Source organism: Dicentrarchus labrax, unplaced genomic scaffold (genome assembly GCF_905237075.1).
Source record: "Dicentrarchus labrax unplaced genomic scaffold, dlabrax2021, whole genome shotgun sequence".
Classification (NCBI taxonomy): domain Eukaryota; kingdom Metazoa; phylum Chordata; class Actinopteri; family Moronidae; genus Dicentrarchus; species Dicentrarchus labrax.
Window position 1 is genome coordinate 16,729,229 of NW_026136708.1, and position 121,979 is coordinate 16,851,207.

The 121,979-nt window shown below is 40.4% G+C and overlaps 4 protein-coding genes across 10 annotated transcripts; 2 read left to right on the forward strand and 2 right to left on the reverse strand.

Moving 5' to 3' along the window:
* Nucleotides 1-4,852: 4,852 nt before the first annotated feature.
* LOC127368734 (mucin-5AC) lies at nucleotides 4,853-8,145 on the forward strand. The gene is made up of 9 exons (XM_051409855.1): nucleotides 4,853-4,964; nucleotides 5,137-5,176; nucleotides 5,282-5,315; nucleotides 5,423-5,467; nucleotides 5,637-5,666; nucleotides 5,760-5,931; nucleotides 6,626-6,738; nucleotides 6,900-7,071; nucleotides 7,647-8,145. Exons 2-9 carry the CDS (start codon nucleotides 5,165-5,167, stop codon nucleotides 7,744-7,746), a joined length of 678 nt encoding a protein of 225 aa, XP_051265815.1. The 5' UTR covers nucleotides 4,853-4,964; nucleotides 5,137-5,164; the 3' UTR covers nucleotides 7,747-8,145.
* Nucleotides 8,146-18,708: 10,563 nt separating this feature from the next.
* LOC127368724 (glutamate receptor ionotropic, kainate 2-like) lies at nucleotides 18,709-75,037 on the forward strand. Of its 3 annotated transcripts, XM_051409831.1 has the most exons (17): nucleotides 18,709-19,281; nucleotides 36,182-36,349; nucleotides 37,470-37,733; nucleotides 40,187-40,368; nucleotides 42,017-42,070; nucleotides 43,471-43,644; nucleotides 56,682-56,825; nucleotides 57,658-57,765; nucleotides 57,902-58,015; nucleotides 58,135-58,341; nucleotides 59,303-59,526; nucleotides 63,338-63,456; nucleotides 64,403-64,620; nucleotides 65,860-66,085; nucleotides 70,060-70,310; nucleotides 70,601-70,679; nucleotides 72,198-72,288. In XM_051409831.1, exons 1-16 carry the CDS (start codon nucleotides 19,158-19,160, stop codon nucleotides 70,637-70,639), a joined length of 2,616 nt encoding a protein of 871 aa, XP_051265791.1. In that variant the 5' UTR covers nucleotides 18,709-19,157; the 3' UTR covers nucleotides 70,640-70,679; nucleotides 72,198-72,288. The 3 variants fall into 3 exon arrangements, with proteins under 3 accessions (XP_051265791.1, XP_051265790.1, XP_051265789.1); XM_051409830.1 differs by lacking the exon at nucleotides 70,601-70,679 and having other exon boundaries at nucleotides 18,710-19,281; nucleotides 72,198-75,037; XM_051409829.1 differs by lacking the exon at nucleotides 70,601-70,679 and having other exon boundaries at nucleotides 19,110-19,281; nucleotides 37,470-37,727; nucleotides 72,198-75,037.
* A 5,332-nt stretch (nucleotides 75,038-80,369) lies between these two features.
* lin28b (lin-28 homolog B (C. elegans)) lies at nucleotides 80,370-108,051 on the reverse strand. 5 transcript variants are annotated; one of them, XM_051409851.1, is made up of 5 exons: nucleotides 107,624-108,051; nucleotides 100,325-100,515; nucleotides 89,679-89,866; nucleotides 86,661-86,985; nucleotides 80,370-86,511 (listed from the first exon to the last, which is right to left on the reverse strand). In XM_051409851.1, exons 1-4 carry the CDS (start codon nucleotides 107,643-107,645, stop codon nucleotides 86,676-86,678), a joined length of 711 nt encoding a protein of 236 aa, XP_051265811.1. In that variant the 5' UTR covers nucleotides 107,646-108,051; the 3' UTR covers nucleotides 80,370-86,511; nucleotides 86,661-86,675. The 5 variants fall into 5 exon arrangements, with proteins under 5 accessions (XP_051265811.1, XP_051265810.1, XP_051265809.1 ...); XM_051409850.1 differs by having other exon boundaries at nucleotides 80,370-86,516; XM_051409849.1 differs by having other exon boundaries at nucleotides 80,370-86,985.
* A 4,689-nt stretch (nucleotides 108,052-112,740) lies between these two features.
* Nucleotides 112,741-120,535, reverse strand: prep (prolyl endopeptidase). Its single transcript, XM_051409839.1, has 14 exons — nucleotides 120,329-120,535; nucleotides 119,898-119,972; nucleotides 119,262-119,395; nucleotides 118,976-119,106; nucleotides 118,452-118,661; nucleotides 117,998-118,119; nucleotides 117,775-117,880; nucleotides 117,224-117,415; nucleotides 116,895-117,092; nucleotides 116,416-116,519; nucleotides 115,464-115,695; nucleotides 115,138-115,269; nucleotides 114,837-114,993; nucleotides 112,741-113,886 (listed from the first exon to the last, which is right to left on the reverse strand). Exons 1-14 carry the CDS (start codon nucleotides 120,464-120,466, stop codon nucleotides 113,592-113,594), a joined length of 2,226 nt encoding a protein of 741 aa, XP_051265799.1. The 5' UTR covers nucleotides 120,467-120,535; the 3' UTR covers nucleotides 112,741-113,591.
* Between the last annotated feature and the right edge of the window lie 1,444 nt (nucleotides 120,536-121,979).

A 121,979-nucleotide genomic window follows, 5' to 3' on the forward strand; every position in this document is an offset into this window, starting at 1 on the left:
TTTAGGGTGCCCTTCCAGGGGAGAAAATGTGATGAAGTGTCCTCCTGGGTGCCCTTTCAGTGGACATAACATGCTGAAGTTTCCCCTGGGGTGCCTTTTCAGAGGAGAAAACGTGATGAAGTGACCTCTGTGGTGCTAATCCTAATCCTGACTAAACTGTTTCACCACAACTTTATACGCACTGGTGCCCTTTTTTATTTTTAGCACCCCTGCCCCCCAACAGCCTAAGTCTACCACTGCTGGTGCACCAGCGTTTGCAGTCTGTTTTGGAAAACTAGTGTGGAGATTTTCCAGACTGACAACTTATGGGGGAAATCTTGTACTCTGACTCACCTGTGGCACATCACAATTACCCACAAGCCCCAGAATTGTAAGTGTGAGTGAGAGGTACATACACTCCTCCACATGGGATGAAACCAGCGAGAAAGAAACCGGGACTGACAGATAAACTAACACAAAGTTGATGTTTTCTCAGGGAGAAAAACAAGACTGCACTGCATTCTTTGGCTTGTTGGTGGGTCGCACACCTCCTCAGTTACCATGGTAACAGCCGTCCCCGTGGAGCAGGTTTCTGGCTCAATCCCGGAGGCCACTGTTTGATTGAATGGTTGTCAAGATGCAAGACAAATGATGACGTGTAAGAGCAGTAATGACAGACACACTTCACACAGAGGCACAATAAAAGGTTTGTGTGAGTGTGTGTGTGTATAAGTTCGGGCGCGTGTATACAGCATGAATTAAAGAGGGGGTCACTGGGGGGTCTAGAAGGATTTTTGCTGGCCTGAGAAAAATGAGTACTCACACTCTAGCTCACTTCCCATCCTGGAAATACGTATATGTATATTTTATGGCATGAATTCTCTGGGAATTAATGCATGCATCAGTAAAATAGCCCATTGCTGTATGTAGGCTACATGTATTAGATATTTACTGCAGTGCCTATTTATATGTGCTGCAGACACAATAATACCTTTTAACAATGATGTGCAAAGGTTCACAAAATACGATTTTCCAAATTGAAAAAGGATTGCTGTCATTTCTGGTAACAGCCTGAATCATTCTCGAGTTTCTTGCCAGCTTCTTGCTTGCACACACTAATAAGCAATACCAATAAATGAACAACAAGATATCAGCAGATGAACATTTTGTGTAAGCTTAAGAGAGAGAGAGCGAAAGAGAGCTGCATTTAAAAGGAACATTATCAAAGTCTGTGCTATGACTTTCTTGCCCTAATGCAATGTGAAGTTCATTCCCAGTGATAATTAAACCCTTACCACATTTTCATCTTCTTACCTCTACTTTACATAATTATCCTCGGGCCACTTTCTACTGCATGGAATTTGAACAGCAGGATATTAAGACAAAGCTACTTTCAAAGGCTATAATGTATACATAGAAAATAGTTTATGGCTATTCTCACTGGCACTTATGACCAAACAATAATAATAATAGTAATAATAATTGCCTACGTTTTATTTATAGAGCACTTTTCAGGGTACTCAAAGACACTTTACATAAGTGTAATGTGAATACAAGCAGTTCCCTTTAAAAAAACAAAAAAACAATCTGCTGTTATTAATTCATGATGACTCTGGCGAACACCCAGAAACACAGACATCAACAGTTACAAGTAAAACTGCTTATGGGGGGAAAAAACTGTTCAAATTAACAGATATCATCGCCTCTGTCTCAGATATACTATTTGTACTATCCGTAAGTGACTGGGAGAAGCAATAGCGCCAGCCAATTGCATAAGTGGCTCACAAATGCAGTGGTTAAGTTTATGATCCCCTAAACAGCCTGTTTCATTAGAGGTGAGTGTGGAGCACTGGAAGGTCACAGACGTGTTTCATAGACATACAGCAGTCATATACCACAGTAGTCTTAATGCATTGTGAGTGCAGGAACATTTCAGCTGTGAGACATTACAAATTACCTTGTTGTCTGCTGCCTTTAGTACTGAAGGAGCAGAGCTATTCAGTAATATATATATATATATATATATATATATACAGTATATAAATACAAAGATGTGATGTGTGCATGCTTTTGGTTTTATTCTAATTGGAACCTGCTTGAGTTTTACTCCTCTGCTCGAAGTGTGTTCAAGGTTTGCACTTTTGCAAGCAGTTCATTCAAGTTTAGTAGATGTGAAGATTTAGATGAGAATTGAATTAGCTACTCTACATTTTATGTTGCAGGCTGTAATGATAATGCTTACAGGGTCATTTCTGTACATACATACATACAGTGTGCAGTGTACATCTGTGTTGCTTGTTTTTCTTCTTGACATATTACCCCACATGTACGTTTAACCGCTTCCTTGCAATCCTGTCTGAATGTTGCTGTGACAAGTTTTTCAAGTGAAATCGGATCATTTCCCAGTAGCCTTGTTTTTTTGGGTGTCAGGTGACAAGCAGTAAGCACAACACATTCCCTTTTACAGAGACCTATTTAGCGCACATACATAACAAAAAATTCCCCTCAATTATACTTACAATTATCTTAGTCATCCTGAGGTGAGGATTGTGCACTTATACAAATCAGTGTTGACTGCTACGGTATACACCCATCATTCACTTGATCTCCACATCTTTACTGATTACTCCTCTTTATGACCATCACGCTCCTCCCTGCATTGATTAGTGCTTAGCGTTACCAATTAACATTAACTGCTAATGGAGATTAGCTGAATGTGAACATAGTTTGAAGAGTTGCATGATGAATTTGGCTGGAATTAGGTATGCCTCTTTGATGATATGAGGTGAACTGTAGTCAGTGGAAAACTCTCACAAAGATAAATGAACAAGAAAGTGTGTGTGTGTGTGTGTGTGTGTGTGTGTGTGTGTGTGTGTGTGTGTGTGTATCTGAGATGCCACCTATGAAACTGTGTGTAAATGGGGCTGATGGTCAACAGAAAGTCTGCAGTCAGCTCCTTCATCACAGGAGGATGGAGACACCGATGATTTCCATGGAGACGGGGAAAGAGAGAGAGAGACTGGGGGCCTGTGGGGACAGAGAGATAGAGGGAGGTGTGTGTATGTTGGAGGGATGATAAATGAGTGTACACCATGCTGTCATTTGTACTTTGGCATCCAGTCCAAAGCACAATTTAGTGTAAAATATTACGCTGGCCCCTTCAGATGACAAAGTTTAATGCTGATGTATGAACAGACAGAGACTATCCCCAGCTGCTATTGAACAGAGGGAGGTAACTATTCTTCTCAAAGGGCAATTAATTAGCGCACACACAACCACTGCAGAGGATGGACAGTGAAAAAGGGCAGTCATACTCTGGTCTTGTATCTGTAACAACAAAATGCAGACAAGCTGTTGTGAGTTTTTGGGCTCGGAAAACACAATTTGACACAATAGACAAGGCATCATATGTTTCATAATAAGGTTGTTGATTTAAATGGCCTTTTTCCCAGAAATACATGAAGGTTGTGTTGAAATCTTGTATTTATTTAATTATTTAAAACATGTTATTATTTATGATCTATTTATGGGTTGTATTGTACGTCTCATAATTCCCTAAAATGACTAGATTCTTTCTCTAAAATTGTCACACCATGGATGCCTTTTTTGCTCTCTTTCGTTCAAAGAGCTTGATGGACCAGTTTATCTAGATATTATCTGGGACAGTGCTTTGAGGGGTCATTGTCAGAGTTTTAGAGGGAGATCTTGACAAAACCAGTTTAGTTTAACCTCTAAAACAGAATGTGTCATGTTGAACCCAGACGTCAAAATGTTTTATGTGACAAATTATTCAACTTATATAACCACAACACCTAAACAGCTTCTAAAATAACCATTTTGCTGGCACAAAGTCAGAGTACAGGTGCAATGCACTAATTCCTATCAACCACTTGCACCTGAGTCATCCTTTTATAATTGCAGAGATAGCATGACAGCTGCCTTTAACTGCAAGAGGCAGCCAAATTTCTGTCTGGATTATAGCATCCGCTGCAGCTGTGCAGTTTCAGCTCTTACCCACTGGTCTGTAAAGGACACAAAGGCAACTGCTGTAAATGTTCATTATAATCATAGTTTTAATTAAGTAGTCCGAAGATCGATCGATCTATCTATCTATCTATCTATCTATCTATCTATCTATCTATCTATCTATCTATCTATCTATCTATCTATCTATCTATCTATCTATCTATCTATCTATCTATCAGTTTTTTTTGGAAGCTAGATGTTGTGGTTATATAAGATGGATAATTTGTCTCATATAAAACATTCATCAAGACACATTCTGTTTTAGACGTTAAACTACGATGGTTTTGCAAAGATTTTCCATTCAAATACTGTCATGGACCTCTCCTTGCATTGTCCCAGATCATTTCTAGATAGACTTGTCCATCTAGCTCTTTGTATGTAGGTATTTGGTCATAAACAATATACTCACAGATACTTTACAGTAGCCTTTGTGAAAATGTGGGCCTCCACAACTTGTTTTTGCCAGTTCGGGTATATGATCTGGTCGACCACCCACCACATTCACTCCGTCCTATTGAGCTTTTCAGCTCTTTTTACACTAAAGGACATGAAATGCTGCAATCAGTGAATTTTGCTACAAGATATGTCCTTGGACCTATTGTGCATCTATAGGTTCTGTACATCCTTTTGTATTTGGATTTCTTTGTGTGAAACAGGTATGCAAGGAAATAAGGTTGACTATGATTTAGAGGAATGGTGGAGCTGCACACCCTGTCTCTTGTATGTGAGTATTATTATTGTTTGTATAAGTTGTCATTTGAGGAACGAGGAAGTTTTTTTGGACTCATACTTCCAGTAAGCCTGACTGTGATTGATTGATTGATTCCCGTTGTTCCAGTACTGTATTTAAAGAGAGGGAAACATGAGAAAGGTGCAGTAAGCCACACAGAGGTTCACGCAACCATACCAACCTGCTGAGGGTTCCTGTGGGTGATTCTCTTTTGTTTTTGCAGAGAAAGGTAACAATAATGTGTCTGACTTATTATTCAAGAATTTCAGATTGTCTCTGATTCGCTTTTATAAATGAGGCGAAAAGCTAATGTAAATGAGATATTCTACATGTACAGCTTAATGAGTGTTCATTATATAGACAATTATATGAATTCATAAATACAAATAACTTCCCTACAGTTTTAAAGGTCCCTTATCATCTGCACTCATGATCAAATTGGTAATGTATTTTCCAGCTTATTATTTAACTTTTTTTTTTGTGGAAGTTCTGTGAATTCTGTATGTCATATTCTGCCATTTTAACCTTTTTAATTTTCTCTAATAGTTAAGTGTTGCCATTGTTGCAGGATTGTTTTTCGGTAGGTTCATCTCAATAACTGCAATGGTACATAAGTCCAATTGTGATTCTATGATCAGAAATAGACAGAGTTACAGTATACAACTTTTTTCTGATTACTTTTATTAGAAAGCGACCAGAAGATCATCCTACCCCAGTTACCCATTGCAAAAGGTAAGACAGTTCACTGTAGTCTGATAAAATTCACACTCAATGCACTCTCCATGAGTACAAGGGGGAAAAAGTGCTCCAGAGCAAGACTTATTCCTTGCAATCTTGTAACATACGTTTCTTGGATAGAAAAGTCTGACACCCATCTTTGTTTTTTTTTTTCACTATTCAGGATGGCCCTGCTACTATCCCACCCACATTCGTAAGCACATCAAACTTTTTCTTTTTACATTTACATCGCATCTGTCTTTGTATTTTTTTGCTAACTTAAGTCAATTGTAATACCTTGGTCCAGAATGCTGGACAGACTGGTTTGACAGAGATAATCCCTCTGGAACTGGAGACTGGGAGGTCCTCTTCAATCTTCGTAACGAGAACCCAGGAAAGATCTGTCCTAAACCAGTGGACATTGAAGCCCAGACTCTGAATGGGCTCACTGTGGCTGCAGCAGGGGATGTGATTTACAAGTAAGAACCGAATTAGTCATTTTATTTAGTCAATAATGTTGTTACTGTGTGCGTTTGTGTACATGGTGACCAAAACTATTTCTACTGTTTCTACTTTTCACATTCTATTCTATTACACAGCAAAGTCAACAAAACAGTGTTGTTTTATTAAAATGTTAGCTGGTGGTAGAATACACACATCTATGAAAACACGTTAATTGGACACAATTATCTTCTCTTTTGAGAGTTCCAGTCACAATATTATATGTATAACATTAAATATGAAATACATTTTTATATGATTCAAATTTGTATTACTGTGTTTTATACCAACACATAATAAAGCAAAACATTCAAATGCTAGTCTCTGTGACGCTGCCTTAAGCACATGAGCTAAATAATATTGTTAGCATGCGAACATGCTCACAATAGTAACATGCTGATATTAAGCAGATATAATGTTTATAACATTTGCTTATTACTAAAGACAAAGTACAGCTGAGGCTGATGGGAAGGTAAGGTTTTGGAGGTATGGCAACACATCCAGTTTTGGAGATATTTCAGTGGTGGACCGAGCATCCAACTGAAATATCGACAGGCTGACATTGCCATCCCTAGAGGCATGCCACTAGGATGGCTAAAAATATACTTAAGTGGATGCATCCACAAGAATATTTTCAGTAAGTGTCATTCTGTGTTTTTTTTTTTTTTTTAGAAGTGACACAACTGTGGGATTCATCTGCAGAAACAGCGACCAACCCAACAAGAAGAGCTGTAATGATTATCGTGTTCGTTTCAGCTGCCATCCCCCTTTCTGTGGTGGAGGAGGTACTGTATGAGCACATTGTACATGTGCAGTGTTAAGCTGCTGCAAAGTGGATTTCCCCTCCTCTTTCATTGTTCGTGTGCATAAGCATTCATTTAGAATGGCGCTTTGGTGCCACAGTTTCCCACCAGTCATCCCGTCTCTCTTTCATTGCTCATTGCAGTCTGCTGGACCAAGTGGTATGACAGGGACAATCCCAGTGGAACAGGGGACTGGGAGCTTTTGAGCAACCTGAGGACAGAAAACCCAGGAGAAATCTGTGACCATCCTCTCTACATTGAGGCTGCTACCACTGGCTCAATCCCAGCCATGAGCACAGGGGAGACCTTCTCTATGTAAGTTGCCACATAGGGAAAGAATGTAAAAGTTACATCTAGTAATATTAGCCCACCAATCAATCAATAATTTCTGTACTTTACTTTCATCATTAACACCCCTTTCACAAAGTTTCCAAATCATCAAGATGTACTGCCTGGAGCTACTGCTTAAACAGTGAACAGAAACTTTGCAGATGCACATTTACATTAGATAAAATGAAATTTTAATGAGCCCCATGAGGAAACTGGGTAATAGTCACATAATGTCTGAAGGTTTTAAAAGTTTTAAACCTAGCTGAGCCTAATTGTATTCTTGTGCTAACAGCTTTGACCGAGAAAACATAGTCTTTGTGTTCTGAAAAACCCAGTTAATAGGCTAGGTTTTTCTTATTTATGATTATTTTCATTTATTTTGATTGGATATCTTAGACATTATGAAATGACATCAATAACAAAACCCTATCATGTTTTGATCAGTTAACAAGGATTTTTTGGTTTTAGCATTTTTAAAAATAAATGTCTTGTTTGCTTTCAATGTGGTCTTCTTGTTTTAAATACTATACTGATTCAATTGCTTCTGATTCATTTTTCAGCTACAATCCGACTCAGGGATTTGTTTGCCGCAAAGCGGACCAGAAATCTGGCAAGTGCCTTGACTACAAAGTTCGCTTTGGATGCCCATGCAGTAATTAAGCCCTGATTCCACAACCAAACACGGGGGAAGAAGACGTTGAAATTCTTATTGCTTAAACATTTAATTTTTTTTTTTCTGTCTCTTTCTATTTTGTAGTTTTTGGTGAGAAGGCCTTTTTCACAGGAAAAACATTTACTTTTAGGAAATGCAAATGAGTAATTAGTAACATGATCAATGGCTCTGTTGTCCTCAAATGTCATAGTATGTGTGATACAGGACCCTGAATTTAACTTCATTATATATGCTTATGCTTTTCCTACAGTGCCAAAATGTCTTCTGTGGGAAAAGGCCTACTAGGTGCTTTATCCGTATGTCTTTTCCTTTAAGTGATTATGAAATCATTACCTTGTATGACTATTGTAAATCAACAGCAATAAAGAATACCATTAGACAGCAAATCCCTTTTGTCATTAACGTCCACTCATAACCATAGCTTAATAGGATTGTACTAATGAGCTCACAGACTTGTATGAAGTTATGATTTGGCATCAGTAATGCAGACTTATGTGTTTTCAACAGATGGTGGGAACTGATATGATATACAGACAGTAGGCGGTGCTGGATAGAGGTGCTGGTCAACAGCAGTGTGGGAATGTGGAAAAGCACGAGCCAGTGAATTTGAATTTCATATCAAAATACATGCATGCAATAACAAGCACAGCTAAAACGTGCAGTTGGTTTTAGTTTGTCTCTTGTCTTTCACAAGCTATAACTTCCTCTCTATTTATAGAAGTAATAGTTGGTGTTTTCAGTACAGGTTTTAGTGTCCTTACAACCTTACTCTCTTCTCTCTGACCTAAATCACACCTGCCAACCTTAACCTGCCAGGTTTCCCTCAAAGTCAAACTCTCCTGATGCGAGCCTACACCCACACCCACTCCTGCAAACCCTTGAATGTACACACAAACGCACAAAGGCACATACATAAACGCACACACAGTGAGGGGAACAGGGAGATACAAGGTGATTTCCTCTACATCAACACAGTCAACATTTCCTCAGGAGATAAACACTTGTGATAGGGGCTAAAAAGAAAATCTGCAGTGCATCGCACAGAATGTAAAATGAAGGGAGAAAACTTTCCCACTGTTTGCTGAGGGAATCTGTGTGTTCTTTTGGGTGCGTCCTAATGCTTGCATGCTTGCACTGCATCAATATTTCTGCCCGTATATATGTTTTTGTGTCATTCAGCTTCGAGTGTGCAGGTCTGTCCTCCAGTAAGACTGTGCTGAAGTAGGCAAACATATGAGAAGAGGAAGAGGGAGGGAGTCAACCGGATGCAATCTAGTAAACTTCCCCCTCTTCACTTTTTTATTATAAAACTGAAGAGGAGAAATTCTGCCGTCGGTGGTGAAGTAAAATGAAATCTGCACTACTGAAGTGCAACAGAAGTGTTGAAGCTTCGGAGCATTATGGTCTCCTATTCTCTTCCATTAATCTCCCAATATTCCATAGCTGTGGAGGCCTATTTTTAGACCAGGGGATGATTAAGTGGTGAAGCGCTGTGCCACAGAGGGAACCAAGCTCATTTTCTTTTTCCTGTCCTCTCTCTTCCTTACTCATACTCTTCTCCTACTTTCTCTTTCTTTCCCTCCCTTGGTGTCTTTATCTTCTCACTCTTTCTTCCCTCCTCTTATTCATAAGCATATACAGTATATCACACACCAAGCTTCTTTCACACAGTTTTGTTGTCAGAGAAATGATGTTAGACTCGAAGGGGTAAGGATAAGTCCTTCAATTCCTTTTTTTTTTTTTATTAAGCATGTGACAAAAGGGTTTATGGAAGTGTTAATTGTTATGAGGCTACACAAGGAAGAGTGACAGCCTTAACAAGAGAGGATAAAGCCCCATCTAGCATGTTTTCATCGCTAAGTCAAGCTGGATCAAGACTGAAGGGTGTCCATTAGTTGGAAATGCAGGAGGGAAATATGCGCAGAGAGATCCTACTTATACCTGCTATTGCAAGGTGTCCTTGAGCGGAAGTAGAGCACTGCACAGGAAAAATGGTTAAGCTCATTTTCATGTGTATAGATGTGATTAATGGGGGAGAGGAAAGGAGAAGAGGAGAGGAGAGGAGAGGAGAGGAGAGGGAGAGGAGAGGAGAGGAGAGGAGAGGAGAGGAGTGACCTCGTCGAGCTCAAGACCGGCCTCATTTCATCACCTCCAGAACAGCGAGGGCATAAATGAGATCAAACCCTTCTTTATGTTTCCACACTGACGCCCTATCTGCTGGTCCAAATCCAGATTTTTCCCTGGGTTTTACAGGGGCTTAGGTGGCAACATTTTCCTGCAGGGTGGATTTTGTACAGGGCTTACTGTAGATGCTGAGGACCTTTGTAACAAGTATTTGTCTATTAAAACAACTCTAAGGATTTGTGCAAGGAAGGGAAACCACTGAAAGTAATTTAGAAGACTTGAGGCTTGAATACATTAAAATGACCAATTTATCAGTCAGAAAAAGCAGAAAGGTGTCTGCATATAATTGTGAGTGGGATGTTTGGAATTTCATACCGAGAGTTTATGCAACCATTTATCTCTTATGCAATGAATTTGATTGTTTGCATGAGCAAAAGAAATTCCTGTCTTTATGTCCCAAAGTGGAAGCGTTTGAGATTGAAAGTTGCTAAACATATTGCGACTGAACACATCACATATGTCCTTAAATCTCTCACAGTTCTTTGCAGCCACAGAACAACCGTTGCTTGACAAATTCATCACACTATTTAGTATTTCTGTTTATCTGTCCAATATATTTTTGCACTACTGAAGTCTTGGCAACCCATGAAAACACTTGAGCTGTAGAAGGCACAGTCCATGTACCTTGAGTTATATTTAATAAATCCCTAACCAGGCAATTTCATAATTCCCAAATCCATGCGTCAAATGCTATTTATTCTAAAGACACAAATTTATCACATTTATGATGGTATAAATTTGATTCATGCTGAATTATGTGTAAATGAATAGCTCAGCCTCCATCACTACACTCTCTCGATAGTGAAACAGCAACTTTAAATCCCTCTTACCAAAGCAATATGAGCCTGAAAAGCTATTAGAGCATGACTCCTGAGAGATGAACAAGACAAAAGTGTTATGCCTGTACCTTTCCGGAAGGTGAGAACAATACTAGGCTATTTTCACTCTGACAAGCCATATTAGTCGTGCTAGCTTTTGCCTGCCGGCAACTCCTACGTGATAGCTGTCTGGGACATTTTGTTTCCAGTCACAGTAGCTGATCCCTTGATTGAAAACATTGAATGCTGAGAGGGTGTTATCCCTGTTTGGAGTTTCTGATCCTGGATGTCTAAGTCGACTGCTGGGCCCTCTCATCCCCTGCTGCAACAGTTGATCCCTGGATCTTTGTGGAAACAGAGTGGATTGCATTACTGAGATGGAAGCCTAAAAAGGTCAGGGATGTGTGCCTGCTATAACCCCATCCTGAGAAGAACACTTAAAATGTTCAGGTTACAGTACAACTGTACATAAAGCAGATTTCTAATGAGATAGTTGAGGCATTATTACCAGACCTTCCCTATCTTTGGGACTGTGAAGTGACAGTCTTTGCAGTAGTCTGACATGCTTGACAACTTGCCTTGTGATTTCTTGGATCACCTCCTATATGTCGACAGAGGTCTATTTTTATGTTGTTGATTTGTCATTGTGTTGGTGGCATCATTTTGTCAGTGGTCTGTAAAATGGTGAGAATTAGATCAAGCACTAATGATGTACTAATAGGCACCAAGAGAGCCCATTAACAAAGCCACAGATGTGCACAAATCAACTGTGTGTGTCCATTCTTTATTTACACTTCCATGTCTGGCTTTGAAAAGGGCCCTCTTGTTACTCTTGTTCATGGACACCAAAGATGGAGATGTCTTTGCAGAAAGAAAGGTTTATTGGAGGCTTTCCTGTATCAGAATGTAAAGCCTTGTGAGTTCCTCTCTTATTCTCCAGTTTCTTTCTCTGCAGGCAAACTCTTGGCACTGACTAGTCCAATGGGGAAAGTCACTTTTGCAAGCATTGCCAAGATTTCTATTTGATGGCCAAAATATGTAGGCAGACGGATGCATCTGTCCACGTTCTCTATTCCACTCGTTCAAACTTTCTCTCTGGGTCTCTATCAGTCCTCTCTCTCTCTCTCTCTCTCTCTCTCTCTCTCTCTCTCTCTCTCTTATACACACACACATGCACACACACAGGGGGCTGTTTCCTCATCATTCACACTGAGAAATGCCCTGTAAGGACGTCCTTATCCTGCAAACCAGACTCTGCTGGATGCTCTGTAATAACAACTCCAGCCGTCCACCATCCAATCAGCCTGGCTCTCTGCTGTGTATGCATGTGTGTGTGTGTGTGTGTGTGTGTGTGTGTGTGTGTGTGTGTGTGTGTACACGTACATTTGTGTTTGTGTGGGTCTGTGTCTGTGAATATGATTTTTTTCTAAGATCTGAAACCACAAAGCACAGAAAGCATTTATTTTCCTGACAAGACCAAAGACATAAACAACTCTTACAAAATAAAGGGGGAAAATGAAGATATATATTTATTTAGATGTATTTGTGTTGTTATGTTTAGGGCTTATTATTTAGAAAGGCTCAGCATATTATATTTCTCTTATACATAATGATGTTGACATTGGCAGAACTCTGCTGAGAACCATAAATAAAAATAAAATAAATAAATTTATAATAAATAACTGCTAGAAATATAGTGAGCATAAGGACAGAACAGAAGTGGATTATGCTGCAGGAGAAGTTTGAAAAGTTTCCATGGGTCAGCCTGGCTATCCAGTGGAAGTGTTGTCACTCCTAACTGACTACAGCTACTATGCATTGTATCAGTCCTACCTTTCAGTGTATTTAATACTCAAAATGAGGGTTGTGATGGAGTATTCCTGTGTTATATAAAGCAAGATACGTATGTTATAATAATGGAACCAAGAATCATCCTTTGTAAATGTAACACAGATTGTTAGTTTCTATTGTGAATTGGTGTGCAAATATCAATGGGCCCTTTAGGACTATGAAGCAAAATCCTTAATTTTCCTTGTTCATTCTTGTCTGAAATTATGATACTATCTTCAACAAAAGCTCATTTAAAATTATGGATCCAGAGAGTGAAATAGATTTAATTTAAGATATACCAAATGGCTAAATCAGAACAGGGGCAAGTTTAAAAGCCCCACAGACACATGGATTGTATTTGTATTTTCACTTATTTGCCTGATTAGACTTCTTCTCAGGGCTATGTGGGCATGTAAATAATGTGCTTGATGCTTCTACTGTTACTCCTGCTTTGGTGGGAGAAGTTGCACCTTCATCAGTTTTATTAGTTTGGTGAGCTCATGTAATTCCAGCATAGCCCCACTCATCTTCAATGTAGGCATACAGGTCTAATCAGACAGAGTGAGGAGTAACACCCGTGTGGATGAACGGCGGGCTTTCAACATGAGCAGCCTGCACAGAAGACATTTTAACTTGTCATAGCAGGGAAAGGACAGGTGGAACTAAAAGCATTACGGATGGCTCAGTTCAATTAATTGCCCCAGTAGCGATGACAGTAAACCAGTATGCACAATACCAGAGCCCTGACCGGAACTGCTAATCCAAATGGAAAGCAGTTGTTAGTAAGTCAGGGTGCGAACTACAGGAGCTCAGTTCACCTTGGCTCCTCTTAATAAGACATGAGCTCCCCTGAAAAGATGATTTGTTAACTTTTGGGGGCCTCTAAAATACTGACAATATCAGCCTTTCCAAAAGACATTTTAGCCCAAAATGTCTGATTTCTTTCCTTCTAGAAAAAAAAAAAAAAAATATTGAGATGTTTTTGGCTGTTTTTCTTGCAGTGAAATTGCAGGAGAAAGTGCAACAATTCATTAAAAATTTAAGCCAAATTGTTCGACTGAGACAGGGATTGGCGGAATTTGCATTAATTATTGCGATTGCAACTTCCTTGAGGGCCTGCAATATGCTATTTTTTGCCATGCATTTCTATTTTTGGATTATATGTAAACTTACTAATGATGTATGCTTTGTGCACGAGGGTGACTCGTCACTAATTTACTTTAAAAAGGATACTGCTGTTCTTGCTATCACCACTGAAGCGTAAAAGCCCAATATCATTAACTTCAGATCAGAAAATATCAGAAAACATCTGAAAATATACCCCACACGACAGTAGAAAAATGAGCTCCCCTGAAAGCCGTGGTATAATGTTATTGATTACACCTGTGCTTTTCCTGATGAGAAAAAAAGTCCATATTGGTATCATTACAGCTCTACAAACATCTATAAGGGGGGTGGAGGGGTCGCAATTGTCAAGGCAATAACCAATATTGATTTCATTATCATGATACACTGCAGATGCACTAACATGACTAGACTACACAGCAACACGTAAAGACACATGGAGTAATTTACACATTATATTATTATTATGTATGATACAAACAATGTCTCAAAATGTGTCAAACTGTTATTTTGAAATACCTTTATGCTGCCCACAATTATTGCTGTCACTCCTAACCATATTGTTTGTACGGCCATTCCAGGTGTGACCATAGCCCCGCCCACAACTAACCTGATTGGACAGACTCTTGCAATGCCGATTCCTGAGCAGGATGTGTCTTCCTGCTACAATCTTTTCAAAGCATCAATTAGTAGAAAGCGTTCTCTGAGGCTCTGGAGCTGATTTCCCTACAGTGATCTTGGTAAGCAAATTGTGATTTAGCAGCAATATTTATATTTTGATCGGACTATAAAATGCTAGCTTAGCATTAGCCCTGATTCAGGACGCCATTAAGTGTATTGTTATGATGGAAATGAAAAAGGTTAGCTTGCGTTAGGTTTAGTATCTAGGCTACCTGATGATTACAAACAGCCAACTTTATGACTGTTACCCATTTTCAGAGGTATTTCTGTTTGCCAGTGTTAGGTGAGCTATAACTTTAAGTTTAACTTGAACTAAGAAAGTTTTTCCTGCTTTATCTGAAAGATGATGATCCAGTCAGCTATAATAATTATTTTTATATGTCACACTACACTTAGTCATATTGACATTTAGGTCTATATGTATTTTGCATAAATATAAACTGATAGATTGAGTAGGTAGTAGTAATATTAGTCTTTGTACACACATGTCCCTGTATGGTAATGCAGTAGTTTTCCATAACTCTACAATATAGTGGGACCTTGTAACTACTGCAGCGCTGTAGCTTGGTAATTTGCTCATTACAGATAATGAGATGCTCATGATAAACTATGATATTACCACTGAAGTAAAGTGACAATGGCAATTTGCTCACAATCCTGATGGTATGTGACCACATAACTGGTAGACTTTACCATATTACTTAAGCATCCTGCTGCTGACCAAATTCCCATGCCATTTTTTCAAAGTGTTGCCATGATAGATAGAAGTTATAGATGGCTGTCACAACAAAGTCAGAGCGCAGCCCCAGAAGTAAGTCTGGCTGACTGCAGTTGCTGGAGGGGGGGATTTGCGGGCATCCGTCAGCACTAACTGGAAGTGACAGTGTGCAGAGAGGTCCTAATTACTGTCTCACTTGACTAATTGTCGTCTCTGAAGAATGTATTCCCACTGAGGGCCCAGGGATCTCATTGACAGCACTGCTCAAGACATATAGGCCAGGGCTGACTTTAGCATGCTGTTATGTTCAAAGGCATCGCTGAAGCAATGCCACAAGTGGGAAATGTATTGAACTTGAAAGTGCCATGATTACAGGCTCAAGTGACGCGCGCTTGGCATGGTGTATTTGCAGGCACAAACGCTGTTATATTGTTCTGTATGTGTGACTACTAAAGTGTGCGTGTTTTTACACGGCCCTTCTTCAACTTGACAAAATGTTAAGACGTTTTTTGCTACAGTCATCCTGACATAATGGACTGATTAAGTGAGACCATTGTTGGCTTTCTGGAGCCAACCATGTTAAAATAAACTTGTAGCATTCAGAATAATGCAGTAGAGATGAGCCTTTAGTACAGGGCGACTGAGCTGAATGAATGTCTTCTCTTTCAGGGTCTTACCATTCAAAGTGCATCAGCTTCTCGTTTCCATGGTTTCCTTCCCTTTGCCAATGCTATCTTACCACCAGTCTGCCTGTGAGAGAGTGTGAGCGAGGGAGGGGGAGAGAGAGAGAGAATGACAGAAGGCTTTTAGCAGTGGTTATCTCTCTTTTGCATAAAGTCCCCTTTGCATTACCCAGTGCATGAATGGCATCTGAATAAACACACCAGCCAGCTCATGTGGAAGCCTCCGTGGGTTACAAGCGAGTGGGTGTGTATAAAGTAATCTAATTTGTGGTCTCCTTCAAAAACGACACGGTTTGATCATGGATGAATAAAAAAGAGTACATCTCCCAAATGGTGTTTTCCTATTAGTCACAACGAGCTAAAGGAGCAGGAGTCATTTCACCATCATAATGAGACAATTTGCCATTCCCATCACCTCCTCTCTTTCTAACTGGTTTACACACACAGTTATCTCATCATGACTGGCTTAAGGGGAAGTGAAAAGTTTGTTAAACCGTGACTTCTAATTGGTAATCAAGATATCAACAAAAACACAATACAAACTAGGAATACTTACAGGGGAGACTAACTGATTGTTTAGTCCTTAAATGACCTCTGCTCAGGCACACACGCATACAATACAATCTAGATTTATATTGGAAAAATCAGCTCATAATCATTTGTGGCAGCCTTAATTCTATTCCGCAAATTAAATTTTGGGAGCATTAAGTGTAGGGGCACCTGAGGACTTTTCTTAGTGCACTACCTTACTACTGGGCCAGAGGGCGCTGTGACTATAAGAGGAAACCAACATGGCCTGTCAGTTGATGTCTTCTCCCTGAGCTCAATAAGCATTCCTTTCATGCTGTGTGAAGCTCTGCTGACTTACACGGAAACCCTGAATTTCTCCATAATTATGCTAATGGTCCAGATGGTAGCAGGATGAGTGCCATTCTCTTTGATATTCTCACACTGCAGAGTACTTGTGCGCAGACCCACGCAAACTGACACACGTTCAAAGTCAACGTTCACACCACATACTTGATCCCGTGTAATTGCTTCCAAGTTTCCTTTTTCTTAACACAAGCGCCCTCTAACTATTTAATGCATTTGCTTTTATTTGTCAATTGGGATTTGACAGATACGCTAATGTGTGTGGGTGGGTGTGTGGGTGGGTGTGTGTGTGTGTGCGTGTGTGTGTGTGTGCGTGCGTGTGTGTGTGCGCGTGTGTGATGGAGTAGAGCTCCAATAAAAGAGAGGGTGTATAGGTGTCAGGTATCCTGTGCTTATTCGCACATTGTCTTATAATGTCACTATCTTGCAGTCTAATAAAGAAACAACACATAGGCAGTGCATCAATGTAATACTTACTGACATCAGAGGAGATAAATATACCATAAAGGCACACCAAGGTCGCCTGAAAGACCTTATTTAAATAAAACCAAAAAGGCCATACAGGAATATTGCACTGACTTTATTTTGGAGTACTTCTACACCACACACACACACACACACACACACACACACAGGCCAGCCATTCACACTTGAGTCACACAATGACGGTGTTCATTCAGGCTTTGGACTCTTGTGGCGCTGATCAAAGAGCTCCTTTCACATCTCCGATGGGATTAAACAGCCCTCTACCCTCCGCCCGCACCACTGTATACCTATATGTATCGCCCTCCAGCTGATGCACTGGCCCATGAAGAGCTGCTCATCGGGGGCGGACGCTGATAAGGTGCATGTAGTGTTAAATCAATAGCATGTTAAGGCCCACGCAAGAGCTGCAGATATCCATCTCCTCGGCCCAACGAGTCATATAGGACGGGAGCCTCGTTTGAACTCGCTAATCAGATAGAAACGTGATAGGCCTACTTTACAGTCTCATATCGGCCCGCCCGTTCCCCGTGAAATGGAACCAGTGGCACCCTTTTGTGTGCGGCGCTCAACCTTTCACATGGGAGGATGGCTCACACTCGAGAATAGTCCGTTGCTGGAAGGCTTTCAAGTCTAAAGTGGAGTTATTTGCATAGGTTAAATATTCGTGCCTTTCAGCAGCTTCTGTCGATATTACGGATTTGCTGTTCTGCCAATTTTAATTCCTTTCATCCCTCTCCTCCCACATTCCTGGAATGACGCTGGATAGTGTTGAAAAAGGTTGATGCTTGAAATCCCGCAAAAGACGTTTAGAAAAGAGAAGTTGTGAATGGAAAAAAACAATAAAGTGGACATGCGTGCAATATCCTACTTGGGTGTAGAAAACAGTGCATTCTGCAGGCATGTGATTGTATCACTCGTGTGCAGATGTTGGACCAGTTGTGTTAGGTTCAGTGTGTACATTATTTTTCATGTGTCAAACACAGGAAAGATACTTGCACACTGTCATTGCTTTCTGCGGCCAACATGCCGCTTTGCTGTGTCTCTGCCCATGGTGACGAGCAGAGATCATGCGCAAACAAACAAGCGAAAAGCATAAAAATAGAGCGTTAAATAGAGGTTGCAGTTGCCCCCTTATGACATGCCACTTCATTATAGGATCACCATATTTGATAGTAACTTTATTTTCATCATTGAATAGAATTACCCGTGACACTTGGCTTTGCTTTTGTGAATTGACCCATATATGGAGGTGATTTGGAGGTAATTTGCAACTAGTTCACCGTGAAGTTACTGTTGCTCTGTGCAATATTCCAAATTCAAATACATGTGAGCTTTTTTTGGGGGGGGTTATGGAGGAAACGAAGAAGGTGGTGTGAAATAAAGTTTCCCACTCCCCCCCCCCCATCCATCGATCTCTCTACACTCCCATCCTCCCTCTTTTTCATCTCCTTCTATCTGTATATCCATGTCCTCCTCTCTCTCTCTCTCTCTCTCTCTCTCTCTCTCTCTCTCTCTCTCTCTCTCTCTCTCTCTCTGGTGCGCGTTCACAACACTAACCTTGGCTCGACGTCAGAGCCTGTGCAGCAGTGCAGTATAATGGGAGCGCAAGCAACCCAGAGCGCCTCATAGGGGGCTGCATATCGCTGCTGTATCCTCTGCTTGGCGCTCTCTAGCCCCTCTCCAACCCTCTCCGGTACCTCACCTTATAGCCCATGCTTGGGCTCCCCCCTCCTCACTGGATCCGTACCCTTCGATATGGATGTCCCGCCGTCCCTCGACCCGGAGGATTGTTGTTTCTTGGCGCAGTGAAGGAGGAGAAGGGGAAGGAATCATGCCGGGACTGCTAATGGATTTAGGGAAAGCGCAAGTGACCATGCCGTGATCTTGCGCATCCAGGGCCGCCGTCACCCTGCCTTGCCCAACGACCGTAGAAGAATTACGGGGGAATCGAACCCGCGCACCGGGTGGATTAAACCACTGTGCATTTTTTTATAAACAACATGAAGATTACCTCCCATCATCTGATGATAACCAGTCTCGTTTTCAGGTCCAACCTCAGGCTGATCCCGCTTCTGCTGCTGTTTCTTGGTTACTCTCGCGGGATGCCACACGTTTTAAGATTTGGTAAGAATCTTTGTTTATGATATCATCTGTAAGCGATGTCCAATCTCACGCACCGCCTGTATGACCACGGCCAACTGACATTTACCGGATGCAAAAGCAGATTTATGGAGACATTTTGTCCCTAGTTTTGTAATGAATTGTGTAGAGTTGGCAAAACAGTGTTACCTGCACTCCAATGAATCATATTTGTTCATTTATAGTTTACAGTTTGTCTTTTACAATCTATATTTCCTACCTCTATTTTGGGTGCTTTTTGTTTTTTACCGAGTGCATCACCCTCAGGGATGAATGGTGTTTTTCCGTGAACCTTGAAACCGGTGTTACAGTAACTTTGAAAGAAAATCAACCGGTAAAAGGAGTCCTCCTATGCAACAGTTCACAGATATGGGCAGCTGATGAAACTCAACAAAAACACATCTCCTCAGTATTCTCTCTTGTATCTCCCACGGCCCTTTTTAAACTGCTGACACCCCAACATGTCCTCTGCAGTAAATGTTAACATGTAAACATTACCCCTCCGTGTGCGGATCAATCACTCTGATCTGTCACAAAGGGCCAGTCAATACCCCGGGCGCTGCTTTTCATCCCCTAATCCCACTGAACTACTATCCAATGGGAATTCACGTGTTTTTGTTTTTTTGGCTCATTGACACCGTTATTGGCTTTAAATGAAAACTGATAGTTCCGGGTGCACGGTGACTGGCTGAGTCATGTTACACAAAGCTACACAAGTGAGACCACACAACAGTTTAAATGCACCAACCGACTCATCTCTCATACTGATGGTACTCAAGTGAAGCTCATTAGCCTAAAAACTGATTAGCCACTCCTCCTGAAGAACCACAGAACATCTCCTGACAGAAGAATGATATCATTAATGTTGATTATCAGAGCACTTCTTCAATAGTTGCCACTACAGCGCATTGTTGTTGAAATCACAGTCTCTTGCGGGTTTCGTCTCCTGCTTAATTAGATCCGTGAGTGGCTGTGTTTCGCCCGCTCTCTGTTGAATGTACAGAGAACATCTTGGAGTGACAGGGGAGCACCCCCCCCTCCCGAGAGCGGATGTCATCAAGTGTTGACAACACATCCTTACAATCCCCAATTCCCCCGAGGGTCCTGTTTAAGAGTCAGGCCGCGTCCGCAAGAGCTGGCGCTATGGCAACGGGATGTGCTTGTCTTCCTGCTGCATCCACAGCCCCGATGAGCGATTTCCCGTCTCACACGTTGTCTGACAGACGCCGGGCGTCTACTCGGCAATCCTTTTGGGTGGGTGGGTGAGGGGGGGCTGCAAAAGTCCCTGCACGCTAGTATTTGACACGAAAGTTGGCACCCCGGCAAATAATGAGTGAATTCCTGGGAGAAACAGTGCGGGATTTATCGATAAGATATTGTTAATTCTTGCAATTGATATCGCGGGGTTGTGTCTTTTTTATATTTTGGTAGATTTGGAGTCACTGTTGTCTCGCCATACCCAATATGTCGCCTATTCTCACACGCTGGATCTGCAAGGCATCTTTGGCACGACAGACATAACCGTGCGAGATAAGGAGGTGATTCATGTCACTGAGATGTTTAGCTCGGAGGTGAAGCTCTCCGCCTGCGGGGCTGGGGGCGGTGATACGGGTCTCTGTCCGTGGTTCTGAACGAGCAGCCAAACACACCACTGAGCTGGCTGTTCAGGACCACGGACAGCGACCCGGTCCATTGGCCTGTTGCTGAACATGAAGCACAACGATCAGTGCCTTCTGCAATAGCTTTAGTCTCTACAGCATCGTCTCTGTCAGTCTTGTAGCATCCACTTCACATCTCTCCGTTGTAACATGGCTCCGTTTCGTGTAGTGTAATTCATTCTCTTTAGAAGCGATGATATGCTTATCTGCCTGTGTTTGCTTGTAAAGGAGCTGAGTTTCTAACAGAGCCAGATAGACGATGACAGAGTCGTGTGTGTGGGTGATTTTTATCAAAAAGAAGAAAATGTATGCCAGCGTGTGTAAGTGCGTGTGCCAGAGAGAAGTAATACAAAATTGCCTAGAGAGACAATGGAGCCCATTGGTTCCCACTTTCCCGTGCATTTCCTGTCCTGCAGGATGTGCTTGCTCAGCAGATAATCCCAGCTGCTCCTGCAGGAGGCTGGCTAAATGAGGAGGTCAGCTCCCCTGGGTCTGTCTGTTCCCTTCTTGCCCCAAGTTCCATTTTGCCCAGACAGGCGGCTCACATTGTACAACCACTGTTCTCCTGTCAGGCTGAGACCTTTACAAACACACACACACACACACACACACACACACACACACACACACACACACAGTGTAACACTAAAGCATAGTCAGCCCTTTGTATTCACAGCATCAGTCTCACCATGTAGAGCGACAAGTGTCCGAGAGAAAAAAACAAGACGTGTTCTGGCCACCAGCTGCAGGCAAATATGCTGAGCTAATTTCCACACAGAATTGAATTATTGTGTTCAGTGTTCCTCGTTTATAAATCTTACAAGTAATTAATTTACTTTGATACTGAAATGGACCCGATGCAGCCCTTACAAGGTGTAATAAAATACGCTTGAGAGAAGATTCTCTGTTTATAACTAGTTCACACTAGCCTTTTGGGAGCGGAGAATGAGACCTTGTAGCTACTGATACCGCTAAGGGTCTCAGAGACACAGAACAAAATGTTGTTGTTTTTTCAATTGCCACTTCGGTTTTCTCTCCACTTCTATTCTTACATTGTGGGCTAAAGCAAAAGCTGTAAAAGCTCCACTTTAAACATGCAATGAACTCTCGACGCTTAGTGTTTTGGCACAAAACAGAATTTGATATTGTATTTGCAAGTTGAATTATGGTTGGCTCACTTGCTAACATTTTCCCTTTTAAATTTTAAGATATTCAAATTGGAGAAACATCTGACCTTCCTGAAATAATTTGAATACTGTAGTATTTTAAGATGCTGCTACTGTCAAAGTTCAACTTTTGCATTTGTCATAGATGAGCAGTTAGAATTCAGTGAGGTGGAAATTCAGTCTATATATCATTATGTGTCAGCTAACTGGAGGGCTACAATTAAAGGAGCTCATATTACATTCTTCCATGGAAATAGCGCTATATGTGCGTGACCATATTTAGTATAACAAATGTTCCGTTATACAAACAATGAGTCATCACATCTGCCATTCCATCAGAGCTAATTGAGTTTTACTTACAGACATGTGTCTAACTCATAAAACCGCCCCAGGAAGAAGTTGAAATGGAAGAAAAATCAACAATGAAATGGAGACAGTTCTTTAATTCTGATGACTGTAGTTGGTCTGCGGCTGTGAGGTTGAGTGATAACATTATCGCCGCCATCTTCAAACAGCACTGGCAGACGCCGAATGTCCCTGGGCTGTCAACTGCTGCTGAAAGCATTGTTGACTCAGAGATGCTCATTTTGTTTGTTTATTTGCTGTTTATGTTTAGATTTTCCCAGTACAGACATGTCTGGGAATATTTATGACTAAAACACAACATTGCTTTTTATTTTGGAAAGGAAATCAAGTTGGGTTTTTTTTTTTTTCAGTCCTCTGACAAAAGACACAATTCCCTTCTGGTGAACGCTATGTTTATCTAACTACTTCCACAATGCTGTGCCGGGATAAAGGTCCTTTATTGCTTTTCGAAAATTTAACACTCTTTTCATCCCCTCGACTGTGTTATGGTGGCAAAATTACAAGGTTGTCAAGAACAAGCAAGGGTAGAGAGAACAAATTCAAGGGGAGTTTGTAGTTAATTGACTTTATTTGCTTTTGCTTTCCGCCAGCCCGAATTATCAGCGTGCCGGAGTTTAGTTTGGGATTGCAGGAATTACGGATAACACCCTGTGCCCTGGCCCACTGCCAGCACGTTCACAGCAAACACATTTAAATAGGCACAAAGCTGCTTAAAATATTCATGTGTCACTTGGCCCCGCTATAGCTTATAGAAATATGAAACTATCTCCTCTCTGCTGGCAAATGATTTCCACGGTTTAAAAATACCCACCGTGGGTTTCAAGAACAAAAAGGAGATCTGTCTTACATTAGCATGCAGCACCACACTTGAGCTTCAAGCAGGGAACTATCTAGATGGATTTTTTTAAAACATGTTTACATTCCTGAGTCTTTGAAGGTCTTGCTGTCATGCCTCAGTTACAAAAGGGCTCAATGGTGATTAATTCGGGCTACAGATTTCTCGCCATTTTCAAGTGGAAAATATCTGTGAGGTATGAAATTAGTTTTCTTGTGCTCAGCATTTAGTCAATATTTTAGATTTGCCAGCTATATTCCAAAAGTATTTACACGAAGGAGGCTTAGATGATTGACCTTGTTTGCAGTGTAGCCAGTTGTAGTGTAACCGCGTCTTTTGACACATTCTCCAGTTTTTCATAATCAAATAGAAAACACTTGAGTCCTATATTCTTCTACTGCCTCGTGGAAAGCTTGCCTTCTGAATTGGCATTCATTATTCACAGCCTATCACTCTTTGTCGTTGTCACTCAAGGATTTCCCAGGGTATCAGAAAGGGTTAGGGGTTATATGTGCAATTGTTCTGTGAAACTGTCCCTTGAGAAGAGCCCTGCAGCATGTCTTGCTGCCTGGTTGTCTGTCTTAGAGCTGGCTGAAGGTCAGAGATGAAACGCTCACAAAGAATTCTTTTTTTTGTTATTGCATCTTTTAACACATGTGGAGCTGTCCTCCTCACAATCCCACCAAGGGAGATGGGAGAAAATTTGAAGTCACTGAGAGGTGTAGGAAAAACAAGAGTGTTAGTTAGAGAGGAAAAAAGCGAGAGAGGGAGTCTGTGTAAAGTGTGAGCAGGAAAAAAAACAGTGAGTGTCGAGGCCAACAGATACAGAGTAAAGATAGATTAGTTTGCCTCTGAGCAGTCCACTCTCAGCCCACTCTCAGTTGTGTTTTTTTTTTTTTATTACTGTTTTCTGATGGCTTCTGTGAAGAGAGACAGAAAGGACAGTAGAGATTGCGGTGAAATACAGTGGGAGACCAGGAGTCATTCACTGCAGCTCTGAATAAATGTCAGCAGTATAGTATTAGCAAGCTGAAAATTAGCCCGGGACTGTACAGATAGTCATGAAATAGCTTTTACAGGGGGAAACAAAAACTGTAAAAAAAACATTGGTATCACAAATATCCTTGTAGGTCTCTTGGGAAACTAAACCCAAAATGTATTTTTATTACGATATCATGAATTTATCTATATTGTCTCATTACATATTTGGCTGTCTCCACTTCCAGTAGACTGTACACTGGTGGCAATCGATAAAAATCAATATGTTTGTTTTGCTAAGAGGAATAATGAAAAAAAAGAAAGAAACTGGCAGCATAGCAAGTAACCAGTGCCAAGTCCCGGCTGGCCCCTCCTGTGTGTATCTATCACAGGTTTCCATCTGTGAGAATGCAAAAAAAAAAAAGAACAAATGTGTACTATAAGAAGGATGTGTGGGATTGGATTAATAATATATGCTACTGTGAATTAATGACTACTTTAAACAGCCACAAGCTGCAGGGACTTCTGTAGGCCTATATGGTATTGATGTAGTCATTATCATATTTCTTCTTTCTACTCTAGATCTGTCCGACATGTTCCAGACTCAGTTGGACTAGTTCATTTACTCTCAGTGTGATATGCGCTCTGAACTGGCGCTGCTTTAAGTGGTGTGAAAAATAGGCTTTCCATGATATTGCGCCACACTTTGCGTCATATGTGGGTGTAATATGTGAGCCCTTTAATCTCAACTGTGGTAATTAACTATTAAGTGAATGCTTAATAGAGGGAAACAAATATGGCTCGTCAGTAGTTTATTACGGTAGCTGGTGATGGTGCTAATTAGGAGCCAGAGTAAATGTTTACTGTGTATTTGCTCTATGCTTAATATATAGGAGGGTCATTGATTTACTCTTGCTGGATGTGTTTGTTGCACATAGGGCTCAGTGGTAAATACACATGTATTATTTCCTCCATGTAGTAATTGTATATTTTCAAAACCATGTCTTAATAATAAATGTCCTGTAAAACTAATGCAGTAACAAGCTCACAAATCAGATCTTTGGAGGCACACTGTGAATGAAAACACTGACATCCAAACTACATCAGATTCAGAGGTCAATCGATTACAGAAAGCCCTCCTGTGTTGGCTAGGATGTGAGGCACCGATCAGGTTAGGATGTGGTGATTCACCTTCCTCTCCAGCCAGCTGAATAAAGGAGCAGGAGGAGGAGGGCGAGAGAAAGAGTTCGGGCTCCCATTGACAGCACAGCCGGTCGGATGTATGAACGTTTCTCTGTGTGAACCGAGGACACAGGGGGAAATGGGCTCTGTGGGAGGACGTATTGAGGCAGGCTTACTTAAAATCATGTTCTTTGAATCAGCATGACACTCTATTGTCCACAATCCACCAGGGCTATGCAAAACGTCTCCTCCCGCTATGTTGAATTTCATTTCTCTGTCCTTACTCTTTTTTCGCTCAGAGGATTTTTAAATATTTGTGCAGCTTTTTTTTTTTCTTAGCAGCCTTTTTGTTTCTAAGGTATTTGTGAAAGGAAAGGTGGGAGAAGAATGCACGGGAAAGAAAGCATTTGTGTCAGCAGTAGCTGAAAGGACCAGAGAAGAGCACAAAGAAATTAAAATAATCTATCTAATTTTGGAAAACAAGCTGTATTTCTACAACATTTTATTTATTTATTTTTTTTGGCTGCAGTAGTCTCCATCAGGGTTCTGTTGTTAGTCGCCCACACTCAAAAAGACACACTTCACCATTTGTTTGATATGACCTACCAATCCCACGTCATCCACACACACATAAAGCATTACGGCAGATTGGAACAGACTTCGATTGATTTCCCGTCTTGCATCTTTTTTTTAAAAAAAGATTTTCAGGAGACATAAGGAAGCCAATCGCCTCCTTTTCCCTCGCACAGCTACCAATGATACCCACACCCTGCCGTTGCTTCCTAAACACGACAAAAAGACACATAATTTCCTACCCAGCAGGGTGTGAATGAATATGATAAATGGTGAAATAAACAGTAGACTGCAGATCAGAAGAAAGGTTAGAACAGGACTCTTGATTTTCCACCAATTTCACCTTTATTGTTTTTTTTACATTTATCCTCAAGATCTTTTTACTGAGAAAAAAATGAGCATGCACATTTGAGGAACCTCATTATACAGTAATTTCTTCGTATCTTGTAGCCTCTGGCTATTCCCCTCTCTGAAGTCAGTGTGCAGGTCTCATTTCTTTCTCTCTCTGCTGCTGTGCAATTGCCTTTGTGTGTTTGTAGAACAAGCAAGACAAATTGACACACCTTTGCAGCAAAGTATTGACTTGTACCTGTAGCTCTGATTATCAGCTAGCTTGTGTACAGCAGTGGCTGATGGGAGGCTGATGAACCCAACCCAGGAGCTGACATTTTCCTGCCCTGTGGCTGAGGGAGAGGTGGGGGAGTGCAGGTGTCCGTTCAGGTCTAATAGGCCATCCATTCAGTCGTTTAATTGAGTGTCTTTTATCTGCCTCCAGTGACCTCTTTTATTCTCCATTTCTCCCTCTTCGTTTCCTTCGCTCATCCATTTTTTTTTATACCCCTTCCCCCTTTCTCCTTCCCTCCTTCCCAAAACTCTCCTCTTTTTGGTTGTCTGACAGCACACCCATCTGTCGTCTTCATATATCCTACTGCTTGCTCCGACTGAAGTCGTCACGGCCATCACCGGTTGTTTTCTAAGCACATTTGATAGGCTGTGAGGAAATGGTGTGACAGCGAGGTGCACTTTCAGCATCAAATCAATATCCAGAATCCAAAAAATATCTCTTTCTGTCCATTTTCCCTTCTCTCTTTTTTCTCCTTTGTCCATTTTTCCCTTTTGTCCTTTGCTGTCCTTCTCTCTGCATCGTCTTTGTCTCCCTTTGGCTCTCAGCTTGTCTCCCGGTCCTTCCCCTCCACTTTGTTCTCTTGCACTATCATCAAGCCTTACTTTCCGTCTTCCCCTGGTCTCAGTGTCCTGGCACACAAAGGAACAAATATGACATACACATTCCGGCCTTTATTTCCTATGGTACCTTTGAATTTCAAAGCAAAGAATATCTTTTCAGTCTCGCATTTCTATTGAACTTCCCCAATCCTGGAAGAGAACACTGTACTGTAGCTTTTATCACCATGAATTACTTCACAGTGTGTCTATGGGACATGGTGCAGGACTTTGTTTGACTTTTGTCTCACGGCTTTAAAGCAGCCCTTATATTGTCTCCTCTATAGTCTCCATATTCTTCTCCTGACAGAAATGGCCTTGATGAGGCAGTAAAGATACTGTGTGGATTTACTGCGGTGAAAGAACTCTTTAGTTGTAATGCACTGGAAACCACTAGCAATGATTCTCCAAGTGATTGTAATTTATTTTTTGAATGTAAGAAAATGATTGCCCGATCTACTGTATATATTTATATTTTACTTCATATATTTTTGGCATATTAAAGGCAGGGTTTACCAGCTTCTGGGTCATTGCCTGTGTGAAAAATGATAATCACCTTCTCTGCAAGTATATTTAAATTTATGAAGATTAAAAATTATTATAATCAGATTACTGAAATCCTGTAAAATGTCTTTCTCTCTCTCTTTTCTCTCTCTCTCTCTCTCTCTCTCTCTCTGTCTCCATCGCCCTTCAAAAACCCAGCTGTGAGCATTAAAGAGCCGCCTCCTGAATTAATTCTTGACCTTTGGCTCTGACGGGAGATAACATCTGCCCTTCTACAAGAAAGAAAGTCTAATTTTACAGCCATTTTGTTCAAAATTACAATGGGAAGAGTGTAATACAGGGCCATTTTGATGAGCAGGAGAACGGTGAGAATTAGAATGAGAGTGGCAAAAGGGAGCAAGAAGGATGATAGAGTCTCACATAATTTGCTGTGACCTAATTGCATCATTATAAATTGAAGTTCTTTTTAGCTCCGTACCAAAGTCGGCTGCAAATGATATATGTTTAATACATGTTAGAGATGTTGTAATTTTAAGCTTATTCTACTATCACTGTCTGATAGTGGTAGTTTCATGTCTAAAATGTAAATGTTCAGAAATTGCACAGTAGTGAGAGTATTTTGGCAAGTATGCTGAGAGACAGTTGGGAATCCCACTGCTTAACTTTCAGAGAGTTTTAAGACTCCAAGATTACTGTTAGTCAAGTTCTCATCTATATTTATTTTGGTGAGCAATACAGCTCGAGGTCTGGAGTATCCAGGGACACTCGAGACACCCAGTCCATCCTGCCTCATACTTCTCAGCTGCAGTGCCATGAATGGATAATAATGCCCAACTGGGTTTTATCACAATGGGGAAAGTGATTATAAACCAGAGATGCACATGCACATGCATTGTCACAATGTTCTCCAGGCTGGACTCCTGCCTCTCTTAGTCTGCAGTGGATAATTAGCATCTCTCACACGTGCTTAGGCTTGATTAAAACTCAGTTTACAGTGAGCAACGCTGTGAGGTCGCCATCTGTCACCTGCCGAGGCCACCATGAGATGCACTCTAGTCAGAGGGAGTGAGGAAGGCTGTGTGTGTGTGTGTGTGTGTGTGTGTGTGTGTGTGTGTGTGTGTGTGTGTGTGTGTGTGTGTGTGTGTGTGTGTGTGTGTGTGTGTGTGTGTGTGTGGTCGTTTGATAAAGGAGAAAAAAAGATGGGGCATAGAAAGAGGAATGACTGAGACGGGGTGAGGCATGGAGCATTAGGAAGCATTCTGTTCAGGAACTGGTCCCCCTCACTCCCTGGCCTGTGTATTAGAGCCAAATCACATATTTTCTGTGTTGGCAGAAAAAGCTCCTGAGTGCAGTTATGGGATTTATATTATTTACTTGAACTTATAACCTTGCAGTTTTGGGAATACTCATGTTTATACTTGGAAGTCAGATAGGAGGAGTGAAAGCTTTGAGGCTCATAAAACCCGCAGTGTGTGAAAGCCCCTGTATTTTTCCCAAAATGTGCATCAATCAAATTTTTTTCTTTAAAACATAATGTTTTCATGCCACAACTGCAATTTATAGTAGATCTTAACCTCATGGTGTTTATCTTTTATGTTGATAATAAACTTAAATGCCGCCTTTATTGACTACATTTACTTAGTTTGGGTTATTGTGGCAAGCATGATACCATTGGCAGTTATATGCTAGTAGCCAATTTACAGAATTTATTAGTATGAATCTTGTTTCCATGGTAATATACTGGATATTTTGTGGCAAATGGGAAGTGCATTCAAACTCTTAGCTTTGGTATCTGTCAGATACAGTTGGGGAAAAAGATTTCTAAATTGTCCCACGGAGAAAGGACATAAAGACAATTGAAAACTCTTTGCTTGCAAAGAGTGAAAATATTTATTGAACATTGACTGCTCTTCCTCAGGCAGCACTGAATGATGCCTGTGGAAGAGCTGAAAAACGCATTGCCACCTTTCTGCATATTATTTTACAGCCGCCGTCTTCTGCTCTGTGTGCTTCTGTTGATTTGAGTGCATCAGAAGCTTTGAAAAACAGCTGTCCCCTTTGCAAGCAAGGAGCTTACAGTTGTCTTTATGTTTTGACTCTGTGCCTGGAAAATGTTTGGTAGTAACATAAAGTATATGTGATTTGTATTGAATGTTTTACCTCCACAAATAAGAATGACAATCTGGTACAATATTTATTTTATTCTCCAATTTCCACAGACTGAAGTAGTTAGTAAAGTAAAGTAGTTTACTTGAGCATTTAAAAGAATTAAAGCTGAAACAACAACTCGCTAATTGATGGAAAGTGGTAGCTATTTTGATAATGATTTAATTGTTTATGTCGTATTTCTAGCAAAAAGAAGGTCCAGCTTCTCAGTTGTAACACTTAATAGCAGTTCTTTGTCCAATGTGAACTAAATATCTTTCGGTTTTGGACTGCTGGTCCTATAAAACAAGCAAATTTAAGATATCAGCTTGGGCATTATGGAATTCTAATACCTTAAACACAATTTTCTGTGTTTGTTGTAAAATGTGAAATGATGACTTCAGGTAATGAAATTGGGGGGGGTTTGTCCTGGGGAAATGTGTCTGTACTGACACTACAAAACATGTGTTGGCCTCTCACTGTGTTTCTATGTTTGTCTAAGCAGGTAGTTGAAACTCACATGCATCTAGATGACATGTAGGTGTGTTTAAGCCTCAGCTGTTACTGTGGGATATATCTTCATAACTCATAATCTTAGGAACAGACTATATTATTATTTCTGTATATAATGTGTGTGTGTGTGTGTGTGTGTGTGTGTGTGTGTGTGTGTGTGTGTGTGTGTGTGTGTGTGTGTGTGTGTCTTTGATGATACTACAGAACCACCATTGCATTTGACTCTAGCTGCGTTCCTATGTTTCTTTAAGGAGCTCATCTAATCTCAAGAGCAGACACATTTTTCTGTGGAATGTGTATGTGTACGTATATCTCTGTGTGTGTGTGCAGGCGAGCGTGCGCACTTATGCATCTTATTTTCACAGTACTATTTCTTTTCAGTTGCATTCACAATTTGAGAGCATTGGAGAGGTTGGAAACTGTGAGCAGACAGAAGTCATTTGGGACTTCAGCAATTCAAGGCCTGTGGAAGTGTACTCACAGTTTGGCACAATTAGTACCAAAAGGGGTCCCTGCTTGACAAATTAGCACACAAAATGTCAGCCGGTAGTTTAGCACATCCACAATGAGCCCTTGCAAATTAGCACATATTTTGAGGAGGGAGCTGGCACATTATTATGAATAGAGAGAGCCTAGCAAATTAGCACATCTGTTGCCAGCGCTCAGAATTAATACATGTTATATGATCACTGGTTTCCCACTTGGAGCTGGGTCAGAGACGAGGGTGGTGGCACACATTTCTAATTGAAGACTGTGTGTGTGCTCATTATAAGAGATTGATGAGATTGTACTTTTGGCATTGGTATAACTAATTCTAACCCCGAGTCTAACTGAACTTTGGTATCTCCGAATGCCGCAGGCATGGGCTTTAAATTCTCACATCACTTACATTTCCCCCAGGTCTCAGTTGTTTCTTACCTGACAGGTTTGTTTAGACTCAATCTTTGGAGTGCGTGATTGTGTGTGTTCACACGTGTATGTTCAAGTGTGTGAGTCAGCCTGAGGCTTAGCATCCAGCAGTGGCAGGTGACAGTCCAGTCTAGTGTCAAGAGGCTTTGGGGTGACAGGAGTGATTCTATTCTGGAGAAAAACCACACAACAAGCCAAACAAGTCAGATAACAACAGCTAAACTCTTGATAACATAAGCTGCTTTCTAATGGTCTCATCTTCAGTTTCCCTAATTCTAACAGAATGATTGATTAAGTTATTAGTTCACTGTATTGGTTGGCTTGTTATTATGCTTATTTGATTTGTTATCAACTGTTTTTTGTTTTCAAGTTACTATAGCTTGGTCATGCTTTATAACATCTGAATTCCTATTTACAGATTTCTGGTCTGTTCTTTAATGGGAAACACGTATTTCACTTGCTTTTTGTTGTTTTTGCCCTTGTTTCTCTCATTTGATTTAAGTCTGGCTTCTAAATAAGTTTACTACACTCAACCAAGATCTATATCAAGTATCTTCTGAGAAAATGTACCTCTATAAACCAAGTTTACTGCTTTCCTTATCTTGCTCCTACAATACCAAGGGTCTGTAAGATAATATCTCTGAGCCAAGGCCAGAGAAGCTGTAGCTGGCCAAATAATTCACTGTTACACATCACCTGCTACTGAAGGTATTAAAGCAGCGTGTGTCTCTGCCCATACATGTAGAATAGAATAGATAGAATGTCAGATCTCTGCAAGCAAAAAATGTTTTAAAGAATTTTCTATGAGAAAGAAGATCACACACCAGGACTGAAAAAAGCTTTCAGAGGTAATTCATACAGACTACATTGATGATGGTTTGCTTGTGTGATATCATAGCACTGGTAAGCATCCTGCACAGTTGATGTATCCCATGTCCATGGACAGATTTCTGAGGATCTTCAGGGAGAGAGAGAATTGGCCCTTGTGCAGCATAGGAAGGTCAGTCTACCGCAAGGGGAGCTTCAGATTAATGACCAGGGGCGGCGACTCTCTGCAGGCCTTCATGCATCATGTCCCATTCACCGCCAAACATGTCAGGGAGCGCTCCCACTGGGAATTTCGGGGATATTTACGGAGCTTTTCCATCACTTTTGCCTCCTGCCTATTGGCTCCGAGCACCAATGCTGAAATACGGAGGGAGACAGAAACAGGCCACGGTGTTGGGGTGTGTTGGGTGGAGGTCTTAAAGCCTAACTGAGTGACTTCACTACCTGGGCCACTTGCCCTAGCGACGGGGTTGCTCTCTGGTTGCCATGGCACCCACCCTACAGCCCACCACCATCCTGCAGCTGCACTGCTGGTCATTAGTCACAGAGACAGGCCGTATGCACTATCACAACGCCCGTCCTCCACCAATCAGCTGCACAGATTCCAAAACTGCCGATGCCTCTCAGCCATAGCATAGACGCATGAGTCACCATGGCAACATATCTGACTCTCATCTCCCAGTGTACAACAGCATCGTTGAGTAGAGAGAGCTAATTATATTTCCATTCATAGTTGAGTGAGTAACCCCTTTCTTTTAGTAGTAAATATACTCCTGTTAGTATTTACAGTGGACTGAAGTCACAGAAATATGGTGTTAGTTTTAATCTTTGTTCAGTGCAGCAAATGAGCCGTAGAATATGTTTACATTATGTTTAATCAAAAGTGATACACATTTTGATCACCATTCACAATTTAAAGGTTTGTCCATTACTATTATTCATGATGTATCCTTCAGAGGTGAACAGTTTCTATTAACAGGAACTAATTTCAAATTGAGCTAATTTCAGAAAATAAGCCAATGACCAAGTTATTTTATAACGTTCAATCTAAAATGCACTTGATTAACTGTGAACAAACATTAAAAGGGAGTCAAATTTACATAGAGGAGGCGCCCTCCCACACTGCCTTTTCATTTCCACTTTCAGCTCAGGCTCTCTCTCACACACATATACACACACACGCACGCACACACCAAGACACTCAGATCAGCAGGCCTGTTTTCTCGTCAGGGTGATTATCCAGCTCATAACTCACTCAGAGCTTTCATTTGCACTATAATTCACACCAGTCCCAATGATGGCGGCTCCATAATTCACACACACACACTGATTATCTCAGCCGTAACTCACACACCTGCAATCAGACGGACCCCAACGCCAAGTAGTGAGGACAGATAGATGATACAAGACCGATTGTTAGTAGACTTGAAGCAAGATAAATATACATTACACCAAATACCAGTGTGTTTTACAAAATGCAAAAAGTCCAGTTTGGGAAGAAATCTTGTGTCGGATTCTTCATTTAGTGTAAACAACAGCAGCGGATGTATCCCAAGGAAATCAAATCAAACAATAAACATTTTATTTTCTGCATGCTATTGTTTTGCAGCATAATGTAATGCTTCACATCCTCCTTGGAAATATGAAATGTAGCCCTTTGTGGAATTAATTTAATGTTTCTGCTCCTCTGTGTTCTCCAAAGTGTATGAATTCGTTTTTTTTTAAACCGGCATTTGCAAGGCATACCGTGTGCCAAAGAAATCGGATGAGCATAACTTAATACTTGTGTGCTTGTTGAACAGGCCAGTAGAGCTAAGGCTGCTCCCTCAGGGCAATAGAGTAATAATTATCTATTAGGTCAGACTGACATGATTCCAATCATCTTTAATGGTGATTCTCGGGTATTCATTCTTTTGAAGATTAATGTGCTATTTCAGTGAAATGAAATGCCACGAATAGCAACGAATAGCAGCATATTCACATTACATTGCTGTATAGCAGGAAGACTAACACATGAAAAGCTCATTATTTTAGCTCAGTCATTGACAGTGAATCACAAAACATGTTCTTTGCAGGTTTACACCGACCTCTCATCTCACATTGCGACATCCTTCTCACTCTTCCTCCATTTTACCTCCTTCAGTTCTCTGCCGGACTATATATAAAAGAAACACTATAAAATAAAGGAAGAACAACATATGGCTGTACAATGGTGACAGTGATAAAGCTCACTTCCCTAAGTTAATGACATCTTCTTTGCCCTCCTGCACTCCTTTTCTATCACTGCCTGCCATGGCCAGGCACTATTTATAGCTACTGTGTCTATTATTGTACAGCTCTTTCTCCACTCCTTTTAAAAAATGTGTCACTCTGTCTGTCTTTTTCTCTTCCATTTGCACTTTTCCCTCACTCTCTGTAATTGAATCGATAAACAGGCTTTAAACTTTTTTTTTTAGTTTTCAAGATTTCGTCAAACCAACTCTCTGTCCTCTGGGAGGACGAAAGCCGTGGATGGACTACTGAACCCTGCTCTTGACTCCGAGAGTGTTTTCTCAGAGCCGCTCTCACAACCTCCTTTCATCTCCCCCCACCCTCCCTCATCCATTCTCTTTTAAGTTGGATTTCTGTAAAGCTTTCTCACGATTTAGCTTTCGTAACGTGGGCTCGATTGTTTATTTTGGAAGTTGAAAGTAGTTGCTCTACTCTACAGCTGTTTTAGCTGTTTGACGTAGAAGTATTCTTTGTGAAACTTGAATATGCTACAGCATATTGCACCACCTACAACATCACCTCACTTCATACTAATGATGGATGTGTGAAAATAACCCCATTCAAATTAAATATGTCCCGGCTGACTGGTTTGTAGCCTAGATTTTTTAAATATTTTTTTTAAATGTAAATTGGATTGGAGTCAAATCTACTGAAGCATTTTTGGTGCTTGTTAAATGAAAACAGGTAAATAATGTCTGGACACCTTGAAATGCGACACGTTTATAGTGGGTCTGTTCGAACGTTGCTTCCCTTTTGTTTAGGATTCTGAACCACATTGATGGACCATCTGGAGCTTTAATTGTTTTTGTTCAGCTCAAAATAATTGACAAGTCTGAAGGGAGCCGTTTTAAGTTGACAACACCTTACTTTGCGGCGGTAATTATATTGTCTGGCTCGCACGGCATGGTGTAACAGCGTGTATTGTTTGTATTTTGTGTTGAGGCTTTTACTTTGTCAATTAATGTGCATCACAAGGTGTTATTCATATACATCCAAACGGTAACAAGATTTCTCAGGCAGGCACAGCATGAAACTCAGGAAGTTCTTCCATTAAAAAAACCAACAAAAGTAACATTTAACTATGATGCAGATATAATAATTTGATCTTGTGAGTGTAATCTAAAAATTTCCTGATGTTTTATTGCTGACTTGGTTGGCCTTCTCCTTCTGTGTCTCTGTTTGTCTGTTCTTGCATCTCTTTCTATACCACTTTAAATGCTGATTTCTTTCTTTATCCTCTTTGCTGCGATTTGTCAGCTTCCCACATTCCTGTTTTTCTTTGCTCTTCTCTCATTTGAGAATCACTGAAATCAATGGGACAAAATGGAAGAGTGAACCTTTCTGTCAAGGCTGAGTGAGGGAGTTAAAGAAGGGCACCCACCCCTGAACTCACCTCCCTATGTAACTAATTGCCTATAATTACACAGACGACTGCCACAGAATGCAAATCATATGAGATCCAATCGCCTAATCCGCACCGTTAATCAGTTTCATATCAGTATGTGACTGAGCTGTGTAAAGCTGTGAACGCAATAGCATTAATAATATGAGGCTGCAAATACTGAAGTGTTAAAAATGATAGCACTGCTTGGGCTGTAATTGCCTGCATCGTATCGATCTCTATTTGAATGTTACTTGTGTTAAGGAATCTATTGCAATTTGAGGAGGAGGAAGTGACTATTCAGAGGGTTCTCAGCTGATTTTAGTTTTCTTGTTTTGTTTTTCTTAACCCTCAGGAGGAATATTTGAATCCATTGAGAGCGGCCCCTCCGGAGCAGAGGAACTAGCCTTTAAATTTGCCTTGAACACAATCAACAGGAACCGCACCTTGCTCCCCAACACCACGCTGACCTATGACATCCAGAGAATAAACATCTTCGACAGCTTTGAGGCCTCCAGGAAAGGTGAGCTCGGTGGCATGGGAAGGTCTCCAATGCATTTAAGAAATGTATTCTTAAAGGTCCAGTGTGTTAACATTTGGAAGGATCTATTTGCAGAAATGGAATATAATATGCATAGATATTATTTCATTATTGTATAATCACCTGAAAATAAGAATTGTTGTGTTTTCGTTACCTTCGAATGAGCTAGGTCCTCTCTACAGAGGCCGCATGTTGAACCGCCATTTTTCAAAGATTGGAGACAAACACAGAAAGTCAGTTTAGACGATCATTGCGTCTGAAATTAATTCCTGTTTACTATATAGTGCACTGTGTTTGCTGTCTGTTAATTTATTTGAGTGTGAAATGTATGCACAATGCCGTATAGAGCTCTCAAGGATTAGTGGGCATGGCACAGACAGTACTTTCGATTCCCATATTGTAATGCGTAACATTTGATAGATCCAAATATTACAACAGCTCTACAGCTGTCGGTGATGGCACAGAATGGTGATGATTAATATGTGTCTGTAATCTCTATTTACTGCACACTATAGAGTAAATTATTCAGTGTTTATTTTGAAAGGAGTAGTGATTGAGGAAACGAGACAGTGATTTTGGACACAGTCACTGAAACACTCATTTCAAATACAGCCTATACTGTCAGAACATCCACAAAGGCTTGACAATATATTGTTATGATGGGCTGTTAGTTGACCCAACAGCTTACCAAGTTGAATGAAATGGAAAAACCCTTGCCAGTGTCCTTGCAGCAGATTGTTATTCACACTGAATGTACATTGTGGAGTTTTTTTGTAAATAAAGTTTCTGTTTACGTGTTAGTCACCAAAACTCAAATCATTGAGGTCTAGCAAAACTCTTGAATGCATTTCCCTTCTCATAAAACATTTACAAATCCACAACACAAAGCTGCATTTGTCTGGCACCAAACAAAAGGTTTTGTTTGCGAGGACACACATGCACACTGATTATCAGTTGATTATATATATATATATATATATATTATAGTGATAATCAAGCACCAGTTCTGGTTAGTTATTGTTTGTTTAGGGTGACATGTGTAGGGCAAAAACACCAAAAGAGCTCAACATAAAAATTCTTCCTCTGCTTCCTACCTCACCAGCATGTGATCAGCTTTCCCTCGGGGTGGCGGCCATTTTTGGCCCCTCACACAGCTCGTCAGCCAATGCGGTCCAGTCCATCTGCAATGCATTGGGAGTGCCCCACATCCAGACCAAGTGGAAGCACCAAGTGTCAGACAACAGGGACTCGTACTATGTCAGCCTGTACCCCGACTTCTCCTCCCTCAGTAGAGCCATCCTCGATCTGGTGCACTTCTTCAAATGGAGAACCGTCACGGTGGTGTACGACGACAGCACAGGTACAGGTACAGTTGGTGTCTGTCTTTATCTTCCAGTGGTGCTTTTGTTTTGCATGATGAGTGTGACATTGTATACAACCTGAAGTGTTTACACCCTAAAATGTCCAGGAAAACAAGAGGTACCAGGTGAACTACAAAAAGCAGCACTGCTGCTCAGAGTTCAGTGTGTGCTTTGTAACCTGTCAAGTTAATTCAGAAATCAATAGCTTACTGTTCTGCCTCAGTCCTGCAGGTGCTGCCCATGTCAGTCTTCCAGAAGAGTGAGCAGCAGCATAGAAAAAAAGAAAACCACATTACCCAGAATGACCCAATGTCTCTTCAGATTAATGCAATGCAGAATTGTAGTATGTGGGGGCTGACAACAGCCATTAATAACACACAGAGACACTTGATCTCTGAGGGTGGCTATCAAATGTGTCTGTGAGCCATTTCGTCTATGCTGTGACTTTGTGGAGTGGCTCGTAATATGCATTTTAAAACACGAGTCGTATTTTAGTCGGAGTGCAGTGATATTTTTATGAGGTAAAGTGTAATCGCTCCAGAGAAGATAACAATATTCAAATGCTCGTTCGCAATTTACGAGCTATTTGGCATGATGTGGTTGACAACTTAATGTAAGTAAATTAGATAGAGTTGAGAGGAGGTTTAAATTTGAGACAGGTTGCATTATGAATTCACTCCCCACTCTAGGCAAATGAACATCGTCTTAGTTGACATCCTAAATTGCACCACTAAATAGAAATTTAAACCCTTTTCTGTTCCTTTTAACAACTACCAGTAACAGTTTTACTGCTGTTTCACTTCCTCCAAATCTCTACTTTTACATCTGTTGCATCGATGTCAGTAAACAGCTAATCCTGCAGCATGCTAGCATCTGTACGTTAACCCCGGAATATATCCCAGTGACTCGTCCAACTTGTCACATAATTCAGACTCCTCTCCTTGACCTCTCGTCGCTTCCTGCCTCGGAGCTCAGTACGTTAACACCCTCATTCTCCAGCAAACTGCCCCAGTGAGATGCCAAAAGGTGACCTCTCGCCTCTCTCTCTCTCTGTCAGATAGGAGCAGCTCGAGCTTCCACTGTGGAGCATTTCTGCTGTAACACACCTGACGCCCTGAAAAGTGTGACAGCTGCATAACCGCGTTGCTTCCCCCCACCGCTCCCACCTGGTCCCAGGCTGTAATCACACAGCTTCATGCTCTAGGGCCCCGCAATGCTGATTGGAGCCTATCTGACGGCTGGCAGGAAAAACTATCAGAGGGGATAAAATATTCACGCACAGCCGTTAGAAGATCCAGGGGGAAAGTCTGAAGGCATTAGCTAGAGCCCACAAACATCTACACTGACAGTGTTTCCCAAACGATGAGCTCCCTTGACAGATTCTTTTTTCTTGCTTAACACCTCCCAAAGTGTCAGTACGAACAAAAACAAGGAGACGCAGACATGCCCTAGAGTAGGGATCTATTGGGATTACCTGGGGAAAGCTCTGGGAGGTTCGGTAGTCCTCCCTACAATGTTTCTTTTCACAACAAGACCTGCATGTTCCTATTTCACACCAATCTTTCTATAGGCTTCAGGGAGACCCAGTCCCACTCACAGTAAGACCATTAAACTGCTCACCCAGCACTTCATTTCAAAATAAAAAATAGGCTGAGCTATCTTAAAGTGGTTCCACTGGAAAAAAAAAAAAATCCTATCTCTCTCCAGTTCCCTCTCAAACTATCCTCGCTGCTCCATCCATTTTTATACCCATGACAAGTAATCATCTCTCCCATCAATCCTGCCTCTTTCATCCCTGCACTCTGAAGTTCTTTACTGAGGGAGAAACTCATTGTAATCTCATCACAGTATCTCCCGGAGAGCTTTCTACCTGAGCGTGTGGTCGAGAAATGAAAGGTGAAGATTGTAGCTCAATATGTGATGGCGGCATCAGGCTCCCTAGGGGCAAGTACAAGCTGGGCAAACAGAGGCTCTCTCATCAGAGCACATCTGAAGTGTGTGTGAGAGAGACAGGAGAGGCAGGATTGACCACGGCTTTCCATCAGTTTAAAATTGAACCTATTCCGTGTTACTGTATGGCATCATGGAAGACGAGGTGTCTCAAAATTTGGGAGGCTTCTGTGGGATTGGAAGTTTCTGTAGGCGGGTGCAGATCGAGGTTCTTTCCATTTTGTGCTTTTGGTACAAAAGAGTGCAATGTGCTGGGTTGGTGTTAAATTCTCTTGATAGGTCTGTAGCAGTCTGTTTGCTTGCCAAGCATGAGTAGGAGGATCAATAGATTCTGGATTAGGAAGGCATGCATATGAGTCTTTTTCTGCTGAGAAAACCTGAATCCAGTTGGTTTTTGTGGCCTCCTCAGAATCAGAGATACTTCAAAATGGCAGGAGATCAAACACATTATGTTGCTGCATCTTTTGAAATTCCTCTTTCATGTTATATGTATCCTCTTTGTCTGCAGGTCTCATTCGACTGCAGGAGCTGATAAAGGCACCGTCACGATATAACATTCGTTTGAAGATCCGACAGCTGCCCACAGAGACCAAGGATGCCAAGCCACTTCTGAAGGAGATGAAGAAGGCAAAGGAGTTCCATGTCATCTTTGATTGTGGACATGAGATGGCTGCCTGGATCCTAAAACAGGTATGAGCTCAGCTTAATGAGCCATGTTAGTTGATTTGAGTCACTGCAAAAACTGAACCTGGGGGACTATTGACGGCGCTCCGAAGTGATAAATGTTAAATGAGTGGATACATGAATAATTATGAAATTTATAGTAATATGAAGAAATTGTGTAAAAAAATATAAATTAAACAGTAGTCTCTGAAATTATTAAACATGATTTGAAGTGACATGAAATAAAACCTGATGTGAAATAAAAGTGTCATTGGAATAAATGCCAATATGATACGAAAACAGACTTTTGAACTAGGGTCAATATTCATATGTTGAGTTTTAATCACCTCTGCTATTGTTTCACAAATTGTTGATTCATTTATATGTTTTACACAATTTATTCATATCATAATGTATTTCATAATATCTTCTTTATTTGTTTAAAATTGAATACTTTGGTGTTCCATACTCCTCACCTTTTAAGTTCAGCATGTGAACAGCACTTAGGTTTATGAAACAGTCTGCTACATTTGTGAATACAATTAGTAATTTTAAAAAGCATTTCCAGAATTGAATTAAATTGAATTAACTGCATTCCCAAAATGTTTTTTTTCTACTCATAGAAACACCGTCTCAGTACTCAATATATATAATATGGTTCATTCATTATGTATATATACATATTTAAAATAACAAGTTTATATGTGTTCCCACTCTCACTCTTCCTTTCTTTAAGCACTGATGCAAATGATTCAAATACCGTCTTTCTGCTCTGTTCATCTTTAATCTCTCAGTAGAATATTAGATCTCTACTACTGACCTGTCATAATGGATGCTCTCCATTGTACAATAAAGGTTTTTTAATTAGAAAGTCTAATTCTGCTCATAGGCATGTTAAATTCATTTAACAGAGGCACATTATTTATGAGAATGGTGGGGGTTCGTATTGAATTGAAGTCTTCTCAGAAGCACATCGCACTGCTTCATTTCTCTATATATTTGTTTATCTACGGAAAGCAACGAGAATTATTATTTATTGATGGTGAATACTTGGTAGGCACAACAAAACACATACTGTGTGTCAGCAGCTCAATTCACTGCCTCTCCATCTGCACTACTTCCTTGTATTCGTGATGACAACTCGTTTTCTCACTGTAAAGACCAGTAATAGTGTGCTCACAGAAAATAACAAGGACATGGGAACGTTTCATGTTTTTTTTTTTCACACAGAGAGAGCTGTGAAATAAACAGAATCACATCAGTACAACATGTGTGAAAATATATTTTCTTAAAAATCCTCTTTCCAAATGTGTCATTTGAGCATTTGTAAAAGAGCTATTACTCTCCTGTTATTCTTATTTTAACATAAATGTCTCCTTCAGGGCTCGGGTGGGTCGCAGATTAGATGACACCATCTCATTCTGTGTGTAATAATAATTCAATATATGGATCACCAACCCCACCTGGCCATCCTATTCAAATTGGTCTGGTCTCTTTTAATGTGAAACTTTTTTTTCTCTCGACTGCCTTCCTGGCCAGGGATGAGATGTTAGTGTCAAAGTGACTATACACGTTCAATAAAAGCAAAATAAAAAACGGAATGAAATGAATGGAGTAAAAGGCTTGTTAAGCTATTAATGTTTGATTTTTAGTTACTGTTCTTTTCTCCCTGTAGGCCCTGGCCATGGGTATGATGACAGAGTACTACCATTATATTTTTACTACCCTGGTGAGTATGCTGGTGCTTGTGTTTTTAATTTGATAAATGCAATTACATTAAATTTTTTGCTATCAACTTGTGTGTGCTTTGAATGGTTTTCATTTTCTGGGCTTATTACAGTGCAAACATTCACCTGTTTTTGCTTGTTGCAAAGCAAAAATACATCTGACTGCGTGTCTGATAGCAGTTTTTATTCTCTGAGAATAAAATTGAATATGACTCAACTGGGAACCAGATGAGGAAAAACATGCTATTATTTTCAGTTTGTGTGAAAGCTTGTGTGAACCTGAGCAACAATCTGAATTTGTGCTGATGGAAATAGATGGCCATGAAAGCTGACTCATTGTCAGGTAGTTGATTATAAATATATTCATTGCATTTTAAAGTATCAGTTATGAAACTTTGGTTTATTTTCCAAATTCCGCACCAACCCTTTCACCCCGCCTGGCTGTCCACAACCCTGAGTGTAGGAAACAAAAGCAGTTGGATGTATTTTACTCTGACTCTGGCAGCGATTGAAGTTCTGCAAAGTTCTTTGATCTAGCCACTACAAAGATTACTTGCTACGCTCCAGATGAACAGCAGCACATCTTCCCTGAGCCCAGAGAACAGAAGACTGAGAGCTCAGATAACAGCCCTGAGCAAATGAGACTGTCACCCATTTGGTCCATTATAGCCCTGACAAACAAATGGCATGCTGTGAAAGGCTGAGGGAAAGGTCAGAGAAAACTGACCTGAAAAAAACATTTTACAGTGCACAGGACATGTAAGTATCCCTTGCGTATCCACATAAGAACCTGGCTAGATGAAAGGGGAGTGAGTGACAGCAGGTATGTCATTGGGAAAGGAAAGAGAATAGTGATTATAGGCCTGTTTCAGTGGCATGCTGCTGCTTGTCGGGGTGGAAACATGCCTACTTTAACATCAGCCAGAGTTTGGCAGGTTGGAAGCCACTGTGCTGGCCAAAGCTGCTGTATACTGGTACTAAGCCATCCATGCTGATTTCGGAATAGGACAGCAAACATTGACCGTGGCACCCCCATTCTGCGTCCATCACCTGCTGTTGCTCTGTCAACTGTGTTGTTGCATCCCAGAGACATCTGCCTGGTGAGATGCCAGACATGCTGTACGCAGGACAATTGGGTTGTCCTTTCACTTCCACATGATAGATGGCAGTCCACCAAAAGCGTGCCTGTAACCTTGAAAGACTTGCCTTAATCAAGGCTACTGCCTCAGCATGAGATAGAATAACTCTCTAACTCGCTCTCACTTCTTTTACTCACCTGACTACTCTTAATTATTAAAGACAGAGAAAAGATGCACAGTATAGAGGTGTACAAGCAAAGATGAAAGAAAAAAAATATTTCTGCAGGTCAAACAAATCTAAATTTTCCTCTTTATGTATCCAGGACCTTTTTGCCCTCGACATGGAACCGTATCGTTATAGTGGAGTCAACATGACGGGGTTCCGCATTCTCAACACAGAAAATTCTCAGGTGTCGTCAATCATCGAGAAGTGGTCAATGGAGCGGCTACAAGCCCCACCCAAACCGGACTCGGGCCTGCTGGATGGATTCATGACGGTAGGCATAAACCTTTTTATGCTATTTACGTAATGCACACGTTATGCTGTGTACGCAAAAACAGGCTTATACTTCATCCCTGTGTGTCCAAATGACGAGATGAATTGGAAGCCATATGTAATGTAATGGCACATTTCAGGGCTTTATGCTGCAGGCACTTGTGTTCATATAGAATGATCTTTATGAAGCTATAGGTGACTGTAGATTGAAAAAAAAAAAAAAAATCAATGTTTTGAAATGTGCACTATTTTTAGAGGAGAATTAATAAACCAGTTGTCAATCTCAAGTTCCATGGTGCAGGGCTCCTGGGGGTGGGCACAGAACGCCCTCTGTGTGGAGCCTTTGGGTTGGTGCTCCTGGGTCTAAATACTCAGTAATGAGGCGGTGTGAATGGTAATAGCCGTTTATCTGCCCTCCTGCCTCTCACAACTCTCCTCTGGGAGCGTGGCCAAAATATGACAATCTGTCAGTGCTCATGCAGAGAGGGGGAACAAATTGGATGGAAATTATGGCCTTGGTTTTTTAGGATGGCTTCCAAAAAAGCAAGGGATAAGGTGATTTGAAAGTGAAAAAGGGAATGGAGCTCGTCATGGACATTCAAGGTCCCTCTCTGGGTCTGTTGTTGTAAACAGTCAATTTACTCCACCTCCCTCACAACACCTCCCTTGCAGACAAACACCTTTTTTTCCCCTTCTTTCAGCCAGCCTTTATTCTTCTCGACAGATTTAAGATCTGGTATCAGGAATCGGTGTAATGAAAGAGGACTCGTTACATAAAAGACTAAAGGACACACTGCATGGTGCCTATTCATATATTTTTCACAGCCTTAATTTGCGTTTACATGTGATGAGAAACGCGACAAATAAGCAGTTATAGAAATCAATGAGTTTTTTATTTACTTTCCTGAATAAAGCCATGTAAACATATCATAGTTTACTAGCATAGCTTATTATAATGTTTTGCCAGAAACATACAATACTCACTGCTGTAAATATAGAAATATCATATTTAATTTCCCTCAAACAACAGTTTGTGCATCTTTTTCCCCAAGCAAAGCAGTTGTATATTCGAAAAGATTAATGCAACGTACAAAGAGGTTAAATCACTTGAATTCTTTTCCCTCCACCGGAAATTAATGGATATTAGTGGAGAATGTTGAATTGATTAATTACATTGCATGAATCACTTTGTCAGATCCTATAGTACGTATTGACATATCTCACTGGACTAGAACCACCGTTAAATAATAAATATTATAATACGTCCAGAGGCTCATGCAAGCTTGATAAAGTACTTCATTAGAGTGCTCTATTTATAAATCCTGGGTCTAATGTATTTTATTCTTTAGAGTGTTCAACCCTAAGAGTAATCTTTATAATGAGTGAATGAAGAAATAGCAGAATGAATATAAAAACATTGTCATTTTAATGGTGTAATAAAGGCATTATGGAGAGCATTATTTTAAATAAATAACCTCTACCTACATTATACATGTATGGGTTAAAATAACATTTCTCTACATCTCAAATGTGGTAAATTAATTTATAGATTTGTCTGACATTTCTGTTACAGTGCTCTGGGCTGAGAAGCCACCTTGAAGGGTGTCATTAAATTAAAGCAAGGGAGGCTGTGGCAACCGGCGTTTGACCTTCCACCCCGACCCTCGCTGCAGGCTTTTATTTCCTCTCTCTCTCATACCGTCCTCTCATTCTCTGCAACACAGAAGCCTTGCTGGGCTCCGGGCATGTTTATACTCTGTGACCAGGCAACAGTTGTGTAGCAATGGTTACCAGGACAACGCTGTCCGTGTCACCTTGTGATTTCATGAAGGATTGATTGACTGAGATGGAAGGAGGAGGAGGATGAGGGTGAGGGGGATGGGGAAGGTGAGATGGTGGCAGCAGGAGGGAAGCTGATGAGGAAGAAGAGAATGGGCAGGAAAGATGGGGGTGGGAGTGTTACGAGCATTAAGAGGTGCATGCAATGTTTTCTCACGCCACTAGGCTCGCATTAATGCAGGGTAGTGTATAATCACAGTGACACTCTGTGCCTTGGGTGAGGCTGAGTGTTGTCTCAGGGAAGGATGCATAATGAGAAGTCCCTCCTTGGCCCAGGCAGGCTCACAGGCACAAACACACTCGGCCCCTGCCTCTTACCTCTGTTTGTCAGAGGTATCTCTGACAGGGAGGGATGAATAATAAGAGGAGAGATGCTAATTAGTCCAGTTCATTTGTGTGTGGACGTGCAAGTGTGGGTGATCTAGCTTGTCTATTTGTGTTGAGTCTTTAAACCATATCCCTAGAGTAATTTAAAGCTCAAATTGTTATAACCCTCCACAACCGATAGATAGATAGATAGATAGATAGATAGATAGATAGATAGATAGATAGATAGATAGATAGATAGATAGATAGATAGATAGATAGATAGATAGATAGATAGATATTTCATGTATAATCTGATTATTATTTTGTCCCGTCTGTGTATAATTATTGCTTGCAGCTAATGAGATATTTGGTTTTAATGCTCCGTTGTAATTTGAATTCTTTTAAATCCCCATTCGCAGAGCTAAGTATATACTTGGTTTTAATTGAGGCACAAAAAAAACAGTTTCCCAGTTGTACGCCTCACTGAGGCTTTAGGGCCAGATATTTTCTACATCTGCATCATTTCATTTATGTCTACATTTCAGTGAGCTATAATTACCACAACAGAGGGCTGGATGTTCTCCAGTGTCATCAACGCAATTGAAAATTCTGGTGTAATAGCTCCATAATAATGACTCTCTTATTAATAGAAAGCAGTTGTTTGGGTAATATGTATGACATGATGGGGCTAGTTCACATGAGACACAGTAAAAAGCATGTTAGTCTAACACAGGCTAAATACACTGGAAACACAACAAACGCTTTAAGATACTTAAGATCCTTCTAAACCAGTGAGGAAAATCCAATGTGAGCAAATGTGACTAATCAGCAGCTATTGCTGAGGTATCCTTGAGCAAGACACTTAACTTCAAATCAGCACAAGAACATGCATGCTCAGCAAACTTTCCCAGGATACTGTAAATAATTGCTAATGACAATAATTTCATAAAACAACAACGCAGCATTTGTCCCTAACACAGAACAATAAATTGCCTTTTCCCTCCCCCACTAGTTTTGGTTAGACACAGACATACAAATACTAATACTATACTATATCATTATAATATATGTAATGCTGTTAATGGTCTGCATTTTCAGGTATTCAACTTATTGGCATTGTGTAACTGCCTCCCTATATACTCATTAATGGCAGTCTGCCTTTCCCCCATGAGATACAAATTGCATAACAGGAAAAGATGCATGAATGCACCAGGTCCTATTTCACCAAATTTGCAACATGCAAGCTGTGATTTGCAGCACAAGATCATTTACAATCCTGTTAACTGGGACACATTTCACTAACAAAAACAAACTCTGTACCTGCGACCCCTGCAACTGCCCCCTGGATGTGATTCTTGAGACAAAATCCAGAGCATTGGTGCATTTTACTTTGGGTAAAAAACAATGTCAATATCATTCAATGACACAATGAATCTTCTCAGCCACAGTGTGTTTGGTAGTAGCACTGTGAACACATAAATGGATTGCTCGCCACTGAAGGTGTGTTTACTGTCCCCATCGGTCGTCATATTTAATTTTGAACTGAACACTGGGACCTGTATCATTAAATCACATTTGCCGTAACCACCAGATCAGCAAAGACTGAAATTATAACAGGTTTAATCTAATGATGGACATTTAGTGGTGGATGATTTGCTAATATGAGGATTAAAAATTGTAGTTCTTAATAAGAACTTCAGTATCAGTTGAGTATGCTTTTCACTTCTCAAATTAGGAATACTGTGTACAGAGGAAGGGAAACAGGGAGGGAGCAGTGTTGCAGAGAAATGTACAGGGGGATGGAAAGACTGGGAGAGAGGGGAAAAAACAGACATCTTGCTGCATTAACAAGAACTACTGGGAATAGAGTAGAAGCCACCCACACAGTAACAGAAAAGAAAAGAGGAACCTGCTAGGTGCCAACTACGCTCTGGTTAGAAGGTGTTTTACCATGCATGTTTACAGTACATACAAGTGTGTGTTTGTGCTGTACTGTATGTAACTGTGAAGCACGCTGAGCACATGAGACGTGAGATGTCTGATTCAGTTCCCAACATTTTGTGGCTTCTCCAAAGGGGAGGACTTGGCTCAGGTTTGGCCTCTACGGCAGGTTTGTTTGTTGTTGGGTAGCACATAGCTGCCTGGAATCTGACAATGGGAAGAAATACCAACACATGAATCCTTCTCCCAGTGAGCTTCATTCATACAACATTGCAACCAAATGAGGGTCCTCATTGTCGGTGTTGAGCCAAGTTTGGTGTTCCCCAGTCAATATTATATTGAATAGAGGGAATGTACTGTAATTGTGGCTGATATGAATCACTGCACAAATAAACATCACTGAAAAATTAGATTCATTATTTGGAGATTCATTTTATTTGTTCAAAGCTGACTTCGTGGCTTAAATAAGCTGTACAGTACAATGGAAGTACTTACATTAAAGATAGACAGATAGACAGATAGATATCAGGCTCCATAGGTGTATTGCAAACTACTCTGGTGCTTTGATGACACACCTTTTTTTGCAGCAATGTAGAAGAGCATGATGCTTAGATGTTGTATTTGATATAGGACGGACACAGCTAACAGACTTCACACAGGTTCACAGGTTGGTTGCGTCCATTACAGCAATGTGATCTCCCTCCCTCTGATCCCAGTTGGCAGAGGAGAGAGCCTTTTAAAGACAGCAACTGTGGAGAGCAGACACTCGATGCCCTGTGCCGGGCACCACCAGCTGGGCTTGGCACAGCATCAACATTATTAGCACCAGTGCTCCCTTGCTCCATAGAAGCCTTTTGTGAGTGAAAACAGGCAGTGGGAGAGAGATGAGGAGGGGGAATTTAAAAAAGAGAATTGTATCATCTTTTTTCCCCTTGATGTTGTTCTCTCTAACACATTTTACTTTAATGTCTCATTTTTATTTATTCTATTTACATGTTAATAAACCAAAAAAGGAAAAAGAGAATTCAGTAAAACAGATTCCCTAACGATATGCTCATACAGTAACACCTCCACACACACATGCACACTAGACATTCCTTGACAGTGATGCAAGCAGACGCTTGCTGATGTTATACAGGACAATAAAAGCCTGTGCAATCAGGGACTACAACCATCATCAGATCACTATCATACAATCCACCCCTGGGGGCCGGTGCAGGCAGTGGGAGCCGTGTGTGTCATGGTCACACTTGTCCTCGGGGATATGGGCTAGCCTTGGGATCTCTCAAGTTATCATCCTTTGAGAGCCCACCCCACCCATCTGCACACACACACACATATATATAAGCCTATACATATACTATACAGTATGAACATAGTATGAACATACAGTGTAATCATTTAGGTGGAAACATACATGCACAAGAATACAATACAGTACATATTGTACGCAGACATAGACAGAGGTGTACAGTCTATTGGAGTAGACACAGAAGCAGATATGCAATCATGCATTAGCAGTGGCGGAAATGAATTAAAGGTCCAGGGTCTAGGACTTAGTGGCATTTAACTCTTTAGAAGGCACCCAGCGGTGTCTGTAGATTTAACATATTCAGTATTTACAATATAAATATTTCCATTTTAGGCTACTTTATATGGTACCTGTACTACACCACATTTCAGATGGAAATGTTTACTCTACTACAGTTATTTGATAGTTTAAGTTAGTGGTTCTTAGATAAGATAAAAACCTATAATGATAAATTAAAAGATGACACACGTGTTATATAGCATATTTAACTATTCAACATAGTTCAAATTAGCTATGCCTCAACCAGCTACAACATTAAAATGCCACTTACATGTTGATGTAAAATCTGATCGTAGTCATTCTACATAATGAGTATTGACACTACCACATTGTACTAATAGTACTTGAATGCAGGGCCCTCACTCGTAATGAAGTATTCTTACGTTGTGGTACTACTCTTACTTATGTAAAGGATCTCCATATGTCTACTACTGTACACTTCCTACATGTACATGTATGTGTTAGACATGCACACCAAAACATGAGAAATACAACTGTAGGGAAATATAAGAAAACATGTCTTCTGTGTGTACATATGGAAAACAAATAGGAACACATGCTGGCATTATGACTTCAGCAAATAACATAAGATGTTGATAGTACCCATTTTTTTAATTAATAGCATCAGCCTATCCAGGTATTCTAGAGAGACCCCTGCAAAAGGCCCACTGTTTAGCAGCAACCCAGATGTAATTAACACTGCCTGTGTTGTTTACTCAATGAATCAAGTGTGGACTCCATACTGCCTGCATCCTCTCTCTCTCTCTCTTTCTCTCTCTGGCTGCACTGTCCACCAGATGGTGGCCAAATGTGCAGGACTGTTTAGCTCTCCAACAAAACCTCCTCTCCTCCTCTGCCGATGAAGCCTAGTTTTTAAGCGGTCTACCATTAAATCACAACCCATGTCTTGGCTTGTTTTCAAGTGGTTTGAATCGTAAAAGCTTTGTTACTCTGGAAATATTTATAAAGTGTAGTTGATGAACTAAGGGGAGGGGAAAAACCCTGTGGAGTGAGCACCTACTAACCTCTTTAGCTAAACCTAGCTGGAGGTTGATTAAATATGAGGAAAGGCCATCATGTTAAACAGCCACTTAATCAGATGTAGGTTAGGCAGCATGGTGCTAATTAGGGTGGACTCTGAAGTGGACAGTGCTGCCAACAGCATGCTGTTGCCTGAAGGGTCTGGTGGGACACCACTGCTCAGAGCACTCACAACCTCTTTTGTCAGATTTAATAAAATAGTTAGGCACGTATCATGTTTGATGTGTCTTATGTGCAGTTCCTTACAATAACAATGTATGACATTTTTATGCTAGCAGCATGGCTCTAGGGATGGCAATGTATGTCTGTCAGTCCACCAGTTTGTTGGATGGTTTGCCATGAAATTATCTGAACATATTCAGCGTTGCCAGAGGATCCTGACTTGCGTGATCCTCTGACTTCTCCTCTAGTGCCACCACGATTCTTTATTATCCTTTCCAGAAAATGTCTATACATAACTTCACATAAATACATAAATACATGACATAACCATAAGAAAGGCTTCCAATACACACACTCATTCCATTCGCATAATATAATATTTACACATGACAGCTACAGAGGTGTATTGCTGAGAAATGCAATGGCAGAAGGGATAAAACTCCTGCCATAACTCGCTAGTTTCCAAGCCAGGGATCGGTATTTGCGACTGTATGGAAGCATTGTGAAGAATGGGTTGAGGGGATGCCAGGTTGACTTATGGTTTTATGGGTTCATTGCAGACATTCATGTCCCCTTCAGGAGGAATTGTAATGATTTTGATGACCCGTTTATTTTTCACATTTGGAATTTGTTTTGTTACCAAATACCTCCAAAACCTACAACATTCCCATCAACCTCTACTACAGCTGTACTGAACAAACAGTTGGCATGAGCAGTCTGTGCATGCTTGAACTGCTTTTCCCATTTAGTTTTCAATGTTTGATAACTCTCTGTACCCTTCTAACTGTTATCCAAGTACAAATATACTGATTATTGACATTACCCATGAGTTATTCTTGAAACAAGTATTGATAAAATATGGGTACTTTAATAACATTACATCAATACGGAATGAATGATGAACAGATGTACATCAAACAGTTCTGCTTACTCTCTCACCACTCCCACAGGACCCTTTCTTTTAAACCCAAAAACTCTGCAGTATAGTCCTTTATCCCCATTTAAAGTGTACTTAAATCTACAAAAAAAAACATGAATGTGCTTTCACATAAATCCAGCAGCATCAATGGATCTGTTACCCAGGGGTCCTTGTCGGAAGAAGCCAGTTCTACTTCCCTGTGACAAAAACCTCATTTTCAAAAAATGCAGCGACTCTGCTCTGTTGCCTCAGCATGTGGAAATGCAATGTGAGAAAGGGATTAAACCTCCAACGCACAAAAGAAAAAGAGGGAAAATGACAGTGACGGCACTGGCAAAGCCCCCCATATACCCACACTCACGCGCAGCTCAGTTAAATACTGTAGAGAGCAACCAGTGAAGGAAGAGGGATGACATTGGAAGAAAGACAAAAGGGATGCAAGGGAGGAAGAGATAGAAGTGAAGGGAGGAGGCACTGTGGAGGGACTCAGGCAGAACATAGGCGGTCAGAAAGAAGGGATGAAGAGAGACAGAGTGGAAAAGTTAGGGACAAGGAGAAAGATGGCAGTTCACTGAGCTGCAGTCACCCGGGGGGCCTTTTTTTCCCCACCAAAATGATCCGACACTGCCTGCTCTGCCTTGTCTGAAAGGAGGCCTGAAACAGCCATAATATGCCCCATAAATCACATGTCACATTTCTGTGTTTTTCAACTGTTGTCTTTTCATTTTTGTACTGCAAGTGAAATGTATTCTCAAGACACTGACTCAGTTTTACCGCCCAGGGTCTCAAACACCAGAAATGCATGATTTTATAGTACTAAAACGGGCAAAAACACAACAACATTGAGACATCCAAAAAATCTGTAAACTATATGCTACTTGGACTTTAAAGGAATATTTAAACATTTTGGGAGATATTTACTAAGAGCTAAATGAGAAGATTGATACCACACTCATCTAACGCTTGATAAGAAAGCAAACAAGTGTCTGTAAATCAGTGTGTTTGCCCAAATTCTCACTGTAATTGATATAATAGAAAGTGTTGTGAGTGAGTCCATTTTTGTATGTGCGGCTAGCTCACCAACTAGCTGCTCTATTACAGTATGTACAGACATTTCCCATCAGCGTCCATACTCCACATGTGAATTTAATCTTGGCAGATAAGACAAATACATAAAACAGTAGCTCATTCAGAACAAGTGAGATTGGGTATCTTGATTAAAGTAGAAATTCTAAACCATGGTGTATTGTTTACAGAAAACTCTATTGAGGATTTAATTGCTAGAAATCACAAAGTTTAGAAATGCTGTAATTTATCTGACAGCAGAAATTGTGACTCGAATAATCTCGCACCAACTGTGTAGTGAAGCAGCACAAATACATATAAACTATGGAATGAAATGAATAATTACCTCGTTCTTCTATCAAATCATCAAACCCCATGGGTCTGTCTGTGATCTGAGGGCAGAGTCAAGAAAACAATGAGCTTCTCTCTCTCCCGCTGACACTGTGACTCCGATGCTGATGGCAATGCTGTGTGTGTGTGTGTGTGTGTGTGTGTGTGTGTGTGTGTGTGTGTGTGTGTGTGTGTGTGTGTGTGTGTGTGTGTGTGTGTGTGTGTGTGTGTGTGTGTGTGTTGCTCTGTGCCTGGCAGCTGCAGCCAAGCGATGCATGGTGAATAACAGGTCAGCACTAATCTCATTAGGGCTAATCAGATGTATATGATATGTATAAACAGTGGAGTTCCACTATACACAAGCAGCCGCAGTACACGTCCATCCCCAGACGGGTAGTGTGTGTGTGTGTGTGTGTGTGTGTGTGTGTGTGTGTGTGTGTGTGTGTATGTGTGTGTGTGTGTGTGTTTTTGCTTTTAGAGGAATTCTGGGAAGAAGATGAGTGATTGAGAGGAGGTGAGCAGAGAAAGAGAGACATCGTTTTTCAGGGTGCAACATTATCAGAGGAATTATGGAATTATGCACAAGTGGAGAGCCGGTGTGAATACTGATGCAGTGAAAAGGAATATATTTATGTAAACACACACACATAGACATACACACGGCAGGTAGCTCAGTAGAATTTGTTCACCTTTTCTAAATGAGGAAACCGCATGCGACTACAACAAATGAGGCATGCCTCTGGGAAGCTTGAAAGTTGAGGTTTGTCACTATGTCTGATTGTGTTCCTGTTTTTATGTGTTTGGTGTACGCACGTCTTGCTAATTGGTTCCTGCCTGTGTGTTAATATTTGCATGTTCCTCACGTATCATGTTTGCGAAAGTGGAGACAGCGCTGGGAAGAAAAGATATAAGGTGAAGCGAAACGTGAGTCACTAAATGAAGGAAAAGAGTATCTGGACTGGTATTTTTATTGAAGCAGAAAGGGGATTGTGTGATGGTTATGTGGGTGTTTGAATGAGAGAGAGACGAGGCAACGTAGGTTTTGGGCATTTTGTTTGAAACCCTTTACCCTCTGTGTCTGAATGCCGCAGGGGTTCGAGATTGGTTTCACTTAAAGCACTTAAAACAACCCGAGGGATTCATGCTTGGCTCTGAAATAAATATCAAGATCGCTCTTGGATTGTTTTTAAATTGAATGCAATCTGCCAGAGCTGTGAGCCATCATGTCACGTTTTTCTACCTCCTTGATCTCTCTGTCTTCCACTTGATGCCAGCCTCTTTTTGTTTCCATCACAAAGGGATTTTCAGGAATTGTTCTGCTCCAAAGGCAAGTATGAAAAAGATCTTTGCCATATAAATCATTTGAGCCAGACAATATTTGATATATCACGGCAATCCAAAATTTAAAAGATGGAGATGGAAATATTTCCAGGAATGGTTGTTATGTCAGAGGAGAAGCTAACAGAGTGACATAAATCATTCAAACAAAGAGGCTGATGGGGGATTCAGTGAAGTAGTTTGTCCTCAGAGTGCAAACACAGCAACAACTGTATTTATACTGTAAAGCATCTAATAAACTCCTGTTCTCAAATAAACTGAGATATCTTGTAGCCAAATCGATCTTTATGTTACTATAAACAAGTTCTCGCCTCTATTGTTGCCCAGATAAAAACTCTTTGCACTGCTGCTGATGAGGCATGTATATATTGTCACTGTATCACTCTATGAAATCATCATTGTAGCATGTTACAAGTGTTTTAAACAGGATACTGCGAACATAGGATTCATCATAAAGTAGTCTCTGTCATTTATAAAATTCTCAAATCATCAGCCTTCAGTCACACATTAAGGGTGTGCTAAAATTGTTCCCACTTATCTTCATGAGGGTTCAGGCTGTGCCAGCCGGATCTTATACCCAGGCATAATTCAGTATGAAAAGTAGAACTTTAATGCTGTATCTGTTTTTAGTGAACAAGTTGTTCGATATTTTTCCGAGAAGTGCTTTCACAGAATACATTTATATGTATAAAGATTTTTTGGAGATGCCGTACATGCCACAGTTTGACCTAAATGAATAAAGGATTAGTGGGTGGAAGAAAAGGAATGTGATATTGACTGATTATGGAAGGAAAAAGTCAAGGTTGGTGGAGGAAAGTTAAAAGGTCAAAAGCAAAACTTGAGTGAAAAAAAGATAAGTAAAAAGCAGCACATAGTTTATTTGAATTGCATGAATCCCATCATGTCAAAGTGAATTTGTTGAATAAATGAATCCAAAATGGCATCATGTATATTTGAAGTGGAACGTTTGAAAATACATCTGCAAAACAAATAGAATAAAGCTGGATCAAATCCAACTGCGTGTAGTTACAGTAGCACAATAATTGGATGATAGGATGTGATGAACTTTCCTTTCAGTGGAGAAAATAGTTTTTGGATATTGACTGTGTGTAGAACTCCTCCCAACTTTTTAAGAAATAGATTAGCAGTATGACAGACTCTTTTCCTAATCAGCATTTGCCATGAACACCACACCACTAGCGCGCACACACACACACACACACACACGCACACACACACACACACACACACTGCCTTCACTGGGAGAGCAGATATGGCACTAGCTGTTCCCTTTCTCAGCGAAGCAGTGGGGATGAAAGAGTGCAGAGATGGGTTTCCCATCCTCTGATCTGCTGCTGCCTTTGACATCACCAACTCCAAAAGCTCAGGAGAACTGGGCGACAATCTGCCCACCACCGACAACCACACATAAACCCCCCCCTCCTCTCTATCTTGAATTTTCTCTTTTCTTGCTGTTGGAAGTTAGATTTATTTCTGTAATTGACCTGCCACCATAAATATGAGTTGGAGAAATTGTACATGTAGCATTATTTTTTTTTTCCCCCTCCCAGACTCTCCCCGCTTTTACTCCCACATGGATTGCATAAATGCTCCACTGCACCTATAGAGACAACATAGGGCGCTGATAGAAGCTAAAGAGCAGCTCAGTGGTCTCCTGCTGTGCGCCTAGCTACACTGAAGCTCCCACTCATTCTCCCCGACCGCCCGGCGCATCCACAAAGACCCTATAGCTGCAGATACTTTGTGGTCATTTTTCATACTCCTGTGCAGGTCGGTCACCCAGGACTTGTCAAATAAGATCACCACAGTGTATTTCAGCCTGTATGGGAGCATGGAAAGAGGAGCTGAGCTGAGCTGTAATGTGTTGACCTGGGTAAAAGTGGAGCATCTGACACTGTGGGGACAGACAGCATGAAAGGAATTAACGTGTGCCAGGCAGCACAGTTAAGATAAATCTCAGCCTGTCAGTGTGAGACATTGCAGCTCAAGCATTTACTCCCTTTGATGACTTATTACTGGGGTTGTATGGATGGCTGTCATGTGTGCTTTGCAATGCAGTATGTATCCCTTAGCATGTTGCACGCAGTCAGAGTTGTCCCATCTGCACTGGCTCCTGTTTTGTGTTCCCTCTTTCTAGAGAACAGGCACACCCATCAGGAACCATTAGTCTTCACAGTGACAGGCCGGCCTTCCACTGAGAGACTCTCCCTGGCGGAGCTTTCTCATTGCCTCAGACAGTGGTCGGGTATTTTTACTAACAGGCTGAGACACTGTGCCATTTGTGCAGGGCATTTACTGCTGGCATTACTCCTAATTTATGTTCTCTTGTCCTGACTAAAGAGTAAAGCAAGTCACCCGGGACTTCACACAGTTTCTTATGTTCCTCAGCGGGTGAACAAATGGGCCGATTAAAAGGTCATGTGGACAGATGTATTGGCAGGTGTTATAAAAATGTCTAATGATATTACCTTCCTGCTTGCAGACGGATGCAGCGCTGATGTACGACGCCGTGCACGTGGTGGCGGTGGCGGTGCAGCAATCGCAGCAGATCACCGTCAGCTCTCTGCAGTGTAATCGCCACAAGCCGTGGCGCTTCGGGGGGCGTTTCATCGGCCTCATCAAAGAGGTACAAGGCCATAAGTGCTATCAGTGTGCACCCTGTCTTGACCTCTGACCTATGGATCTGCTGAACACTGTAGTCTGGGCATGTCATACGGTATTGATCAGTGCAATCACACGTTTGTAAGCATTTCCTTTGTACTTCCTTAACTTACCTGCACATTTTGCATCATTGTCTTTCTCTTGTGATCATCATGATACAACCCACATTAACATCCTAAACAACTCTATTGCTTAATCTTAGCACTCTCAGTAATCTTCATGATACTGTAATCTAAATAACCACTGCATTATCCACAGTAACTACATGTTATTTTGTAATGTTTCATTCCCTTTCTCCCACTTTTTCCTCCGTGCATATCTTCACCCGTGTTTATATCAAAGCCTCTGTGTGTCTCCTTAACTCTAGTCAGGGTCAGCCATTTGCTTTGTTCTACAAAGCACTTTCATTCTGTGGATGGTATCATTGCAGGTAATTTTCAGAATGAGCCATTGTAGTCGCTGGCGCTTCCTCCCCCTCCTGTGTCTGCTATCGCTCTCCATGCCCGTCTGTTCCTCCAATGGCTTTGAAGTGAAACTTCAAGCACAATGAACCACATGCATAATGAACTCTTACCTGTCAAACCTGCTTCTATTCTCGCTGCTTTATTGTTTCTTGTTATGTTGTTGAGATAGACAGTGAGGGGAGAGACATACAGAATATATAATTGGGACAGAAAAGGTTTTATGGTTAGCGGTTGGACTCATATTGTTGAGAAAGACGATACCTTAAGGTTAATGGAATGACTGTGCTAAACTGAGGATTTTTAGTTTATTATGGCTCTGGCTTCTGTCTGTAGGCTCACTGGGATGGATTGACAGGACGTGTTCTCTTCAATAAGACCAATGGACTGAGGACCGATTTCGACCTGGACGTCATCAGTCTGAAGGAGGAGGGGCTAGAAAAGGTCTGTTAAACAGTGTAGCTGAGGTTTTGTGGCTTCTGAATCTTGAAGAAGTATGTCTGGATGCTTTAAAGCATTATTTTTCCTATCTGTAGACAAGCTGAGGTGATATAAACTTGACACTGAATTGCTTCAACAGATTGGAACATGGGATCCTCCCAGCGGTCTGAATATGACAGAGACTCACAAAAGCAAGACATCCAACATCACAGACTCTCTGGCTAACAAATCGCTACGTGTTTCCACCATACTGGTAGACCCAGCCAAATGAAAACACGCACACAGTCAACAAATACACACAGAAAAAAAGGCTCACTGTATAATACAAAACTTGCAGACACGTTTCTACACAAATGCATTTCCCCTATACAGGAGGAGCCATATGTGATGTTTAAGAAGTCGGACAAACCTCTGTATGGGAATGATCGTTTCGAGGGCTACTGCATCGACCTGCTGAGGGAGCTTTCTGGCATCCTGGGCTTTCGCTATGAGCTGCGATTAGTGGAGGATGGGAAGTATGGTGCACTGGATGAGAGCACAGGCCAGTGGAACGGGATGGTGCGGGAGCTCATGGACCATGTGAGTTAACCAGTTTTTGCATATTGTGAGATGCAAAAAATAAAAAATGCAGAAATTACTTTAAATCTTTAAAAGCAAAACTTCAGTTTATTTAATATTTTATAATAACCAACAATGAAATGATAGTTGATCCAAATACTAACAGCTAAACGTGAATACAGTTTACATATCTTTTAACCCTCATGTGGTACATTTTTTGTAAAAATGAAAAATTCTCTAGGGATTCTACAGTCTTGTTCCAGTATGACCATTATAGTGGCTAATGTTTTCTGACTTTAGGTAGATATTGCTGTTTAATTGACATTACGGATTCAAGTTGCTGACTATTACCCTTCTCTTCTTGTGCTACTCTTATTGAGTTTTTGCATTCAACATTATTCCTTAATTGTCACTTGTGGTCACATTGGATGCTGTTTAGCAAAGCTAGGCTCCCTTTATGATAATGGATAAGGATTTTAAGACTCAAATATAGACTGTAATGATTTGAGATTCAAAACAGGAAATTATATGTTTTACCTTCCACCACTATTAATAGTTATGAACAAAAAATTCACTGTAAAACTGGCATAACTTATTTCTTGGAGGGGTTATAAAAAAAATAACTCAAGGGCTTAGCACCAAAGGTGGCTAATCTTACATTCTGAGGGGACGCAGGGTTTATTTGTCACAGATTAATCTAATCCCAAAATTGTTGTCTGAGTGACTCACCTCTGACACCACTAAGAAGGATCAGAAATATAACCTGTAATTTTCAAAAAAAACTCAGCCTCCTACCTGCTAATCTAGCTGAACTAACCCCAGCTATGTTATCTCCTCTGTCATGGCTCTTCCTCTTGTACATATTGACCAGACCAACTGTCGACAGAAATCAGATGTTAATTCGATTGGTTGTCTCTTATTGGTGGACTCGAACACCTAACCACCAATCTCACTCCACTCTACCTTCATTATCTCATTGCAGAAAGCAGACCTGGCGGTGGCTCCTCTGGCCATCACCTACGTCAGAGAGAAGGTCATCGACTTCTCAAAGCCCTATATGACGCTGGGGATAAGTATCCTGTACCGCAAGCCCAATGGCACCAACCCCGGGGTCTTCTCCTTCCTTAACCCCCTCTCGCCCGATATCTGGATGTATATTCTGCTGGCTTGCTTGGGTGTCAGTTGTGTGCTGTTTGTCATAGCCAGGTAACATGTCAACCCTTCCGTTCCCTTCCTTCCTGTCTTCCTTCCTTCCTCCCTTCCCCCTTCCTTCCTTCTTTCCTACCTATTTGCCTGCTTTCACTAACACACAGCAGTTGCTCCCTCTGGACCTGAATAGGGGAATTCATTCACTGAAAATCATCAAGCTGTGACAGGCAGAAAAAGCACTCCTGCAAGAGGCAGTCCATGTTTTTAGATGACTTCAGTGATGTAGATATGGTGTACAATAAAAGAATAACCAATCTAAAAATGTTATTTTAAAAGACGATACCGGTGTTTTTACACACTTGCTTATACTTTACCCTACCGTTGATCATTTTACAATGCATACTGCAGCTTTTAAACTCTTTTTTTATCAGAGTTGGATTTCCATTCCCCTAAAATACAAGTGTATACCATTTTTAAAAAGATGTGGTCAACTGTTGGCTGCCAAAACAACAAATTAATTGAACACATTTCAGGGCCTCCCATTACATCTTGAAGCACCCAGAAAAGAAAAAGATTGTTGTTTTAGCTTCATTGTCATTCATTGATTGTAATGAAAATAATTAAATGTTTACTCTGTTTTTACTACCTTACAGTAAATGAGCCAAAACCAGGAAAAACACTGGTATGGTCTTTTAAAATGCTGATTCGTTACACTATTTCAGGCATATTTGCACAAGCATCAGCAATTGTAAAACCAGCTACCCGTTTTATATCTCTTAATCAGCTGTAAGAAATGTACAAGTACAATTCTTACACATATCTTTATGAACCCACCCCCCTAAAACTCCTCAGTGCATGACCGATGTAGAAAGATGTGTATTAACCCCAGGGCTTCTCTTCTTCCGCTTTCATCCTGAGAGGTTTGGGTTTAATGCACGTTTCATCAAATGTTACCGGCAGAATGATCACATGAGAGGAAAGCAGCAACTGTCACCTAAGTTAGTTCAGAATATGCAAATTATACCCATAGCCCTTTTGTTTCCACGCTTGGTCAGGGTAAGTGATTAGCATGCAATTATATTGATATTCTTCTGCTTTATAATGAAATGGCCTCAATACTTTTATTAAATTATAATGTTCTTGTCTGTGTGCATGCATTGTGCCTTTTTGCACACCTTGGCAATAAATAGTGCTTGTCCTCACACTATGTGACCAAAAATATTCAGCAAAGTTTAAATCTGAAGTACAGTGTTTTCTACAGTTCGCTGAGCTGGTTCTCTCATAATTGTAGTATTGATTGCACGGCCACTGATTGATTGGTCAATTCCCCAAATGCAGGGGATATTATTTTCTTTAATCCCCTGCAAATAGAGTGAATGGAGGGGGCTTATGAAGTCCTCGTTTTGCACAATAAAACACTAAACACCTCAATCTCACCAGGGATTCACGTCTTTGAACTGCTTCCCACACAAATAAACACTTTTTTTCTGACTAAATAAGCTATCTCATTTCAAGCTCCAGAGAAATACATTTCACTTGCAGTGGTTCCTTCTAGCTCTGTTTCTGGTTGAATTGATTCCTTTCTTTATTAACAGAACAAATGGTATTCTCTCAGATCACAAAGCCTTTTCCGATGTAGAAAATGTCCTCCTGCCAAGAAGAATGGATTATTTAAATTGTATTATAACATGTTTACATGTAATTACAGGCCTGTGCAGTTTTGCAGTCCAAGTCCAGGATGCCTATGATTTTAACACCCCCAACACAGCCTCTTCACTTGGCCTGAGAGAAGAAAGGCAGCAGATCTATAATGCCAGCCAGAGTAATTGAATCCAACAGACAGTTAATGGAGGGAGCGTGTTGTGTTATTGTGACTGGGGACGCGCGAAGGAGAAGAGGAACAGGAGAGAGAGAGAGAGAGAGAGAGAGAGAGAGAGAGAGAGGGGAAAATCTTTTTAGAATTCTGTGTGCAATTCGACATGTCCCTCATGCTCGGTGTGAGGAGGTGACCTTACGTCCGCATGTTCCACATTGCCTTCTTCCTGGTGATCGGTGTGCAGAACACGGCCCGCAGGAATACGGGCCGACTGCAGGCAAAGGTCATAAAGAGGAGCTATCGGGCCTGGTGCATACAGAAGACACATGTAGTGCACTGAGGGGGACAAACACAATCCAATCAGTGTTTGTCTGTTGTATAGATTTACACAGATTTACACTATCTGCCCTACAAAACATATTGGATATCACCCATAATTGGCCTCAGGCTGCAGCTCAAGATTATAGTTAACATCTAGCAGCAACATAAATAAATCCTCGCAGAAAATATTTGACTTTGAGATGGATTTGATTGAGCCAATGCACAGTTGCTATCATCTGCAAATGCACACCCACACAGCTATAGAGACATATCTGCAAACATTCATGCGCCAGAGGCTTGATACACACATCATAAAAACCACTCACATATACAAACGCATGCGAGCACACACACTGCATTCCGCACAGCTCCACAAGGCCATTGTGCCGTTTCAGTTGCCTGTGGTTTCAAGGAGACTAAGCTCATTGACATTCCAGCAAATCAGGCATCCTGATGTGGTTGACAGGAAGAATTATAATGTGTCATCACAACCACGTCCATGTTGATGAATCTCAAGGGGGACGGCATATGACAAAAATGTTGCCACATTCACGATGCTTGTAAAATAAGACTGTTAATTGGGTTGCTACAACAACAAAGAAAGATCAATGACATATCTGTGCGTAGGATCTTCAACAGTCATGTAGTATCTGTGGCAAATAGTGCTGCCATAAAACAGCCGTCATATAACATTTAGTGTGGTAATGTGAAATGCGGCTCTGTGTCTTGTAAACACGGTGTATGTGTATATATATATATATATATATATATATATATGTGTATACATACTTGAGCGCCTCTGAGCATAGCTGACAAATTGCATCCCATTTCTATGCAGTCTAAACCTTTAAGACTCGGCCCGCAGGCTTATTAGCATGCAGCATGTTGGGGAAAAGCTCCTAAACCACCTTACCTGATGGGCCCCTCAACTCTGCATAAGCAATGTTCTCTCTATCACCCACTTCAGCACAAACTCAATCAGATCCTGATGCTTAACGCTAACCCAATCACCCTGCGCTAATGCCATGCCACTTTTGCTTAGGATAATAAATGAGAAATGTCCACAACTGACCTGAAGACACTGACAATCAGCTGAGGGAGGCAGCAGGAGGTGAAAGGCGGAGGTTCATAGGGGAAGTAAGGCAATCAGGGGGAAAAATGAGGTGTAGGTTGTTGGAGTGGGAATGGAGAAAAGAGATGAAGGTGTGAAGGGAGTGTGAGAAAAGAAAAGGGGTTTCTGAGTGGAAGAACAGAAATGACTGTTGGGAAAACATAAGAAAAAAGAAGGAAGAAAAAAAAAACAGTCCCATGTTGGGGGTGTGAGGAGGATGTGGCATCAGCAGAGTAACTGTGATTGCAGTTGCCGGGGGAATCACATAAAGGCTCCCGAGTCAGTGAATCCAAATGAGCTCCAAAGATCATCACGCTCTGGGACATTATCACCAGTGACAGTGTTATTCCAGCCTATTGATCTGTTCTCACAATAAACTGATGGCATTTGAATATGCCAATAAGTTGATCTCGGCAAAAGTCAGAATGATTTGCTTTGGTCTCTGCACAAGCTCTAACCCTGAGGCCACGACACAGGATTCCTACACATTCACATTCCCTTTGTTCCTGCTCACAATATTTTGAAATGTATGTTTTATGTGCCGTTTAATCTGTGTTAGGGTACACAGTGTTCTTTGCTTTGTGCTGACATCTCTTTCTCTGTGCTCTCTCCTTTTATAGGTTTAGCCCTTATGAGTGGTACAACCCGCATCCATGCAACCCAGACTCGGATGTAGTGGAAAACAATTTTACGCTGCTCAATAGTTTCTGGTTTGGAGTTGGGGCTCTCATGCAGCAAGGTAGATGCCTCAGCCTGTGGCTGCTGTTGCTCTGTGGAGCTGAAGCTCTCTATATCCCACTGTCTCTGAGGGTTGGGTTGTTTCATCCAAGCCAGCGGCAACAGAGAGAGGCCTCTAAGGGTTCCCCAGCTAGGAAGAGAAAATTTGTGTAATGTAAATGTGCATGTAATGTTTTATTGTTTTTTTCATTAACTTAGCCTACTCATAGGAATGTAGATCAAACCTATGAGTACATGAGAGGAGTATATTTGAACAGCCCTTATATACCACATGAGCGAAATCTAATTATCTGAATTAGAAATTCAAATTTGAAGAAATGTATATTGATGTTTTTATCAACAGCAGCTCAAATAGCCTGACTACCTAGCTGCATTCAAATAATATACAGTCTATTTAATATGCTCTTTATCATAGTAATGAGAGTACAATAATACCCAGTGTCCTCTCCTCTTGCCCTTGGCCCATCAGCACCTAGAGATCAGTGGGGTGTCGAGTCAGGATGTGAGGTTACCTTGGGTACATGACTCTCTGGCCCAAACAGCCCGTCACTTCTTAACACTGTTCTGAACAATCAATATTGAATGTGTTTGATTAGATATGATTGATTTATGCAAAAAAAAATTGCTCTCAGGAGACCTTTCAAATAGTCTGAGTCTCCTGCATTATTTAAAGCTCTCATTTATGACTGAGACAAGATAATTTCACTTGTTTGAAATCTGCCAATCATCTTGTTTTGAGAGCTCTCTCAAGTGATTTCTTCTTGAAGCAAGTGCAGCATCTGCCTGAGCTGAAATCTTGAAGAGAGTGACTGTTTTTAAAGGAACTAATCTTGTCTTGTTTTTTTACATGTTAAATATAAACTTTGCAACCAAATACAAGATTAGAATCGTAAAGAGGACTTGCTGAGATGAATACATTTTCATTCCTGCCACCTCCCTCACACCAGGCTCAGAGCTCATGCCCAAGGCCCTGTCAACTCGAATAGTGGGAGGCATCTGGTGGTTCTTCACCCTCATCATCATTTCCTCATACACAGCCAACTTGGCTGCCTTCCTCACTGTGGAAAGGATGGAGTCGCCCATAGACTCTGCCGATGACCTGGCCAAGCAGACTAAAATCCTGTACGGGGTGGTGGAGGATGGCGCCACCATGACCTTCTTCAAGGTAGCTGGATCTGCCAGGGTGTTGTTTATTGGTGGTTTTATGAGGAACCTTCCTTTCTCACTAATTAAAGATACAATCCATATTTCATCCCTTTGTTGTATTAGCGAAACCCATGGTTGCTGGTGGTAACAATGTTGTTTAATACTTACTATTCCTACTACTTTGTCATAAACACAAGAGCAACTGGTGTTTCTGTTTACTGTGCAGCCAAACAAACTATTGTTTTAATGATGAAGTCAGTCAATAATAATTGCAACTGTGATTTTCATGCTGGGCACGGTGCAAGTAGTTTTCCAACCAACAGCAGGGCACAGTCAAGGAGTTGGTTACCTTGCTGAGGAGTTGGAGGTATGCAGCCTGTCCTCAGCAGCTCTTCATTTAACAGCTCACCTTGGCTGCTCTTTATTGTTCCATTACTCACTGAAATATTTAAAAACGATCCGCTGTCAAAGAATTCAGAAAATGACCGTGTACTGTTTTGTAGATGCATCTTTGATGAACGATCACAGTTAGCGCTGACCTTGGTGACAAATACGTCGCATTTACTTGTGACTTCTTCACTATTAAAGCCACGCGCATGTTTCGCCAATCGAACACTTAATGTGAACTGGTAGGAAGTGTTCAGTTTGCATTAGCAGTAACTCAATACAGCTCTGATACAGTGTCAGGAAAGTGAACAGTAAACAGTGAGGCTGTTATCGATGAGATAAAAACATTGTGGGATTGTATGCATGCATCATATCCTGAGGAATCCTTAATGCAAAGGGGAATTTGAATTCAGCAGGGGAATCAGTATTTACACAATCAGACAGTGCAGACCATAATTAGTATCTAAAACAGGTTTGTTTTCATGAAAATCTCAAAAGGATTTCTTAATTAATATCAGTGTACACAGGTGTTTCTTTGTTTTGTTTCTCAAATAAGTTTGGTAACAGTATTATAATGACATTAAAGGTCCGGTGTGTAACAATTAGAAGGCTCTATTGGCAGAAATGGAATATAATAGTCATACATGTGTTTTTATTAGTTATTTTGTAGTTGTGTCAGTTGGTCGCAGTCTGCAACTTCACTGCTAAATGTCCCTAAAGAAGACACACTGGTCCTTTACAAAAATAGACTGCACAATGAAAAGTTACACACTGAAACAGAAGAATTTATCAGATTTTAGAGTTGACCATAGTATTTATTTCTAATGCAGCTGCCAATCTCATTCCACTTCTTTCCTCTTTTATTTTGTAGAAAACAAAAATCTCCACATATGACAAGATGTGGGAGTTCATGAACAGCAGAAGGCAATCTGTGATGGTCAAGAACGTGGAGGAGGGCATCGAGCGCGTCTTGACCTCGGACTATGCCTTCCTCATGGAGTCAACCACCATCGAGTTTGTCACCCAGCGCAACTGTAACCTCACGCAGATCGGAGGCCTCATAGACTCCAAAGCCTACGGAGTGGGAACACCTATGGGTAAATGACCTCAAACTTATATATGCTTCTGTGCTGCCTGCTGTGTTATGAAAAATCGTTTGAAAAGCTCAAGGTCAGAGAGATGCGGCAGATACCATGTGACAGATAAAGTTATATAGTGTGAATGATGGATAAGCTCTGAGAACGGAAAGGTTGACCTTTATTGATGGGGTTGCGGGTATAATGCTTCAACAGCGTAAGGTGTAAAAGGTTTAGCTTAATGAAAAGCGAATGGTTGAATTTATGGATAAGGTTAAAAAGTGCCCGGGGCTCAAGAAACATGCTCCATTCGAGCTCTGACTTACCAAGTGTGGGTTTTTTCAGGCCATAATGATTTTCTCACAGGATTATTTACAGAGTGGAGAAGCAAACCTGGGTTAAACAACGTTCAGAAATACTTTTAATGGTGTGTTTTAGCCTACGTTGGAGCCACATGAGGCAAGATTGCGAGTGCAAGACAGTGAAACAATCACAGAAAGCAACCTGAAAGTCAATTTAGAGCAATTTTCCTGTGACTCACTTGACACTGTCTGAATCAGATCTGAGCATTAAACCACAAGAACAAAGCACTTCAAAGAGTTTAAAGAGAGCACTAAGACCTTTTTTCCACTTCCTATTTGACCCAGCTCCTCTCAAAAACATGTATTCTGACATTTTAAAGCGCTATTATCCCATGAGGAGGCAGAGGAGCTCAAACAATCAAAAGCACTGTTTACTTTTAGCACTTTATGTCATACATTTGAAACTTTCCACTTCACCTGTTTTATAATAACAGTTTTGTTGCATATAAAGCAGTCTTTGTCAAGCAAGCAGCTGGCAACCCTGGCAATCCAGGGGACCCTAGCAGAAAGCTGGTGATGGTTCCAGTCAGTCCCAGTGTCAAGGAGGTTAGAGTGGTCATGACGAGGCTACGGAGAGCACTGCAACCAGCTGTAATAGCCACATTTATCATCAGTGATATGAAGGCCATCAAAATATGGAGGATTCATTCTGGCCATCCACATCTGGACCCGGCTACGGCTGATGAGTATGGGGCAGTTATGGATCTACAGGGATGCCATGATTGCTGTGGCTGTAACAAAGCTGAGGTGATGCTGTGAAATATAGTCCCACTGTGGCTCCATAAGTGCTGAAGTACTTACACTGATGCCCTTGAGATAGACACACAGACCTGAGTGTGGGTTCTATTTTCATTCATTTGGTAATATAGTGTATCAAATATACGACTACAAAATATATGCCAAATCACTTTAATTCAGCGATAAGTGATTTAGTATTTTAATGCATAAAAAATAATGATAAAAAATGTCCGCTTTCAAAGTTATTACTTCCCACTAACTCACCTCTAATCCTGATGTTCATTGCTCAGTATTTCAGAAATAATGCTGATTGCAGCCTCTAAAATTTTTCTTCTGAGATAGAAGAGGTCTTGTTAATTGCTGATTGCTGTTTTCATGCCAGGGTTACTCTTGGAAGAATTGGGATATGAAATTTTTTCAGAGGGTGGCACACGGAACAGTGTTAAAATGTAACTAAGTAGATTTACTCAAGTAGTGTACTTAAGTAAAGATTTGAGGTACTTGAGTATTTCAATCTAATGCTACCTTATAATTCTTCTCTGCTGATATTCAGAGGGAAACATACAAAGTGCAACTGTTTTGATCATTTAAGTAATTCATTCATTCATTTCATGATTTTAATTATGTAACTTAAATTAATTAAATTCTTTTTGGACGATTGGTTGGACTAAAAAAGCATTGTGAATATTTAACTTTGGGCTCATGTAATTGTAATTTTCTGAATTCTTACAAACCAAACAATCAATCAAAAATAATTAATTAGCCCATTACTAAAATAATCATTAGTTCCTGTATGAAATAGATATACCATCTAAAATATTGCTTACACGCTGATGCCTGAGTAATACTAATCTAATGATATACTATATAATAATATAACAGTCAAAGGGGCCATTTTTCTGCATTTAGTACTTTTACTTTTAATACTTAATGTACATTTTCCTGATTATCCTATACTTATTTTTGCAGTGTGGCATTAGTATTTTTATTTAAGTAAAGGCTCTGAATACTTTCACCACTGATGAAGACCTCAGCCTTCATCTCAACCTCTTGCCTATAACTTTTGCCCTGCTCAACACTGTTTAGCAGCTCATTCCCTGTAGGGCTGTTACAGCAATAAACCAGAGCAAGCCGTATAATAACTCTTAACCTCTTAGAGCTTGTCGGTTTTCACGCGTCCTGTTCCCAAAACGGAAATGCGTCATATAAAGCTATCGACTTAAACTGTGATCACATTAATTCTTGAAGCCAGACAGTATGGGAGTGATGGATGTCCTCTGGTGTTGAACATCTGTCAGATAGTTGTGTATGCACAGTGTGTCAAGCACAGCGCTTTTCCATTCGCCCGGGCCCCGCTCTCCATATCCTCCTCTCTAAGGACCCATCCTATTAGCATTTATCCAAGGCCTGCTTTGTTAGGCCATCATTAATCATTTGAAATATGAGCGGAGCGAGAATCAGGGGACTCAGATACTTGATAGATCTCTCATCTTCAAATAAAGCAAGCATATGCTTTTCTCATGCACGTGCACATGCATATACACAATGATTCGGGGCAGTACATATCTACTGTACATGCACAGAATGAATGGATGCACTTATGTACTTCGTTGCATGTCACAAAGAAAGCAATGTACTCGCAGGCACACCACAGGTACACTCACAAAAATACCAGACTATTTATGATCAAAGAAGCAGTGAAACAGTGATCTGCTGTTCAAAAATCAGTGGCACTTTGTGTAATTTTCCTTTTTTTTTTATTAATGTCCCCTTTGTCAGTCTAAATACATAGAGACACAGAGATGAAAGGATGATGGATGGCAATAGATAAATGATAGATGAGACGGAGAGGGAATCAACTAAAGGGGCTGACAGCCAAAACTGTATGTAAGCAACAGTGATGCTACCTACTACCTGGGGCCATACTGAGTTTTAACACAAAATGTTCCCGGTGTGTTTCTAAAATGCTTTTGTCGGCATTATAAAAACTTTACATTTTACTACTGTTTCACCTCTTTAAAGTCACTCTGAATAAGCATATGAGTCTGAAATGGAAATGCACAACCAGGCGTACATTTGTATGCTTTCTAAAATCACATAAATGCACTAACAAGATTTTAAAGCAGTTTATAAATGAAACATGAACGCTCACAGTAACTATTAATCTTTCTTGGCCTGGTCGGGGCAGAGTGTGCGCGCTGTGCCTCAAACGGCTGTGTGTTGTGTCACACACGCTGTGGATGGGAGAGGAACACGACCCCACTCGGGTACTCTGCAACGATTACTCCTCCTTTGATCACGCCAGCACCCGCTGCGCCTTAATGCCTTCTCGCTAATTCTGGCGCCTTCCCACTGTCTGTGGATTTGGGTTCTTTTACTCATCATGACATTAAAATGCTTAAAAACACACTGATAGAGCAACCCTATCTCAGATACACACATGTAATCCCAAACACATATGCACCCATGTAATGTACACCCCACTGGGCTTCTCTTGTTTTTCCTGTTTATACGCACCATTTATGGCATATGAAAGCGTGCGCAAACAGCAGCTAATTCGTCAAAATCAACAGCAGCTCTGCTCCACAGAGCCAAGTCTTTGTTGCCAACTCCCTGTGCATTATAATTCACACACTGCAGAGAGGAGTGAGAATTTTGGAATCACTCTGTGAATATAGGGATTAGTGGGATTTGAAGAAGGACTTACAAAAACTCCCTCTAAGCAGCCAACAATAACATGACAGGTTATATGATCACATGCAAGCCAGAGTGTGTTTCATACACCCACCATCATTTATATATACCCATTCAACAATGACCTTGCTAGGCATAATCTTTTCAGATCTGGCTATTATCCATTTTCACTAGTTTCATGTTGTGTTTTTATTCTTGCAGGCTCTCCGTACAGAGACAAGATCACAATAGCCATTCTGCAGCTGCAGGAGGAAGGGAAGCTCCACATGATGAAGGAGAAGTGGTGGAGAGGGAACGGCTGTCCCGAGGAGGAAAGCAAAGAGGCCAGCGCTCTGGGAGTGCAGAACATCGGTGGGATCTTCATCGTGCTGGCTGCAGGACTGGTGCTGTCAGTGTTTGTCGCTGTAGGGGAGGTCATTTATAAGTCTAAACAGAACGCCCAGCTTGAGAAGGTACTGGAGTCTTTTGTGATGCTTTTAAAGAATTCAGCCCTTTCGCTATGCATTTGATTCATTACTCATCCCTAAATGTGAGAAATTAAAACAAACTAACTATCAAATACAATGCAACATATATACTGTGTTGGATAAGTGTAGTGTGTTTTAGCGTGTTTGTTCTTTTTTGCAGGATTAGAAATTAGTCGGGGATGAGTTCACATTTTTTCAAGTCTGTTTTAAAACAATACTTGCGTCCTCATATATATGTGAGTCATTGGTCATGTCTTAATTTGAAATCACATCAGGATGGGATCTCTCGCAGCCAGCATGGAAGAGAGGAATGATTACAGCAACCAAAAACTCTTTCAGTGTACATATGGACCAGTGAGTATTGTTTTAAGACAGACTTGAAAAAAATGTGAACTTATCCTTTAATCTCGAGACGCATACATTGCAGCATGTTTGCAGCTTTTTTCTCCACCCTCAGGTTATGTTTCTTTCTAGCAAGAGACTGAATATATTTCAGACTGTTCTATCTGTGCTCTATTTTAGAACTGAGTGTACATGATTCATCACACAGTGTGGAGTATGTATTTTAGTGCACTTTAACTTGTACAAGGATGTTTCAGATAATTGTGAAAGTCCATTTGATAGCGTGTTTTAATTATTTACATCTACAGAATTAGCACAGCACAGCAGCGTGTTACTTTATTGCAATAGTAATTAGTTTCTGGCTTTTTTTTACAGTCTGCATATGTTTCAGAGCACATCTTAGCTATCATTAATCAAGAGCCGCAAGACTGGGTCACAATATTCAGATAATTTGCAAATGCCATAGTCTCGAGGCTGCCAAGGTGCTAGTAATTTACATGCTGACAACAACCCTCTCCTTCTCTATTTTCTTCCCCTGCCAACCTCTGTCACCCTAACATCACCAGCTTTTTTTTTTACCCCCATTCTCCTTTTCTCCATCACTCTAATCCACATCGTTCCTCATTGTTTTCCACTATTTCTTTCTCTCACCCTTTCCTGCCCTTCTCTATTTCTGTAATCACTCATCTTCCCGAGTATACAAAATATCTCATTCATACACCAGACACATATATGTAAATATGAAGAAAAAACTAAAATACCTGGTGCATAAGCTACCTACAGATATCCATCTCACACGCCTACGCTCACACACAAACAAAAAAATAATAGCTTCATACTTTACTGCTCTCCCACCTCTTTTATATCTTCTCTCCTCCTACACCCTCTAAGAATTTGAATTAGATTTTGCATAATCAGAAAGTGAATGTATGGGAATTTCTCTTGGCAACGTTGGTGCACAAGCATATTGACATTTTATAGGATTTCACGCCACATACATAATGCAGGGACAACAGAAGCTCATATTACAGAGGTTACATAACACGTGTCACTCTGCAAGAGGGTGATTGATGTTTTGAAAGAAGGTACCAATATTTTTGGATTTAATCTGCTGAAGTGGATATTTGTCCTTTATTCAATACCTTTTTCATTTTCTGTTTGCAAGGCAACGTTACAAATGTTTCTCTTAGTTCTTGGCAGGGTATAAAATGCTCTGAAAACGCATTTAGACCTTTGTGTGACAGTAAAGCTGAAAAGGGGAAAATCTGGGACACATCAGACCTTTAAATAAAGAAGTGTTTAGGAATAAAAAAAAGATTTAGATTAAAACACACCATATTCCTTAATAAGCTATACATTAAAATGGCAATGATCATCATGTCTAGCCAATATTCAGTATTTTCAAAGAAGCCAATCTTGGCTGATTGTTGTATTTTACACAGTAAAGTTTAGTTAGCATAGTTTTGAGTAGCGTGGCAAACAGCATGGTGCCAGCTGTAACTTTTCCCTCTTTCCTGTTGCCTTCTGCAGCGTTCATTCTGCAGTGCCATGATGGACGAGCTGCGTGTGTCTCTGAAGTGCCAACGCCGTCTCAAACAGAAGCCTCAGCCGCCCGTCATCGTAAAGACAGAGGAGGTCATTAACATGCACACGTTCAACGACAGGAGACTCCCAGGAAAGGAAACCATGGCATGAACGCTGGGCATACCCCCAAACACGCCCCTCAATTAAAACCAAGGAGGGGCTACGGGGGGTCAGATTAATGCTGACTTAACCACAGACTGAGGTTAGCAGTCAAAACAGGATTCTTTTGAACCCACTTGCTTATGTAGACAGATGTTTCCTGTGGAAATATAGATACCTGAGCAGTGTCACCTCACTGTGACGTTCACTTTTTGAAGGGAGCTGGAAAAAAAGGACTCAAAAGTGTGTAAATTGAAAGAGGATCCAAGCAGGTTTGGGACAAAACATAAGTCTGGTCCCCTAGAAGTGGTCTAACACATCACACACACACACACACACATACACGTACACATAAAACATATAGGCGCGCACACACACACACACACACACACACACACACACACACACACACACACACTCTCTCATCTGACACCTGTGCAGAAGGGAAAACACTATTGTGACAGTAACACCAGATGTAGTTTTTCTGTTGATGTCAATGCCCTTTTGTCTTACCTCCATGTGTGTGTGACCCCATCGATCCCTCCCTTCAGTGGCTTGAGTTTCTTTCAAATGATTTGAACAAACACTAATCTCACACCAACAAAGGGAACGGTAGTCAGTGCCAAATGGTTTACTATGAACTGATGTATAAAAGTGATATGTAGTTTGGGATCATCTATGCTGACCTTGTCAAATACTCATCGTTTTCTTCTGTAATGCCTTTCTTGTGCCAAAGTTCTGCCATTGTAAAGAACTTTCTACCATGCCTATTATGTTCAAAGCCTCTGCAAGCAATGTATACTGTCAAAGTCCTTATTCATGTCTGTCCTTACATGCGGTTGCAGTTTTCACTCTGTATCAGTTGTTTAAAATGCAGGATTTCTACAAAAATGTTTGTTTTTGTACAAGAACAAGAAGTTTTGTAGTACTTTGTATCATGGTAGCCCCTCCTGTGGACAAAATATGTAGCAGATACCAACTCAGCCCACAAACTCTGTCAACTATGGGGCTTCAAACTCTGCTGTGTAGGGTTCATTTCTCTCATCAATCAGAGATTCAGTCTTTTGTCTGTCAGTATCGTGGGGCCAGCTGTAAATACTGTCTGGGGACAATGTGGTGGTTTTTGGTCGGTACGAACAATAAAAAAAAAAACTGGTTCCTAGAGTAGGAAACGTGCTGACTCATTCTAGAAATTGGAACTCCGCTTCTGTCAACAAAGTGCTACTGACAACAAGTGTGATTAACTATCGGTAGCTATGATGAGTCACCATGAAAGACATAGTAAAACATGCAAATTGCTTGTTGCTTGTGTTAAAGATAAACATAACTGTAGTTGCCAGGCTGCAATGCTGTTTCCAGACTACATTTAGCCCTAGTAGACTGCAAAAACAAAACAAAAACACTAATATCAAGTCCTAAAAGTGTTCATAGCACTGATCACTTCTGTTTTTACAAAAATAACCCTTTGAAAACTTTATAGTAGACAAAAAAATGTAGATCTTTGCATTGTGGACAGGCAGTTAAAATTTATAATTGAAGTGAAGAAAACAATCTCAACACAAGGTCAGTTTAGTAGCTGTTCTGGTGCTTTTGATCGTATCACATAATCTTTGTCAGCAAATTAAATATGCCCAGTTGCAGTGTCAACTTGTCATTGTCAACTTTTAAGCCGACATGTATGAGAACTCCTTAAAGTGCTCCGGAAAAATGTAACAACTACCATTCCAACTGGTCAATTCTATCTGCTCAGGAAGATCATGTGGTATGATCAAAAGCTCCAGAACAACTAAGTGAGACTGTGCAGAGACTGCTGCTGCTTCCAAGGTCAGGAATGAATTTTGGGCGACTTGTGAATGTATGTAAGAGTGCAGCTGCAGTACATCTGACGCGGGAATAATCAGCAACTTTGAAGCACTTACAGTATAGCTGTTTTCTTGTATGATCTCCAGATAATGTCCTGAGTTGGCCTTTCGGACATTTCATGGACTTTGTACTAGAGAGCTGGCTGTGTAAAGTCTGTTTAATATCTGGTCCAACTGATGGGACATTTGAGTTCTCACATACGTGTGTGTATGTCTCACCTTTGCTCCTGTGCCAGGTGTTGCTCCACTCATGTTGCGTCAAGCGGACGGAGCAGATCATTTATCCGCTAATTGTCTCCAGATGTGTTTTCTCTTCACAAAGTGACACAATCACATTTGGCCCCACGACACTTCTTGTTTGTTGACTCTGTTCCATGTTGTGAAATGACAAGCATACTTGGTAGGTTTCTTCTTCACTGCCCCTGTTTTGCTAAACTATCTGAGTTAGTCATTTGAATTGTTATTCCAGGGATTTCAGAGACAAAAAACAAACACCCACAACACATGGGTCAACGCTAGTGATGATATCTCTGCTGTACATGAGTGGATATAGTTAATGACTTATTTAAAACATCCACATTTACACATTATGAAAGTTGACAGGGAAGACATTATCCTGAAACTCATTGGCGTTCTACCAGTGTTGCTTGTCATTTTACGCAGCTAAATCTAGTGGTGTGAGTTGAAGTGATTGAATACCTGGAAACATTTATTAGAAGCGACTCCAAAGGCTTGGCTGTCCTGTCGAAAACAAATATGAGCTCATGGAATTTGACATTGATGCAAGGTTTTACAAATAATGTCATTAAAAATGTCATAATTGTACTTCTGCCTTACATTATTTACACAACTCTTTCATATTCTTGGGTAACAATTGAACAGAAGAAGGGTGTGTTTTGGTAACTCATTTTAGAGTGCATCAACTGATGCTATGATGCATAATGATGAGCATTATGTCTTGCAATATTCTGAAATGTCAGGCGCTTCTAATTGATTAAGTGCCCAAAGACGTGATTTGTATTATACAAAGGAATGCATTAGGTAATTGCTAAATTGTTAATCAAATCAAGATTGTAAGCATGTTGAGCAGCTATTTTTCTGACCGGCTCACTGGTCCCTCTATTCACCTGGCTGTGTGCCGGACTGCGTATCACTTTCTCTGACTACAGAGTTTCTAAAATCACCCCTCTGAGATCACAGAAATCCAGATGACCGTTAGTAGAATTCACAATGATACACGGGAGACTGTCTAGCCTGACAGAAGGGCCCGAGAATGTTCCACGCCTTCTGACTCTCAGATTTTTCATTGTTTATTGTTATTTCCCTCCCACAGGCGGCGGGCAGTTAGACAGCTCTGGATTTCTGGGTGTAATGATGAAAACCGTTTCTGCAGCTCGGCCGCTCGGCCGCCACAACATAAATGGCCGCCCTGTCTGCCCTCCAGATTGACAGGGAAGGTCAGCGTATGCGTCAGTGCGTTCAGCAGGGACCGTTTAGTCTGTCACACTTATTTCCATCATATTAAGTCCTCTTCCTCCTTTACCTAAGTGGTCATTGGAAAGGTATCCTTGGATAACATCTTGTTCATTAGGCAATTAATGGCCAAGATTGCGTTGTGGACAGAAAATTGCTTTCTGAATGTGACTTTGGTTTGTCATACAGATATTATAGGCTAATAGTACCTGCCAAGGAAGGTTTTGTGAAGGAGGAAATGTATTCTGCTCCTCATTTCCCAGTGGTTTTAATAATTCAGGATCCCAGATTAAGAATCATGTACTGTAAGACGACTTTGATTTTTTTTTCTCTTTTCTTTTAAACAAGTAGCAGTACATGTACAGTCATTACATGCGGTAGGGCTGGGTAATAAAACCGCCACATACCATGAGATGTTATGTGTCTACCATCAGAGCTTTTGCCATACAGTTCATACTGTGGTATTTATTCCCTTAATATGTCTTGGTGTATTACACCACTGTATAAAGCAATACAAACAAATGAGCAGGATTGCTTTATGGCAAAATTTGATTTTATTATAAGTACCTTGATTTGTCATCTATTTAATTTGCTTGATTAATTGATTTTATGAATAATGCTCCCCTCTTACATACAGAATAACTTTACTTATACGCCACACCTAGAACAACTTCAGGCTGCAGTTAAGTGTGAACATTCAGCTCATACAGAAAAATGCTTGGAAATGTCACTAGTCTAAGAATTTCATTTGAACTTTTAATCATCTTAGACTAAAAAGGTTTAATAGGTACACAATAACATCATTTGTTGCTAGAGTCCTTGTATTTCACATAAAAGCAAATTAATGTGCCGGCTACAACAGCACTTGTTGCTTTCCAACAAAGAGGCAAAAAGTCAATATTCAACATTTTCCCTAAAGCAAATCACTGATTCATGGCACAGTCTGTGTAAATAATTTAATGATTTGTTACCATGTGGCTCATATCAACAAAGCCAGTAACAGTTTTGGTGCAATATTCAGCATGTGGTAGACGGTTCCCCTTCTGTAGCCCTTTCAGGTCTAGAAATGAGCTTTGACTCCTTTCTGTGGAGTTCGGCATATATAATATAAAATCCTGGGGAAATGCAATAAAGGGGAATTGCAGTAACTGGCTGAGCCGGGCAGACGTTGTTGGTTGAAAAGTGATGATTTGGTACGCATTAGGATCCTGCCCAGCAGTGGCATGTGTCTGCCTAGAGATAGCACAGGGGGGCGTATTGAAAGAACCATTGGCCCCACATGAAGAAATCTAATGGTCTTACTGGAACAACGTGTAGATTTTGTGTGTCTTTGTAGCTCCACCATTTGCCACCTGTATGTGGGTTTCTACAGTCATACACGTGTGCCCAGGGGGACCAACCCCCGTTTCGACTGCAAATGAATTTCAATTTGAAGAAGTGATCTTTTGTGTCATGTAGCAATTTGTTTGGATGTGGTTTTCTATCTGAGTGTGTTTTTTTTTTCTCCCACTGGCAGATGTGTTGTGGTGGGTGGCAGCTGCAGAATGGAGGAGCACAGCTTGCTAAGTGATTCACCCTGCTCCTGGCGTCTCCGTTACCCCATGAGTCTTTTCACTGACAATGTTTTCATTTCTATTTGCTTTATGTGTAACTAGGATGGTAGGTTCGATGCTTTGACAGCTCTGTCAGAAACATGACAGTTCTGGTCGTCTCTTAGAGTATAGGTGAGAAAAACTAATGGGACGTTTGGAGGCTATTTCAATTTCATGACCTATTCTATACCTGTCCTGAGAAAAACAAGTTGCGGCTGAACATGAAACCAAATCGCATGTTGAGATAGACATCTTGCTGGGGCTCAGTCTGATATCCCAGACTGATATTGCAAATGGGCTCAGTATCTAATGACATCTGCTGCGTTTTTTTTTTATATGCACGCACCGGAAATAACAGTGTTGAACCAGTCACATCTTCTGACAGGGGAATGGCTGCTTTCTTCACTGCTGTCAAATAGCACTCCCGTTCCTCAGCAAAAAATTGTTCTCTCATACAAATGTTCTCTTTTAACCCCCCTCCTCTCTGCCTTTGAGTCATTCATACTGTTGATTCCACCTCTGGAGGAATACATCAGCCATAACGCCTTTTTCTTTCATCAAGGCAGCAGCTTTAAAGTAATTTTCCTCCTCTCATAGGGAGCCAAATGGAGACGAGAAGATGTCGATTCTCTCATCTCTTTGTCTGTCCCCTTTGATCTCTTTCAACATGAATTCCCAATGCACAGAAAGTAAATGGGATTTTTTTTTTCTGTCTTTCTCTGGAGCATGGTTGATCATACAAAATTGACCAGAAATGACTTCTAATGACCTCTGTGTTTTACTCAAACAAAAGAATACCCAAAAACACACTCCTGGCTATCATTACTCATAGTGCATTTTAATGAAGGATGAATAATTCAGGGTGTACTTGTAGATATAATAGCCTAGTGCACTGATGCTGATGACATCTTTATGGAGGCAAAACCATCTGTGTGTGTGTGTGTGTGTGTGTGTGTGTATGCGGGAGTGTCTTTTTGGGATGAGAAGGGTTTTGAGAGAAAGGACAAAGGTTTCAGCAGTCCCTGCATGCCGGTGTGTGTTGTTGTCTGTCGCATTAACAGACAGCAGTTGTGATTTATCTTGTATTCCCAGTTCAGGGCCCCCCCTCTATCTCACTGGAAAGGTTAAAGCATACAGCCTGGAGGCGGTACTACAAAGGTCAACACGCAGTTTAGGAATGAGGAATAGGACGATAGAGAGAAAGACGGTGAAGATATGTACTCCTCTCCTCTCTCCGGCCTGCTTACTGCCTCTGACATCCTGAAAACACACACTGCGCTGTTTGCAGTAAAGGCCCCAGTGGTATTCATCCTTTAGTTCTCTTTATTCTTTCTCCCTTGCCTTCTTCTTATCGCCACCTCCCCGCGATACCTCCAATATCACACGCCATAAAAATAGCTGACCTTGACAAGGCCATCTCCAGAGATTGTATATTGATAAAAGGGGAGATGTATAGGAAAATGATGGTGGGTAACAAAGGGAAACTGTAAACAAAGAGCGTTTATTTAATGGACCACCTCAAGCCTGGATGTGCTTAGCGGGAGAGACCAAAAGAGAGACAGCTGGTTGTAAAAAAGCGAGGCGCAAGGACATTAAAGAGGAGCAGCAGAATAGAGAGAGGGCTGTGAAGAAAGACCAGCGTCTTTGGTGAGTCAGATGTGTTGAGGTGATTAATCTGCTTTGGCTGTGTCCTTCACAGGCCTGAGGGGGAGCAATGAAACAGTGGCACTAGGTTGCCTCCTAGTGGAGAATGAGGGCAACACATAGAATGAAGACATCCATTTTCTTTCACTTTGAACTCTTGTCATCACTTACTTTGAGTTTCAGGGACATGTAAGATGCTGTGATTGATGTATCGCACTCTTTCTATTTTCAGACAACTTAAGATCCATAAAGAAGGTAAAAAAAAATTGCAAAGAGGCCAGCAACCGATTGGGTTGAACTTAAAAATGACAATACAAATTGATCTGTTGATTATTTTATTTATAAAAAGTGTCAAAAAGAAAAATGGTGCTCATATTTTCCCAGAGCTCAAAGAGACGTCTTCAAAGATTCAGGCCATGTAACTACAGCAACCTTGGTTCAAAATGCAGCCAACAATCTTTGTTGCATGTAATCTCGCTCCCTTTCTCTCCACATGTTCAGTCAGCTTATCTACTTACTTAAATTGACAATTTTAGAAACAAATGCTAAATGCTAAAAAAAAAAAAATGTATAGCTTATTGAGTGACCAAGTCTAAACTGCCCAAATATTCCATTTTTAATTATATAAAACAGAGAAAAGTCACAGATCCTCACATTGGAGGAGCTGGAGCCATGCAGTAAATGTTTTATGTTATAAAAGTCTGATGATGAATTAGTTATTCAAACTGATGGTGATTAATTTTTCATTTAATGTGGTAGTTTTTTATGTAGACCCTATAAAGAAATCTACCACATATGAGGCTAATAAGAACCTTAACAGAAAAGTAAGCATTTTTTTAGCCAATCACATTAAACCTCTGTAGGTTACTTACTAAAATATCAAGCTGGAGTTATTCATATTCATCCTAATATGACCGACAACTGTAGTTACATCTTTTCTGGCCCTGCTGGCAGTATTTCTTTAGGGTGACACAGGATTAGCTCTAGTATTAATTCTAGCCATTATGATGGGTTGGGCATGAGGGTAGTTTGGGGAATTGTTTTTTAATTGATGAAGGAAGAGATGTTCTGATTTTTAGTGTTTGGTTCAAGCTTAAAAAATGCCAGATCCCATTTGTCCCACAATGCAGCTGCAACCCAGCAGGAAATTTCATTAGACCAAGCTTTTGTTCTAAAATTGTAGCCCGGGAGAACAGATAATCACTCAAATGATTTTGTTAAGACTTCAAAAAGCTCCTCCAGAGCTACAGAATAACAATTTTCACAGTATGAGCACTACTTCTCATAATTAGTAAACTGATCTTGATGTGTAAAATTGGTGAAATTCCTCTTTCGGTGTGAAACATACTTTTGGTAACAGAAAACAAGAGTGTCTGTGCAAATGTATGAGAGTGAATTAGAAACAGAAATTAATATCCAAACAAGCATTAACCCACTTCAATCTCTAGTAGGAAATTATACATACTTTAATGCCAATATAATATGTTTATTTTCCAATCAAGTAAAACATTTCAGACATATTTAAAAATCCAATCCAAGATTCACAGAAATAAAAAAGGCAGTACACTTATATTGGGGCTAAAATAATGAGTGATATGCACATAGAAGAACATTTTTTTTCCCCATTCAAAAGCAATCAGTGCTTGGCTCTAGACATACTCCAGAGAAAGAGAGCACAGAAGACTCCCTCTGGCCACGGTGTACAGAGTAAAAAACATAAACAAACGTGAGAAGTGTGAGGTTATTAGTCAATACAAGGAGGTATCTGCACTTTTAACTGCCTTGGTTGGATTTATAGGTCCTTTTCGAGGTCCAATGTTTCAGTATGATTCCGTGTACATAACCACAATATGAATCTGACATGATACAGTTCGGTTAAAAAAAAAAAAAACATCATAAATGATCATTTCCTAGAATACATTGTTTCTCCAGTCAAGGCAAAGCACAGAGCAGCTGACAAATGCAGCAGTTGAGGTACTGTATGTGAACTTCAGTCTGTCTGCAGGTATCTCCTAAAACAACCACATGAGGGAGCAGTGAGACAGACTGCTGAGGCTTCCCGGTCTGTGATCATGGCATAGTACATCCTGTCTGTCTTCAGAGGCTTTTGATACATTGTTAGAGGATAATTCAGGGTTTTTGTCTCTGTTATATAGGCCTAAATGTGATTTTTCTCTTATGCATCTGGAAAGTGTAGACAGCGTTTCCTTCAATAAGCCTATATTAGTTGGCCTATTTTAATGTAATTAGGATTAAGTTGCTGTCCAATGAAAACCTGAAAACGTAATAAACTGAATGTTTAAATGCTCCTTTAAGGTTTTGAAAAAAGAAAAAGGCTTAAATTCAGCTGTCAGTCAAAATGCAGTGCCACTGGGCTTAAAGCAAAAGCGTGTCACTTTGGGAAATATACTTACATATGCTTAGTTTGGCACAAAGACTGGGAGCAGTGGGAGTTAGGTAACCTACTGGCACCTCTACAGTTCACTAATTAAAATCAGTTCCACTAAATTACATGATCTGTTCACTAATTAACATGTTGCCTATTTATTTTTATTTTTTACAATCTCAAAAAAAGGTGGTAGGAGTTTTTGTTTAACCTTTTGGACAGCCCCAAGATATCTGTTTCCCCCTTTGCCCCCAAAATCTCTGTGCTAAACTCACTAACCACTTTGGACTAGCACCAATCTTCTCATCTATTCTACCTCTCCACCAGAAAGCAAGTATTTAAATCAAAGCTGGTAACATTTGCAGATACGTGGTTCTCAGTGGAGAGCGACTGAAATAGCCCCCCAAAAAAAACCCCAAATTCAAATTCTACTTTTAACAGTAGCTCGCTCCTTCTGCTCGGATACGGACGGTAGATCTTGGTGTTTATTCAGTTTAAATTTACCTTTTTTTTTTTCATTATTATTATTTTAGCGGCCTTTAACGAACATTTCCAATGAAGCCGTTGATGTTCACGAGCTAAACATCACGAGCCGCTGTTCGCTCAGACGTGTTGTAATCATAGACATATATATGTCATCATATATACATACATATATATATATACATATATATATACATATAAATAATGACAACACGGCGGAGGAGACCGGATACGCTTTTAGACAGCAGAGATTATAACTAAAGTTGGAAGAAAAAAAACAAACTTTTAGTTTTATGGATATGGACGAAATCAAGATGTGATGACGTAAGTACCAGCGCCCCCCACCCACTATGGGAGTTGTAGTTTTTCTGTTAAACTCTTTCAGGTTGAAGGTTTCCCCCCACTATGGGAGTTGTAGTTTTTCTATTAAACTCTTTCAGGTTGAAGGTTTCTAATGGCAGTTGCTATGGGGGGAGGCCGATTTGTATTAAGAGTATATGGAGCGTAAACAGATACACGTCTTGTGTTTTCATGACGACGGAATATCAACGCCGAATTAAAGACTGCATTGAGTACTTAAGTTATATATACTGTCGATGATTGCGTAACAGAGGCTAACCCGGATGTGACGTCGTGACTTGGGGGACAAAAGAAACATAGACCACAAAGCCTGAATTATCCTTTCAACTCCTACAGCTTTACACAAATGAATTTAAAGAAATGAAAGACTAAAACAGTTTCTTAATAAATATCTGTGTTATTGTGGTGTCATATCAGTGATATCTTCTCTGCAATGCCTTTGAACACTGCAAACTGGTGTACATTTTAAATTTAGAAGCCAGTGGTGTGTTTTGTGGCAGTAAATTACATCTGAGAATACCATGTTCATGTTTAGGCATTTGCTTGTGCTGTCTCATGTTTGCATGAGAAAAGAATAAGTGGAAAAATATTAATGACACAATTCTACCATATCATGGTCATGTGTAACAATAATTTCACATTTATGATGTTCCATGTAATTATTATTCCATAATTAAGACATCTACCTTGTATTATGAGATCTTTATTTCATAATTGAGAAATCGTCTCAGAAGAACAGAAAATGAGATCAGAAACATGTGATTGTAAAAGCAGTGGACATTTGATAAGATAGGACCATAATGACACCGCCTGGGGGGGAAACATGGTTCTACCAATTTGTTATCCTATATGCAGCCTTGACAAACCTCTACAATAACCAATTGATTATCACCACCTTAAGGAGATTATTCTCCCGTCTGAGAGGGTTTCTTGGCCGTGTCGAATACTGAACAGGATAATAAAAAAGAGATCAATCAGTAGTTACATTGATTGGAAGAAAATATAAAGCTACTAACATCAATAATATCACTATATTTTACCACGGTTGTGTATTTTGTTCATAACTGGCATCAACAAGCGTTCAGTTCCATATGTAGGCCCAATGCAATATTGTGATTCTCTCAGCTGAGTGTCAATTGTAATACTACGGTCGTATGCAAAATCAGTCTTTGATCTCATGAGTTAGTTTTAAAAGAGTACTGATAACAATATTTATCTTCATAAACATTTTTTTTTTGTAATAATGACATCTATGCAATGTCACCATTAGTACAAAATCTACTGATTTCATGTTAACTGTTAACAATGCCGTTCTAAACTACAAATGTAGTTTGCAACAAGAAGGGGCGTCATCTCCAAACCACACAACTTCTGATTATCTGAGGCTGTAAAAATGGTTGACAAAGGCCATTACCATGGAGCCCAAAATGAGGAAAATATCTATTTGGTAATAGAGTCAGACAAACAAAACATAGCGATAGGCACTCCTTGTGCGAAGTACAATCCTATTCTTCTCCACCTTAAGCCCATCATATCAAGTGGTTACAAAAAACGGTTATGATAAAATACTTACAAACTAAAAACAACAGTCGATGTCTTTTCAAAATGTGTTCACACGGAAATGTAAAATATTTCATATTAAACATGTCTATAGCTAGCCCAAGAAACTGAGGTAAACTCACTGGCTGTCTGCAGCTACGTGATGAGTGTATACTGACAGTATAACACAGAGCTGGCAGAAAAACTTCACCCTGGATGTGTAAGACAATCATGCCCATTCTGATTACCTGTGTAAAACCTTCAAAAAGAGCTTTGATTGTAAGATATATTTGGAGACACAAGTGACAAGCCATTTCAGGGCTGATTTGTTGAAAATGCCGTGTGACTCTAGTGCGACAAGTGGCAATTTCATTAACAAAAGACTGCATGGAGGAGGTAGAGGGGGCTGGGAGGAGGTAAGGAGTTTGTGGAGGAACAGCGCATATGAGGTAGGCTTTTGCTGTAAACAAAAAAAAAAAGTTTTGCAGTAAAAGAAAAAAAAGTAACTCATCAAATCTGGGAAGGAAGACCAGGGAGTCTGTGGCAACACTAGGGAACTTCTCACACCTCAGTACAATAGAGACCTACAGTTAATCATACAAGCTCATCAAAAAATATACAAAACAAAAAGAAATGCACAACTATGTATAACTCAAGAGGTAGTTGCTAATATCAGTACATGAATCAGTTACATATGTATCTTCACCGTTGCTTAACAGAGTTTGTTGAGTCAGTCAGTGGATGATTCCCAAAAGAATAAAATACACTTTTTTTGGTTAATTCCCTGAGAACAGTTCATCATCCTGAGAGGAATTGTGTGTAAAAATGTAAAAATACATCATACAAAAAGATGTTGTTTCCATAAAGATTTGAGCATGGGCTGTGCTCCTTACGTGGTTTGGTCATTCACTTTTTTTTTTTTTTTCTGTCATGCTGCATTGTTGAGATTTGATTTTTAACGCACGCACACATTCAAAAAGCTGTACATTAAAAAAAAAATAACTGCAGTGTTGCACTTTCAGCAATAAGTCCCTCTTATTCTGAAAGAGCGAAGATAGCAAGCACTTCAGCAAGTCTTAACTTTAAATGCCTTCAAAAAATAAAGCCAAACTCTTTGGTATAGGAATATACCAAAAACAGTTGGTTGTCTACTTTAGAGCTTTTTAAAAACACACAAGCTAGTTTGATATCATACAAAGTTATTTGATTTGTCAGAACATTAAGATACAACTCCAAAGCGACCCGACGTGAACTTTTGTGAGGCGTCGACTTCAGATAAGCTCTTTTCACATTCAATATGGTCAGAGAAGAGTTGTTAGGTCACAAATAAGTGCCACTAAAGCCATGCTTGGGATTCAAGTTATACCAAAAGCAGCACTCTTTCTCTCTCTCTCCCCCCCTCTCTCTCTCTCTCTCTTCAGTGAGTCTGAAGCAGCAGCAGCAGTGACGGCATGTCATTCCAAAGAGGAGTGAGCGTTACCTGGCTGGTGCTAACTAACAACTGGTAGGCACAGATGGAAGAGGAAACAGGTGGTTTGATCTTACTGTAACACAGCTGGGAGAGCAAACAGCCTGACGTTCTGTGACATTCATTTCTGAGAGGAAGAATTGGTGAGGTATTAAGTATGTAGAGCAGCTGTGATGATACTGTAATGGTCTGACACTACACCTGTAATCAAACAAGGTGAGTCGTTGTGCTGGGTCAGAAGTGATTGCTGACTATTTGAACTAATAAAGAAGAAGGCGTGGAGTTAAGAATTTTGAAAAAGAAAGGTCAGTTTGATCTGGATGAAAACGGTTAAATAGAGAGAGAGCTACAAGTTTTCACACAACAACAAAGTATCCCATGCAATATACAGGGCTATTCACCTATGTCAGAGCTAATTCCTTATATATGCATTACTTAAAGTTAATAGAATTTCAATTATATCTTGTGACTTTACATATATATTAATGACTTATACTATGATTTATAAACTGTAATGTTATTTTCAACTAATTACGCAACAACCAAAATGGAAGTCTAATGATCAATTCATTACCTTGAATCTAAAACTATGATCTAGCTGGATTATATGATGTTTTGTCTAAGGCGTGTCTATCGATAATAATAGGAAATCGAAAGTTAAGTTAGTGTTGACTCGCACCTGGAGAAGAGGCACTCTAGTCTGACAGTTTTTTTCTTCCTTTTGGAGCATGCACAACACACGCATACAGACACACACTTTCTCATTCTCTCTCTCTCTCTCTCAGTCTTGCATGTGCATGCACAAACACACACTCTTTGACAATCAGTTGGTCCAGTCTGTTTCATGTAAGAGAGAGGTATGTAGTAAGTGTTTTAAGATTATAGAGAATGTGTTTAGCAGCCCACCATCTTTAAAAAAAACAAAAAAAAACTCCCTCTGGAATCCATAGTTTCCCTAAAGATCTTCATAAGTCAAGCTAACAATCCTATGGGTCTGGATTATCGCTTAAGAGGGTCTCAAGCTTTAGAAAGCCTTATTCTAATCCTTCTTAAAATGAGCTACTGTGTGTGCTAAAAGGATGCATCGTGATTTTTGGAATGATTAGGCCTACAGGATAAAAAACAACTGTAAGGGGGAAAAAGCATTCAAAATGGCCAACACGTAGGTCCAAGAAGGAAAAAAAAAAAGATTCATACCATGTTGTTTCACTCTTGAGCTGCACTGATTGAAACAAGAAAAACAGTCATTCCCTGCAGTCACCATTCCAGCGGTGGTTGCCATAGCTGCACCAGATGACTGCAAGTCAGTCACACATATTCACACACGTCCGTACCCCGGTGATCGTTGCCATAGCTGCGCTGGTTAGAAAAATAAAAAAACAATAAAATAAAAAGTAAAGAAATCAAGACCTCCCATTTTTTCACAGGTGTGAGGTAGATGAGGGGGGGCTTCAGGTATCCTTGATTGAGGAGAGACATGAGGGTTAGCGGTGAAAGGTTCACCTCTATGGGCTGTTTTCAGGATTTCCTCCACCTCTGGGTCCGGGGGCCGCGTGTGTGGGGCTCCTCGGGGGAGGAGGAGGAACCCTCCAGGGGAGACGAGCCGGAGCGCTCCTCCTCCTCTGGGGGGCAGAGGTAGGGCCCGGTCCCTGGACTGAAGGCCGAGGTAGACGCATGTTGGTCCTGAGAGCCTGTGGCGGGCGCCAGCGCCTTGTGGGGACACTGAGCCACCATGTGCGTGATGCTCTGGCAGTAGTGGCATTTCTTTGGCTGGGGGGGCAGGCCACACTCCTTGGCATGGTGATCCAGACCTCCACAGTTATAACAGCTGCAGAGGATGAGGAGACAAGGAGGAGAGAAAGAATACATGAGATTATGGCAAACATATTGGAGACAAAAAAAACCAAACATAGTTTATAGTTTTAAATCTGAGAACAGTTTGTAGCTGAAAACTATACATTTTTTAACAAAATCCATACATGAAATACCTTAAAAGATAAAAATTCACTCCTCGTGACTCCTCATGAAACATCAGCACTGCAGAGTTAAAACACCCACTCTAACTAGAACTCACCACTAGATGGTAGTATGAGCCATGATATTGCTCTGGATCAAATGTAGCACTGTAGCATGCCAAACTACACAGTGTTATTCAATTTGACAAGAAGCAATTGGGTGCTGAAAGAGTAAAAAAAAAAAAAAAAAAAAAGAAATGCAAAAGTGGCCAAGAATTCAGCCTGTCAGGATGCCACCAACTGTTTTGGCACTACATCAAATCTGATTGATAGTTTTTGATGCTTTAGGCTGTACTAATATACATCACTTTTCAGGGTTCATTGTCTTTTATTGCCAGTCTGCTATGCAATCCTTTACACGTCTCAACAAAGTTTAAAAAAGGTGACACATCCACTGCTTTGAAAATGTCTACATTCCAGTGTAACACATCACTGTGTCTCATGGGGATTTCTACTGAAGGATGTGGTCAAACAAAGTCTTTACCTAGAAGCTAAAAGCAGCACATGATCATAAAACAGTGGTTCACTATCAAGTTTTTAAAATGCATCCGATTTCACATTTAACCACCAAACGAGCATCGACAGTAAACCAGCATGTTAGCAAATTGCTACCACTTAAAGAAAACACTTTTTTTTTTTTAGTCTTCATTGGTTTTTAACACAGACTGAAGGATTTCCAGATAGCATTCAACATTTGTTTGAATTAAACAAAGACATAGATAAACCTGGAATATATAACAAATAAGCGCTAGATGCAGGTTTTAAGATACCATTAAAGTGTTCTTACAACTTGGATTCATATTTAATTAGAGTAATTTATTCATTCAAAAATAGCACAATTTAAATGAACAGCCAACAATACATCAAATCCAATGGTATCAACAATTATGTATTAATTTGTAGTCGAATTAAGGTTATGTTTCAACATGTTTGTTAAATTAAAAATTCATTAAAAAATCTCAGATTCAAATTATAAGACAAACCGTTTAATCTAATCCCTCTATTGTGAGGCTTTAAACTTTATACATTTCAATATTTACAGAAAACAATGCAGTGCCAGAAATGCAGTTACATTTTTCTTAGCAACAAGATTCATGCATCAACGAGGCTAATTAGCACTGCACAATATGTTGTCATGTTCCAAGCTTTTTTTAAAAATCAATTACAACATTTAAATAATATTAAATATTCTATTCTGTAAAAAATGATATATATAAATTAAATAAATTATATATAATATAAAGTGTATGACTAATTGATAAACTATGTTGTGTAGACAGAAACTGGAAACCACCTCTGATGCCACCCTAATGAAGACCAGATAGCTGAAAGCATTTGGGCAATAACACGTGGTTTATCAGGGACGAGTTGAAGAGAGAATGCTTATTCCTGATGGAGGCAGTACTTCAACAATCTTCTGCTTCCATAATTAATGTTACCAGTTGTTATTTCCACAAAAGCTGAAAATTTCAACATAATGCTTGCATAACAGAGTGACCAGCAGGGGTCAGAGCAGCGTAATTGCCACAGAAGCATGCTCACAAAGACGAATGACATCACAGACATCTACCTGCCATCTCTGAATCCAATACTGCCTTGGTACCACCTTAGTAGAAGGTAGAGACACTTGACCTAACACTGGATCAATTATCCCAAATAAACTGAATTATTCAGTTGTGTAAAACAATCAGGGAGCCTTCTCTCCCAGATACTGTTTCCTCCTTTCTAACAAAAGCTTTTCTTTTCACACCTTAAAACTGGACGGCACAGGGTTGTTCCACTGAAGCAGCCATGGTGAGACAGCGGCCAGCAGCATAAAGAGTGGCAGAGCTGGACTTTCTAATGTAAATGTAGTCTCGTAGTCATTTGATGCCTTCCTACAACGCATATACTCGACGCTGCCTGGTAGGGGTTTGCTATACATCATTCTCTGTCAGAAGGAGGACAGGGAACGCAGCCTCCCTCCGCTTAAACCACCAGGCGTTTTCAAGGAGCTCCATATGGCTCCCTCTGACAGATTTTAGCAAAGCACCCTTCAGGATTTTACTGAGGACTAAACAATTGATTGAGCTACTGCCGCATTGAGATGCATATAAGCCCAATCCATCCCTGTGCTAATGCTGTCTCTAATGTAAAAGCTGGCAAATTGATTTAAAATAGCGGCAATGGCAGGCAAAGTGCTCTATTCAATTCCTTATTATGGTGCACAATAACCATAGCAACAGGCATGTAGTCGGGCAGATTGAATAGATTTAATCTATAATCTCAGCCCACTCAGAAATAGCTCACTGCTGTGAGATGTACATATAACATATGTCTCCTTCTACTATAGGCAGCACTGCTTTCTGAATGCAAGCCACCAACGCTCAACATACATTTAGGTTTTGTGAGACGAAGCCGAGACTGATGAGCTGTGCATGCATGCATATGAATCATTACATCCCTGCAGACACAGAAAAACCATTGCTTTTTTCATTTTCACATTTCTCACGTTTTTCATACTCACCGGTCTCCCTTTGGTTTGCGTTTCTGGAGTGGGACCTTCCCTTTGGGTCTCCTCTCACTGCCTGCACAGGGTCCCCCACCAGGTCCGGTCACCCTCAGGGACTCCAGGCCCTTAGAGGACTTCTTATAAGTGAACTCCACCTGCTCACCCTCCTTTAAGCTGCGGAAGCCCTCCATCACCAGTTTGCTCTGTTGGGAGAAAAAAGCAATTATCCATTTAAAAGTGGCAGGCGCTTATAGCTCAATGAAGTCGCTGATAAAAAATATAATGCCTGCAATACACAAGGGTCTGTATTTATTCCCAGTTTGTTGTATGCAGTGTGATAGAAGTTGGTGCTCATGTTACTTGAAACTGTTCTAATTTCAGTATCGATGCATAAAGTTACACCTGTTTCTGTGGGGTTAATTGATGAGAAGATATAATCTGATGTAATAATTCTAATGGTGTACTTATATGTAAGAGCACAACCGCAGTAGGACAAAGGATATCTGACTTCATTTAAATTATTGTAGACATCCACATGTCTGTGAATAACACTGAATCATTTGGGAGCACATTAAGGACAATTCAAATATCTTCAATACGTCAAAGTCTTTTTCTCCTCAGTGGTCTACAAATGTATTTTACCGTGACCGGTTCTACTGGATGTTTTGTAACCTTGTATGAAGCAAATTGACAAAGACCGTATGCTTTATCTTGAATAGGCAAATTAAATGTACAGAGAGCCTCTGTCTCAAGCAGAAAAGGTAATTTTTCAATCAAAAGACTAATTTTAATGCCTTAGTTCTGGCTTATTGTCCGCCAACATAAAGCTCAGCATTGATGTTATGGAAGTCCACAGCTTGTTAGAGCTAATTAAACGCTTAAATATTGAACAGTTGCCCGAGAGCAAGAAGAAACAACTCCCCTATCTACTCCAAATATTTGTCACAAAAGAATCGACACTTATTAACAGTCAGAAGTTTACTGTGGGTGCTTGTACACACTGCTCCATGCGGCAAACACAACATCCAGTAGCACACAGTGTACACTGAAAGACATCACTTCAACATGGCGGATCGACTGTATGTGGTTTGCACCAACTGCCATGACAGTCTGTGCACAGAGGGACTTATCTCACACACAGCGTCCTTGCTTTACTCCCTTTATCTACTTTTCGCAGAGGCACCATTTCCTATTCCTTCTGCAGTGGAAAAAGACGAGCATGCACCCATGCAATCATTTTCTCTCAGCACAGCCACCATCCATCTTATCTACATGATCGGCATTATTGATTTGGCTACTACATAACCACTGGACAATGATTTATGTCTTGTTGATCGCACAGAACAAACGGCTGATGTGCACTATATCCACGACCTTCATGAAACGCAGCAAGCCCTGCGGATCTCGGCATAGGTAAACACACACCCACACGAGCTTGCAGTGTGCAGAGCAAACCTACTACCTACTATACATCGAGGCCTAAAAATAACACACAGGCTATCTGTAAATTCAGCGCCTGCTGTAGAGACAGATGTGTAGGAGACAGGAAAAGAAAAGAGCAAATGAGCAGAGGGAATCAAATCTGAAACTATAGAGGAAGGAGGGAAAATGTGCTCAGCAACATTTTTTCTATAATGTTTGTGTCAACGACTGCAGTTACAGGAAGCTAAAGGTGCTCTATAGGTGGTCTATTCATAGAATTCGTTGAATATGCAAAAGAGAGTAAGTGGGAATGTATAAAACAGAGAGGAGAGGGAAAGTGACAAAAGAAGTGTGAATTAATTACAACATAAGAACAGTGTTTGAAGTCACTGCACTGATGGATGCTGTCTGACTACCTCTATACAATAACATAAAGGTAGAAAGTGTATGATCGGGATTGATTGGAGATTAGTGTAAAAATATATATATAAAATAGTTTGTTTCGTTGTATGCTTCTAAAAAACTAGTTTGTTTCTTAAAAATTGTTCAATTTCATTTAAATAAAACAAAACAAATTAAAGGAATAATTCAGTATAATTCAAATAAAAGAACTGTCTTTGCAGCATTAGGACAGCTTTTGAAATTTAGAATGCAGACGGCTTAATTTACAAAACATTTACTTAATGTTTACATGAAATTTATTAAATCAAATGCAACTCTCACTACATACTACGTAATGTGGAATAGACCAAGACTTCCATGGTCACAAAAAGCTTTTCAGAAAACTGGTACTAAATAAATCAGTTTAAGGTTATTTTGGAGGAATTTTCAAATTATTAAATAAAAAAAATACTTTTGACAATTTACAAAACTTAATGAGTAAGTTAATATTCTATATTAGCTCTTATTACCAACTGCATAAAACGTTTGGTATGAAAGACAAACATAATACATAAAAACTATTTTAAAAGACTACTTTTGATTAAAAAGAAGAGGCTTCTTACAATTTATTCTTGTTGCTACTGTGAACTAAAAAGGGCAATGAAATATACAATATCCACTGATAGAATTTAAAAATGCATAAAAAATGAAAAACACAAATATGGACATGTTTTGTCTTATTTTCGTTCATTTCAAAGTAATGTGTCTATTAGCATTCATTCATTCTAACATTTAGTTTTTAGAACATAACCATTTATCTTGAGTACATTTTAATATGAGTAGCAACAAATTGTGTAAAATTCAAAAGGCACTCCACAGATATCACACAGAATCAATCAAAGAAATCACAAGGAGCAAATTGTGCTTCAAATTAGAAACATTTAGAAAGAAGTTTATTCCCCACAAAAACGTATACACAGAACAACTGTGCCTTAATAGCAAACTTCTTCTTCCTTATTTACACACCTTTGACATTTCCACAATTTCTAAGAAAGGAAAGCTGCTACTGATGAAATATTCAATCCAAGTGATTTGCCAAAAATTAATTCACTCCTTTCTCTCTCAGATATCCCTTTTGATTCTCTCCTTGCTGTTTGTGAGGGTTACTGCCAGGGTCAGTTTGATTCGAGTCGATTGCTCTTGGAAGACTCATCCATTTTGGCCGTTCAGCTATTGGATTTGGCTTTGAGGAAAGGACGAGGATCAGGGAATGGAAATGAGTGAAAGCAAAGATTTTGAACAACAGATGTGAGAGCTGAAATAAAACAGAAGGGACGACGAGATGAGTCACAACCCAAGCTTTTGGCTTTATGCGCCCAATAAGGATCGATATCAAGTCGCTGTGCTGCAATAATAACAAATTCCAAGATTTAACTATCAATCATTTATGAATGTATCCACCAAAACTGCGAGGACGTGCACACACCAAACCTGGTTTCTATTTTTCATGAACAACAAACCCAAGGAAATGTCAAGCAGCCTGAACCCTGTTTTCAAATTAAAACGCCAATTGATTTCATGATTACCATCATCAGACCATCCAAATGACTGAAAGGCATTCCTGCAGCAGAAATCAGTAGAAAGCAAATAAAAAATTGTGCCCATCCCCCCACAAAACACCATGCATTCTGAATAATGATGAATAATCAACGACTGGTTTCCAGACTGTGTGGCGCACGAGTCCTTCCTGTTCCTCTCCTGTCTTCAGACCACAAGCAGCTTGTCTCTCCAGGTCAAAGTTGAGTGGTTTGTCTCAGCACCCTACCCCCTCTCCAACCCCGTCAATGCCCACAATGCACCAGTGAGGAAACCACACAACCCCTTTTGTTCTGTAGAAATGCAGGAAAACACACACACACAGACACACACACACACACACACACACACACACACACACACACACACACACACTCCTCTCCTACATACAAGAGGTGGTATCACACTCATGCCTTCATGTCTCAGATAAGTTTAATGTCTGAAGCATGAGCTTGCCAGAGCTCGGTCGCTCCACAATTACGTAACAAAACGTAGCATGTGGATTTACGTGTGTGTGTGTGTGTGTGTGTGTATATGTGTGTGTGTGTGTGTGTGTGTGTGTGTGTGTGTGTGTGTGTGTGCTATGCTGGTGTATGCATGTGTCAATGTGTGTGAAAAAAAGAAAAAAAAAACTTCACAAATCAGAACCTGTAACCTGAGTCCCCCCCTCTCGAGTGACCTGGCGGGTGTCCTGACCCGTTTCAGTTTACGCACAGAGGTCAGGAAAGGGCACGGCTACGGAGAGGGAACAAGAAAACGTCAGAGAGAGAGGGAGTGAGAGAGAGGGAGAAAACAAAATGGAGGAGTGGCCTGGCGCAGGGGGGTGGTAGATGAGGGAGGGAGTTTAGAGGAGGGGGGGGTTCATGGAAATGCCTCCAGCGCATTCTGTTCAGCTCCAATGGAGGAGCAACTCCTGATCAGTGGCTGGACCTGGGGGGAGCCCAGGAACAAAACCCCCATTTGATCAGGAGCCTCACAGGTCAGCAGCAGAAATCCGGGGGTCAGGGGTATAACCATCCCAGCACCACCCCCTGCCCGACTGGCGGACCACACCAGCTCTCAGAGCTTTAACTCCACCAGCAGCAACTGTCATCCTAAAAGCTGAAGAAACTGAGCCAACAAAATGGATCCCGACATACACCAAAATGGCTTGATTATGCTTACGTGCTTCCTTATATGTAATAAATACCTTCCTATAGCTCCACGTGTGCGACTGTGTGTGTGTGCGTGTAGGAAGGAGGCAGCGATCAATACAGCATCCTGGATAGAAATAGCCCTCCTTTTCATCAGCCAGGCCCTCGTCATCACCAGTCCCAGCAATCAATACAGGAAGCTGTAACGTGAGGGGATGGGGAAGCGGAGAGAGGACACCCACCATCCTCCACCACCACCAGCCTCTCTCCGTGGCGACCACCGGCTAGGGAATGGCTAATTATGGGATGCTTTAAATCAGAGGTGGCCCACGCAGAGCCGCGCACTGGATCGTGCTTGTGTTAAGAGCAAAGGGGGTGTGCATGTGTAGGGGTGAGTGTGACGGAGATGGCGGTCACCATGTGGCGTGGTGCCATTAAGTAGCTTTTTACACACAGGAAATGCTAAGTGGACAAAGCTGGGCCAGATCAGCTCAGATGGACATAACCCAACAGGACGCATATAAACCAAAGAAGAAAGAGGAGAGAGAAAGGGAGAAAGAAAACTATATGAGGGAAGGGGGAAAAAAAAGCACACACAAACATGCCGATGAAAGCCACCAACAGAGCTGCTCTTATGACGCTGACACCCAAGCCCTCCTCAACACGTTGTCATTAGTGGCCCTGACCCTTGAACCCTGCCCAACCCCCATCAAACACTTAAAAGCCTTCATGTTTCCCCTGCCTCAAATTAACAACATCCAACACCCGCGAATATGACTGGGGCAAATATTTGATCTGGGGGAGGAAGCACTAGATCATCTTGCTACATTTAACGGCACGAGAGGGGAAATGAACCTCGCTGAGGTGACTGGTGATAAAACACACAGCCTGCTAATAACTGGACCAATTCAAAACAGAAGCACAGTTATAAAGCATATCTGTTTTTTTTACACAAATGGTTGAGTTCTTTTGAAAATTCAAGGAAGTGAGAAGGTGTACCCATAGAAATTATTAATGACAAAATAAATGACATTGATATTAAGAGATTGATGAGCAAAATTTGAGAAAAAGTAGTGTATCTAAAGTAAGACTGTGTATCTATTTGTTACAAAAAAAGTGGTAGATCGAATTTCAAACCATTATTTTCTTATCATCAGAGTCTTATGCCTACTGACAACCATGTTTTGAAAAGTTATTTTATCTCTTTCTCTGCCTTTTTAAATAGAATTGTCTGCGGATGATTCAGACCCATTACTGCTGCATTTCAAACTATGTTTAAGACAAAAGAAATCTCTCAACGTTTCTTATATATCTATATATTCTTTTAAATTTTAGTTTGTCCTTTAACTTTAAGAGAAGAAAAGATTAGTCAATCAATTGATAAGCTGCAGAAAACTAATCTGCAACTAAATCAATTAATTGTTTCTGTCATTTTTCAAGTAATAATGCCAAACGCATTCTTTAGTTCCCACTTCTAAAATGTGAGGATTTAATGCTTTTCTTTTACACTTAAAATAGCAAACTGAATAGCTTCTGGACAGATAAAAAAGCATGTTGAATATGTCACCTTGAGCTCAAGTAGAGCATTTTAATTGTTTTCTGACATTTTAAAGAAAAAACTGCAGATTATCCTATAGTGAAAATAATCATTAGTTGCAGCTATATTATCTTTGTTACCAAACATTCTGTTAAAAATAACAGATAAATTCTAAATGAAATACTAAAGGCAAAACATCCAAAAATGTGAAGTGCAGAGATAACCCTCTTTGTCTTTGACATACTTGCTGAATATGTTTGCATTCACTTTTAATAATGTTTTATTGCCCAATGTTTCCACCTCTTTTACCTTTTTTTAGTCAGATGAAATTAAATAAATGTCAGAAGGGCGCAAACATACCCGACACTCTGCAGATGCTCTCTTTGTATTTCAGGTGAACTGCGACTTGTTTTTAGCCCTACTCTGCTTTCTACTCCGCCACCTTTCCAATTACCAATCATCTCCGCTGTATGTGGCCAGCTCCTCAAAAGGAAGTCACATGACTGGTCTTTCTTCTTCTTTTGCGTTTTTTGATGTGCAGAAGAGAAGGGTGGGTTTGGTGGAGGAGGTGCTGGAGGGGGGTGGGGGGTAGAGTTGCTGCGGGAGAGACAAAGCCTGATACTGGCTATCTGGAGGCAGAGATGGGTGGGGCCTGCATGCCAAACGGTGACACGGACCAGAGGTTAATCTCACTAGGGGCCCACTTTAACCTCGCTACACAAAACACACACACACACACACACACACACACACACACACACACACACACACACACACACACACTCTCACTCTCTCTCTCTCACTCTCTCTCTCTCTCCCTCTTTCTCTCCCTCTCTCGCATACACGCACACACTCAAACCTAAAACATCTTACAATGGTTCACATGTAGAGACATCAACAACCTGGTGGTTAAGAGTGGAAAGTAAGAACCACACACACACACACACACATACACACACACACACACACACACACACACACACACTCTCACAGGGGCTCCATAAATTGAACACACACTCTGGAGGTTTCAGGAGAATAGCAGCGGCAGCAGCAGCAAACTGTTCAACATTTCAAACTGATTACCGACAAAGGGCAAGCAGCCCCCCACCTCACCGCTGCACACACCCCACCCCCTCACCCAACCCTCCTGCCTTTTTGTCTTTAAAGAAATTCCTCTTTTTAAAGAATGCCCGAGGAGAGAGCACCCCCCGTGTCCCAGCAGGAACTCACACACACACACACGCGCGCAGAAAAACACTCCAGGTCCAGGTAGAGAAGGGGTTGACAAACAGAGATAATGAAATGGCTTTGTGTGTGGAATCACTAAGCAGAGAGGTATAGCGGGTGAAGAAGCTTAATTACTCTCTCTCTCTCTCACACACACACACACACACACACACACACACACACACATATACATATACACACACACCTTCCAAAAGGAAGTGATCAGATAGGAGCCCTGATGAAGAGGCCTCCCAGGAAGAGAACTCGTGGTCGGGCGGGGACCCTCTCGCTGACTCATACACCCTCCCTCTCTTACCTCCTGCTCCTCCACTCACTCGTCTTTTTCCAACCTCTCGCTCATGTTTTCCTCCTCGACTACCACTAGCACCCCACCCCTCCACCCTGCACCACCACCCCTCAGCAACACTTATTTTTCCCACATCCCTCCTCTTTCCCTCTCCTTGGAAAACTCCTCCTCTCTCCCCCTCTTTCTCCTGTCCTCATGCTCCCTCTTCCCCTCCCCATCACTCTTACCTCTGCCTCTCTCTCCTGCATATAGGGGAACTGTTGTGCAGGAACAAATCCGCAATCTTTACATATTTTTTTTTTCTTTCTCACAGTAACTGACAACTAACCTTGTATCATAAATACAGAAAATATTGCATGACCTTTGTGTCAAACCAAACTCTCTCAGCAGCCTATATTATATAAAAAATGAAATATTTGTATCCTCACAGACATATTCCTTAATACAAAATATCTGTTTCAGATACTGCAGCAACATATGAGATAACCTGCATATAATTCAGTATGCTCAAATCTGAACATTTCCTAAACACCTTGAAATAGCATTAACATGTCCAAATAGCTTCAGGCTGACAGCAGAGACAGAGAGAGAATGCAAATGCTTGCAAAGGAATGGGGTGTTTTGCATTCAATATGACAATGTGCTTATGAATGCATAGTGTCTGCTCTTTGTGCTAAATGACGGCTGTATTGTTGTAAACACGTAGCTGGAAACACTGGGGGGGAAATGCACTAGTGTAAACATATGATTCATTGTACGCTATTTAATTCATCTTAAGGGATTTTTGTTGAACAATTTGCATTTTTAAAACATGAAAATGCGTCTGGCTACACCAAATGTAAGAAAATCATCATCCAGAGCAGACACAGGCAGTTATGATTTGAAACCATATTCATCTCTACAACTTTATGATGAAAATACCTTGTTAAGACTGAGCCTTTCAAACCACATCATGCATTTGAAGCATATTCCCACAGAGACCTATATGGCACCAGCCTGCCATGTCCTATAGGTTACAAATGCTGACTTGTGCTCAGCTCTTCAGGCTGTTTCCCCATCTCTTGTAAAACATCTCTGGCCAGCAGGGAAATTAAGAGCCAGGAGTATGTAGATAGATGCAGTCTATTGGAGCCACAATATGAAAGTATCAATCAAAAACAGATAACTCAATGCTGCAGTATGCACTCTCAAACCTCTCTTTGAGTTCACATATTCACAGCAGTGGTCACATATCTGTAACAACTGTACCCACACACAAAGAAAGAATGGCTGAAGAAAAAGGAAGAAAGAAAATGGGGCAAAGGGTGAAATACTGCTTAAACATAAGTTGCTCAAATTAGATTTCATTAGAGTTCACTGCAGAATTTAAATTCGTATATAATCTGACAGGTTAATAATAAGGTTAATAGGACATTTATAATGAACAGAAATCACCAGTCAAGCAAAATTTTAAATATATGAAAACAACTAAATAAAAGGAGGTGAATGAAACAAAAATCACAGAGAAATGTGAAACAAAGCCATTTAAAAAGACCTAATTTCATAACTGCAAACCAGATAGATAGATAGATAGATAGATAGATATACTTTATTGATCCCAAGCTGGGAAATTGCAGTGTAGCAGCAGCATTACACACAGTAACAACACAATGAAGTAATGAGAACAACCTAGACATATCAAAAAAGCAATAAAAAATGCAATATAAAAAATGTATAAATAAGCGGTATAATTGTAGTGCAAAGTACAACAAATAGGTGGAAAAATCTACCTTCTTCCATTCAGCAAACCATACCAAACTCAGAGGTCCCACTTTCTATTTTTAGACTGGAATGCAACTTTTTTTTAAAAATCATACCACCAAAGTTACTGAAGTTCCACAAGAATGAGCTGAAAGGGACATAAATTGTGAAACCATAATTTATATATCTCAACACTCCTAGCTTGCCTGATAATGATCACAGAACCCTTCTTTCTTTTATTCACCACTACATCACTGCTGACATCTGACCCCTAATACCCCCCCCCCCATCACCAGTTCAGCACAACATCCCATGAGCCCACAATAAAGACACCTCCAGAGGACGGTGTCAAATGAAACGGTGAAACGCCTCTCCTCATCCTCTGTCGTTCCTCTCAGAGTATTTTAAAGCCCCTTTATAGGACCGTAAAAAAGGGCGATTAAACGGAGGGAAAGGGGGATCTGAAACAAGGGAGGACTCCATGCTCTTTTGTTTGCTGCAGAATAAAGTGGAAAAAACAAGGCCCTCAGAAATGAACTGCACAATAAATCAAACAGTGCATTGCGTTTGGAAAGCAGGCCAAGCTCCACACATCCACAAGTGTTAAACGTGGATGTGGGGATGTTGTGGTTAAACAAACTGGATGTTACGTCAACAAAACACCAGCAAGGAGCAAGAAAACGCAGCCAAACCCCCCCCTCCCTAAAAAACACACGTCAGTATGCACACTTTTTTTTTTTATTTTTTTTTTCTTTAAAACATGCTTTTCCGACATGTTGTCTGGCTGCATATCAGGCGAGGTTCTGTTGTCCATTTGGGGCCGAGTGTGAAACTAACTGTGTCACAGCCACACGATATTTCTCCCCTTTACAGTGCAGGAGGGGAGCGAGGGAGGCTGGACGCATGTGGCTCAAAGAGGAAACTTAACGTGTTTTTTTTGTGTGTGTGTGTGTGTGTGTGTGTGTGTGTGTGTGTGTGTTTCAAGCCCGTGGACAACGTGTGATTACACAGTAACGTGTTGGGTAATGCAAAACATCCGGATGATACAATGTAACTGGTGCTCTGAGGAGATATAAAGGGGGCCTGTGGGTTTCAGGGTGGGATTTGAAGTTGACAGTGAAATTGTTGGAAAAGGAAATAAAACTAATCAATCATTCGTAGCTGTTCCACGTTTTGAGAAAAAAAAAAAAAAAAAAAAAAAGAAGAAGAAGCAAAATCCGGATGAGGCTCCATGTGCACCGCATCTCTACAAAGCAGATGTTATAATTCCTCGGCGTGTGTTTGCGTGGGTTTTTTTTTTTTTTCGGCGTCAACTTACTTGGTGGACGAAAACATCCAGAGGGGGGTCGACGGGGCTCCCTTCGCTGCTGGTCATTGAGATAAATCCGAAGCCCATCCGGACGTTGAACCATTTGCAGAAGCCCGATCCCGACAGGATCTGAGGTCGAGTCCGGTCCTCCTGCTCGGTGGACTTGGCGGGGTCTTCTCCGCCACCTTTACCCGGCCCTCCTGAAACAAGGGGATGGTGGTGTGGAAAGGGGTAGTGGGTAGTGTGTGTGTGTGTGTGTGTGTGTGGGGAGGGGGGAGTGAAAGCACACAAGAAGCAAGTTAGAACATTTTAGGCTCAGAGACACAGCACAGAATAGCCTCTTCACATTGCGAGCATACCGGTTTATATAAGTTTAACGGGATCTGTTGCGTAAAAAAACAAAAAAAAACTTCTTCAAGGAGCGTGGGGGGAATCCCCTCCACTCTCAAACACGGGCTATGTGAAGTTCAGGGCCGGTAGAAATTTCCTATACTACTATTTTCTACAGCACATAACGCGACCAGGGGCGCGTGGTGCTGTGATCCGGTGTGCATCAACGCAAAACATTCCCTTCAAAAAAAAAGTTGTTTGTTACTCCGTGACAGATGATCCCCTCCGGCTTCTCGCACAGGCAACTTGTGGAGGATTTTTTTTTTTGGGGGGTATCGTGCATCTACAGCCCGCTGTGGAGTTGTAGGCTAAAGGATCCAAAAGACAGGTGTACTACACATGGTTTCCTCGAGCTTTTTACTAGTGGGCAGAACAAGCACACAGCACGCGCTAACAATGCACGTATCTCAATACGGCGGAACATGGTTCAGATACGGTGCTCGGCAGGGGCGGTTCAGGTCGTTTTCTGTCTCTTTTCTCTCTCTCTCTTTCTTTTTTCTTTCTTTTTTTTGGGGGGTTTGGAACAACAATCACGTTGCACCTTGCCCCCCCCACCTCCTCCCTCTCCTCCCTCCTTCCCTCTCTCTCTCTCTCTCTCTCTCTCTCCCTCCCTCCTTCCTTCCTTTCCCTCGCGCGAGCAGATAGGGAGGAGAAAAAAAGAGGAAAAAAAAAAAAAAAAAAAAACTAAGAGCATAGAAAATAGAAGAAATAATTGCAGAATAACCTTCGGCCATGTTTCCCCGCGGACCCTCTGCGCCCAAGTTGCGATAGAGAAGCTTCCTCTGCGAAAACGGGCTGCGGTCGTCACCATTAATCCGACATCCTCGATCCCATCGGTCACCAATTTAGCTCGCATGGTACGGCGTGCTTTCTGCCTTTTGATATTTTTGTCATGTCTCTCTTTCTTCCCTTCAATCCCTTCCTCACTCACACCACCTCTGTACTGCTCTCTCTCTCTCTCTCTCTCTCTCTCTCTCTCCTCCCTCTGTCTCCCTCTCTCTCTCTCTCTCTCTCTCTCTCTCCTTCGCTCTCATTCGCTCTCGAGCTGGCTGTGCCCGTTCCCGTAGTGAGAACACGTGACTTTGTCAATTACATGCTTTCTTGCTACTAATTTCTGCCCTGTGAGTCCGGGGAAGAGGGGGAATCGGACTCGCAACCGCCGGCAGCATTGGCCACCGTTGTGTAATTGCAGCCCGTGTATGCAAACAAAACAAACGCTTTTGTTTACACTGATAAACAGCGATAAAAGTGCATCATAACGGGTTGGTGAAGCTACATAAGGCTATTATACTCTGAGATTAGATTAGATGGGATTCAATTAAATTTTAATGATTCCTTTGGGGGTAATTGGTGTCGTCATGGCAGCAGGGGGGAAAAAGTAAACATGGAAAACAAACAAGGCAAGAAAGAAAGTGCAAAAGCAAATGATAAAGTTAACTGAGGCACATCACATACATTGGTTGACCTACAAGTTTGTAGATTTCCTCATTTTCATGTGTACATGCATGGACAGGCTACAGTGTCTTGTATTTTGTAGCTTTGTAGAACTGGAACCAACATGTGAATTGATTTTTCAAAATATGCATTTTAACTAGTTAGTTTAGTTGGTCATAGCAGTGGCGAAACATTGTTACACTTCTTACATAAAACGTTACATTGCAAACAAAAGAACTTCTGTTCAAAGCTCAACATACAAAAGCTGCCACAAGAAAGCTTCGCCTTCTTAAAAAACAGCTCAGATTTTAATAGAAGTCTATTTGTATATGTCATCAGACATGTGTTATACCAAAGTTACTAAAACTAAATTATTTAAAAGACAATATCCTATATTGGATACAAAGTAAACACATAATACCAATGTAACATAGAGACACAGAGCCCTTTTATCTATATCTCTGTCTTATTTTACCCCAGACTAACACCTAACTCCAAACCAATGAATAATCCGGGTTTTTGATGTCTCGTTTATATTTCAGCTGAATAAACTTGTGTCTTTGTTACAGAAATAACAACCAACCACGCTGAGAGACCTGAACTCTCTTTACCTGAGACCAAAATAACTTATAAACAGAATAAAATGTAATGGTCACTTTCTATGCTTTTCCATGCATGCACATGTTGTTTTTGAGCTCATGTTCCTAACATACGACCAGTTACCTCCCAGCATCATAGTGGGCACCAGAGGAGAGCTGAACTCACAGCTTTGGAATGTGACTGGAAAACCCTGAAAAACAAACCTGAAAACTGATGTGTGCAGTCCTCTGCAGTTGTCAGTAGGAAATCAATCTGAAGACAGCAGAGATACTTTGCAGAAGATTTTCCAACATGCTTAAAAAGTGATGTGCTGAAAATGATAATTAAATGGTGGATAGGTTTGGAGCCTGCACACTGAGGAAGGCATCAGCCAAACCTATTGTGCTTGTTTTCTCTTCTGCGTTATAAAGGAATAAAGACACAGAAAATGAGAACTTGTGAGGACATTTTTTTGCTTTTAGGGCAAACTAGTTTACTTTAAGTAAAACTTTTACATCAGCCCTAATAAAGCACAAAAAACTGCCAATATTAAAACTTAAGTAAAGCTTCATAAAGTTATCTTTTATATTCATATATGTAACTTGTGTCATTTTCATACTTAATATTTTATTAAAGCTAATTACTTTAATCAATGCCATGAATGTACATCATTAAAATGTATGTCATTCCAAAAAAAAAACAAGCAAAAAAATTTGTAAAATCTATTCCGGGAAGGTGAAATCTTGCAAAAAAAAAAAAAGTTTGCTCATGTTTTAACTTCATATTCCAGTTCTACTTAATGTCCCCCAGTATGAGGCAAACACTCTAGAGAGAAGAACATGTCTAACCATAGGCTGTGGTTACTCGAGGCCACACAGTAGATCAATAACAACAAGCCTGAAGAATAGTACGTCCATTGAGAAACTCCCCATCTTATCTCACATCTACTCTGGTGGGACGTCTCTCAAGGGGTTATTCCCGGGTACGAGCAAAAGAGGAAAAACACGTAGGAGGAATGAAACAACAACAAGCCCATCTCCACCCAGCAGGGCTAAAGAGCCCACCCTCCGGAATTCACGAGCTTTACCCCTACCCCCAATCCATCCATCCCAGCCCCAGCGTAAAAAAAAAAAGAGCCTGTTTTTGAAGATGCTTGTAGAGGAGGCCTCCGCAGTGGCCATAGAATTACTGTTTGGGTCACAGGGTTGGATACCAGTGTCAGATGTTATCCACTCACTCATATCCTGACAGGACCTTTCTGATTAGGACAAGTCAGTGGAAATCACCATAGTGCAGCTCACTGACATGTGTGCAAGCTAATGACAAGGAATCATTTGGATATGGGTGGCTCTGGGTGTGCCTGTTAGTCAAAGGAAACAACTGAAATAGCAAAACAGAGATTAGTGAAGACACTTCAATTCAACTCAGTGTGAACAACTTAATATGGAAAAATCTTTGAAGTGTGAAACTGAAGTTAGATGTATGAGGAGAGGGTGTTTGAAGACAAAACGTCCTTATTTAAAACTTTACTGAAACTATAACTTATTTTATTTACATTAGTTGTTTGTTTTAGCATCAGCATTAACTAGAAGTTATACCCTTTTATTAGTCTTTGTTCTACAGGGTAAGATTGTCTTCAAACTTGTAAGTTAAGATCGATCTTTTTTGTTTGTGAAGAAGAGGAGATAGACTAAAAGGGTGCTACATTTAGCAGAAAGTTAGGAATCAACGTCTTTAGTTTACATTGTTCTTTTCTCTTACAATCAACACCAATGACTCGAAGTCTTACTTCAGCCACCTTTTTATTATCTTTTTATATGTATTATAACTTCTAGTTTTAACTTCCAATCAATCTTTTTTACACAGCGTTGTGTATGTGTGTGTGTCTGTAGAAGAGTACATGAACAAAAAGAGAGAGCACCTTTTCATATGGAGTTAGGGAACTCATACGCATTGTGTAACATAACCATGAATTGGCTTATACAACTTAAATTACAACTTTTTCTTTACATTAGTTGTTTGTTTTAAATCACCCCCAACTAGAAGCCAAACTTTAGCCACCTTTTTATTTGCTTTACATATATCTATATATTTGTTTCATAATCTACACAAACAAAAATATCATATCATCTTTTTATTTGCCTTTAAGGTTAAGATTGTTTTCAAACTTGTTTAAACTTTTCATCAGCCATTTCTCCACATTTCTATTTGTAGAGAAATGCATTTTAAAACAGTCATTTTTCATATTAAGTTCTGAAAACACTCACATTTATTTTACATTTATATAGGGAATATATTTGTAATATAAGTGTGAATTGGCTTTTTTTTAAGATGAACCGAAGATACAACTAACTTCTTCAGTTTACACTAGATGTTTTATCTTCTACCAAATAGAAGTCATACTTCAGCTAACCTTTTATTTGCCCTCATGCTGCAGTATAAGATTGTTTTCAAACTTATTTGAACTTCAGGTTCAACCACTTTTCTACTAGTGGAGCAAAAATAAAAAAAATACTAATACCATCAAGTTCTGCAAAAAGTGAGGGAACTCATACATCTATGAATTGGCCTATTATCACATTATGATAATGATATTTTGATAACCTTTTTATTACTAACCTAATAATAATGGCATATAAGGATGATATGTTTACAATAAGGTTTTTCTCTCATGTTAAGTTTAATGTAAAAAACAAAAAAACTGCCTGTATGAGAATATGTAATCCACTTCTGATAATACAAATTAAGGTACAAAACTTTGTAACTACCAATTTGCAATGAAAACTGAATTTTGCCAACATATCAGACTTTTTCAGTCCATCATTGTCCCTGGTGTTTCCACAGTCAGTTGTCACAAATGTGTGTATGTCAGATGGACCCCTTTTTAATCCTGTAGGTGATGGTTTGCTGCAGTAAACACCAACTGGAGGTCATAAATTATATTCAACTCATAAATTGCTTTATTTATCTCTATATAAGATTGTTTCTTTTTAAACCAGCTATTCAAACTAGCCACAATCAATTCTTTAGAAAGTCAACTCTCACAGTCTGAGAGTGGAATGACTGCAGTGGTGCAAACTGAAATCACTATGATTTTTAGGCAGTTAGTTGCCTTGACCAAAACAGATAATTATGAGCATTTAACCTCATGAGCAGAAGCAGATTCCTGAGTTGTTTGAATACCAACTTTCTGAGCAGACTTTGGACTCCCTCACCCCAGCTAACCCCACCCAACCCCCACTCTTCACCCTGTAGGGTCCCAGAGGAAATTTGCCTTTACCATGCTGCTGTCAATGCAGTTCAAAGGGTTCATTCAGTTCGTCTCTCCCTTTTTCCCTTTCTTTTTTAGTGAAGGGGTTATTTTTTTGTCGTTTACTTCATGCATTCCAGCCACCAATCCTTCCCTTTTTTTATATCCTTTGCAGGGAAGTGTAAACAGTGCTGGCAAAGCAGGTCATCTACTCTCAGAGTTATTTTTCAAGAACTGGAGGAGTATGAACATGTGAAAGGTTTTAAATGCAAAATGTGATTATTTTCTTAATTCTTTCATTCATTTGAAATCCTAAACACAGGCCAATTTGACTGTACTTGGTTTTAATCCACTTTCTTGGAGATTTCTGCAGGAAAAGAAGAAAAAATCAATACTTTTTGCATTTTGTCTGAGCTCTTCCTTTGACATGTGCACAGATTTCGTTAAGGGATATTTTGAATCAACGAAAAAAATTACACAAGTCTCACAAAAGCACATGTGCTCCATACTTGGCTACAAACGTGAGCCTAAAACTTCTAAGACATTTTCTTCATTTCCTCGCTTCACATATCAAAAATAGCTTCAAATCGTTCATTTAAAATCAGATGTAATATTTGTTTAGGCGCAATAAATGTTTTTACAAGAAACTTACAATCCGACACATTTTCAAGAGCCTGTAGACTATTTGTTACCACTCCTGGATTCCAGCAGGATCATTTCCCAGTTAGTTTAAGGAGGCAACAACAAGACAAATCGTGAAAACAAACTCTCTTTTTTTTTATATATATAAATCACGTGGTTTTAACTATTTTCTCAATCCGAAAAAGAAGTCCCCACCAACAGGAGTAAACGGGGTGAAAATATCTGAATGAAATATCGGTGACGTCAGAGAGAGAGAGAGAGAGAGAGAGAGAGGGGGAGGTTGGAGAAGAAGCGTCTCTGCAGCCGGTGCGCCAAAAACTGCGCACAATGGGACAAAATATCCGTTTACGCTTCTCCAGTCCGCCGTTTTATTTATTCCTTTCATTGTTTTTTCTGCTGGGATCCCGAGGGTCAGTATGGCTTTATTTGCTTCCTCTTAGCTTCATTTAACATTTAACAAGTTGTTTTTCTCCACCATTTGCTGATCACAGATGTCGCCTGTGAATGGGCGTCGAACCCCAATGATCGATGCATTTCCTCAACGAAAGAGCGCGCTGATATTCCTACAATATTCCCATAATGACTTTAAAGTGGTCTACGGCGATCTTGTAGTGATCCAATAACGTTGGTTTCATTGATGGTTTTATAATCTCATTCTTTTTTATCATTTCCTTATAAGGACTTACAACTTAGTTTTGAGTGTGTTTTCAGTGCGCTATCTCCTCCTTAACCGTATCCTTCAGTTTTGGGCAGGTGCGCGCATCTCTAACTTTATAACTTTATTGAATGGGTTCGATAAAAGAGCCGATCCATCACTTTGTCATGTTGTTTAAAGCCGGTCATTTCAGGTCAATGAAAAGCAGCTTACAGCTTCACAGATGTGAGCTCAGCTGCAAGCAAGAACCACATTCAGTGGGAAATTTACGCTTAATCTAAATAAAGAGAAAGTGCAGGCTACTCTACAAACGCCTTTTTATTTTTGTTTAGAGAGTCAAAAAAAAAAAAAAACTCACCTGTTGGAGAGTGAGAGGACATCCTCCTTTTTTTCGCCCCCGAGGATGACTGAGATGGCACAGGCGGATCAAACGTTTCTCCCGGCGTCCCCTTTGATAGAGCAAATGTGGAGGAAAGTAGAGTTCAGCCTGCTGGACGTGAAGCCTGCCGACGCTCTAGTTTGAATTACACGTTTAGGCTGACTTTAACCTGGCGCCTGAAGCCAAGTGACCGGCTGGAATCAAAGAGATTTTCCATGGATGAATATTTTATAGTGCCACTGTAACATAACCTGCAGCAGCGTGAGGGGCAGGCAGATTTGTTTTTACATGCGTTACAGTGAGCCAACAGATTGCCGGGGAGCACGCTGTGGCACACATCTGGAAACTCATCTCCGAAATGATCCGTAGATGAGGGACATTTTTCATTGTCAGCTCCCAGTTTTTTCCACAAAAGGCTGCTCTGAAGCTCAGTCGCTCAATCGAGTGATCCTCAGCATTTTGCTTATGAGATAGACCCCATAAAGCTGAATTAGAGGGCAATTAAGCTTCTTTTTTTTTTTTTTTTTAAGTTTTCCAATATAATTGTATTATAAATTAAAACCCAATCCTCTGTCAGTCTTTAGAGATTCATCCTGGCTCTTCAAAACCATGTGGCACCCGTGGCCTCCCCTATCATGCTCCCTGCCTTCCCCCACCTCTTTCTCTCTTGTTGATAAAGATCCATACCTCACATCCCCCACCCAGCATGTTTACAAGCAGTATTCAACTATTCAAAAGCGTGACAAAATATACAATTCCCTTGAAAGCCAAGCCAAAGAGTGATTGTATCTGAGAACAGTTATACCGAAGGTCTGACCCTATAATGAAATAATATAAAAGAATTTCCCGTAAGAAAACCCCCAAACCTTCCCTACTGATCTGACATCTGCTCGTCAGTCACTCAGCCCTCACTGAGCAGTTCAAGTAAACTGTTCTCAGACCAGTGATTGGGATCTGATAAGACCAAGGAACTGTGATGGGATGGAAATAAATAGCGCCATCCATCGGTTGTCTGCAGACCATCACCTGCACGACTCTGCATCCCACAGTTCTCAGGAGACCTTCATCTAAACATAGATAGATAGATAGATAGATAGATAGATAGATAGATAGATAGATAGATAGATAGATAGATAGATAGATAGATATTTTTTTACATAGCTTAAATGTGATTCTGTAGATGCTTTCGAAGAGTAAATGTCCTTGTTTACTTTATAAATGAGTAACCTTTCCTCAGATGAGGGTTATAGATGCAGTGGTTTTATTCTGATAAATGTACTTGTGTTGTTAAGTTCAGGGAAATGCCAGACGCCATAAAAATACATATAGCCTACCTATATACCTGCCTATATTTATGATGATTTATTTTTTTGTCAATGGGAAAATTGATTTTTGTCTTTGTCTCGGGGTGTATGCTATAACTTAAACACACCAACACCCTCTTAATAAATGCTTTCCTTTCACCAAGAAAAAGTAAACTGCATCAGGAAATGAAGCCACAGTAACAGATCAAAGGGCTCATCTGGGGCGTAGCTTCTTCTTTACCACTTCAACCAAAACTCACACCCAACTTCTCCCTCATCTTTCTCAATAAGTTGTACTGCTAAGATTAAATATTGAATCTTTCTGTAAGCTTGAGCCACGTCTGTGCCAGAGAGAAAGATACAACAAAGTCATAAGAGGAGCCTACAGTTTGGTGCTGTTGAATATGTGCGCATGTCTGTCTCGGTGTGCAGATTCCAACTACAGAAAACAAAATAACTTCAGTCAAATTATAACTTTTAAAGCAATAATACGAATATGTCGAGGGGAATTAGTACATTTTTGCTCTTCCGCCGAGTAATGTAGTTCCTCAGCTGTGGCCCAGCGGCGATTTCCGGTTGGCGCATTAATATTTCAGCACGGTCACAGGTGTGTGCTCATTGGGTATTTTAGAACGTCTTCAAACGCGTCAGCCAATCAGAAATTAGGACCAGTTTCACGAGAGTTTAGGACATAAATTCATAAGGATATTACGGAATTTCTTATCAAATATGAAAGTTATTTCCCCCTCTGTTATATTTAGGAACCTGTAATGTTATAATCCTATAATAAAGACAGTCTATAACGGCTGGTTTGTGTTTTAATGCACCACCAGCTTTGCTCCAGAGAATGTGAAGTACGTCTGTGTAGGCCTGCTGCAGGTCAACAGGACCGTCAAGCGCCCTCTGGTGGATCACTGCTACCTCACGCACGCGCAAACACGTGCATACTTACAGACGGAGGAAACACATTAAAGAAAAAGAAAAAAACAGAGAGAAAAAAGAAAAGACTGGGGAAACATCTGATGTAGATGCTTCGGCGCAACTGAGCTCTAAAATGCTACATGGCCTTTAGAGACACCAGATCTCAACCCTGTGGAACACCTGACAGATTTTTTGGACCAACATGTCAGACAATGCTCTCCACTCCCGTCACCATAACAGCAAATAATACAACGTAGACCTTTATCTTCAGATCTATTTTGTAATGTCTGTGGCTGCCTCTGATGTCTCTATCTGTCTCTATCTGTCCCTTTTGTTATGTTTGCCTTTCTCTCTATCTGCTGCACTCAGGTCTCTCTAGCAGAAGACATCTTAATCTCAGTTATATCATTTTTAATTGTCCTAAATGTGTCATTAATAATAAATGTGATAGTAATCATTTATTTAAACGATACAGCTATTGTGATTTAGTTGAAATAAAATGCAAACATATAAAACTTCAAGCAGTAGCTGATTTGCAGTCTTTGTCCCTGTTTAGGCTTTAAAGGGATAAAACACATAATAAAACACTGTAATATGAGCATAGAGACAAACAGTAATGCAAACAGTAACTGAAACAACAGTTAAGAACAACAAGAAGGAAACAAAGTGTTGACAGATTTGCAAAGTGTTGACAGAGAGGGAATATATTTTAGAGAAATGGTTCTCATCCCTCCAGTAGAGTTCCACAAACTTGGCAAGCAGCACTGAGGCTGTTCTCAGACTCCATACTGAGACACTTCATGTTGGTTTTTTTACTTTAATTTGTCACCCATCGGTACATTTTATTGAGAAATTGCTTATGTTTGGTTGCAAGGTGGTTAAAGAGAGATTGGGCTTACTAATGAAGTGATCAAACAACCCAGTATTCATAATATATATGAGTTATGTCACATTTGTGATCAAGCTCATATAAATTTGTAGAAAAACCTGCAGAGACGTTGAACTGCTCACTGATTGGCTGTGATGTGAGAAGCTATAAATGTGTTTTGTCTATTTTGAAAACATTTCATATTTTGTTAACTTACCTATTTATTCCATTCATTTACTCTGAACATTGTTCAGTTTTCCTGGTTGGGGAATAAGTGGATTAATTTCCTTGTAGAGCTGAAAAGTTCAAGAAGATAATTTAGTGTAGTATTTAAGTAATGTGCAGTGTTGTGTGTGAAGGGAACTTTTAATTGCATTATTTATGGGAGTGGAGTAGTAGTTTAGAGGAGATTGTTTGCCTGTCTGGCTTCAGTTTTCAGGATTTTCTTTATTTAGTTTCAAATAGTAACAACTGGCACATTTAAGATTTAAATATGCATAATCTCCTACACTTTTAGTTAGTTGCAAAATTTGTTTGCAACCAGAACATTTTACAAATAGATTTAATTTAATTTTGTGGGATTTAAGAATCACAAAACTTTCATTAAAATTAACATTTCAGTTTGTATTTTTCCACTTTAATATTCTAGTTTCAGCAAGATGTTTGGAGAACAAAAAAAAATATATATAACGTATATATATATATATATATATATAAAGAAGAGTTTAGTTTTCAGTGACCTGATTTAAATTTTCTAAACTTCTTGAACTGAATCAAGAAAGACTTTGTACAACTTTGTAATTGTAAAAGTTATATTCTCACAATTTGAATCGGTTTGTTTCATTTCTAACTAAATAGAATTTAAGTGCCAGTTTATTTCAGAAAACTTTACTTGGTGTATAAAAAATGTGCATTGTCTCATGTCAAAGTGTTTTTTAAGTTAAAATGAAAGAAGCTAAGTTTTTGTGTGTTGATAGAAAGAATCTAATGATCTTTCTGTAAGAGCTTTTGATGCCTTGACCCACAACAACCCCACCAATACAAAGAAATCATTTTATCAGCTATCAGAGGGTTTTATCCTGATAAATTCTCTTTTCAAGTTTCATGTTGCAGTTTGTCCAGAGCTTCCAAGGCCTAATGCCTTTTCTCAATGGCCTTAAGTGACTGAAATGTAGTGTTTTGACTAAATTATGTATTAATAAAAGAAAGGAAATAAGAGTGAAAATGTGACAGATGAATACATTAAAATGGTTAATTAAAATAATTTGTTGTCTTGTAACTTTTTTGTTTTGTAAATGTGTAGATTGTGTAAAGTTACAGCCTTTTATGTCATTTTAATGTTCATAAAATCAAATAGGAAGCTGTGCTTTTTAAAATAAGTAAATAAATATAACAGTCATGAAAACAAATTGGTTTTTGTTTTGTTTCTTCTTTTTTTTTTGGTTAATTTAATTTCCATTCTGAAATGAGTTTGGAAGAGAAAACATATTATTTGTGCATTCTTTAAAAAATTATTGTACTTTCATAAATAAATATGAAAGTGGTGTATCAGAAAAGTTCTTAAACACGAAACATGTATGTTGAGCAATCCACATGGGGCCCTCTGTCAGACCACCCTCATTTTCTGCTCCTGCTGCACGTGTAGGTCATTTTCAGTTACTGCCCCCTGGTGGACACTTAAAGCCATAGCAACAACTGCAGCAGACTCAGCTGCTCCTTTCTCTCAGTTGTAAACAGCACTAAAAACCTTTGGGTGCATCCAATAAAAATCAACTATCAAAAATAAATTTAATTAGAAAATTATAATAAAAGATCCAATTCTTGAGTTTGTTTTAGAATTCCAGTAGAAGCTCTGGGTTGTTCTGTTGTCACACGATTATTAAATAATGTGGATCAAATGTTAGCAATTTATCAGAAAAATGTGTTGCCAACTCAACTACACACAACTGTTATCATAGTCTTTGTATTTATATGTAAACTTAAACACAATAAATGGGCATAAATCACTGTTTAAAAAGTTGTTTATTGTAATTGTGGCATTGTGTTTGGTTCCCTTTAAAAGGCAAACAATCAGCACGATGTCAAGAGGTAGAAATCATTATCAGTCTGAAAGAAATGTGGGGACTGACATCCAAACACACACACTCTTTCACACACACACACTGTTTCACATGCACGCTAGTGTTTCTCTTTTTTGCAAGTTTTACACACTCACGTCCACAACAATACTGTCAATTTTGCAGAATCACTTGCACTACACCGTCTTGTTCAGAATTGTACATGCTGAATTCATTCGACATCCCACAGCGTCCATTCTGAGCACAAACAAAAAAATAAATAATATGCATCGTCTTGAAGCACCCAGAGGACTCAGAAATGATCTTCAAATAAACTTTTGCCACTTTAACCTCATGACTGTAACTGCTGATTGGCCGATTACTGTAACCATGAAGGTACCCCCTCCCTTTACACGTCCATCACTATTAATGTAGTCGTTCTTTTATCTCAGTAGGACTACAAACATGACCTACAGGAGAGGGTATGTTAGCTGTGAGTGCTGTATGTTGGCTTATACTTGCGAGGAGGGGAATAGAGGGAGGGACGTAAATAAACAAACACAAAGACAAGACCAAAAAAATATATATAATGTAACGGAAGCTGGGTAAACTTATATTAAAATTTCCTGTAAGTGTAAATGTAAAGTTACAAATAATGTGTGAACAGCTGGTATGAACAGTATTCCAAAGATGATTTGAGAACAAAAAAAACAAAACAACACAACACACCCACACACACACCCACACCCACACACAAACACACACACAAACACTCACTCTCCAATGGAAGGAGCAGGTTATTTGACCCAGGAGATGTTGAGACAGCGAGCAATAAAGGCGTAGGTGTCAGCCACCTCCTGGATGACCTTGCTGGTGGGCTTGCCGGCGCCGTGGCCCGACTTTGTGTCCACGAGGATGAACAGAGGGTTTGTCTGCTTGGGGCTGCGGCCTACAATGTACTGCAGAGTGGCGATGTATTTGAGTGAGTGGAGAGGCACCACCCGGTCGTCGTGGTCCCCTGTCAGCAGGAGCACCGCAGGGTACTGGACCCCGTTTCCTTCTGGGATGCGGATATTGTGGAGCGGGGAGTATCTGGCGGAGGAGCATAGGGTACCGAGTTCAGATATTAATGATTAAGTAACTTGCAAATTATATTCTAAATATTATATTTTAAAATCGATTCATCATTTTGTCTTTGAAATGTTTGAAAATCATGAAAAATGATTTCCCAGAACCCGAGATGGCGTCTTCGAAAACCTTGTTTTATCCAACCAACAGTGCAAAATCCCCCCAAAACTCAATTTATGTATCATGTATGATCAAGAAAAGCACACTTTTTTTTGTGCTTGAAATATGACCTATTTATTGTGTGTCAATCTGCTAGACATTATTCTATCAAATCAGTCACTGTTGAGTGAAGTGCCTTGTCAAAATGCTTCCTTGATATGCCTTAATATTAAATTTGAGATTGAATTGAATTTGCTGTGTGGGTAATTGGTTGTTCTGAAGTTCCTCCTGGGACTTTTCCTAGCTCAGCTTAAGTGTCACAGTTTAATTGTTCCCCCTTTTTAGGTCATTAAATCAAGACTTTTACAATTAGATGTGTAAATCAACATCTCCTGCACTGTTTTATAGCAGAGGTGGAGCACTTCACTTCAATCAAAGACCACCTCCAATAATATCATCAAAAATGGACATACACTACTCACAAAAAGTTAGGGATATTCGGCTTTCGGATGAAATTTCAGAATGTACATAAAATGCACTATAACCTTTCCAGGTGATCTTAATTTGACCTTCTACTTAAATGCCCTACTTTCATGATATAATATCACTGTAGCATCAACTTTTTACATTTTCCATAAATTTCACCCGAAAGTGGAATATCCCTAACTTTTTGTGAGTAGTGTACTTGGATGAAATTAAAACATTAATTATCTCCACAGCCAACAGGACAACCCAACAGGAAATGCTTGCTTCAGTACGGTAGCTGTTATAAATGTAATATATTGTATATTACACACTGGTTACTGGGCACTTACTTGATGAGCCAGTCAAACTGCTCTTTTTTTTCAGAGCAGCCAAAGTCTGTGGTCCAAGCGTGGCCGATGGTGAACTTGTGGAATTTCAGCATGTCCATGACGCCTACCTGAGCTACAGCACAGCCGAACAGCTCGGGCCGCTGGTTCACACAGGCCGCTGAGAGAGGAAACACACAGTCAGACACACCAGGGACTGATATCTGCCCAGCTAAGACTCTACAACTGTTTGAGGCTTCATTTGAAAAGGACTATATATAAATAGTCTAAATTGTTTTTTTAGCCAGCAGCAATATATACATACCTACAAGCAGGCCACCATTGGAGCCACCGTTTATAGTCAGTTTGGAAGGAGAAGTGTATCCCTCCTTGATGAGATATTCAGCTGCAAGCTGGAAGTCTGTGAAGCAGTTCTGCTTGTTGGCCAACATGCCAGCTAAAGGGGGAAAATACAAGTGTCTTTATGTAAGCAGTACGTGTGTAAATTGTTGATAAATATAAAGAATTCTACACACCAGCTGCTAAATGCATAATTTAATCCTTAATCCTGGTTTATTCTGATACACTGTTCACATCTTTTAAATGACAAACACCACATTAAACCAGTGTGTGTCAAAAGAATCCCCTCACCTTTGTGCCAAGTCTCTCCGTACTCTCCTCCTCCTCGAATGTTGGCAACAGCCAGGACTCCCCCCAGGTGTCTGACAAAGATGAGTCGGGAGACACTGTAGCTTGGCGTGATGGAGATATTAAAACCACCATAGCCGTACAGAAAACCAGGATGGGAGCCATCCAGTTTGATGCCCTTCTTGTGAACGATAAACATGGGGATTTGAGTGCCATCTTTGGAGGGATAGAAGATCTGGAGAAAGACACACAATCAGGAACACAAATTGGACTAGAAACAAGCTGGGAAAAGACAGGGAATGGTATCTTGGACACAGATGGGAGCAGCAAATATGGTATTAACACAGAAATAATCTTTATCCATGTTTATCGTAATGCTAGTGCTAATGAGGATGTTTTCCTTTCAGTGTTTTTGGTATTGCTCAAAGACAGTAACGCTATTCTTAAATCTTCACTTGTCCTTCTGTCTGAGTCAGACAAGAGAGAGAACATATAAAATTGTCCTCAGTGCCTTGCTTATTTTCCTTTTTACAATGTTATTTCTGAGGTCACGGCCCTCAGTAGGAATAGAACATAAATCTCTCTGAGACACTGTACTTCCAGGCACCCACCTGCCTCTCCTTTAAAACATAAAATGATAAAATGTCATATTGAAAATCTGTTTGAAAAGGATAAGCAGAGAAACATGACTTCGCGCACACACACACACACACACACACTGAACTTTTCTCTTAACAACCTGATTAATAGCTCTTATACATTGGGTCAGTACTTTAAGAACTGGGTCGAGGTTGGGCAGTCAGGCACAGAGAGATGTACACATTTCTACTTAAACATATCTGGGAGAAGTCTTTCAAAAGAGTTCTTCATTTCTCAGGACAGAAAATGAAAATAAAAGAAGTACTTCCTGCTAGAAGTCATGGAAATTGTGCACATTCTGGATAATTATAGTTACCTGGGTGGTCTGGTAATCAGAAGGGTTAAAGCCTTTGACAGTGACCTCTCTGAAGATGTGGGGCTGCAGCGGCTCCTTAGTCAGGTCACAATGGTAAATGATGGCTGGATGCAGGAAAAGAAAAAAGATGTCACCTCATTTGTTCTACAATCCTTAAAATCACATTGACAATGTGTGTGCAAATTATGTTTGTGTAGTACATAAACATAAATGTACTGATCACCGTGACAAGAAACTATAATACCCATTTCAAAGCATACTTAATCCCACTGCCTATATTTTTACATGACTAATTCCATAATCACATTACAAAGTGTTGTTAGCTGTTTTTCTTCAGCCTGTTTCCTCATTAACTACCCTGTGCATATTAAATCTCTACACATTTGCCAGTTCATGTGTAAACTAATTTCCTTTGCAACAAATGTCAGTGACACAGCATCTGAAAGCACGACACAAACCGAGCGGTTATATTGTTGTACCTGGGGAGAGAAAGGAGGTGAAGTAGTAGAAGATCTCCGAGTCCCTCTTGCGTCCTGTGAAACCCACCACAGAGCCGACGTCAAGAGGGAAGGTCCTCAGCTCCTCCCCCGAGCTCAGACGGTACATTTTCAACACATTCTTCACGTCGTGGAGGAAACACACAAACAGGTAGCTGGAGTACGTACAGGTGGCAAACACTGCAGGGAAGAGACGCCAAGAGCAGAGAGTAGATAGGAAGCTGAAATTTGTGTTTCAGGTAGAGAGCAAAAAAACACCCCATTCCTAATATTTTAGAAGTGCGGATCTCATGAGTGCTGCAGCAGCTCACCAATAACATCCTTGTCATGTTGAGGGATGAGCTCTTTCCAGTTGCTCTGAGCTGGAGAGGCAAAATCGATGTTGATGAGGCGGTAACGTGGGGCGTCCAGGTTGGTCTTGAATGTGAACAACGTGCCCTCGTTGGTCACGTACTCGTACTCAGCATCGAAGTTGTCGATTAGCTTCACCCATGGCAAAAGTCCTACACAAAAGAGTAGGATGAGGAGTGTTTTAGTCCTACAATAAAAGTGCTGAACGTGCAGACTACAAAACAAAGAGAAAGTACTTCTTTCTTACAGCAATGTGGCACAAAATGGGAATTCATTCACCTTTTTGTGGGCATAAATTGAGACTATATTTGCTGTTCAGTCATCTAAATTTCAGTTCCAGCTTAAAAATATAACTTCAAAACGTGCTAGTAAAACTGTGCTTTTACTAACAAAAGACACAAAACACTTACCAGGAGTTTATGGGAAATAACAACTTAAAATGCTGATTTTCTTTTCAATTCAGCAGGCACACATATCAAGATAATGAAACAAGTAAACAAGTGTAACAAACCTGTAATACCCTGAGGAGTGGTCTGGAGGTCACAGTACCACAGTCTGTTGACTGGATCGCAACCTTCCCTGATAGACAGCAGCACATAGCGTCCATCATCGGATACCTGCAATATAAATGCAATCACTAAACCCCGCCTGAATATCAATAAACACATGTACTCTTCTTCAGTCAGTCGTTTTAATATTTGGGAGTGAGAAAAAAAAACAACTTTCTAGCATACCTCAGCTCCACTCATCCATTTGGGGTGGTCGGGGAACTCGGCGCACAGCACGTCCTCAGACTGCGGAGTCCCCAAAACATGGAAGTATAACTTCTGGTGCAGGTTGGTGGAGGTCTCAGTGCCTGGAAGACATAACGTTTTAGTTTCATCAATGCCCCTAGTGGCGACAAGAAACAGAGAAGAGATATGAAGTGGGTGTGCGGTGGACTGCGGCAACAATACTGATGCATCGAAGTTGTACGCGGACAAATACAAAGCTACACATGTATCTGATTAAAAAAAGAGAACATGGAAAAACATTAAAAACACCATATTAAATCTTTTAGTCTCAAATATTTGTTTGAAGTGTTGAGCTTTACTTATTAGTTTTTCTTTATAAGTCTGAGGCATAGTGGTAGCAGCTGAAGAAGATTAGGATTTGAGAATGTGCAGCCTAACACTGTCTTGACCTCACCGTCACTCTTGCCCTCTTGGTCGGGGTAGGAGTTGTAGAAAAGTCCCTTCCCGTCGTGAGTCCAGGACATGCAGCTAAACTTGACCCGCTCCAGGCGGTCTTCCAAAGGCACGGCGTCTTCAACCCGCAGGAAGCGGATCTCCACCCAGTCTGAACCGCTGGCACTGGTGCCATATGCCAGGTACTCCCCATCCTCAGAGAATGCATAGCCTTAAAGAGAAGAACATCAACAAAGACATCGGGGAAAGTTAACATTCATTATTTTGTGGTCAGCGTTGATGCTATGAATAGCAGGTTATTTATGGAAAGGAAGACATCACAGATTGAAAATTCAGTCGTTATAATCATATCAGGAAACTATTCTGGCTATCTGTTCCAGTGTATTCGGCAAAGGCATCATAATCAAATGTAGGCATCAAAATGAAATGCATACTGTAAATATATCATAGAAATCCTATTCAAAGAGTGAAAAAGATTAATAATAAACAGTGCTATTTTGTTTTTACAACAGTCTTTGTTGATACCTCGCAAGGCAACTGTCCCATCATCAGAAAACGTGTTTGGATCCAAGAAGACTGTGGGCTCGGCATCCAGGTTCTCCTGCACGTACATCACACTCTGGTTTTGTAGGCCTGTGTTGTAGAAGTGGAAGTACCTGAAAGTGAGGGGGAGAGATGGTTAAGGCAAAGAGCAAAGCAGGATTCGGTTTTATGCTTTGATGTCAACTTTACCATGTCTTCTCATAAATATAGCTGACACAGACGTGTGACTGAAGAGGCTAAAACGTGACTCCGTTGTGCCTCGCCTCACCTGCTCCCTCTCTTGAAAGGACAGCTATACTTGGGGTAATCATACAGCTCAGTCATGCGCTCCTTGAACAGGTCTCGCACCTCGCAGCGCTCTAAAAACGGCAACGTCAGCTGGTTCTGAGCAGTGACAAAGGCCTGGTGGAGGAAAGACACAACGCCAACACACATCAAGTTTTACACATCAGTGTATTATCATCATCTCTGTGGTCAGTTCCAAGAATCTGCCGTATTGTTATGTCTGATCAGCTCTGCTGAGTAAAACCAGAATAGAACATGTTCCAAATCAAACAGGGCTCCCGGTTTTACTCAGCAGAGTTATCCAGATTACTTCACTTCTCGGGACAGGCCCACTGGTGATATCAACACAGTTTTGGGTTGGTAGTGGTTATCACTGCCACATCCTAATGCGCTGCACTTAAATCTTTATCAGTAGTTGCATGACACAACCTGCAGCAACATTGCACTAACAGTATGGAAAGGGGTGACTGGTGCCCACTAAACGAATGTAAAACAAGAGATTAACAAAGCATCTGGGCAGAAACAGCAGCATTTAGACACCAAATCATACGTGTTGCCAGTCTGCGATTGTGATAAAAGGCTAAATGTGTCAATACACAGAATATTTACAAGTGTTTACCTGCGTCTTTTCACTGTCGGGGTCCTCCAGCCAGCTGTATGGATCTGGTAATTTGGAGCCATGATAGTCATCCACCTGAGACAGGTGAAGCAGTAATGACAGGTGTTACAATGTGAGCTTAGGTGTGGCAATAAATAAATAAATAAATAAATAACAGACTGGTGCCACCGAGCTGGCACGTCCAGGCTTGTTAGCAGCGTTAATGAAATAGCAATGCGGGAATGTTAGCGTATTGTGAGCACTGGAGGACTTCACTGAGGGTCGGCTGCCCCTCCGTTGTGTCAACAAAGTCAGCCAGGGTTGGCAGACCAGGCTAAGCTAACTAGCATGCTAACAAAGCAGACGCCCGTTTCAATGAATGAAAAAGCATGATGATTAAGCATCCCGGCTTATTAGCACGCTAGGCTAGTTAGCGAGCCACATTTACTTACAACTGCGTCGTCACGGTAAGCCTGCGGATACTGGAAAGCCATTCTGGAGGTTAGTTTTCGGGTGTTGCGTAAGAAAAAAAGCTCCCTCAGAGACTGAAGCAGTGGTTTTGAAATGACTCTCCGGATCCTGTAAAACATGAACTTGAGGGGTTTTTTTTGGCCAGAAAGATGCGCTGCTTACACACAGCCAACAAGCACGTTGAAGAGGATGCCGCTGGTTGCTGGTTGTGAGCAGCTCAATTCCTGTTGCGCCCTCTATTGGTAAAACACGAGAACACAAGCCACGGGACAGTGGCTGAATGAGGACACTGGCTGAAGTTGACAGGGTAGCTGTGTGGAGATGAGGCGAGAACTAAAAAGTGTTTATTTCATTTAAGTAAGTATCACAGTTAAGATGAGTTTAATGAATATAATTAAAAGTTTTAATGTGGTTAATTTGAGTTGTCTGTGAAGCAAATAACTGGAAGTTCTTGCTGTAAAATTAAACTCATTTAACATTCTCCTTTTTAACACGTTTGGTTTGAAAGATTATATTTTCCTATGAATAAAATGATAAATAAATGAAAGAATCTGTGACTAATATTGTTTTACATACTGTTTAGAAACTCTAGCTTAGGCCTATACATGTGTTTGACATTACCTGTAATGGTGTCGTTCTCGAAATATTTGAATGATTTATTAACTAGCCGGTATTTGGGAGATGGTACCAACTTAATTATTAATTATTTTATTTAAAACAAAGTTTATATAAGTAACTAAAGCTCAGAATGACACGCAGAGAGAACGGTGAAGTAAATAGTGACTCAGCACCTTTAGTTAAAGGTTATCTGAGGCCACTGGGACTCTCCATCACTATTCTTATCTTAAGTGTAGAGGTCAACCCCTCAATCTTATTTCTTTTTGCTCATCAGCCCTCCCTTACTTCCTCTTCTTACTTAATCAATCAATCCTGATTTGACCATCATTATCACAGGTGCCTTCACTTACACAATGACTGATAGCACAAGATAAGGCACGCTAAGGTAGCACGTAACTTGAGGAAACAGTGGGTCCACTGAAGTGAACGCAAATATATGTGTTTCTATCAGTGGTCTATATTATTGAGCGGTTATGTACAGAGGCCATCTTGTTGAATGTGTTGTGTTATTCTTCTGTCACATCACACTGCGACTACAAGTCATTCTACAGCTATGCAGATAAGAGCCCTGAGGCCGGGTTAATTACACAGCAGTGTTTCAGTCAAAAAGGAAACACATTGTTTGGATACCGCTGCTGATCATACAGTCAGATCATACAGGAGATTCCAAAGTGTTGTTACTTTCAGATTCGGCTTAAAGCTATCAGAGCTGTCACGCTACTGAGCCAGATTTTTAGAAAAGGACTGGTGACATCCTCTCATGCGTGAATGCATGATGAAAGTAGAGAAGCGTGACTAGCTGATAGCAGGTGGAGGAAAGAGCGTTTTTCTGTGTAAGGAAAATATAGTTTGGGGTGTCAGATGGTGCCACTGCTAATCTCAGATCATTCCATTCTTCCTCTGCTCTGAGATTTTGGTCTCTCTTCTGATGGACTTAGTATCGGAAATGTTTGTAGGTGGATGTTCTGGGTCAAAGGATGGTCTCTGCCCCCTCCCTTCCCCTCTAACACCATT

Excerpts from the sequence above, each read along its gene's own strand:
- LOC127368734 (XM_051409855.1), top strand. Across the intron at positions 5,667-5,759 it reads CTACTATCCCACCCACATTC|AATGCTGGACAGACTGGTTT; the intron begins GTAAGCACATCA and ends ACCTTGGTCCAG. Across the intron at positions 6,739-6,899 it reads CCCTTTCTGTGGTGGAGGAG|TCTGCTGGACCAAGTGGTAT; the intron begins GTACTGTATGAG and ends TGCTCATTGCAG.
- LOC127368724 (XM_051409830.1), top strand. The coding sequence starts at position 19,158 with ATGAAGATTACCTCCCATCATCTGATGATAACCAGTCTCGTTTTCAGG. Across the intron at positions 37,734-40,186 it reads CGACGACAGCACAGGTACAG|GTCTCATTCGACTGCAGGAG; the intron begins GTACAGTTGGTG and ends CTTTGTCTGCAG. Across the intron at positions 58,342-59,302 it reads TGCGGGAGCTCATGGACCAT|AAAGCAGACCTGGCGGTGGC; the intron begins GTGAGTTAACCA and ends ATCTCATTGCAG.
- lin28b (XM_051409851.1), bottom strand. The coding sequence starts at position 107,645 with ATGTCCTCTCACTCTCCAACAG. Across the intron at positions 89,867-100,324 it reads TGGATGTTTTCGTCCACCAA|AGCAAACTGGTGATGGAGGG; the intron begins GTAAGTTGACGC and ends TTCTCCCAACAG. Across the intron at positions 86,986-89,678 it reads CGCAAACCAAAGGGAGACCG|CTGTTATAACTGTGGAGGTC; the intron begins GTGAGTATGAAA and ends CATCCTCTGCAG.
- prep (XM_051409839.1), bottom strand. The coding sequence starts at position 120,466 with ATGTTTTACAGGATCCGGAGAGTCATTTCAAAACCACTGCTTCAGTCT. Across the intron at positions 117,093-117,223 it reads ACATGACAAGGATGTTATTG|TGTTTGCCACCTGTACGTAC; the intron begins GTGAGCTGCTGC and ends TCTTCCCTGCAG. Across the intron at positions 113,887-114,836 it reads CAGTTTGACTGGCTCATCAA|ATACTCCCCGCTCCACAATA; the intron begins GTAAGTGCCCAG and ends CTCCTCCGCCAG.